Here is a 117,888-nt window from a genome sequence, read left to right as displayed (position 1 = left end):
ACTGTTCTTTGTGGTCATTTACTCAAAGCTATTCAAAATCAGAAGGGGGAAAAAAAGAGAAAGATTTTCATATGTTGGATTTGGGTATTGAATATGTATCGCAACCTGTTCGGGAAGCCACACAAGGTCAGTGGGACGAAAACTGATTGAAATACACGTATAAAGCATGGCAGTCATAGCCTGTTACGTGGAAAAATGAGGAAAATACGGCACATTTATGAGCATAGCTACTCACAAAGCCTATATTATCACGATAATCAGTTTAAATATCAAAAGCATGAAGCGAATATAAATTGTCTATCTATTCAAGAGCGAATATAGTTATTGTCCACATTAGTTTTTTTTTTAATGTTGACATGTCGGCGCGTGGAGTTCTGACTTTAAGCTTCACACGTGACTTATTTAATACATTAAATTCTTTTTAGCGGCAAAAATATTTATAAAAATGTCGATGAATATAAATTATTCAGGAACATACTATTTAGTCTCAGGATAAAAAAAGGTACACTTTGAGATGCTGCTTTCAATATTCAACAAAAGTTGGGACATTTAAGAGCATTTGGTTCTCGTTTAATGTAAATGATTCAATTCAAAGTCCAAATTTCAAATCTGACAGTGTGTGTAGACTGAGTTTCATATAGAAGTTGCAGAAAATGGGTGTTTGAAAATAAACGGGATGCTGATGTATAGGCTTTACAGACCAGGAACCCCCTCTCAGCTCTACAAAGGACCCTCAATATAGAAAACGCAGGATTTGTAGCACTTTAAAGTACAATATTTCTTCAAAATGTTTATGAAAACGTCATAAAAAATTCAAAGGGCCTCAAAGTACCTTCAGATGAATAAAGCTCAGTCTACTAAGTTCTAGTAAGTCTATAAAAGCACATATTCATCAAAGAATGATGCAGATTTAGGGGAAAAAAAAACATCCCAAAGCTGTTCAATCATGGGTAATCAAAAAGAAAATCATTTAAAAAGTTATTTTATTTGAAATTATTTAAATACAAATAATATATATTTTCCATTTACAATGACAAGTTTTCTTGTAAACAAAAGTGGCAGATACTGTTTACTAGGCAATTCACCCCTTTTTCTGGCCGGTGAGTTTCTCTGTGTGTATGTGGAGACATGATTTTTTCATAATCTGTGCGCTTCAGTCACAGTATGAATTCTGAGGCTACAATCTTTTTGGAGCTATAATAATACTAAAATGTCTATTTATCTGTAAAACCTTTATCATTTTATAAAATTGGTTGTGAATGTGTGAGTTGCATGCAGCCAGAATATGACACGTTCCCTATGTCAAGAAAGATCACACTGAGTTTATGCTAATAAACGCAAGGGGAGATAAGTAAAATAATTTTCTACTGATTTTTGCAATTTTCCAAATATAACTATAAAATACATACATTAGCTATTGGGAACAAACAAGAAAATCCAATTTCCTGTCATAAATTCACCATTAAAAAAAGAAAAGAAAATTAACAATAAATGGAGAGATTACCATTTCATATGCATTTCTACAAATAATTTCATATCGGTCAGCATAAACTCTCCCATTGACTGATAAATAAACGGACCAGACTAGTATTTTCACAACCACTAAATCAGCACTTCCAATACGCTGTCAGACCTTCCACTGGTGCAAAATAACATTTAAATGGAAAGAAAATAATCATATCCCAAAAAAAAGAAAAAGAGAAGTGAAATCTACCCTTTATTTTAAGCCCTGTCGCATCCCTCCACGCACAAAAACAAAACAAGAAAAACTTGCAGAAAATCACTGACCCTCAATTTTTCCCCATCACTCATATTAATGTTTTTGCATCACAAACCATTTGCAATATTTGTGGCCACTAAAAATTCTATACATTGAATAAGGCATTTATATTAGATGAGAGTGGAATGTAAAAATTATATATATAAAAAAAAAAAAAAAAAAAAAAAAAAAAAAAATCAATCTAAACTACCTATAATTGAGGCATACAGATCCATGGGAAACAATAATCCTGAAGTCATTTGATCATTTTTTGGTTTAAATTCCACCTAACGGTCTTTCGCTGCATTATGTCCAACAGATTGATGGGAAAAGGCCTGTACTTGTGTACATTCATGCTAGAAACATGGGCTCTTTGTAACAACTGCAGTCAGCAACAGTGAGGAATTTTCTGTTTCAGTTCAGTCAGTGGGATAAACATAAAAGGGCAAAAATTCACATTTCAATTTTCAAAAAAAAAACAAACAAAAAAAAACCTTAGGCCATGTGGCAAGAAATCAGTCTGACATCTACCTGCTTATTTGTGACACAGCGGAGAAATAGTTGTAGGTGAAGCAACATTAAAAGTTAAATCAGGACTAAACAGTAGACCTGGCTGTGGAATGTCTGCAGTCATTTTCGTGAGGCTGAGACAACCTGCGCTTGTGACGAGAAGCTGGAAGATAGGCGAGATTTATAAATGTACTGAATTTCCACACTTCATGACAATGGAGACATTTTGAGATGCAAAACCCCTTCCCCCATAATTCCGGCTCAAGCCCTGAGCGCACCACGTCCTTGTGCTCACTCCAGATTACACTCCACACAGCCTCGTACAAGTGGAAACACCTGGTAAATTTGATATCTAATAAACTACATAAAACTACAAAATAAGGTAGAAAACACCCTTGAAGCAGAAACGGTGACATTGAAAAATGACAGTCATGAGGTGTGTGATTTTTCAGCGGTAATCTGGTTTTTATTTTTTCTGACGCATTGGTTGGTCAGACATCTTTTTCGTCAAGTGGAGAGGAATCTGAAACACAGCTGGACCCCACAAATAACCACTGTGACAGCCCACCGATAACGACTGGATGAACGCAGGGAAAGATAACCAACAGTTTCTTAAGTCTTGTTTTGATTGGTGAAATAAACGGTTCAGACACATTTGTGATTCATGAGCATTTTAAACAGGAAGATGGGGCGTCAACGTCCTTGTCTCCTGTTTGCCTCCAGTGTGTGGCGGCCCAGAAGACGGCAATGGTCTGAGGCTATGTGGGTGTGTGGGAGCGTGTGTGTGTGTGTGTGTGTGTGTGTGTGAGTGGGCACATGGGTGTATGAACTGTGCTCAAGTTTGCATGAAATGACTGGTTTAGTCGTTGTCTTCTTCATCTTCCTCAGACTCCTCAATGCCATCACTGTCCTCTGGGTCATCCTCCTCTTCCTCGGTTTCTGGGATATCCCACTGAGGGTGGTTATCCAACATGGCCTTCGCCTCGTGAACCTCCAGCTAAAATGAAACAAAATTAGGACCACAAACATTCTTTATATATTGATAAACTGGAGTGGAAAATTCAGCTTTGCCATCATACAATTAAATTACATTTAAATAGAAAACATTAAATTATTTAATATTTATATTAATTATTACATTTAAATTAAATATTAATGCATTTATATTAAATTGTAATCATATTTTGCAATATTACTGTATTATTGATCAAATAAATGCAGTTTTAGTGTGTATAAGAGGCTTATTTTTAAAAAATAAATAAAATGTCAATTTTACAGATCCCACAGTAGGATGTGTATTTTTGCATAAAATATTTTAACATATTTAACAAAAATAATTTAACAAATACGACAGAGCATTACCAAAGAAGAGAGAATGGTGAAAAAAAAAAAAAAAAAAACTGACCTTGAGTGGCTTGACTTTATCTAATCCCATAAATGAATCCGATTTTAGAATCACAGAATATTGATAGTTTCCGGTTTTGGATGGAGCGGGGAATTTCAGTTCAACCTAAGGCAAACAGGAAGTTTACATAATCATTGGTCACTTTACACAACTCAGCAAAATATAATATGGAGGAGTAATTGGGAGATATGCGGAGATTTATGACACTTTTGTTTACATCCTTGCATTCTCATGCTCCTCACAGAGAGGAAGCACTCACTATGTCAGACAGAATTATGACAGGCATCTGGCTGTCCTATAACCAGACAGAGACTGCAGTATGGAGGTTGCCTGGCAACAGGCTATGGGGAAAACTGCTGTGCAGGAGACTCTGCAGCTAGCACCATTCAGCCAGTCACACACACACACACACACACACACACACACACACACAGAGTAAAACACTCACTCATTCTATTACTCTTCCATTTTACTATATTATAATGGCAGCACACCATTTTGCAATTAATTTTAGTGATTTGTTTTTGCCATTATGTATTCCAGTTATAAATGTTTTCCAATTGTAAGATTTGCAAAAAAAAAAAAAAAAAAAAAAAAACCCTAATTAATTGACCAAAAATCTTGCTTCGCTCCAAATGGAAGTGCACAGTCCCAGAATGACACAACCTACTGCCACGATTATCAACCAATTAGAACAATAAAGAGATTTTTGGGTTTCCACTTTCACTAATGACTTTCCATGACCAGTGAATTTTATGATTAATGGAAAAGTATTTTTTAAAAAACATTATGATTCAGACTGATTCGCTAATTAACCATTTTGAACCATTCACTTCACTCACAAACATCGTCACCTAAAATTAAAACTTTTAAAAACATTTTGGTTAATTAAAATAAATCTGAAATAAAATTAAAAAGATATAAATATTAGATAAGTTTAAACTAAGTTAGAGTAGAAGCACTAAAAATTAAAATTGCAAATAAAAAAAGGTATATATATATATATATATATATATATATATAAAAAAGGTGTATATTTTATATTATATATAGGTGTATATTTTATATTTATATTATATATATATATATTATATAAAAAACAAATTATAATAGTGTATAAATTATCCTAATAACCCTGTTCACAAATCAAATATCACTATGATTGATGATATACTATGATATCACTATGAGCACATTTTACTTCACACAACTATTACACAAGCGGAAAATCTAGCGGAGCACATTTTTTTCTACACATTTCCATGACTTCAAGAATTCACAACACTTCTAAGCCCAGAAAACCTGGATACACTAAAACTCCATGACTGTCCAAACACTGAGCAACACAATTTCACCCTTTCTTTTGCCTCTTTCAACTTTCCTCAACAAAAAAAAAAGGTGTGATAGAGCACAAACAAGTGGCTGTGGCCTCACCTCCTCTGTGTCTTTAAGTGTGCACACATGATTGGGCATAGACACCAGTGTCTGCTCCTTCCGATCTGCGATGTAGAGCCACCACCACTCCTGTTTCTCCTCAGGGAAGAACAGGCTGTAGACAGGGTGTGTGACCTTAGACTTGGTCTCCAATAGTGCCCTTTCACGACGCTGAATGCTCTGTTGTAGGGCCTCCCATTCCTATGGAAAAGACGTACTGGTTATGGAAAGCTGCACTGCAATAACTACCATCAGCAGTCACTCATACAAAGGGATAAGACACGCACCTCCTCATCATCTCCGCCAATCTCGTCCAACTCATTGTCACTCTGCTTGTCGCTCTCCTCATCTCTCTCGCTGGGCGAGTCCTTATTTCCCTCTGCTTCATCTGATTCACTGCCTTTATCAGAGAGATCGTCCTCTTCCTCTTTTGACGCAGCAACTTCCTGTGAACGAAAACATAAGCGTATGCAATGGGATGAAAGATTTGTTGTTTCTGTCAATAATATTACAGAAAACGTGCATCATAGTAAAACTGACTAAAATGAATCAATTGACATGTATATACGCTACCATTCAAAAGTTTGGGGCTGGCATGATTTTATTATGTTTTTGAAAGAAGTCTCTTATGCTCACCAAGGCTGCACTTATTTGATAAAAAATATAATAAAAACAGTCATATTGTGAAATATTAGAATTTTAAAAAAATCTGTTCTATTTTAACACATTTTAAAAGCTGTATTTTCAGCAGCTATTTTTCCAGTCTTCAGTGTCACATGATCCTTCAGAAATCATTCTAATATGCTGATTTGCTGCTCAAGAAACATTTCATATTATTAAAAGTGATGAAATCAGTTTTTCAGGATTCTTTGATGAATGGAAAGTTCAAAAGAACAGCATTTATATGAAATAGTCAAATTTTACTGTCACTTTTATGCATCAATCTCATGATTAATAAAAGTATTAATTTCTTTATAAAACTTACTGACTTCAATCTTTTGAATGGTAGTGTATGTTGACTAAATCTGAAAGTTATTTTCATCAAAAGCCAAAAACTGTAAAAATGTGCCACTGAATCTATACAGAGTTCTAGGTTCCTTACATTTCCTGCCACGTTGCCATTGGCCTGTTTGGCCTTGTCTCCCTTTGCTTGCTGTTGGGGGACTGGTTTCTTCTTAGTCAATTTCTTCTTTTTGGACTTGGCAGCTTTTTTAGCTCCTTTATTCTTATTGTGCCAACCTTTTGTTTTGTTTTTGGCATCAACTTGCTGCAAATTACAAAAGAATCATTTTTAAAAATTTCAGACATTTAGACAAGATGTAAATATGCATTTTTAAATCATTATAATATTGTGTTTGATTAATGTGTAGCTTAAAAGCATTACTACCTCCTCTGGATTAGCTTCCTCAGTAGTAGTAGGTAGAGGCGCATTGTCCTCTTTCTCGAACATCTCCTAAACACAAATACAAATTTAGTACAATGTTGCTGTGCATAAAGGATTCGAATAATTATGTTTTTGGTAACAGATATGATAGTCTTGCTGAAATGAATTCTCTAACCAAAAAAAAAAAAAAAAAAAAAAACAAGCTCAGCATTGACCTCTTGTGGATGCCTGCTGCAACTGCAAGGTTTCATTGTCAACTAGTATAATACATACCTATCACACAAGATACTATACTATACACATTCAAGTTAAACATCTGGATGACCTATGAGATATTCTCCTAAATGTTCTACTCACAGACATTCTCTTCCTTGTCAGGGTAACTGTAACTGTGACAATGGATCCTGCTGTGATGTTATTGCTATCTTCATCATCCAACACTGTGGATGATGAAACAGAGTTAAAGAATTTAAATCACATGTAATGTTTTTTATTGAACGCATGATTATACAACCGCTGCTTAAACCCACCTTGAAGTTTGGTTTCCATGTTGATATAGGGGAAGCTCCCGAGGACCGCCATGACCTCATCATACTTCTCCTCCCCAAGGAATCTCAGCATGTTTCTCCTGTCAGAGTCCTTCAGACTGACCAGATCCTCCAACGACCGCACCTTATACTGAAAATGAGAGAGGGGAACCATATTTAGATATTTTCAAACCATAGTTTTTGCATAGCAACATGGGGTTTGTGTTAAACTTATTAAGAATGCTGTAACACCTTTTGAGAAAGATGTACCTTTTTAGAGATACAGTATCGGAGGTGCTCCTCTTCAAAATGGGGCAGCTGCAGCAGAGGAGACTTTGCCTCCTGCAGTCCTTGAACCACCATCTGAGACAGCTTCATGCAGTTCTCTATGGACGTCAGCCTGGGAGCTCGAAGGCCTATAAAATTGAACACCAGCAAAAAAAAAAAAAATAAAATGTAATGTTGTATGATACTTTATATACACTAGTGCTCAAAAGTTTGGGGTTGGAAAAATTAAATGTTTTTTAAAAAAAAGTCTCTTATGCTCACCAAGGCTGCACTTTTTGGATTAAAATACAGTAAAAACTGCTATGTTATGGAAAAAGTATTACAAATTAGTATAACTATTTTCTGTTTTATTACATTTTAAAACGTAATTTATTCCTGTGATGGCAAAACTGAATTTTTCAGCAGCCATTTTAATGTTGAAAACAGTTGTGCTGCTTGATATTTTTGTTAAATCCATGATACCTTTCTTTAGGGCTCTTGGATAGAAAGTTTAAAACAACAACATTTATTTGAAATAGGTTTTTGTTTTATAATTTAGTCTTTACTGTCATTTTTAATCAATTTAATGCATTCTTGCTGAATAAAACTATTAGTGTCTTTCGAATCCAAAATCATACTGAAGCCAAACTTTTGAAACCATAACGTACATACGTATATATATATATTTTATGTTATGAAGTGACGAGAATACTACTTCATGTTGTAAACACACACATATTATATATATATATATATATATATATATATATATGAAACATATATAAAACACAAATTAAGATATTTTTGATTAAATCTGAGAGTTTTTTTTTTATCCCCATTAGAAAGCAACGTAATTACCACATTCAAGGTCTAGAAAAGTAGTAAAGACATCGTTAAAAGAGTCCACATGACTGCAGTGGTTCAATCTTAAAGGTGCCCTAGATTATGTTTTTAAAAGATGTAATATAAGTCTAAGGTGTCCCCTGAATGTGTCTGTGAAGTTTCAGATCAAAATACCCCATAGATTTTTTTTTATTAATTTTTTTAACTGCCTATTTTGGGGCATCATTATAAACGCGCCGATTTTATGCTGTGGCCCCTTTAAATCCCGTGGTCCACGCCCACAGAGCTCGCGCTTGCCTTGAACAGTGCCTTAAAGTTTACACAGCTAATATAACCCTCAAAATGGATCTTTACAAAGTGTTCGTCATGCATGCGGCATGCATGCGTCGGATTATGTGAGTATTGTATACTGTTATATTGTTTACTTCTGATTTTGAATGAGTTTGATAGTGCTCCGTGGCTAACGGGTAATGCTACACTGTTGGAGAGATTTATAAAGAATGAAGTTGTGTTTATGCATTATACAGACTGCAAGTGTTTAAAAATGAAAATAGCGACAGCTCTCTTGTCTCCGTGAATACAGTAATAACCGATGGTAACTTTAACCACATTTAACAGTACATTAGCAACATGCTAATGAAACATTTAGAAAGACAGTTTACAAATATCACTAAAAATATCATGTTATCATGGATCATGTCAGTTATTATCGCTCCATCTGCCATTTTTCGCTATTGTTCTTGCTTGCTTACCTAGTCTGATGATTTGGTTGTGCAGATCCAGACGATAATACTGGCTGCCCTTGTCTAATGCCTTTTATAATGTTGGAAACGTGGGCTGGCATATGCAAATATTGGGGGCGTACACCCCGACTGTTACGTAACAGTCGGTGTTATGTTGAGATTCGCCTGTTCTTCAGAGGTCTTTTAAACAAATGAGATTTATATAAAAAGGAGGAAACAATGGAGTTTGAGACTCACTGTATGTCATTTCCATGTACTGAACTCTTGTTATTTAACAATGCCAAGATAAATTCTATTTTTCATTCGAGGGCACCTTTAATGTTATGAAGCGACGAGAATACGTTTTGTGTGCAAAAACAAAACAAAAAATAATGAATTTATTCAACAATTTTGTCTCTCCAAAGTCATTCTCCTATGCTGTTTATGTTGTAAACACAGTTCAGCGCTTCCATGTTCTATGTTAGAACGAGAATACTTGGTATTGGCCGAAGCTGTTCACGTGAGCAGCACGACGCCTGCATGTGATGCTGACGCAGGAGCCAGCCAATAACGAGTTGGCGTTCTCACGTAGAACACGGAAGCGCTGATCTGTGTTTACAACATGAAGTAGTATTCTCGTCACTTCATAACATTAAGGTTGAACCACTGCAGCCATGCAGTCTTACAATGACTATTTTTCAGGACCTTGAATGTGGTAATTATGTTTCTATCTATGGGGGGAAAAAATTAAAAAAACTTGCAGATTTCATTAAAAATATCTTAATTTGTGTTCCAAAGATGAACAAAGGTCTTATGGATATGGAACAACATGAGGGTGAGTAATTAATGACAGAAATTTATTTTTTGGGTGAACTAACCCTTTAAGCCTTAGTTCAACGGTCAATATTTCAAAACATTGTTTTCAAGTTACCTCCTCTACTTGTTGCCATCATAGTGAGTTGACAGCCAACATTGATCATTTCCTGTAGTAAAGCGGGGCACTTCTTCACCACAAACCTTTGATCTGCAAAAGATACAAAACTGCCAATTAATTCACATTAATAACCCTAAATTATTTGCAAATTCAACATGAATATAGTTCAGGTAGCTCAACTAGCAGAGCATAGCATTAGCAACGACAAGGTCATGGGTTTGATTCCCAAGGAGCACACATACTTGCAATGTATAGCTTGAATGCTTTTGGATACAACCGTCTGCCAAATGCATAAATGTAATGAATTGTATTAGACAGGTAGTTGTTGTGGTATTATCTTACAGGAATAAATGTTGACACTTGAGAGGTGTGTGCGAATGCTTACCCTCCTCTATGTTCTCAGAAACATCCATCCTGGCAAGGTGTGTAAGTAATAAGACTCGAGCCTTCAGGCTGTAGGGATAGCAGAACGGAGGCTCCTTCTTCTTAACATTAATGTTCCCCAGCTCCCGAATCAACTGCAAAAAGGAATATGCACCCAGCATTATATTTAGGATAAGAAATTAATCTTAATCTAGCCACTTCTTTAAGCACTTTTAAATCCTTGGCACAAAATGCATATACATATACATTATATATATATATATATATATATATATATATATATATATATATATATATATATATATATATATATATATGTTTAAAAACATTTTACCTGGGGAACTTCTATGTTGTCTGTTGGTCTTATAATGGCCTCTTTGTTGCTACGAGGATCAAACTCAAATGCTGCAGTCAAAACCATCACCAATCCTGTCAAACAGAGGACAGACTCAGTCTGAGGACCCTAACAAATTCACAAAAGGAGTTTTCTGAATGGTGATCTTGCATCCTTCTAGGTGTGCACTTACGTTTCATGTTCATTGTAGGCGTTTTGTACATAAAGTGCATAAAAAGCTGAGTTGTGTTGATCAGGATCTGATCACCACTGTAGCGAATGGAACGGTACCACCATGTGCCCTAAACACAAATGCAGACATTATTATAGGGTTTATCAGTATATTAATCAATGGAAACCAATTAAATGGTTTTTATACTACAGTCTGCAAAATGCTTGTACAAGATCCAACAAGGTACACTACTGTTTAAAAGTTCAGGCCAGGGGTCAGTGATATATTTTATTCAGTAAAGGCATTTACAATATTTTCTACATTGATAATAATAAGAAATGTTTCTTGAGCACTAAATTAGATATTAGAATGAGTTTTAAAGGATCATGTGACACTGAAGACTGGAGTGATGGCTGCTGAAAATTCAGCTGTCATCACAGGAATAAATGAAATTTTAAAATATATTAAAAAAGAAAACACTTATTTTAACTCTCTGGTGCTCTTCAGCCATTTTTTGACCCCAATATTTTTACATTTCATACTTTTTTTTTACTTCATTGGAATGGTACGAAACTTGGTAAAGGTTTTGGCACTTGCTATGTGAACACACACACACACAAAAAAATCATAGACATGATTCGAAAAGTTTAAACAGTCCTGAAAAAAATAGTTACACTTGTGTTCCTCGCAGTCAAAAATGACCATGTTGAAAATGAATCGGAGACAATTTTAAAATTTATGACAGTTTAAAGGTGCCATAGAATTGAAAATTGAATGTATCTTGGCATAGTTGAATAACAAGAGTTCATTACATGGAAATGACATACAGTGAGTCTAAAACACCATTGTTTCCTCCTTCTTATGTAAATCTCATTTGTTTAAAAGACCTCCGAAGAACAGGCGAATCTCAACATAACACCGACTGTTACATAACAGTCGGGAACATTAATATGTACGACCCCAATATTTGCATATGCCAGCTCATGTTCAAGGCATTAGAAAAGGGCAGGCAGTATTAACGTCTGGATCTGTGCACAGCTGAATCATCAGACTAGGTAAGCAAGCAAGGACAATAGCGAAAAATGGCAGATGGAGCAATAATAACTGACATAATCCATGATTACATGATATTTTTAGTGATATTTGTAAATTGTCTTTCTAAATGTTTCATTAGCATGTTGCTAATGTACTGTTAAATGTGGTAAAAGTTACCATCGTTTCTTACTGTATTCACTGAGATTAGAGCCATGTCATTATTTTCATTATTAAACACTTGCAGTCTGTATAATTCATAAACACAACTTCATTCTTTATAAATCTCTCCAACAGTGTAGCATTAGCCATTAGCCACAGAGCACAGCCTCAAACTCATTCAGAATCAAATGTAAACATCCAAATAAATAATATACTTACATAATCGAGTATGCTACATGACGAACACTTTGTAAAGATCCATTTTGAGGGTTATATTAGCTGTGTGAACTTTGTTTATGCAATGTATTATAGAGTTGCGAGCTCCGGGGCGGGGAGCACGAGAATTTAAAGGGGTCGCAGCCTGAATCGGCACATTTATAATGATGCCCCAAAATAGGCACTTAAAAAAAAATCTATTTAAAAAAAAAAAAATCTATCTATGGAGTATTTTGAGCTGAAACTTCACAGACACATTCAGGGGACACCTTAGACTTATATTACATCTTGTGATAAAGCATTCTATGGCACCTTTAAGTTGGAAACTTCATTTTCAGGTCCATGCTCAAAAAGTGAATAAATGTATTATAACTACAACGTAAATATAATTTAATACCAAAAAATCCCCTAAAAATACAAAATATTAAATAAAAAACATTACTGAACTAAAATATAGCAAATTCATTTCATTTAAATAAAACAAATGTCAGTGTTTGACCGACATGCGAAGAGCACCAGAGGGTAAAATTGTAATAATATTTCACAATATCACTATTTCTACTGTATTTTTGATCAAATACATGCAGCCCTGGTGAGCATAAGAGACTTCTTTCAAACACATTCTAACTTTTGAACAGTAGTGTACATGTTTTCTATTAAATCTAAAGTCTAAGCTATTGATCACCACAAGAAGACTAGCTTACCACAACCACAGGAAGGATGACCATAAATGCCAACCCATAGACCAGCAGCACCTGCAAAAGGCACAAGAAACCGGGGGAAAACGTGGTCAAAACTTAATTGACAGCTGGAAAAAAAGAAAAAAAAAAATAGTAGGTGAACTTACCAGCATGGAATTTTTCTGGTCAACGATCCATGCAGGAAGAGCAATTCCAAAACTAGTCACTGATCAAGAGTGAAATTAAATAGAGATAAAAATTAGATGGGTTTTTTTTTCAGCACAGGTAAACCACTAAATGATCAATCACTAAGTTAACAAATGAAAGAAATTGTCACCTCTTGGGCCATCAGGGTTGCCATATGTCTCCCAGTTTTTCCGCGATTCCTCATTAGTCAAACTGTGAGAAAGTATGAGGGTGGAAAACAATTTCAAAAACCCTGATGATTACATACTGTGCCATATTGACAAGTAATAGAAAGGTGCAGCGTGGGTATTTCAAGAAGATTAATTCAGGCACAGTGGATGACATTTTTATGAATAGCTTTTATGAATTGTGTTGTGTTGCACCTATAACAACACACTGCAATACAAACACAGACTCACACAGAAAAATGAGCTGCAGCAGCCATAAATAACATGACATTAAATTTAAAAGGCAACTATGAATAAAACGGGTGGCGGCAGCAGTCTTACGCTGAGTAAGCTTTAGCAAGCTTCATGAACATGGCCTCATCTCCACCTTTATCAGGATGGTGTTTTAGAGACAGAACTCTGTACTGCTTCTTAATCTCAGCAACAGATGCCCCCTAAACAGAAACATAATGGATCTATTAATCTTGAGAAGAAGCAGTTTAGAGATTAAAATGACAAACAAGAAGATTAACAAGAGAGAAAGCAAGAATGTCGTCCTTACTGCGTCCAAGTTGAGGACCTCATAGGGGTTATACTCCTGGTACTCTCGATCTAATTTAGACACCTTATAGGCCAGGAAAAGAAATACTGCCCACCCAAACAACAGGGCTGCTTTTCTAAAATGAAAAAACAGAGAAGTGATTTTTAGTTTGTAACCACAATTTACAATTAAACAGACAGTAGCTGTATATGTAATGGTGACTAAATAGCCAAAAGAGCAGAAATAAACCATGAAAGACGGGATGTGTCTGAAAACTCCACGCATCTGATGCAAGCTTTGTGCTTTAAATAGTTGGTGCAGAGTTTTGACAAGTGACTGAGGTCCTTATTTTGCTGAAGAATTAATAATTTCTTCAATTTTGACCACTGTGTGAGGTGCCACAGCAATATACAAGATGACAGTGTAAATTTGAATTCGACCATCACAATCAAATGGATCTTGATTGCGGTCTGAAAATTCAGAAATCAAATCAAATAGTGTGATATCTGCTACAAGACCCCTGAACAAGCATTCATCAATAAACTAATACTTACAAAAAAGTTACACAGCTATGAAATAACCACTCTCCTCTTGGTGATTCTTAATAAAAAATAATGTTTTCAGAATGCCAAGCACTTAATATATAATCCCCCGGTTTCACAGACAAGGTTTAAACCTAGTAGTCCCAGACTAAAATGCATGTTTAAGATGTTTCATCTGAAAGCAACTTGTCGTGACATATCTTAAAATATGTCAGTGACATTGTTTTGTCTCATGATGCACACCAGTAATGTGTTTTTTCTAAGGCACGTTTATAAAAGCTACTTAAATGCCCTAATTAAACATAGGCCTAATCCTGGCTTAACCCAAGCCCTGTCTGTGAAACCAGGCCAATATGTTAATATATAATAGGTTTCTATATTCTTTAATATACTTAACATGCATAAAGGCAAATGTAATAATTCGTAAACAGATGCTGTTGTCCAAATGCAAATGTTCCCCAAAGCACAGTATATACAAGCAGCAACTGCAGTTATAAAAATCTATGCATGTTAAAAATTAAATGCTTACCAAACAACAAGCAAAATGAGCTAAACTCCCCTGAAACAAACCAATTACACACAAACATAATCACTTACTTTAGTGTTGGAACAACGCTCTGCTGTGATTTCATAAGCCGAAGGCGATACCACAGACATCTTCCATGAACTCTACGTAAACTCTTCAACCGCAATTGCTCTGTGAATTAATTTACATAGACAATAATGAGGGGAAAAAAACAACTATGCAATATAATTCTCACTCACCATGCAAACAAACATATAGCACATACCAAAACAGTACTCTGTCATTGTACACTGATAGTTTTGGATAATAATGCTATGGTACGTTGATATATTTCATGGTACTGAATGCTTACCATATTCATATATCACAGTATTTATAGTACAAGTGCAAGAAACAATGTATTAATATTCCCAAAAAGCATGGTTAGTACTATGGTACTTTTTAGTTAGTGGGGTATTGCAAACTTATGGCATTTGATATTTTTATCTGAATGTGACCCTTTGTGTCCCTCTTACATTGAGAGCCAGATTACAAAAGCTGCCTGAAAGTGTGGCAAAATGCTATTGTTATATAACAGAAATGAACAAGAAACAATGATTTTTGTGCAATAAACCCATCTTTAGTAATATCTAGGGTTTTATATCATTCACACAAAAGATAATTAAGCTGTAGTGTTTCCAGCCTGGTAGGAAATTACTGAGCATTAATGTGCTGCAAAAACTACAAAACTAATGAACCTTTTATTCAATTAAAAAAAGAATGTTACTTACACACGGCATACTTGTTTGCACAGCTGAACATTTGCACTGTTTATACAGCTGTTTATACTCTTAAATACAAATGCATATTTATTTACATTTTTGTATTTCGCTTTAAAGGGTTAGTTCACCCAAAAATGAAAATTCTGTCATTAATTACTCATCCTCATCTCGTTCCACACCCATAAGACCTTCGTTCACCTTCGGTCTCAACAACAGCTCAGTGAGGCCTCCATTGAGTTAATTTACACTTTCAAACACCCAGAAAGGTAATAAAACATATTTAAAACAGTTCATGTTTCAGTAAGGTTCAACCTTAATGTTATGAAGCGACGAGAATATTTTTGGTGTGCCAAAAAAACAAATTAACGACTTATTTAGTGAAGGGTGATTTCAAAACACCGCTTTATGAAGACCTTCTTTCATCTTCGAAACACAAATTAAGATATTTTAGTTGAAATCCGAGGGCTCAGTGAGGCCTCCATAGCCAGCAATGACATTTCCTCTCTCAAGATCCATAAAGGTACTAAAAACATATTTAAATCGGTTCATGTGAGTACAGTGGTTCAATATTAATATTATAAAGCGACGAGAATATTTTTGGTGCGCCAAAAAAAACAAAATAACGACTTATTTAGTGATGGCCGATTTCAAAACACTGCTTCAAGAAGATTCAGAGCACAGATGAATCAGTGTATCGAATTTGCTGTTTGGAGCGCCAAAGTCATGTGATTTCAGCCGTTGGCGGTTTGACACGCGATCTGAATCATGATTCGATACACTGATTCATTTATGCTCCGATGCTTCCTGAAGCATTGTTTTGAAATCGGCCATCACTAAATAAGTCATTATTTTGTTTTTTTGGGCGCACCAAAAATATTCTCATCGCTTTATATTAATATTGAACCACTGTACTCACATGAACTGATTTAAATATGTTTTTAGTACCTTTTTGACCGATCTTGAGAGAGGAAATATCATTGCTCCCTATGGAGGCCTCACGGAGCCATCGGATTTCAACTAAAATATCTTAATTTGTGTTCCGAAGATTAATGAAGGTCTTACGGGTGTGGAACGGCATGAGGGTGAGTAATAAATGACAGAATTTTCATTTTTGGGTGAACTAACCCTTTAACTCTCATTATATTTCTATATTTTCTTCTATGTAGCCTGCAGAAACTACATGCCATTGTCTGCAATTATTACAGCTGGATTTATTGTTGTGAATTACTTAATAGCATGTCAATCTGTTAATCATATAAACACCATGTAAACGTAAAAAAGATAAATATGCAGTTCATGAAAGAGTACAAATCACAAAAATACATTTCACAGCACATGCTGGAAAATTAGTGGGAGTGGCACTGCCATGCAGATGGAAAATAAAGAATAGAAAATGCATTACATTATATTATATGATCAGATTAGTTGATCTTAAAGCAACGTGTTAATCAACGTAAACAAACGAGGACATACGTAAACAAGCCTATTAAACAGATGACCACTACATTTAACGTGTGATTGTAGCAAAGCTCAAATAGATATTAAACCTGAAAAGCCTTATTTATAAGTATCTGCTGCATTATGATCCATTACTGACACTTCAAAAAAATACTGGAGATATACAACCTAGTCTAGTTGATTTGAGTACGGGTCAGCTGCTAATGCCACACATTAACAATCTAGCGAGCCCTTGGTGTCATTTCTGGATTTACCCTCGGCATTCGTTTTATTAAATACTGCAATGTCAACAAACATTCCTCGCAGAGGATGCAATCTGGTTATCAATGCTGATCAGCAAGCGACAGGTAACTGGTTAGCTGGTAGTGTATTAGCATATGGGGCCTTACCCGCATTCTGATCCCGGGGCCAGAGGTAATAGGTGGCTGGGATGACTATTAGTCCCACAAAGGACGTGAGAAAATAGAAAAAAGTGTTGCCACTGTCGTCGTACTGAAACTGCTGTCCAGCCATTTCGCAGCGGCACTAAACCCCGATTTTTACTGCCTCCTTGCCGCCGTATCAGTCGCTCCACTGTAGGACTAGACACATATGCGGGAGGAACATAGATCCACGCACTTCCTCACGATAGCGTTTTTCAAAATAAAAGTCCCCTGGTGTTCGTATTATTTTTATTAAGACTTTGCCCGCCTAAGTTGATCATGTTAAATTCGGTGGGTATTTTTAAAAACGCATTTTATGTTAGAGTACTTCGAAGCTGTTGGTAGCATAAATGATTAATATATTTTAACGCTCAACATAAACATAGACATTGTGACATGTTAATAACGCTTCGCCGCTTGCGGTCGTAGTTCTTCCGAAATACGAAAAAACTATGCGCCGTTTTTAGTAGTGTACGTGTTCTACGCATGCGCGTTATAGTAGTAGTATGTTGGTTTTACACAATTTGCATTTTTAGATTTTTTCCAGGTTTTAGCACGCTTTCGTTTTGTAATTTGAAAGCCAATAAAAACTTTAAATCAGGGTTTTTAATCTTTACAGGACCCCTCACACAGGCTCTCAGCCAAGAACCTCAGATTGTTTTGTTTTATTTAACATTTTATTATTATTAAAAACTTTAATCGAAATACATTATATAATGTTAGAATGATTTTCAGATAAAAAATCTTGAGACCCTTAAAAAAAAAATGGTTTTATTAGACAAACTTTTTTTTATTAAATATAACTATTTTGACATATCGCTCCACAACATAGTAGTGCATATAACAAAAAATTACTGTGATTTTTGACTTGTTTACCTTATAATTTAAAGTAGGACATTTCAACATAGCCTATTGCATCCATTATCATATGCAAAACTGAAAATCATTTTCTAATTGAACATAAATTTTCTTTTTTTAGTGGTTCTCCCAAGTAAGGCTGCAATGTCTTGTCTTTTAGATATTCCACCAAGGCTTCCAGAATGTCCATATGGTAGTTCATGGAAAGGTTTTTGGGATAGGTCATCTACCACGCAGTCCACTGGCACATTATACGTTTCTAGGAACGTGTTGTATAAAATACAGCAGGCCTTCACAGCTATGCTAGTTTGACAAATGGAATTCTTCTGCAGACACCGGAGCCTTTGAAAACGAGATCTCAGGGTATGGACGGAGCCTTGCACCACTGCAAGAGATGACTGCACTTTCTTGTTATAACTTACTTTTTTCTGTCCGACTGTTCCGTAATCAGGGAACGGGGTCAGGAAGTGCTCTGAAAGTGGGAAGGTGGAATCACCTATGATGTGCTTGCCATGTAGGAGAGCCACGGGGTCTTCCTGCAATGCCTTGCCAATCTCTGTAGCTAACAGTACTCTTGAGTTATGCCAGTTTCTAGGGTGCTCTGCAGTCACATAGGTAAAACGACCCTTGTGGTTGCAAAAAGCCATGAGTTTTATATAATACAACCCCTCCGCATCTCTGTATACCTCTGGTTCTGGCACATCGGTAGGCTTCTCAATAGGAATGAAACCCGTTCCTACTACACAGAGAGTATCTGGTAACCCTGCAGTAGAAAGGAACCCCAGCACAGACATTTCTGCTTCCTCCCCCTGAGGCCAGTGAATTTCATTAATCAAATTGCTGGTAATAAGGGTGCAGAATTCGTCCAGCTGATCACGAATGAGTGATTCTGTGATGTGGAAGCGGTTTGCCACACTGTGGTACGACTCTTGGGTAGAAAGAGCCCATAGAGCAGCAAGCACAGCATGCCACACTGTCCATCCCTCTTGCCTAATGGCAGTCCATTTACAGGGTGCCAGCAGCCGTACCAACTCCTACGCACACAAAAAGAAAAGAACAATTTGTTTACAAAATACAAATGAGATTAGCAAATGTAAGAACAGCTTTAACTTAAGTACCTCAGTTTGAGTTGGCGTCAGCTGGAAGTGACTCTTAAACTCGCTGATTGTCAAGCTTTGCAGCACGGTATTGAATACTTCTCTTTCTTTCTCTCTGACACGTGAAAAAGAATAATGTTAGAGCATTTATCTAACATTTCATTATAAAGATGTCTTGACGTCAACTTTCTTTCATTAAAATTCTGTGTGGCTCATCTTACCTTTGCAGATTATCACTTTGTTCAGTTTTCAGCTTCATTCTGTTGAGATATAAATAATATCAATGATAATTTTAATCAGTTTTTTAATTAGCTTTTTGGTTGCTGGTCATCATTAGCTGGTGATCCTCAACCAGCTATCAAGCTGCTTTTTAGAACAAGAGCGACAGGCTGGACAACAGAATGAATATAACAAACAGTTGCAAGCTGTAATAAGCGGCGCATTATTAAAGGCGCTATGCTGTGTGTTACTTTACTAAATGAAGCAACATCAGCAAATATATATAGAATACACTTTTTATTTACCTGGCTTTCCGACGTTTGCGAGTCGCATTTTTCTTGAAAAATAAGAAATCTTCAGCATCATAACTGTCTGCTAATAAAAAAGCAATACATGTTTCCAGCGCCATGCTTTCCGGACTCAGCTATTTCAATTTATTGTCATTTATTTATTATTTCAAACACTCGCTGGTGTCTGGAAGTGTGTTTTAAACTGAAAATTGCTTAAAATGTCTTAAATATTGAGGTTAGCTAGTAGCCTGATATGGAAACATGGGAAATGAGCATCGGTGCTGAACCGTCTCCTGGCTCAGATAAATTCCGCCTTTGTTCACACCTCAAGCCCCAGTTGGCCCGCTTTGGACCAAGCTATTCGACGGGCCCAAAACCCGTTGGCCCTGAAGAGAGGCACGACCAAGCCCCGGGAGTGAAAATGGAAACGCGACTGGACCAGGTACGCAATAGCACGCTCGCTTTTGGCCAGACACAACAGTGGAAACGCGGCTACTGATACAATGTCGCCCTCTTATGGCAAATCCATCAAATACGTAATTGATATACCTGATGGATTTAGAACTTTTCCTTCGGAATGCGATTCATTTTCTTCAGTGGATACTATTGCGACTAACCAATCAGCTAGGCTGAACATATCTTAAACCAGCCCAAGATAGTTAGCATTGTTTTCTGGTTTAAGGCATTCTGCTAGTTTAGAATAGATGCTGGTCTTCGAGAGTGACCAGCTAAAACCAATAAACTGACCAGTCTAAAAACCAGCAAACCAACTTAGTCTGGCCTAATGTGTGTGTTTTTTTTTTCAGCAGTGATGGAATGAAGAAAACATATCTTGTGTTAATCTATTAATTCAATAAAATCACATTCCATCGATAGATGGCACCAGAGTAATACAATATGATTTATGATTCATCTCCATGTTATGTAGAAAGAATCATTATGGTTTAAATATGGTTCAGCTGTTAATAAATTCCACATTATTTTCAAAAGACATCAAGTGTGCCTGTGTTGATATGTGAGACAGAGTAAAAACGAAAGGAAGTGATCATGCTCAAACCCTCCTCAATAACCTTTGCCATTTCCTCTTCAATCCCATTGACCTGAATGATGATGGCAGCACAAAATAACAAATAAGAGCTACAGTGATGAGACTGCTTACTTCAGACTTGAGAGATGCTCTTACCGTCCTGCATTAATCAGACGGAGTTAAATATGCAGGGAGTAATTGTGTAGGTCACAACCCTCATCTTAATTTACACATTATTACATGGAGGTTATGCACTATAAGGCCATAAATCTGTATAAAAATCAACCATGACAAGTTGCATGGAAATTAAGGAATTAATTTTGTTTCGTGCCCAAATATATTACATAGGCTAAATTTAATTTTTTCAATGAAGGTCATGGTTATTTAAAAACTTTTACTGTTAAGATTAATAGATATTCAGTAGGCTAGTAGTAATTGTAAAATAAATATCATGTTCATAATATTTAATATTTGTGTTCATGGTCCCAATGCATTTGTTGGCTAATCGTTTGAAACCAAAAGTAGAAATTTGACCCTAAACATAATTTATTAGGCCTACGTGATCGGCGTTCAGCGATCAGACATAGCGTCGCTACTATCAGACAGTTCGCCAGGGTGGAAATGTTTAATATTACTGTGATATTTTTGCAGGGCTCGTCTTGTTGCTGAATATTTTGTTAATTTTAATGCACTGTTTTCTTTCGTAGATTCTTAGAAGTTTTAAGATAATATATAAGTAATATTGCTTAGTAAGAATACGAAATTTAAGGAGCAAACAATCATTAGCAAAAAATTAGCATCTTGAGTTCAGTGCGTAACATCATGGATATGAATATATAGGCTTATAAGTGGAACAAATGATTTATTTTATTCTGTGCTATGTTGTACTGAGCTATTCAGATGCCTTACCCATTTTAGAAATAGCCTTGAATGCACCACAGTGGCCACCTATTGCCTCCCTGAAATTTTGTCTATTATATTCCTCAAGAGGCTTTATAGCCGTCTTATCCAGCTGATGGGTGATGCACTGTACTCAGAGATGAGTGGGCAAGGGTGCCCAACAGGGTCAGATGTTTCTGCCCTTATGCCATAGCCCCTTATTCAAAAGCTCTTATTCTGCCAGACCCCCTGGGTCTGTGTAAGCCTTGCCGACTGTGATCCCATTGTCTTATTAAAAGAAGCTACAGGGAACAGAAGTCATCCACCTTAGGTTTCTGACACACCAATCAGCATCTGCGATGTCTCCTCCAGCTGACCTCTTGTATGACCTTTGTAATGGGGTGAAGCATTTAAGAATGATCAGCGGCAAATGGAGGCTGGAATGGAGAGCTCTGCAGCCATCGGCGGTGCTAAATGACCACTGTGATGAAGTGATTCTATATAATCTATCATAATACCATAATCCCATGATCTTCAGACTTTGACCCTTATGAGGTCATAATGGCCCCTTTCATTCAGTAACACACGCTGGCTCTTAAGTGAAAGGTCTCTAATTAAACAGGTATATTTCTTCAACAAAGCACCATATTCAGCTTTAGCTACAGTGGGTACGGAAAGTATTCAGACCCCCTTAAATTTTTCACTCTTTGTTATATTGCAGACATTTGCTAAAATCATTTAAGTTCATTTTTTTCCCTCATTAATGTACACACAGCACAGTGCATGTCAGAGCAAATGAGAATCATGAGAGCTCTTCAGGCAGTTAGGTTTGCAAGTTCAACAAAAGGTTTGCAAGTTCAACAAAATAAGAATTCTATATGTGTGATGGAAGACAGAGCAGATTTATATAGATGAAGGAACCAGAGATACAAATCAGACAGAGACACAAATTTGATAAGTGAACCTAATTTGTGATAAATCCACAATATTTCACTTATATGCCAGATATAATTATTATATACTAATAGTTGTGTAGATATTACTATTATACAATAGTTTTATCAGCTAGTTGATGAAATCATGCATGTTTTTTCTTGTTCTAAAACATCAGATGATTATTTGTCCAACATAAAACTTGATCTACAGTAGGCCTTTATGTAATTAAATGTTGTTTTGCAGTATTTTATCTAATTTGTACTAATTTTAACAAACAAGAAACAAAAAAAAAAAAAAATGACTTACCACTGTCAATGTCATATTTCTTTCAAAACCATTTTAATAATTAAAACGCAGAGGGTGACTGACATGGAATCAAATTACGAAATGACATTACATTTTACGCACACAGCTTTGTTTTTGTGAATTGTGGGGACATTCCATAGGCGTAATGGTTTTTATACTGTACAAACTGGATTTTCTATCGCCCTACACCTAAACCTACCCATCACAGGAAACTGTGCACATTTTTACTTTCTCAAAAAAACTCATTCTGTATGATTTATAAGCCCTTTGAAAAATGGGGACATGGGGTAATGTCCTCATAAGTCACCCTCTCCTTGTAATACCTATGTCATACCCATGTCATTAAAAAAATTTGTGTCCTGATATGTCTCAAAAATGCACACACACACACACACACACACAAATGAATTAACAAAGAATTATTTTCTTAGTCAATTCCAATTAAAGCTCCTTGGAGTAGATTATGGTGCTTGGAAACAAGCCAGAGGGGTGATAAGGAACTCAATTCACATTACTATATACATTGCTGCGCTATGTAAATTATACATATGAACAATAAATATACAATAAACATTTAGAATGATGTCTTTTTATTATTCGAAATAAAATGACAGCTTTACAAAAGGTGAAAATATAAGACATTTTGTTAGTATACAAATTCTTCTTACGAGCGCAAACAAAGCAATCATCAACAGACAAGAATGATTTCATTTATAATGACAGTTCATCCGAAATCCTAATGGCAACTTTTAAACAAAACGCAGCAGCAACATTCAGTGTTTGTTAGATTTCAACCCCCCTGCTGAGTTTCAGGCTTAGGGTTATTTCTTAACAGGCTCATTGCTTAAGGTCCAAAGTCACTGCTCTGATTCTTATGGGGGCAAAACGTGATGAGGGATAATCTCATATTCTCCACCAGTTTCCCCTCTCTAGGGTCACACATCTCAAAAGGTATTTCAGCTTTTGCGTCAGTTCGTCGAACACGTGGCCATAAAATTCGCCCGGTTGCTACATTTGGCAGTCAGGTCAGGAATAATGACTTTCACCAATGCTTAACGGATAATGGCATTGCAGGGATGAAAGCTGTCATTCTTGTTAGACATTGCACTCATGAGCGCGTATGAAAAGGCTATTTTTCCCCACATCTTCCTGTACGATCATATGATTGGACAAATCAAGCAAAATGCGCTTAACGGGCAGTGTGATAGGCAATGGCTCGGCTCCATAAGACCAAAAAGCCAATGCAGCTTAAACGGATGTGTTGTTACGATTATTCGGCCAAGTAACTTTATCCTACATTTAGATTAGCTGCTAATGACTGGGGAAACAGGCGCTTTGTAATCCAAGGAAAGTCTACGTAACCATGAAAACAACGAGCCTGTCAATCCCACCAAGGAAGGCTTTAGGAGTTAAGCACAATTAACATATTTTAATAGAGGTATGAGGAAACTAGTGGATTGAAAACTATTTCTCAACTGCAAAAGTATGCAAGGGGTTTTCTTATAGCTTTCACTTTACATCATATAACGCTCTCAGCAATGGGCAACATGTGAGCTGAGGAAATAAATCAATATCATTATCAATTCAACTTTCTTATTCCATGCCTAACTCTTTAGATTAATTAGTCTCCTGTGTTCATCAAACATTTCAATGACAGTATCTAACCATGCAATGAGGTAAAGATTATGGCAACTTCATTGTAAAATAAAAAGCAAATCAAACAAGCACATGGACCAGCTAAAAGGCTTCATGTTGCCTCTTCCATCCTTTACTTTTCTCCTCTACTCACTGCATACACCTTTGACCCTGAATAAAGTATTTGTTACAAGACCATTCTCTAATGCACATGGAGTGCTTCTAGAAGTGGTACCATCGCCATGTAATATGTGTGTGTGTGCGCATTCGTTACTACCTAGGAAAATAGAGAGTATAAAATGTAACATGCTCTCTTAGTGCAGTAAAAATGCAGCATAATAAGCATCATGTAAAAGATAAAGCTCCCTCTTCTAGGGATCACATCTCTTTCATACCTTAAATACAATAGTTTAATACCAACATCCTTTGTAATTATTGAAATGCTCACTGATCCTCTCTGAAAAACAGCAGAAATTATCTTTTTTAACAAGAAAAAAAACCAAAAAAAAAAACAAGCGGCGTATTTAAATTAGTAGTGCAAATCACAAATAGTGCAAAACAAAACAAAAAACCTTCTTAAATAGAATAAGAGAATGATCAGAAGACATGAACCCCATCCATCCATGCTAAAAGTGTCTGTTGGTTTATCAGCAGAGGTGAACCAAAGATGTGTGCCCTCTCTTCCTTGCCTCATCTCCACTCAGCTGAATTTGTCTTGGATATTCATTAGGCTGCTGCTGGACTTGGCTCTTTTGGCTGTGGATCAAGATGAAGGAACAGATTAAACCAGACTGGCAGGAGATTGCTCAGAACATTAAGAACACAGTTTGTGTGCTACAAGATGCTACAAGTAGTGATCTATGTCTGAGGCAAATACTGTCTGAAAGTAATTGACTGTAAAACTGTCGAACACCTCTGTCCTTTTCCTTGAACGTTCTGCAGAGACAATTTGCACGGCTAGGCAAGTTACTCACGGTGTATGAGCTTGCGTTTCTTTTGTTCCGAGTGCAGGAAGCTGCTTAAGTAGAAGATGATGGGGAGGAAGAGCATGAAGCTGGACACTGCGATGACAGCCACCGTCTCTTCCCGAGGGACTGAGCAACCATAGTTTTTACTCCACAACCGCCGTGTCATGTTCATCTGAGAAATAGTAGTAGTAGTAGTATAATTTTATTTAATTCCGTGTCAGCATCTGAGGCTACTTTCATGGCAAAAACTCAATTACAAAAATACAAATAACACATAAATATAATAAAAATGTCATTACTGCATTTTGCAGTCTATTCAACCCAATCTCACGGCAATTCGTATGTATTTTACAAGGTGGCTAATTCGTACAACCTCACTCGTACGAATTCGTGTGCTTTTTGCTAAATTGTACATAATATACGAGTTGAATTCGTATGAATTCGTACGAATGAACTACCCCTAACCCCACCCCTAAACCTACCCGTCACTGGGGTTTAGATAAATTGTATGAATTCGTATGAATGAGGTCGTACGAATTAGACACCTCGCAAAATACGTACGAATTGGTCGTGAGATAGCGTTGGACTATTTTATCCAGAGCAAAATACAATGAATTTTATTATGCATTTTTATGGGAATCAAACCTATGACCTTGGTGTTGCTAGTGAAATGCTACTGTTTATTAAGGCTGGAATACACTACATGACTTTTAAACTTATTTTAAAACACTAGGTATTATACATTTGCCGACTTTGTAAATGATTACAGAGGAAAACTTGGCATCATACACTACCAAACTTTCAAGGTGTCCCAAACACAACAAAAACTCCCACAAGCTGCGCCCCAATTCAGAGGCTGCATCCTTCGAAAGCTGCATTCATAGGCCAAATGCATCACAGCGGCGTGATAAAGGCTGTCCCAATTCGAAGCCTCCTTCGAATGCAACCTACAAATGCATCCTATTTATTGGCTATTTAATCCTACCTAATACCTAAACTTAACAACTTACTAACTACACTGAACAAAATTATAAACTCAACACTTTTGTTTTTGCCCCCATTTTTCATGAGCTGAACTCAAAGATCTAAGACTTTTTCTATGTACACAAAAGGCCCATTTCTCTCAAATATTGTTCCCAAATCTGTCTAAATCTGTGTTAGTGAGCACTTCTCCTTTGCCGAGATAATCCATCCACCTCACAGGTGTGGCATATCAAGATGCTGATTAGACAGCATGATTATTGCACAGGTGTGCCTTAGGCTGGCCACAATAAAAGGCCACACTGTTTTATCACACAGCACAATGCCACAGATGTCGCAAGTTTTTTTCATTCATGACCATCACCTCATGTTGCAGCATGATAATGCACGGCCCCATGTTGCAAGGATCTGTACACAATTCCTGGAAGCTGAAAACATCCCAGTTCTTGCATGGCCAACATACTCACCGGACATGTCACCCATTGAGCATGTTTGGGATGCTCTGGATCGGCGTATACTACAGCTTGTTCCAGTTCCTGCCAATATCCAGCAACTTCGCACAGCCATTGAAGAGGAGTAGACCAACATTCCACAGGCCACAATCAACAACCTGATCAACTCTATGCGAAGGAGATGTGTTGCACTGTGTGAGGCAAATGATGGTCACACCAGATACTGACTGGTTTTCGGATTTCGATTTGATTAGTGTTGGAGCTAAACTCTGCAGGTCAGTGGGTCCCCAGGAGCAGGGTTGAAGTCCTCTGATTTATACTCTTTATTATGTACATAAATGGACCAAGGTGAAGAGATTTAGTCAGGTTGTAAACCCTGTTTTGTTTTCAGACAGTTTAATATAACTTTCAAAAAAGTACAGTACAAAAGTTACTTGCACTCATCAATGGCAGCTGTCACAGTAGCTAGGCAACAAGAGCAATCCTCCGTAGGCTAAACCATCCCAATTAACAACGCTCGGTTCGACCTTCACAGACTTCGAAGGATCCTGTGAATTGGCACACAGCTACAGAAACATTCACTTCATTGCTAGGAGAGGCTTGACAAATGAAAACAATATGTGTTCTAAAATCAGCTCAAAATATCAAACATGTTTGATATCTTCCAACTGGATGGAATCATCAACTCCGACTTCCCAATATGTGCAGACTCAACTAGCGTCGATTTGTCCAGATTGCTAACTGGGGCGAAAATGGGTAAAAAAAAAAGCAGTGTAGTGTATTCCAGACTTTAGTTGTACAGATGTTGGGCTATAGAGGGTGCTGTTTCACAATTCTCCCTAACTTCCACATTGTAAAACTTCATTTACTAATAACTTCTGGACTGTTTTTGTGTTTGTGTATATTAGTGCATACTTACTGCGTCTTCTATATCAATGCAGAGTGTTTGGTTTTTCTCCATTCTACCATAGAGCTCGTTCAACCTTTTGTATGAGGCTTTGCAGTCTTTGCACAGTTCTGAGTGGTTCCTCTGTTTAGAGAACAGGATACTCTCAAACTCAAGGATTTGTTTTAACTGAGCTTATGTAGATATAAGTGCATCATTTGATATTACCTGATATTGCTCAAAGCAGGTGAGTGACTGATTAAGAGTAGCCATGAAGTTCACAGTAACATTGGAGAGAGCCTTTAGATCTTCAGTCAGACATTCTAATAAGGGAAAAATATTTGAATTTTAAAAATCATAACTTTTAATAAATAAAATTAAATAAAAAAACATAATGTCAATCAAAAATTGACATTTTTTTCATATTGCAAGTGGTGATAAGTATGTCATTTAGTTAAAGGATTAGTCCACTTTTAAATACACTTTTCCTGATAAATTTACTCACCCCCATGTCATCCAAGATGTTCATGTCTTTCTTTCGTCAGTCGAAAAGAAATGAAGGTTTTTGAGGAAAACATTCCAGTATTATTCTCCTTACAGTGGATTCCAATGGCTACCAACAGATTGAAGGTCAAAATTACAGTTTCAGTGCAGTTTCAAGGGCTTTGAACAATACCAGACGAGTAATAAGGGTCTTATCTAGCGAATCGATCGGTCATTTTCGAAAAAATACAACCGTTTATGCTTTATAAACAAAATATCGCCTTGAACGTACTTTCCGCTTCCGCATTCTTCATAACGCTTACGCTGAATGTCCTACGCCTTCCCTATTCAAGTTACGGAAAAAAACGAAACCGGCGCCGCGTTCGTTCCGTAAGTAGAATAGGGAAGGCGTAGAACATTCAGCGTAAGCGTTATAAAGAATGCGGAAGCGGAAAGTACGTTCAAGGCTATATTTTGTTTATAAAGCATAAACGGTTGTATTTTTTTCGAAAATGACCGATCGATTCGCTAGATAAGACCCTTATTACTCATCTGGTATCGTTTAAAGCCCTTGAAGCTGCACTGAAACTGTAATTTTGACCTTCAATCTGTTGGTAGCCATTGAAATCCACTGTTAGAAGAAAAATCCTGGAATGTTTTCCTCAAAAACCTTCATTTCTTTTCGACTGACGAAAGAAAGACATGAACATCTTGGATGACATGGGGGTGAGTAAATTTATCAGGAAAAGTGTATTTAAAAGTTGACTAATCCTTTAAACAGTGAAAATGAAAGAAACATGCGTAAAGGGAAGGATCCGACCAAAAGCCTGTTTCAGTTGAACCTACAATGTTTCAGGTTATGTTACTTACGCTCGCATTCTGCTGATGTCCAGATCTCCTCTATTTTGATGAAGAGGGTATAGAGCAACATTAACCTATCAGAACGCATCAGGCTGTCATGGCAACTGACATTTCCAGGGCCCAGCTATGAGAAAAACACATAATCACAGAAGTTATTAAGCATTAACTTCTACATCTGCAGGCCATAACTGATTTTATAATAACAGTGTGTGTACAATGACAAAAATATCCACTAACCAGCATACGTGTTAATCAAAATATATGTACTGGCATCTTTAGCTATTTGTTCAGTTTAAAAGGTGCAATAAGAAGATGGTAATGATGTGTAACTATTCAAATGGACTTGAATTATTTTAAAATAACTTAAAATAAGCAGCTCGCTAAAAAAAAAAAAACATCCAGAATTAATGTGAGTCAGGCTTGTTGAAACACTTGAACACACACAATCACGAGACATGAGTGCATGTGACCAGCGGGTAGGAATCCTGTCAAACAACCTTCAAACCATTTATAGGCACATTTAGTGTTATAGAAGGACAATTAGAGGAAATAAAACTTGCAATGAGCACTTACATTGTCAGATGATATATTGCTATATGTTTCATTTAGACTGTTGAAGTAAGGGTAACAGTTCTGACAGATTTTGACAGGTCGTGCATAAGACACCAGACAGTTCGCGTAAGTCACGTAGCGTTGACCGTAGATATGAAGCAGTTCTCTACAATACTCGTTCACTTCCAAGTCCTCTGGAAACGTAGATGAAAGACTAAGAGAGGAGAAGAATCCCATCCGGCTTGCCTGTGATACAGGAATGACTGCTGATGGAAGCTTTATTGCACCATCGACACTCGTTTCCGATGGGTAAACCAAACAGTTCGCACCGGTAATTAATGCAATCATCCATCCTGCAAATAAGCACGATTCCACAAATGTACATTTCGTTAACAAACCCATATCTTTTTTGACTCCAAATACAGAACGCTGTTGCTTTGCCAGACTCCGCACAGCTTCCTGTTTTCTTCCCTTTCTACGTATTGGTCACATGACTAGGGTAATCTCGCGATGGACGGGATTTTAAGTGACAGGTGAAATTGAAAGAAGTAGAGTTTCAGCAATTTCCCGTTGTTTTGTGTCTGTACAGTTTATTATTTAAAATAAACTATTTGCTTTAATTTAGATTCCCATTTCACAGTTGAATCAAGTAGCCTGTTACAGAAAGAGCTGAATAAATTTAGTTCAGTGATACCTCTGCCCTTGTATTTAACATAACATACATGTGTGATGGCCATTTGTTTTATGAAATATGCATTTTTACTTTTTATTTACTGTATTTAGCTTATTTGGACACTATTGTTTATAACGTTGTGAATTCTCAGTAGTTAGGAAAATATATGGCGCAATTTGGGACTTTTCGTTGGTTTTTGATCATACACACATTATTTTAATTATTACCCACTAATACACTAAAAATACTGGGTTAAAAACAACCCAAGTTGGGTTGAAAATGGACAAACCCAGTGGTTGGGTTAAATGTTTGCCCGCAATGTGCTGGGTAATTTTATTTAAAGGGTTAGTTCACCCAAAAATAATGTCATTTATTACTCACCCTCACATAATAGTAATATTGAAGCACTGTACTCACGTGAACCGATTTAAATATGTTTTTAATAGGCAACCTTTATGGATCTTGAAAGAGGAAATGTCATTGCTCCCTATGTAGGCCTCACGGAGCCATCGGATTTCAACAAAAATATCTTAATTTGCGATCCGAAGATGAACGAAGGTCTTACGGGTGTGGAACGGCATGAGGGTGAGTAATAAATGACAGAATTTTCATTTTTGGGTGAACTAACCCTTTAACTCAACTATTGTTTAAAAATTACTGTATTGCTTGCTTAAAATGAACCCAAAATATGTTGGAAATTATAAAATTTATTAATATGTTTAATAAATGAAAATGTATTAGTACGTTTGATGAATAATAATTAAGCTAAACAATAAACATTTATTAAATTGCTTATAAATGTTCACCTTTTGATTATTATTGTTGCCTCTAGTAATTATGAGTCTAATTTTTAATTTCCAACCTATTTTGAATTCATTTTAAGATGGGTTAAATAAAACTGTCCAGCACGTTGCGGGCAACCATTTAACCCAACCGCTGGGTTTGTCTGTTTTCAACCCAACTTGGGTTGTTTTTAACCCAGCATTTTTTTTTTATTATTTTTTTTTTGTAGGAATCAATTTTAAAAGGTCCGCATGATAAAACAACATGATAACAAATCTGAATTAAGCATCCTAACTGTATTATTTTTTGTGTCATTATTTTATTCTCTGTGTGTTTGGAGACAGTGGGTTTATAAGAACACGCGCTGCATCCTCTCTCTTCTCGGTTTTTGACACCGCGTGCAATTTTGCGAATGTGTTAGCGCGCGCGGCCAAAAAAATAATTACGGAGTCAAGGTAAACGATCTGGGCTCCGATTCTGATTGTGTTAATTGTCGCAAACCCTCGAATCAAGCCACTGCAGTCAATGGTCTTTAATGTGAAATTAGTGCCTCTTGATAACTTGCAGTCCGCGGCAATTCTGCAGTCATGAGAGCCTGATGGAAATGGGGGACTCAGAATGCCTCGCATTAAGGGCTATTCTACTGCGTGCACTGATGTCTGAGGGTAAATTCGCAGGTTTTATGTCGTGGATTGTGACATTAGCTCTCCACTACTGCAGCATTGTTATTGTGATAGCCTTAAATTGGATGATCCAAGTCACCCAAGTCAGCTGATTTTAGCGGTTTGCAAGCACAAAATCATAGTGATACCAAGGACGTTTGCAGTGAAAATAACTAGGCTACATCTATTTTTTTAATCCTCACATGCCCTGAAAGAAATAATAAATAAGGATTATTGATCAGTAGGAAACTAATCAGGTTTTTATACAAGTAGGCCTACAATGTGCATTAAGGACTTCATTTGAATGCACAACGGAGACAGAGGCAATTGAGCGAGGACAAAAATCACTAATTAGGCTGCCTAAGTGAAGCATCTTCATCGACTGGAGAGCTCTTAAGCAAAGGGATGAGCCTGGATAACTTGGCTTAAATTTTGAAAATGATAAAAGTGTGTGGCTCAAGATTATCCTAATGAATTTTTAAAACGAAAAGCAGGTTTTTTAAGAAACTACAAGAGACATTGATTTCATGGGTCATCTGATCCTCACAATCATGTGTGAAGGAAATGGTGCCTGCACAGAGGGATGCGATCGTGATGACATTAACCCGAGATTCATTATTTTGTTATTCCAATTAAGGCGTTTAAAATCCTAGAACAAAAAAAATGGCATCCAAATAAAACTTTTAGATTAGCCTATACAGCTACACAGCTAGGCCTAAATGGGGATTTGATGGCAATGTTATTGGCAAATGATGATTTTTTTTTTATTATTTGTCTTGATAAAATATAGGCTAAATATAATTTTATGCAGGCTAAATAAAAATAAAAAAAATAGGTTTGGTCTCATTTTATGCAGTGTATCTGCATGGTAATCACGCTTTAATAACTTTACATTGGCTTAATTCATGAGACTGACTATACAGAGACCAGTTAAGGGTTAACTAAAGACTGTGCGCTCTAAACCTGGAGAGAGAGGAGCTGTAAAGTTATGCAGAAGTTATTCTCCATCCTTTGGGCCGTCCCTAATCCCCCAAAACCGCGTTCTTTTATGCGAGAACTGTGCCTCTTTTCTTGTTTTGCGTTGCCTATACAACATAAAGTCAGACTGCATTTAATGCTTATGGCGGGATGTGAGGGGGATTTTGCAAATGCGAGGCCCCCTTTCGCCGAAATATTGCTCTCTAAACGTCGTGTGAGTCTACGAACCCAAAGCGACCCCAGATTCTCCCCCCGGTGTCTGACTCGAATGACAAACCAGCCCGATTTCACTGCATCGCTGGGAAATGTTGGGGCTGATAATAGAGATTTCGCTTTCATTTTTTACGGTTGACTTGGTTATTGTTGCTTTTCTTTTGCCCTGATTCCTTCCAGGGATTAGGCCTGACTTCCCCACTAGCAGCGGCCAAAGTGGCCCGAACTGGGGATGACAACTGACGAGGATCAAGGCTTGGGCTATTCTGCCCTCTGAGAGGCAATGTGAGCTGAGAAGAGCTGGACAGGAGAAAAGCCCTTGGACAGGAGAAACGCGCTCTCAATGTTCAATGAACAGATGCTTCTAAATAGCTTAGCCTTAGAGAGTCATGCAGCCTAATTAATTACAACTAACTTTCTCGTTAAACGTGAATATCAGGACCTCACTAATTCGCATGCTATAAATGGTCCTATAAAAATAACACTATTAAGATTTGGACATTTAAAAGAAATGCACAGTTGTTTTATTTAAAGTACGGAGTGGGAAAATAATTTTGATATAGGCTCTGAAATGGATACGTGATAAAACTTTATAGTCTTTTAATATTGTTGCTGTTTGTAGTGATGTCATGACTCTCAACCCTCTCAAACATAAGTTTATCACAACAATATTTAACATAATTTCTGTATGACAACAGACTTTTTAATAGTTATAATTCACAGTTTTTTCCAAGTGGGTCATATGGGCTGGTCTTACATACAGAATATGTGTTTGCTGCAGAACTAAAAAATAACCTAAACCCCATATAGCATTTTTTTAAACTAAAAAAAGTAACAAAATTGGTATTAGATTTAGTCCTGCTGTAATAATAATAATAAACTCATATCAGCTTGGCAGTCAAGGTGGAACATGGTTCATCACTGGTCTTCCAGGTCAATCTCGACCCCAAACGCTGATAGTCCAAGCTGATCCATCATCTAGATCAGTTTGGACCAGCTAATGACCATAAATGACCAGAATTGTCGAGTTAAACAAAGTAAATGCTACTATTAAAAGGGTAACATAGCTCGCCGGCCACTTTATACAAGTTGCTAGTAAAGGTTGCCTTCAGAACTGCCTTAATTCTTCATAGCATAGATTCAACAAGGTGCTGGAAACATTCTTCAGAGATTTTGGTCTATATTGACATGACAGCATCACACAGTTGCTGCACTGCACATGAATGCACATCTCCCATTCCACCACATCCCAAATAAGGTGCTCTATTGGATTGAGATCTGGTGACTGTTGAGGCCACTTGAGTATCGTGAACTCATTGCCATGTTCAAGAAACCAGTTTGCGATGATTTGAGCTTTGTGACATGGTGCGTTATCCTGCATCAGAAGATTGGTACACTGTGGTCATAAAGGTATGGACATGGTCAGCAAAAGGTTGTAGCATTTAAACACCATTAATACAAGATACCAAATTCTGACCATATCATAGCACAAACCAAGACTAATCAGGCAATGTTTTTCCAATCTTCTATTGTCTAATTTTGGTGAACCCATGCAAAAGTAGCCTCAGTTTCCTGTTCTTAGATGACAGTAGCGGCAACCGGTGTGTCTTCTGCTGCTGTAGCCCATCTGCTTGTTGTGCATTCAGAGATGCTCTTCTGCAGACCTCGGTTGTAACGAGTGGTTATTTGAGTTACTGTTGCCTTTACATCACCTCAAACCAGTCTGACCATTCTCCTCTCATCTCTGGCATCAACAAGGCATTTTTGCTCACAGAACTGCCACTCACTGGATATTTTCTCCTTTTCGGACTATTTTCTATTAACCCCAGAGATGGTTGTGCGGGAAAATCCCAGTAGATCAGCAGTTTCTGAAATACTCAGACCAGCTTGTCTGGCCCAAACAACCATGCCATGTTCAAAGTCACTTAAATCACCTTTCTTGAACTTCACATTTTGAATATCAGCAGATCATCTTGACAAATGCATTGAGTTGCTGCCAGTTGTGATTGGCTGATTAGATATTTGTGGTAACAAGCAGTTGAGTTGAATGAAGTGTCCTGTGAGTGTATATGGGTTACTATATATATTCAGTCTAACATTAGATGACATGGTTTATGCCATGTTAGCTGAAAAAAGCACAATGATTAATGATCATAATACACCAGAGCTATTTGTAAAACACTTAACCTAAAAGTATTTGTTGTGTGTGTGTGTGTGTGTGTGTGTAAGTTTTGTATAGGTGATTTGTATTTGAAAGACTTATTTTTAAACAAGAGCATTCTTATTTGTTGGTGGATTTTCTAAAAAAAATTTCGGAGATTGTTGAAACATCCACTCGATAATAATTAATGTCTAAACTTTATCTAAATAATATATCTTCTCAAATAGCACATAGTATTTGTGATTTTGTTATGCACCCCATGAAAAGATTGTGGATTTTGCTGTTTTACTACCAAAAATTCCTGTTGCAGAACTGATTGGCAGCACTAATCAATGACGTTTTGATGTTGTCTCCCTCAACTAGACATGTCAGAAGAAGTTAATCTTTGTTGATGGTGTTGTGCGCTGTTGGCCCGCTTGGCTCACAGATCCAAGTCTCCAACAAACAGGCGGGATAATTACCAAACATGTAGCTGACGAGCTCGATACACAATGGCGCATTGACTTCCTCACTGTTGGTCGCCTCTGTGGAGCGCCATGGCGAGGCCATCGCTCCACGCAAGTCACCCCAGGAATCGTTCACCCGGAGCGGGAGGCAAGAACGTCTTGTTTCATAACAAGACACGATGCTGACTTCTTTCAGCTCCAGCGAACTGGATATAAAACTCTACTGACAACCTCCAGCACAGGCCGAGCGAAGAAGAAGATGGGGGCGGTTGAGTGAGCTTTCTGTGGGGAAAAATAGTTAGTTACAACAGTTTAGAGTGCTTACTAAGTGGACTTAAACAGCATTGACATTTTAACAGAATGTTTTAAAGGTTCACTCAGTTGTTTTTTGTTGCATCTAAGACTTATAATTTGCATTGTGTTGTTGTCTTGGACTTATATTGACACCTACAGGCCTGGATGCACCAAAAAGCAAAATATTTTTTTTTTCATAAATGAAAGTGTCCAATAATTTTGTATTGCTTTATTGTAATTGTACTATCTGCAATAATAAAAAAAAGTGTCCAATAATGGAGATTAATAAAGCGAGTTGTATTGAGCTGGTCATGTGATCTCAAAATGGCTGCCTCCATTAGGAGACCTGCTTCATGTATTATAAAGCCACTTTTATTAGGCTTCCGATATCTTATCTGCATGATTTAAAATGTAAATATAAGTATATACAGTGTCCTCCACAAATATTGGCACCCTTAGTAAATATGAGCAAAGGCGGCTGTGAAAATAAATCTGCATTGTTTATCCTTTTGATCTTTCATTCAAAAAATTCGCAAAATTCTAACCTTTCATTGAAGGAAAAGAACTGAAAATGGGTGGAAAAGCTCATTATGAAATAAATGTTTTTCTCTAGTTCATGTTGGCCACAATTATTGGCACCCAATTATTGCAATTTCTTTTCCCCAAGATAACAGCTCTGAGTCTTCTTCTATAATGCCTGATGAGTTTGGAGAACACCTGAGGAGAGATCAGAGACCATTCCTCCATACAGAATCTCTCCAGATCCTTCAGATTCCAGCTCCATGTTGGTGCTTCTTCTCTTCAGTTCACTCCACTCATTTTCTTTAGGTTTCAGGTCAGGGAACTGGGATGGTTTTTTTGTGTTGGTTTTGATGTTTGTTTTGGATCATTGTCCTGATGGAAGATCCAACCACTGCCCATTATTGGATTTCTAGCAGAAGTGGTCAGGTTTTGATTTTTTATCTGTTAGAATTTGATAGAATCCATGATGCCATGTATCTGAACAAGATGTCCAGGACCTCCAGCAGAAAAATAGGCTCACAGCATTAAAGATATATAAGTATATTTAACCGTGGGCATGGGGTACTTTTTATCCATGTGTGCACCAAACCCATCTGGTGGGTTTGCTGCCAAAAAGCTATTTTTTTTGTTTCATCTTACCACAACAAGCAGTTGAGTTGAATGAAGTGTCCTGTGAGTGTATATGGGTTACTATATATATTCATAATGAGATTTTTCCCCCATTTTCAATTATTTTCCTTCAATGAAAGGTTAGAATTTTGTGAATTTTTTTGAATGAAAGATCAAAAAGATAAACAATGCAGATTTTTTTTCACAGCCACCTTTGCTCATATTTACTAAGGGTGCCAATATTTGTGGAGGGCACTATATATATATATATATATATATATATATATATATATATATATATATATATATATATATATATATATATATATTAAAAAAAATATACTATTCATTTATTTGTCAAACTTTTTTAAAGAAGGAAAAATCATTTATAGTGCACCTTTAAGAGCTCTAGTCTATTTAAAAAATATAACCCTGCAATATTTATCTTTTTTTTAATTAATTACACATGACAGAAACAAAATGTTAATTTTTATCCAACATGATGCAAAAACATTTTTAAGGTTGGTTTCTGACAGTTTCGCCAGTGATATCGCTGAATGAAAGACCCCCCTACAACTCCTTGTTAGCTGCCAACTCTGAACTTTTTTTGCCCTGAAGAGCAGTTCAGTGCGAGTCGGTTCTCATTCACTAGCCGGCTTTTGTGGGCCGCCCTCGCTTTCATTCCTCCGTGCGTTACACCAATTAAAGGAGGACGTGCAGCAACTGTAATGGCCCGAAGAGTGATTGTTTTTGACAAGCAACAAAACACATAGATCCACCCCTCCGATTAGGACAACCAGGGGGAGGGTGTATTTTAGGGAGGTAGCGCTCAGCCCAGTCAGTGCCCTTAAAGCAGCATGAACTATGAGAGGAGGGATATGGCCTTCAAGGGAAGGGCTTTTTTTTTTTTCTCACAAAGACTGGTCATGTCAAAGAGGAGGACAGAGAGATACCCAGCCTCCCCCGACCAAGCTTTATACACAGTACTCTACTGCTTGTCTGCGTACAAGTGTCAGCATTAGCTTTACCACACCAGGGCTCAGTTTGAAAAGCCTGGAATTCCAGCATCAATGAAATTCCTAAAGAGCTGGATCTCAACACACAGACCAAATCCCACAAAGACTAAATCCAATATGAAGCTCTGCTTGGAGACTTATATCAGTCATAATCAAGCAGCTTGGCTTTATGTGGAGAAGACAATACTTCCTGGAGGAATTTGATGGGTAATGTCAGTCAGTGAGATTCTTGTTGTCAAGTGACCTTTTTCATTAAACCCACAAGTCCTCCCTCAAAGACATGACTTATTAAACCCAATAAATGCCAAAGACTGTTAGACAACTTATCTAAATCTACAACACACAGGCAAAACACCATCATATGATGCTAAAATAATGCAATAAACATAAACGAAATAATATAAACTGAAACAAAACACTCTAACATGACTTGTAACAAAAAAAGAGGAAACAAAACTCTTTAAATGAAATATAATCACATGTGATCTGCCAGGGAGGGACTTCTGGAGATCTGATAACTGTTTTTCACTGCAAATGCATAATTATTAAAATTAAATGTACTGTTTTACACTGGTTATATAACTTTTTGACAGTATTTTACTGTAAAATTACATATAATGTTAAACCATTAACAAATTTTCACTGTATATGGTAAGAATTTAACCAATTAACTTTTTTTTTTTTTTTTTTTCAATTTTATTTTAGAGTGTAGAACTAAAAGTTAAGGGAGTCACATTATGCATTTTTTTAACTGAAAATATTTTCTAAAAACATATTTTTATGAATAGAAACTCTCTCTGTTGATATTTAATATATACTTTTTTAATTTCATGATGTGATTGTCACTAATAACTGTGTAAACAGAGTGACCATACCTGTGCGGAAGCCTTTGTTAGAGGCATCTATGAAATTAATAGTTCACAAAAAAGACAAATGTGATGGACTGCTGAGCCAACAGTTGTTCTGGAGTATGACAATATACAAATATAATACCGATACTAATATTGATCTGAAATGAAAAGCGTTTACAGTTCACAAGCAGTCATTAATTGATCACGGTAATGCATTGAGGCAAATCCACCCGTGGTGGAACGCAGATGCTAGGTGAAAGCCGGCTCTGATCAGCAGGGGTGCGTATGCGTTTTGGTCCTTTAGAGAGAAGGCTTTGGCCCAGATGCAGCCATGTTAACTTTGAGTCCCCCACCCCCCACCCCCCACCCCCCACACTCCTTTCCACTCTTCCCAAGCCCCCAGGTTGCCTTTGCATGACATCATCGCTGAAGCATGCCCCCAAACCCCTGTGAATCTCCCCATCCTTATTCCCATTGAGCCTCTGCAAGCCATACGTTTCTTTCTCTCCCTCTCCTTTTTTCCCCTCCTTCTCTTTCTCTTCCTCCTCTGCTTCCACCAATCCCCTCCCTTTTTCCTTAACCAGGAGAAGGCATTGTTTGGGGCGAGGGCCTGATCAAAAAACGCGGCCCGCCCAAACTGCGGCCTTTCTGTAAATTCAATAAGCCCACCTTAAAGATTTGCCTAATTAATGGATGACATCTTTGGCTGGAGGAGAGGCGAGGTATTTTGCTCGGGCTCGCTCATTGTTGGCCTCCTAATTAACTTTCCCAGGTCAGCCCGGGTCTCAGCAACCTGGGAGTGAAGAGCTTCATTGTGAGAGGAGTTGTAAACTTACTTTTTTTGCCTCGGCACTTAAAAGGGAAAGCAACTATAGGGAACAGAAAATATCCTATTTAAGGCCTTTGTGAGTGAACTGCCTGCACATGGTCCAATAAAGGAAGTCTTTTTAAATAAGCGTTCATGGTCCTCCCCACAGTCCTCCTCTCCCCTCCCTCTCTCCTCTCCTCTTTTCCTTTTTGGAGCGACGCAGAAAGGTTATGAATGATAGTTTGGGGTCTAAGGAGTGAGGGGCAAGGGCCAGTCTTCTGTGTACCATTTGTGTTTGAACCTTTTGAGAAAGTCCGAGTTTGGGGGGAAAAACCTTTCTGCTCTGTCTGGCAACTGTATGATTACGTTTCTCACTAGGAAGACTAGAAATTACAAGTTTGAAATGTGAACGTATTTGGCCTATAGCCTTATTATCTCCTTCAATTAGGCCACCTACAATGGGAATAGTAATGTGGGGGAGGGGTGCGATAAATATCGGTGACGGATGTAATTTACATGAACGTAACACGCGAATATCTTTAATCGCCTCCGAGGAGCTTAATAAAAGCCTATTGTGAAACACGAACGGAACCACGACACAAATCACTCTTTAGGAAAACAATAAATCCATCAGTTACACCTAATAACCTTCCCCTCCACCCCGGCCCGCTCCGATATCGTCTCACCTCCCCTCCCTCTACACCCTCTGTCTGATCCCAAAAATGAAGTGTAATGAGTGGGGTGTGATCTTCCCACAGTCACTGAGGCCAGCTTCAGCATCATGACATCATTCATGTCCGGCCAACTCTTTGAGCTCCCTGTGACCTTTAACAAAATACAGTGGCCCAAAGATCCAAAATTCACCTGTGTTAAATAAATAAATGCTCATATACAGTACAATAATAAGCTATATGACTTCAGTTAAATGTATTTAATACATAATCATTATTTCCATAACTAAATGAAATTCACAAGACAAAGGGCTAAGAATAATCAATAACTTTTTCAAAATTTTAAATAAATTAATTAAATTTAAAAATTAATTACTTTTTGTATCTGATTTTTCATCTGATTATTATTTTTCTTTTCTATATTGATTAAGCAGATGAGCACTGCATTGCATGTATGTCAAAATAACACAAAAGTTGCATAGCCTTGACAAATGTATTATTAAAATGTATTAATGTATTAAGTTATCAAAGTTTTAGAATTTTTTTTTTTTTGCATTTATTCATTTTTTGATGTTAAATCAAATTAAAGCGTACAGTTCTGTGTAATTCAAGGTTTGTAGAAAAATAAAACATTTTACATTTACTAAAATTGAAGTTTAAGATTTAACATTAAATCTAATATTAAACTAATTCCTATATCAAAGGACATGACATCCAAAGTATGTAAGGTAGTACAACTAGATCTCTTTTATTGAATACAAAAGGTTTAAATTGTATTTTGCTACATATAAAAGTATTTTAAAGATTTTAAAGTGTCAAAAGGTCATTCAGTCCAAAGGCCAATACAGCCACTTCATTTGTGATTAAAATATCTTAGAATGTAATAAATTATAACATCATATATCAACATAGTGCAAAATGGTATTAAAATTGTGTAGAAGTCGTTGCTTTGTTATGAGAAAGATTGTCCGGAAAAATGAATTTCATTGATGTCATTCGGAGTAACCAATATAAAGGGACCATTTTGGATCAAGTCATGCGATCAGTATCATGTGACAGGATGTGACATCATTCAGACGCCTGCAAAGGACCACATGGTCATGAAGCAAAGTAACTAACTCTCTCTTAACTATTTGGAAAATTCATGTTTTCACTTGCTCATACACATGTCCCGAAACATCAGGTCATTCGGTACAATCGCTATAAAACATGGAAAATGTTGTAATATTTTAAAAACATGTACTAAATATAAAATGTGTGATTCTCCTTTTGCTAGACAGCTAGTAAGCTAACTAGCTAGCTAAGTAGATATCAGCATGTTAGCATTGTTTGAAAATATCGTCATTCTGTAAAACTGAAATTTTGGTTAAACTGAATGACTTTTTTGGTGACAAATTTTGTCCATCTTGTAAAAAATGGCAAAAGCAGTGTTAACTAATTATATAAATCACATAATCTCATTGTTAACATGTAATAAAACTTCAAATCTCCATTATGTTTTTTTACACTTTTAAAAACCTTATTCATCAATGACCCATATATATTACTTACACCATTTAAAATATATAATATTAATAGTAAAATTATTAACACAATTAAATGAATTCAGGAAAGAACACAAGTATAATAATCAAAAATGATTAAATTCCTTCAGTGGAAATATGGCAACAAAAAGCACAAAATATAAAACAGATCAACATGCAGCACCACACTGTACTCATCACATAAAAGCCATCAAATGATGTGAAGGGCTTTGGCACACACATTTTTTTTGGGTGAAATATGCCATTGATGAACCGTCACCTGAAGAGACAAATAAACAAATAAAAGAAAGTTGAAGTCACAGCAGAATAAAGTTTGTCATTTCGTGCCCATAAACTGTTCGCCAAAATGGTGTGAACGGCGAAAGCTTCTTTAGCCAGCTGTCATAATTTGTTAACGAGGCTTTTCAAAAAAAAGCAGAATGATAATGAGAGGACAGAAAAAAGAGACAGGCAGTGAGAGAGGGTAGAGGGGGTGCCCTTCATGAGTGACTGTGGAAGCGGAGAGTTGGTCCCCAGGGAGCCGGGTCGGGGGGGACAACATCAGACCGATTTCAGCGCAGCAACATGATGGCATCTCTGATGTTTTAATATTAATGAGAACCAGCTCCTCGGCTCGGAGCTGCCAGCACTCTCAACAGGTGCCTCGGCTCCTCTCCGCATACAGGCCGACAACCTCTCTCCTGTCCCGCTGACGATAACACCTCTAAGTCTCAGGAGGAGCTCTGGGCCTTAAAGAGAGGGAGGGCAGGCAGAAAGGGAAACGGAATGAGTTAAGTCATCCATTTAAAAACTTAGACGATGAGGGGAGAAAGGAGCTCTCTTTTAAAGTCACCTCTCGCGAAGCCGAACCACGAGGTCTCGATATTTCTCCTCTTCTCCCAAACCCCCTTGAGAAAGAAATTGACTTTTGTTTGGAGTTTGTGAAAAGTGGGAATCAGGAGAAGGACAATGGGGCTCCCCGTGGAGAGGACCCGAGTGAAGCCATCTCAAATCAGTCAGCCAAGGGACCAATTAATCCGGCCATTGTCAGGCCCAAGCCACTGCCAGCACATCAACACATTCAGAGCCCATTGTCCCGACCCTCCTGCAGTAGGATTTAGTCCGTCCAACAGCCAGTTTTGTCCGGGCCAGCTCAGGCGGAAGTTTCTCACTGACAATTTGCCCCAAATAGATTTGTCAGAAAGCGTCCATCGACCTGCCAGTTAGACAGGGCGAGGTTGTGTTCGGCCTTTATTACTACTATTATTATTATTATTATTTTGGAAACGTAGGCAGTCTAATGGGAAAATACTACATACAGCCGTGTGGAGTATGTATATGTGTTAACGGTCTAATCTCACATATGGTGCGGGGTGAAATGAATAGTGCAACTTGGGTCATAAAATATATACAATTAAATTAAATCTGATGCAAGGTCTAAAGAGGAAAGGGAAAAACATTAATTACAGTTACAGTACCTGAAAAAATAAAATAAAAAATGATTAAGATGATTATAGGAATGTCATACTTTGCTATGGGATAAAACATGTTTATATACTCCCTTGAAAGAGCAAATGGACTAGCCTTTCCTAATTTCTCAGTATAAACATTAATGTACAAGAAGTTGCAAAGACAGTTATGGAACATTCAACCTTAAACTTACTCATAACACCTCTTTAGGAAGCTTAAAAATGTATTAATTTACCAGGAAAAAATGTGATCTACATAAACCATTTTAATTAGTGAATGACTTCAATTTATAGTTGGATGAAATTTGTCTTGATGAAGCAAGAATTAGAAAGAAAACATTTGTTCTCATTGCTGGTGTTTGTATGCTTAATATCAATTTATTTCTGCTTAAAATGTTCTTTTCTTTTAAAAAAAATTATTCATAATTCATTGCAGAAAATCTAAAATATGCAAGTTCTCGTTCTCATTTTAAACATTCTTGTAGTAGTTTCTTTCTTTATATGTAAGTCAGGAACAGAAGTGCTCTAAAAGTGGTTTACATATTTCTTTAGTCCTCATCATGCTAGAAGCAATCTGTATATTTTTCTTCTGGTTTGCTGCCTCATGAAGATATACATGCGTTTATCTCAGAACAAAGTGCTATCACAGAAAAGTCTTTTGCAACAACTCCAACATGCTGTTACAGGAGTGGTTAAGCATAAGAGATGGTGTTGCTGTCCCTCTCCACTTTAAGGGCTAAGTAAGCAGTTGCATACTGATTCTGTCAAGCCAACAACTAGATACACAATCAGATGGTTCTTTGTCAGAGATTTTCATTGACTGTTATTGAGAGGAGAGTCACAAGCACAAAAAGTGAAAGCAAGCAGCCGGGGCAACCATGATGTTGGTTATGTTTGTGTAAAGACTATCTATGAATGACAGGATTAGGGCGAGTTAAGCAGATTACTACGAGCAGACCACCCCACCCCAAAGAGACACACACACACGTATAAACACATAGATAGGGAAAGTGGAAAAAAGAGAAAGAAAAAGAGAGAAGGCCAGATTTGTTCACTGCACTTTTTAAAATGAACATGCATGATGCTCTTCACATATCATATCTAGAAGTCATTAGACTCAGAATTATTTTGACCTCAATCACTTGTGGACCAGAGTTCATGCTCACAGAGATATGCAGTATGAGTCTACTGTGACACTGTTTGTCTCAGTCTGGCACACAAGGTCCTGAAAAAACGCACATTTGAATATGCAGTCATTCACCTGTCAAAAATCCTAATTTCTTTTCAGTGCACTGAGAACACCGTTTAAAGGAGGACATGACAATCACTAATTGCGATTAGATACGCCCCCGTTCGCCACGTTTAGACCGAGATTTAGGGCTCCCATATGGTCCAGAGCTACCGTGGGAATGTTCATAATTAAACCTAAAATATGGGTGTCTGCCGGCGGCGACCACAACACGGCACGCTGTTAAGGTCAATATGTCATCGCGCACGCTCTCAAAGGGGTACAGTTGTGATTCTCCCAGTCCAAGAGGGAAACTCGCACGAATGTGTCCCCTCCAAAACAGACAGCGCACTTGTTAACAGCGATTTGCTTTTTTGTTCCCTCTCATAAGCAGATTGACCGAGTCTCCGGAGAAATATAGTATTTTAGAGTTTTTGTTTTTTTGTTGTTGTTTGTATGTTTTTTTCATAAAGCTCTTAAAAAAATGGCCATATATATATAAAATCCGTCATATCAAACTGAAATAGGCTAATAATAATAGGCTTAATAACTTAAAATTTACACATGACAAACGAGCCAGCGACGTTGCATTCAAGTGGTTTGTTTACATCACGAGCAGTGCAAAAGACCAAATTAATGATGTTAAATTCTGGGCAAAAACTTGTAAGTTCAAAAATGTATTTGTTAGACTACACAATAGTATGTTATACCAAGAAAGTAAATGTTGCTTACCCCCCAAATATGTTTCTGAATATGTAGGCCTATATCTGTTAATAAGAAACGATGATGTGTACATTTAGACTTTTTTTTTTTTAAAGAAAAAAAAAAAAAAAAGGAAAAGTGCATTCGACAAGAATAGCGTACAGTGTTAAATATATTTACCACAGTATTTGCATATTTACCACAAAACAGCATCACATTTACCATATATTATAGTATCAAACATATATGCCACATGTTGATTTAGAATTAAAATACAACAAACATACACTTACAAAAAATAAATCCACAAATATTCACGCCTGCCAAGTTGAGAGAGCGACGTGAAACAGTGTGGTATTTGAGCTCGAGAGAGTAGCTACAGATCTTTGATTGCAGTCGTTCTACCAACGCAACAGGTGCACGCGCGCGCGACGGAAGGATCCGGGAAAGCACGACAGAAAGTAAGTTCGCTGCAAAAAAAAAAAAAAAGAAAAAAAGGTGATTATGTTTCTGAGGATTATTTAATTAGAATGCTTTAAACTATTTACTTCAGTCTGGGAGCACTAGGTGACTGAACTCTCAGAGGATGGAAATGTGTTCCTAATCAGTGGCAAACGTTTGATTCGGTCGTTTAAACAACCTTGCTGATCCTATAATCAATTCCTACAGAGCGCACCATTAGCCTCTAACAGTGTCTGACTCACTGGAATATCGCTTCATTCGTCCCCGTGACGTCATGCGAGAGCAGGAGTTGAAGCAGAAGGCAGGGAAAAGCTAAGTGGTCAAAGGAAGTTGGGCTCTCCTCCCACCCTCCCTCTCTCCCGCCCTCCTACTCTAATACATCTCATACATATTACCAAACCTTTAATCTGACGGTACACATCACAAAGTCACTCAACAAGACTCCGGGCTGAGACGCGTTTCCCAGCTCATGTTGTACTTTTTAAGCTGGTGGTGTTGAGCAGTACAGTGCCGGCTTATGCCCCAGTGTTTCACCAACTTTCCGTGGCGCTGAGAGACCAGAGACGCGCTTGGGCATATATTGTATGTGCGGCTGCATCCATCGCATCAATCAACAGTCAAGACGAAATCTGGATTCTATTCGCTGAAAGACAAGAGGAGCGACTTGAACACAATCAAAGAAAACTACAAGAGAAAGCAGGGGATCAGTTGTCCACCGCAAATCGGATGTTTAATTTATGCTTAGAATTCTTTAATCCAAGTCAAAAGTGCTAAGTCTCCCCTGGGCCTGAAAAGTGCAACTTTTCAACGCAGTTTTCTTGGAGCAGAGGTCTTCAATATGAGCAAGCCTGCTGGTTCAACAAGTGGTTGTCTGGATATTTTAAATGTCAAATCCAGTGAGTAGATTGTTTTTCTTTGTTGTTAGAAATAGCGAATCAAAAAAGCAATCTCTTCTGTTCACTAAATAGACTAAGTGAATGTAAAAAGGTTGCTTATGGTTATGGTTTGACTTCACTTAAAAATCAACTTAACTCCACAGAGCTGTCAAACGCAAATCGAAATGTTTACACGCTGTCAAACTGTTGCCTACCTCTAACACTGATAGCACGAATGCCTAACAAATTCGTGCGTTGCAGTCTATATAACAGTATGTTTTTTACATCTTAAATGTAAAAGTGTAAAAAAATAAATAAACGGATAAGCCCGAAAAAGCTTAAGCGTTTAGTGATGATGTTGAGTGACTTGACAGCCTTGTTTTCCCATTACGCACAGCAAATAAGTTGTGAAAAAGAGCTGCTAAAAACTCGAACTACTAATAATATTGTAACAGCCTGAACAATATAATTTAAAATATAATTTTGTCCTAAGGTATGCGTAAACTCAAAGCAGATCTGCTAAGTTTTCCTTATATTAGGCTGCTCCGAGTAGACTCTCTCTTTTGACTTTTCAATTAATTTTAAGGAAACAAGAATGCAAGTTCTGAAATTAGTTTTCTTGGCAATTTATTCCTTTGCAATTGCATTGTGGATTCTAAAAATTTTCTGACTTGAAACATTTTTTGAAAAATGAAATATCCAGTGTGATTTGAGAAAGTCTGTACTAATACGCTTGTGGTGATCACAAAAATTGACTTTTTATATTAGACTTAAGTGAAATGGTGTGAAAAGTTTTAATGTAATTGTTATGTGTCTTCTAAATAATTCAAGAAAATGTGAAATAATTCAAGAAAGTGAAAGGCAAAAAAATAAGTTAAGAATCACAATTGTTTCTAATGCTCACTAATTAGTGCTGATTTCAAAATAACAGAAGTGAACATATTAGATTGCTCACAATTTTTAAATCTACCTAGGTCTAAATTAGTAATTTATTTTAAGACAAGTGAACACATGAAATAGGCTAATTTCATTGAGGCCTAAACTTTTCGTTTATTATTTTGAATGCCTAATCGCAAAAAAAAAAAAAAAAACTTTTTGACGTCGCTTTACATGCATTTCACTCTTTAAATAATTTTCAGCTGATATTCGTCATTTACACGAATATTATATCAAATTAATTTATTTTGCTTTCCAGAGGTAAACTCGCAGCACTTGCACTGTTTGGGTGGTCGAAGGCCCATTAAGTGCAGAGTTTCTCACAACTGCATGTAATCCAGTGCAGCAGGTCCCAGGGTTGATGCTGATTACAGTAATGGAATATGCCATATGTCTTTAAACAATTACAGCGCACAATGCAACAGACGGGGACCCCCACAGGGGAAAGTTAAAGACGTGTTCCCTTCTCTAAAACAAATCCGCCTTCAATTCATGAGTTTCTTATTTGTACCATTGAGTGTTGTCAAATTATGCGATGATTGCATCTAATCTGGATGGGGGACAGTATAGGCCTTTATGACTTTCTCGAAATAAGAGCTGTCTGCTTTGATAAGTTTAAGTATCATACCCAATGAAGACAGAATTCGCAGGAGACACGGGAAACAAAATAATAATAATAGGCCAATACAGAAACTCTAAATGCAAATTAAAAAGCAGGCTTCATTAAGGCGTTTTATTTCTACTGGTGGAGCAAGTTTCAAAACGACTCCGTGACAAAAGCAACAAGTTGCCTCCATCACAAGAAAGGCTCTCTTTTTCATCCATGCAAAATGCAAAGTGCACCTAATGAAATATTAAATTAATCTACATTTATGTCAACACGAGAATTTCCCAGTGTTCTGACATTTTAAATAACACACCAGCAAATCTTCAGTCACTTTCCCGTCAAATCCTGTAACAAAACGCCATTATAATTTCTGAAAGGACGAGGAACATCTGGCATGCACAGAATAGAAATGTGTTTTTCCATTACGTTTTTTCTTCCCTTTTCTTGTTTTAAGAAGTCAGAGTGCATGAAGTCGTTTTCCTTCTCCGTCGTTACCGGTCTATATCCGAATTCCCATGCTACCCTTTTTGACGGGTCACTGGAAAATCAATGAGCAGGTGGACATATGTCAGTGTAATTACATAGCCGTTCCTCTAAACGACTCCCCCATATACATGCAAATATACCTCTATTGACAGACTTAAATACAGAAAAAAAAAGTTCTGCACACACAAGAAAAATCACAATTTTCATTTACTCCAAGTTCATTTGCATACACTTCATTTGAGTCTCTGAAACGCGCTGGTGCGTATTATTCTCCTCTCCCGTGTCACTCCTTAATCCGCGAGCCTATAGACGGCGCGAAGAAAGCAGTTGTCGAGCTTCATTATGAAGCGGGGTTGGCAGCTTGTCGAGACCAGGCCAGTCAGACGAGGCTCAATGGGGAAATCATTAAGTTAACACTCTCCCTAATGTCGCCATTGTGCGCGTCTACTGAACATTGTTTTATTGGACCTGCGATATGACGCTTCCCACCAATGCGTCCTCATCGTAGGGTTTACACATTCCTATGGACTGACTCATTAAAAGTGTGTCCTTTAACACAATATTTAGCACAATTGTTTGTTTAGGCCTAGTTATTAGGCCAGCAATTTGGGAAGTGTGCGAATTATGCAACGACTTTCAGTAAAATTCCTGTATAGGCCTAGAAAACGATCAGGCGCAATCTGTTGAGGTTCGTCTCGCGCACAATTTCTCATTTGGGCTCTTATCACAGAAAATCAAACTATTGTTTTAAACAAAACTATTGTTTTTTTATGTGACATTGTTTATGTAGGCTAAATATAACAAAGTGATAGATAATAAAAATATAGCCAACTTTTGTTTTCTAAGTGAACCACGTTATATTAAACCTTAACGAAAGCGCTCGAGAAGCATACTGTTGCTATGGTTACCTCCTCATCGCTATTTCTTGTCTATTTATCGCCAGGTAAAAATTAAAGATCGGCCAACCTCTCAAACTTGTAGCTAAACGTATAACTTATTACCAATCTTGAAGTTAAAGTGAATAACTATTAAATATTATTCAAATAAACTAGGCCTATTAGGCGCGCGCGCGCGCGCACACGCACACGCGCGCACACACACACACACACACACACACAATTATAGGCCTACCTAAATCTACAAAAACTTTAGAAAATCTAATTTTACAAAATACATGTCAATATTTTTAAATAGACATAAAATCTGCAACTGGGTTGCTGTTTTGTTGTTTTTTCCCCCCTCCCTTAAATAGCCTAAATGCAATATTTTCTATCTCTGTTAGGTCGGATTCTGGACATTCCATGTAAAGTGTGTGGAGACCGAAGTTCTGGAAAGCACTACGGTGTTTACGCGTGTGATGGCTGCTCGGGATTTTTCAAGAGGAGCATAAGGAGAAACAGAACGTATGTCTGCAAATCTGGCACACAGGTGAGCTATACTAATCAATTACAGCGAAGTGTTTGAACCATAACAGCGTCAGCTAATTTGATCTAAGCAAGCGCGTCTAAGGACTAGATTACACCTCCAGTGATTTTCATAATTGAAAGATTATCCCAGAAGTGAGCCCCCTCCCGCGCCTTTGAGGGCCCTTTGCCCCGTCTGGTGTAACAGGTGTAATCCAATCTAACGCACCGGCAGGACTGGGTGGATTTGGAGAGCGGTAGGCGGGAATGAGACTATTGGCCGTGCGGCGGGGGAGCGAGTCAATAGCCGTCATTACTCTGCCATTCCCACATACCTGTGGAGTGGGGATCACTGGAGCATATAGCAGAAGAGGCTGTTTGTGTGCCATTACTGCCTAACGAAACCTACTGTATTTCCTTATTTTCTTTCGTCCTGTTTTTTCCTCAGGGCGGCTGTCCAGTAGACAAGACGCACAGAAATCAGTGTCGCGCCTGTCGCTTGAAAAAGTGTCTAGAAGTGAATATGAATAAAGATGGTAAGTAGTACTTAGAACACATTTGTTTTTTTTAAATATATATTTTCAAGATTTAACATTAAAAAAGGGTTTGTGTTATGTATATCCATTCTTTTTGACTGATCTTTTACAAAAGTAAAAAAGTCTTTGCATGACTGCTACACTTGTTATGAGAAATGTTAGGCTAGTGGAAGTGACTTGTTTTTCCGGATCTATTAAAAAAAGACAAAAATGCAATTCATGCATAAAATGCATAATTAAAATGGATGAAATTCTAAAAAAAAGGGCTTATTTCTTAAAAAAAAAAAGAAAATAAAAAATTGAAACCCGTAAAGCAAATTTGTTTAAAAATATTAACTTTTTTGTCCGCCAACATGCTTATTACCAGTTTGCCACGTGACCAGAAAAAAACAACCAAAAGACAGATAACCACATAGCCTACCTCAAAGTCTTTGAGAAAAAAAAAATCGGAATAAAAAAAAATCTAAATTTTCCCCAAAGTGGAGTAACACTAATAAAATTATTTATATTCATGAAAAGTCAGCACGACGATTAAATACGTTTGTCTTCATTGTGCGAGTAAAGTAATTTTGTACCTTTTACTTGGAAAAAAAAGTTCATGTTTTGTTATCACAACATTTTTTCTTTTGTCAAATCATCTTAATGTGATTCAGATAACATAATATTTTGAGTTTCTGTTGATTAAACCAATCGACCTCATTGAATTAACTCCAACTTTTAATTTCAATGAACTCAAAATTTTAAGGCAACCAGGTAACTTACTATTTTAAGTTGAACCAACATTTTTTTACAGTGTAGCCTACATAGACGATTCATTAAATCAATTATAGGCTATTGTAGAAATAACTGATTATCAAAAATACATGAATCCAACACAAGAATACATATTACTTCCCACATATTTGTAAACTGCAGCTTTTTAAACTATTTCTACTTTTTATCCTATAAGAATGATTATTTATCATGATGTCACTGACCCTTTCATCAATACAGCCGTGCAGCACGAGAGAGGACCGAGGACGTCAACCATTCGAAAGCAGGTGGCACTGTATTTCCGAGGCCATAAAGAGGTGAACGGTTCGTCGACCCATTTTCCATCCACGTCTATCCCGGGGCCGCCGTTTTTCACTACAGTCACACAGCTGGAGCCTCACAATCTGGAGTTAAACACGGTCACAAGCACACCGGAACGGCAGGCCATTGTTGGACTCGCCCAACCCACACCGAAGGTAAACATGTGCCATCACATCAACGAATTATCAATTTAATCAAAACAGAGTTATAAATGAATGCATACAACCCCGCTTATTTTTTATTATCATGTAATAACTTCTCAGTATCCTCATGAAGTCAGTGGCACTCCAATGTACCTGTATGAAGTGGCGACAGAGTCAGTGTGCGAATCAGCCGCGCGCCTGCTCTTTATGAGCATTAAATGGGCCAAGAGTGTTCCGGCCTTCTCCACACTCCCTCTACCTGACCAGGTAAACAAGTGTTTTAATATGTTCATGTATCATTTTCATGTAACCAAACTAGATGCTATTTATTTATAATCATTATTGAACACTCTCACCTTCCCCCCCTCCAGTTGATCCTTTTAGAAGACGCCTGGAGGGAACTGTTCGTGCTGGGCATAGCGCAGTGGGCCATTCCCGTGGACTCCAGCACTCTCCTGGCTGTTTCAGGTAGGCCATACAACATGTAGCCTGTAAGATATTCGTCATGTCCGCAAATGCTAAGTTGTGCTTGGTTGTTTACAAGTTGACATCCTTTTACAATCGCCATTTTACGGTTGCTTACAAAGTTATATCCATACTTTGTTTATCCAAGAGTAATGTTTTACGTTTTCTCGCGAATTAGGAATGAACACCGAGAACACAGATTCCCAGAGGCTAAACAAAATCATCTCAGAGATCCAGGCGCTGCAGGAGGTCGTGACGCGTTTCAGACAACTCAGATTGGACGCGACGGAGTTCGCGTGCCTCAAGTGTATCGTCACCTTCAAAGCAGGTAAAAATAATACTCAAGAATCACATTTAAAGTGAACATATTAGTAGTATTATTATTAATAAATAATAATAACAGGTGATTTATACAGCCTTTAAAATTAGCTAAACAAACACGCTGCCTCTCTTTTCTTTCGTGTCCAGTTCCAACACACAGTGGTTCGGAACTGAGGAGCTTTCGTAATGCCAGTGCCATTGCAGCCCTTCAGGACGAAGCCCAGCTGACTCTAAACAGCTACATCCACACCAGGTACAGCTAATACTTACTGAAAAACTGGAGAAATCTATAAAAAGCTCATACAATAATTATTATGCAAGAACAATGGCGAATTTAGAACTTCTGATTTCCATTTTACATTAAACTCAATTCCTATTTCAAGTATTTAAACCGAATGGTTATGTTTCAGGTACCCCACTCAGCCGTGCCGCTTTGGGAAACTGCTGTTGCTCTTGCCTGCTCTTCGCTCAGTTGGTCCATCCACCATTGAAGAGGTGTTCTTCAAAAAGACCATCGGAAATGTGCCCATTACACGACTGCTTTCAGACATGTACAAATCCAGTGATATATGAGCTACCGAGAGACAGAGAAAAGAAACAAAATGTATCTTTGACCTTGGCATTCGCATGGACGCTGGGACGCTGTGGATGATACCAGATGCCCTAATGTGATTCTTCACGCACTTGTTTGGAGAATAAAGCTCTACCAATGTCAAGATGTTGTTACGCAGGGAAACTCTAAAACAAACAGACTGCATCTCTAAAAGTTGAGCTCACTGCTTAGAAAGAAAAATGAACGTTTAACCAGTAATTTTCTAATTGATTTACTTTTAATCTATTTAAGGTTGTTTATGGAAGTAACTTAACAAGCTTAATCTGTTCTTGTTCTATCAAGATTTAAATACAAAATTATCTTAGTTTGTAGTCATATTTGAATGGAGTGTCTGTGAGGTTATGTACAATCATTCATTTCAAAATGGGACATTTTATTGCGTCAACTTGACCAACTACCTTTATGACCAATGCTGTTTTGATTTCAGCACCACTATTATTCGTTTGTCCACAAGAACTTTGAAAGAAACCAAATACACAAAAAAAAGAAAAAGAAATCATGAGGTATGTTGCAGGGAAGTAGGTCGCTGTCCCTTTGACATAGTGCTGAAAACCAAAGGCCCATGAGTCAGAACTGAAGAGCAAGTTCATTCCTGTCCTACCTTCCAGCAGACGCTCCAACTTTAATCAAAAACACTTGAACCAGCTAATCGGGTTTACTTGAAATGTATGAATTAAAGTTAGCATTGAGGAAGCAGGACTGAGCATTACTGACCTAATGAATCTCATAATTACCTATTGAGGTGACTGGGAGGCCACAGCACCCACACCTTGTGACCTTAATGTAAGATTAGGGTTCACAGGTAGGGCATTTCAAAACCTCTGGATATTTTTCTGTCTGCATTGCGAGTTTTCATTTCCACTCTGCAAATGTAATTTTACTGAATGACTTTTTTTAATGAAAGCTGTTTCTGCTCGATATATGTGGCCCATGTTGACCATGTTGACATATTGACTAGCTACTAACCATGGAAAAAGAGACACGATCAGCACTTGGATTTTGTTTTTGTAGTCTGTAAATACATTTCTCGTTGTACAGTGATAATTTTTGTGAAAGTTGTTCTAAGATATTAGAATAAATATTGAATATTGATCTGCTTCTTCAACGATTGTCTAATTTATGGGGTTTTGGGTTTCTAAAGCCTTCTTTTGCAAGCAGAAAAAGGTCCATTGCACCCTAAACGGGGTAGTGAACGAGGACAGATAGAGGTTCATGTCTGCACGTAAGTGCATATTGAACCACTGCCGATACAATACCCTGGACCTTGAGTGAAGTTGCTGTGCCTCGCACGGCTCGGGGCTTCAAGCACTCTTTCACAAATCAAGGGCTTTGCCCAAATTGCATTTTTTACCTTCATTTTTTTTGATAGAGAGGATACAATAGAAAGAAACATGATTGCGGTGACAACTTTCAATCCAATTTATCCTAGTTCCTTTTTAATGGTCTGCTCTGACGTGGAGTGAACTCCAAGGTTGCATGAGCCAAGCGGCTGTGCCCTTCTCTTTACCTTAATACAGCATTGTTGACTCGTGACAACATTTGCATTCCATCAAAAGTAATTTAGGCACAATCCATGCTGGAAACAGAATAACAAACAATTAATACCCACAGGATGAGACAATGTTAGACTCACAAGCAAAAGGTTGAATGTAGGCCTGTAATTTGTACAGCAATTACAAACAATACAAAAACACACCTGTTTCCCAACAATGTACAATCAGCTTTATATCCTTTATCTGTTATATAGTTACATACACATATATAGTTTTAAAAAGTAGAAGTGCAGTGTTTAACCCTTGTGTTCAGGTCATTTTTGTCCTGTTTTTAGTAAACATGCTACAAGTACCCACACAAAACAAATGACCCTTATTTGAAGAACCAGTTTTGGTCATAATGCAGCATTACATTACAGTTTGTAAATTTTATCATTGTGCCTAACAACGGTCCTTCGCCGTTCTAAATTAACTGTAAACCACGGCTTATATATAGTTAAATAATATATAGTTAATAATTCACAAGCCAAGCCCTATCAGTCCTAAAAGGGAAAAAAGTTCCTTTTACTCTTTTCTTAGGGTCATTTGAGGAGGATTTGACCTTCACAACATGTTGCCTGTGTTCTTTAAGATAAAGATTTCTTGTCTGTATCTGAGCATCCAAGACCCTATGACCTGCCATTCCTTTCTCCAGTCTGAGTAACCATTCATGAATAAACTATCTTCTCCTTTTCCCAGCCACCTGCATCAGTCTTTCTTAGAAGATCAATGAAAATATCTTTGACTAAATCGATTCTGATTTAGAAGCATTTGTTTATCAGTAAGATGAATCGCCTTCAAGTAGTTATCTTGGAAACTACATGAAATTATAATTCACTTGAATAAAGCATCTAGCAAATAATAAATGTGCGGTAACTAAACAAATCTACGCATCTTTTAATACTGTTTTGTGTATAATGCTCAAAAAGTCTCAATGTGCTGTGTAAATGAACAATAAATGGCGTAATTAATTTCACAGTGTAAGGCCAAGATGAGAAAACATGGTCATTTTAACAATTCCTGCACACAGAATACTAATACTTTTATCACCTTGTCCTCCACATATCTGAGGATGCTCTTTATGAGAAGGAAAAAAAAAGTCGGTAACACTTTAGTTTAGGCTCCAATTCTCACTATTAACTAGTTGCTTATTAGCATGCATATTACTAGGATATTGGCTGTTTATTAGTACTTATAAAGCACATATTAATGCCTTATTCTGCATGACCGTATTCTACATCGCTTAATCTTACCCAATATCTAAACTTAACCTTACTAACTATTATTAAGCAGTAATTAGGAGTATATTGAGGCAAAAGTCATAATTAATAGTAAGAATTGGACCCTAATCTAAAGTGTGACCAAAAAAAACTATCCTATAGATGTTGCAAATAGGATTTTATATGATTTAAATGGATCTGAGATTATTCATTGAGTCTAACAGAACACTAATCAAAATATATATGCATCTCACTCACTTTATACAAACTCCGGACGTTCAAAAAGAAAAACCTTTTAAGGCAGAATTAATGAATCTACAACCACTCTAATACTAGGATCATCTCTTAAAAAATATTTTCTCTGAACCAAACCGTGAGGCTTTCGTTTTTCAAACCACATCATATGTGCGTGTGTTTGATCCGTTTTATTGGAAAATTCTCATAAACAAAACAATGGCACAGCAGTATACAAATCTGGAAACATGCAATGTAGGCAGAACTCTGTGTGTTTCTGTGTAACACCATTGCACAGTAAAAACAGGCTTGTCTGCAGCTAAGTGGGACACACAGCACACGATCAAGGAGGTTCCCAATTAAGCGCATCCTGCATGGTAAGCTTCTGTACGTGTTCTTCAGCATTAAAAGCAACATAAGAAGGCAGTAGCAATAACACAGGGATGGCAATGTGTGTAATATTGTGCTTGCATAATTGTGATGTAGTTATTTGGTTTGTTTTGTTTGATCTTGTACTACAAATATCAAAGTTAGTGGTGCTCTCAGACAAAACTACCATAAATAATTGTTAACCACAATTAATTATAAACAAGAATGTGTTGGATAGGACTTAAATTGGTAAACAATTTATAAATCAGAGAGACCGAAACTATAAGGACAGATCAAAACAGTACTGTTGGAAAAGTGACTAATTCTAGTACGTTTTCAATCATTTGTCGTCTTGTTGTTCTGCGCAGGTAAATGTTTTTGACGCCCTATGGTTCATGCTAAGATTCTTTTCCAGTTAAGAATGATTCAAAGCTTATTGCTTGTGGGCCATGTTTTTGTGTGTGTGTGTGTGTGTGTGTGTGTGTGTGTGTGTGTGTGTGTGTATAGAGTCCAGACCGGTTCAGGCTTGTCTAATTTTTGAAGGGGTGTAGTTTTTATCCACTGACTCGTCCTGTAGGAACATGTGCAGGCAGCGCTCATTTTGGGCCAATGGATGACCAGCCACTCTGGAAAATCAGACCACAAAACGCACATTAGCCATCATAAAAATATTATGCAAGGATGCACATTGTAAAGCAGAAAAAAAGAGAGAGAGAGAGGAGGCGGAAACAACTTTGACCCCAATCAAGATGCAAGTCTTAGATATTATTAGGAGGCTGTGACATTTCGCAGCATTCTTCTTTAGATCATAAATCATCCAACTTGAATTTCACAGCGATAATATCGAAATTTAATTACGCATATTTTTTAAAAAGTAGAATGAGCCATCATGCTAATTAAACTCATTATTTTACCATTCAGCTTCCAATGGAATAAAAAAGGACCCTCACACCTCTAAAATTACACGATGCTCACGATGTTACAAGTCAAGATGATGGAGAATCATTTTCAGGTTTGAGAGAGGCAATATAAAGACACGCTGTACAGATCCACTCACACATAGTCGAGAAGTATGATGGGCATGCTTCCCCCTTCCCCAGGTGCTATTAGTACTGAACAATGATATTTAATTCAGGAATTTTTGGTTAAAGAAAAAAACCCATCTTAATTACCTCCATATCCTTTCTTTCTTCAAACCTAATTTACAGCTGTTCGTCTCGTATTAAAATTCAAACAGGTAGAGCTGGCACATTTGCACATGAAACAAAGATAATGGCAAAGTCTGCAATCACAGCAAATAATTACAATCGAACTGTAACTTTTATTGTCTCAGTCGGCGGGGGAACGGCACCTCGGATCAAAAATAAGCAGGAGTGCACACAACATCTTGTAGGGAAAAGGTATGCACGCCTGTAATTTCACTCGCAATTATCATAAATTACACATCAAAAATAAAACAAATGTAAAAAGTAAAGCTGGTGCACTTGTGGCCTCTCATCAGTTTCGATCATTCTGTAGGTAATTATGAGAAGGAAAAAAAAGTGTGAGGGAAGACATCGGATGACACAAAGGCTGGCAAGTGTATGTTTTTCACTTTTACTGAAGTACCTTAACCTAAAAACTCAAAATTAACGGAAAGAGGGAAAACTATTGTGTTACGTTATCATGATAACTGCTTCACTCTTCTTTATAAAAACAGTTCAGATGTGCCGAGGCCAAAAGAAGAGGAAGTACGCGCGGTAGAGGACTTTGTAAATCTTGTCATATCAACATTAACTCAAATACACTTGAGAACGAAAAATTGCAAGGATAAATATCTTTATTTCTGATTAAATGACTTCATTCCCACAGTGCATCATGGGTACGTAAACACAGTGTCCTCCATTAATAATAGCACTAACCTTAAATACGTGCAAAATAGGCTGTGGAAAAATGTCTTCACTGTTTATTCACTGTTTATAACATTTAATTTAAATTAATTGCATTTTTCTTTCTTCATAATTATCTTTTTTTGTGTGCCACAACTTTTTTTTCCTGCATGGCTATATTTCTTTGAAGGCTCACACCATTTAAACATTCGATTTTTGTGAATATTTCGAATGAAAGAATATAGGTTACATTTTTATAAGTATTTGTAGTAGTGCCAGTGATTGTGTCACACTTGTTGCATTTAAAAATTTAACTTATTTCAAGTCACTTTTTTCTAGAATTTTACTCCATTTAAAGATTAGATTTTTGTGAACATTTTGAATAAAAGACTAATAGGATAAAAACATTTTTTGACATTTTGCTCATATTTCAGCTTTATAGGTTGTTAAAGGGATAGTTCACCCAAAAATGAAAATTCTGTCAGTAATTACTCACCCTCATGTTGATACAACCATGTAAGTCTTTCTTTCATCTTCGGATCACAAATTAATATTTTTGTGATTAAATATGAGCGGTGGAATACTCCTCCATTGGCTTTAAGGGGGCCCAAACTTGTCCGTCCAGAAAGTCAGTGAAGAAAATGTTTAAATAGTCCATGCCACTACAGTGGCTCAACCGTACGTTTCTCAAGCGACGATAATACTTTTCGTGCGAAAAAACAAACAAACAAAAGAACGACTTTATTCAACTATTCATTTTCTCTCTTGTAGGCCTCTGACGTTAGTTCACGAGAGCTCCATGACGCATGCGCGAGAACTAAACTGACGACGGTCTTCTTCTACTACTACTTGTTACTGGCTGCTCACTCCTTAGGAGTATTACCACCACCTAGTGTTCAAGATGAAGTGCTGGCATAGCCGGAAACGCTAAACTTTGTTTACAACCAGGTGAACATATCATAACATATGTATCATGACTTTAACAATTACCACATACTGCTTCCACTTACCTTGTTGGTCTGTATAAACAAGTTGGGCACAGCTGTTGATTTCAGTAATCTTTTTTGTTGAACTGATTTGAAGTCGTCTGGAGAAAAATGTTCACTGCACAACTTCATGTGCTTGATGAAATTAATCGGTAAATTAACATCCCAGCCAGCAGCCATAGATTCAGTCGCTCACGATCATTTGATGGGAAACGGTGAAAGGTAAGCCGTTCATTTTGTGGCAATGTTAAGGCACCTTTACGTTTACTCGTTAGTTTTTTACGATTCGGACATCCAGGAAATGCACACTTTCTAACCATTGTAAACAATTACTTAGAGCGAGACCAAAAGCACGATCAATGTCGAATTCAATAGCTTACATACAGTGCGCGCGTTCACCTGCTTGTAAACAAAGTTTAGCGCTTCCGGCTATGCCAGCACTTCATCTTGAACACTAGGTGGCGGTAATACTCCTAAGGAGTGAGCAGCCAGTAACAAGTAGTAGTAGAAGAAGACCGTCGTCAGTTTAGTTCTCGCGCATGCGTCATGGAGCTCTCGTGAACTAACGTCAGAGGCCTACAAGAGAGAAAATGAATAGTTGAATAAAGTCGTTCTTTTGTTTGTTTTTTTCGCACGAAAAGTATTATCGTCGCTTGAGAAACGTACGGTTGAGCCACTGTAGTGGCATGGACTATTTAAACATTTTCTTCACTGACTTTCTGGACAGACAAGTTTGGGCCCCCTTAAAGCCAATGGAGGAGTATTCCACCGCTCATATTTAATCACAAAAATATTAATTTGTGATCCGAAGATGAAAGAAAGACTTACATGGTTGTATCAACATGAGGGTGAGTAATTACTGACAGAATTTTCATTTTTGGGTGAACTATCCCTTTAATATTAGTGGAGATGTAATTTAGCATGTTGGCCATAAAGATGCAATACGGTAATTTTTCTGTACCTCGAACAGTATAGCATGGCGCAAAGTCATGAGTTTGATTGCAAAGGAATGCATGAACTGATAAAATGTATACCTGAAATGCAATGCAAGTCAATTTTGATAGAAGAAACTGTTAAAACTGTTAAATTTGAAGTTAATTTTGATGTATAACGATTAAGATGAATTGACTTTTCCTACTCGTATGGTTCGACTGAATGTGAAAGTAAACCCAAAGATTCATGTTTCTGGTAAAGTTGTCAGGTTGACCTTTAGACTCACTTGTTGAGGAATTGTTCTAGACCCTGCCGCCGTTCCTCGATAAAAGAGTCGTCAAATATACCATCATCCCCACGGAATGGGAGCTGCCTGATCAGAGCCTTTCCAGGAAGAGGAGGAACTACCACCTGTTTGAAATACAAGCACTTCATTCACATTACATACATCTCAAAATGCAATCATAGGTCTCTTCCAATCACTTCAAACGTCATTAACTGAACTACAGAATACTTTCCATTCCAATGACAGAAAAAAAAAAAAAAGAAAAAAAAAAAAAAAACACTTTACTTCTTAAATGTATCTAGTTGAACTGGACCCTTACAACAAGTTGGACATTATGCAGTAGAAGGGAAGGATGATAAAATGCCTCAGTCTGAATATTCGTGCGATGTTCCAACCAAATCAACACAACTATTTCACACATCCATCCTTCACCTTGCTTTCCCTCTCCAGCTCTCCTCTCAGCCACTCAAAGTCGCTGTATCTCCTCCGGACACGTGACTCCTTCAGCTTGAATATGGGGAGGTTTGTCTGTGGAGAACAAGAATGGACAAACAACATCAGAAACATCACATCCATCTCAAAAAAAGACCCATATCTTTTAGTAGTTTGAAAACCGTGATAAGACTCGCATTGTAGCTGAAAAGCATCAACTCATCAATGAAACCAAGTTCAGTATTAAAGTATTAAAGCATTAAATAAATAGGCAAAGTCCACAAAAAGGCCCACATAGACACTAATACATGGTCACTGGAGAGGCAGATGTTTATAAAATAAAAGAACAGCCTGATGACAGCATTCAAGGAGAAGCTGAAGAGGCAAAAGGCAGCACAAGTAACAAACACAGACGGGAATAAAAGTACAGATCAATACTCCTACACGGGCTGATTTGCTCGACACAGACTCAAAACAGATGAATACATGGTGGAGGAGACAGTAAGTTAAACGAATAAATGAATGTGTGCTTTAGGGTCCAAGTCTCATGTGGGCCCTAATTGGACAGGAAGAGTTGAAATGCTCATCGATCCTCGGTTACCCCAAGACCATTCCTCTTTCCATCGCTTACTCTCCCTCCATCCCTTCAGCTGCTCCAAGTCATGTTTTTAGCCTTGAGAGGGTCCCTTCAGAAAGCGTAGATCTCTCCATTCAATGAGAAACATTGATGAAATACCCACCACTTCAGCTTTCCCCATCTCTATTCTTTCAATCTTTATCCATCTCTGTTGGTTCCCCCCTCTATCAATCTGACCAATATTCATTTTTCTTCTAGTCTCATTAAACAATGTTTCACTGACGGTGTGCTCATACATTTTTTTGTTTATGTCATGGTGTTAGAAGTAAGTCAACAGTAAATTGTTAAGGAAGCTAAAGTGGCCATTAATAAAGAAGTTAGTAACATAAAATTAGTTGTATTCAGCTGGTCGTGACCCGAACCATGCAGAATAAAATCACTTTTTTAGACAAGTGATATATGACAGGAGTCTGATATGAGTTAATAATTTGTAACATATTACATACTACTATTACATATTATGTGCACCTAGAAAGCCATGTGTGAATACTGAATTGAGTTCTCTTTCGTTTCTTTCACGAAACTGATAAATTCACACAAAATTGTATCAAAATGCCCATCTTGACGCATTTATCCTTGTAAACAAAGTCAGTTATGGCTTACGAGAACGTAAATAAAACGTGTGTATCAGTATATTGGATCCGTGTATTTATGTTGGCCTGTTGAATGTTAAATGGATCCAATCCATGTTCAATGAAAATGATTTGATGATGCAGCAATAAACTAGCTAGCATAACTTAATGCATGTGTTTTTGAACTTTGCTACCAAAACAGTAATCTATGTCAACGACAAAAGTTATTACAGTATCGGACAATAATTGTTTGTTAAAATCGGTATCGGCCAAAAAAAAAGATCGGCGCATCCTTAATAAATTACATATTACATTTCACAATATTACTGTTTTTACTGTATTTTCGATCAATTATCATCACAGCTTAAAGGGATAGTTTACCGCAAAATAAAAATTCTATCATCATTTACTCACCCTCATAGTATACCAAATCTGTATGACTAAACAAAAACATATATTTTAAAAAGTTTAACCATACAATGAAAGTCAATGGGGTATAATGGACAAAAACAGTTGGAAACATTCTTTAAAATATTTTTTTGTGTTACGCAAAAAAATAAAAAAATAAATCATACTATTTTGCAATGACATGAGGGTGAGCAAATGGCAGAATTTTAATTTTTGGGTGAACTATCCTTTTAAGTGTATATACCTTCCAATCTTTTCATTTAGGTTTTAGTTTTATTTGCAGTAACCTCCTCACACCACTCATGGTATCATTTCTCAATTTGAATTTTTCATAACCCTTAGACGTTCCTTCAACCCACGCGGTCATATGAGATGGGGATTAACTCAACGGCTATGAGATCAGGCTAACTGCAGTGCTGAGGAAGCGTTTAGTAGCAACCTTGCTGAGGTACTTGCTAATACTGTGTGAATGGCTGGACCACTGGGTTTAGGTTCCACTAAGTAAGCAGGTCTAAAGAAGTTAATCCCCATGTCAATTGATCGTGGTAACAGGTAATTTAATACACACACTCATGACAATAATGTCATGGTTTCAGGACTATTATGTGCTGTGCGGTCACATTGGAGGAAGAGTTAGTTAGTTATTGAACAGGATTAGTTCTTAGGCCAAGGATGAAAGCCCATTTATCTTGAAAACTTCTTAAAACACACACACACACACACACACACACACACACACACACACACACACACACGATAAGGAATGAAAGGTGTCAATAGGTCAGGTTTTGTTTCTTATTTCACTCTTCAGCTTCAGTCTTGTGTTAACAAGAAAAAAAACCCAAACTTCTAGTCATCTATTCCCCTTACTCTACTCACCTTAAAAAAAAAAAAAAAAGACACATTTCTAGTTTCAACAGTATTTGTATGCAAAGTAACTCACATTTTGTTTTTGACCAAAATTTAACAATTTAGTCATGGAGCCACATTGACATCCCCACATCTCTGGAACTAAACCATATTGGGCCTTAAAAACTAAGACTCCAAAAGAAAGATTTAGTAAGAACCAACATCTAAATGGATTTTAAGATATATTTAATACCTCTTGAGTTACAGACATGCAAACTTTATGCAAAAATCAATACTGGTAAAATTATGCGGTTCTCTGTACATATTTCGGTACCAGAGCAAAAATTGTTGAATTAAGAACTTAGAAAATTGTCCCATTTTGTCTCGTCTGTTGGTTATCACTGTCAATCTTCGCAGTTTCAATTGCGCATTTTGTTAATCAAGAAACTTTGCCATGTACTTAGCAGCATGAAAAACTAAACATTCAGATTGTGAATGGGTAATAAACAGAAAACAAGAGAAGAGCCCTCCCTTTATAATCACTACGGCTGTCAATCTCTAACATGCAAGCTCACTGAATTCTGCACTCTTGTGAAAACTCCCGTTATAATAAAACTGTCTCAACTGTACAATAAATCTCTTATTTACATTGGGTTTACACTTTGTTGGTTATAATAAAAGTGAGTGGGTGGCTTGCATTGAACAAAACAAAACCGTGTGCATTTTTAGCAGTTAAGCAGATTCTGATTAAAGGTCTTTGCACACTGAAGGTCATTGCAAATTCACATGCGAAATTTTCGCACGTTAAAAAATAAATTCGACCTCACGTTATGTCAATCACGTTTGCACACTGCCTCCGAAACTTTCCTCCGTCAAAAAAATATTCGGATCAGGCTCGATTTTCTGCGTTTTTCGAATCTGTGGCACGCATTTTGAGAGACGTTTTGACAATTCAGAGCCACCGTACGCAAACGCAAAAATCCAGAATGCCATCTGACAAGTTGATCCACGTCGTCTACAGCACAAAACAGCAGCACTGAATGACAAACAACGTGCGGAATACAAAGATACAGAATATAAAGACAGATTGTGCCAGTAGTAAAGCATCAAACAGAGCCACTGACATCCTGAAGTTATCTTTGAAACGCTCGGATAATCCCACAGCTCCTTGATGAGGTGAACTCTCCTTTCTCTCTATGCAATCTCGGGATTGAATGGACCCAATATTTCCTCTTTCTTTTTCTATTTTTAAGAACAGAGGAGACAACTAATCGTGCTCACTGCTTGAAGACTTCATTTTGTATTGTTTTGCGATTTTTTTTCGCAACGCATTCATTAATACGCATCGGACTCAGTGTGCAAGGTCTCTGTGCGTGACGATTTTTTAGGATTGCGAATACGAAAAAACGCATGCAAAAATTTCGGACTCAAGTGTGCAAAGGCCTTTAGTCCGAAATTCACGTCCGAAACTTTCGCACGTTAAAAAAAATAATACGACCTCACGTTGTGTCAATCAGGTTTACACACTGCATCCGAAACTTTCGTCCGTCATAACATTATTCGGATCAGGTTCGATTTTCGCATCCGTGGCACGCATTTTGAGAGACGTTTTGGCAATTCAGAGCCACCGTACAAGCAAACGCCAAAATCCTGAATGCCATCTGACAAGTTGATCCACCGTCGTCTACAGCACAAAACAGCAGCACTGCATGACAAACAAAATGTGCAATACAAAGAGACAGAATATAAAGTCAGATTGTGCCAGTATCACTAGCAAAGCATCAAACTGACATCCTGAAGTAAACTTTCAAACACTTGGGATAATCACGCAGCTCCTTGATGAGGTGGAACTCTCCTTCCTCTCTATGCAATCTCGGGATTGGATGGACCCAATATTTCCTCTTTCTTTTTCTCTTTTTTAGAAGAGAGGACAACTAAATCATGCTCACTGCTTGAAGACTCCATTTTGTGCTGTTTTGCGAATTTTTTCGCAACGGATTCATTAATACGCATATCGGACTCAAGGTCTCTGTGCGTGACGAATTAGGATCACGAATATGAAAAAACGCATACGAAAATTTCGGACTCAGTGTGCAAAGGCCTTAAAGGATTAGTCCACTTTTAAATACACTTTTCCTGATAAATTTACTCACCCCATGTCATCCAAGATGTTCATGTCTTCCTTTCGTCATTCGAAAAGAATTTTTGAGGAAAACATTCCAGGATTTTTCTCCTTACAGTGCATTTCAATGGCTACCAACAGATTGAAGGTCAAAATTACAGTTTCAGTGCAGCTTCAAGGGCTTTGAACGATCCCAGATGAGAAATAAGGGTCTTCTCTAGCGAATCGATCTGTCATTTTCGAAAAAAATACAACCGTTTATGCTTTATAAACAAAATATCGCCTTGAACGTACTTTCCGCTTCCGCATTCTTCATAACGCTTACGCTGAATGTTCTACGCCTTCCCTATTCGTCTTACGGAACGAAAGCGGCGCCAGTTTCGTTTTTTTCCCTAACTTGAATAGGGAAGACGTAGGACATTCAGCGTAAGCGTTATGAAGAATGCGGAAGCGGAAAGTACGTTCAAGGCGATATTTTGTTTATAAAGCATAAACGGTTGTATTTTTTTCAAAAATGACCGATCGATTCGCTAGATAAGACCCTTATTACTCATCTGGTATCGTTTAAAGCCCTTGAAGCTGCACTGAAACTGTAATTTTGACCTTCAACCTGTTGGTAGCCATTGAAATCCACTGTAAGGAGAATAATCCTGGAATGTTTTCCTCAAAAACCTTCATTTCTTTTCGACTGACGAAAGAAAGACATGAACATCTTGGATGACATGGGGGTGAGTAAATTTATCAGGAAAAGTGTATTTAAAAGTGGACTAATCCTTTAACTTACAGACTAGCACCACTGATAGGCCATTGCGTTCACATGCTCAACAGATACGATTGTGATGGGCTACAATGCTCAACGCTTGTAAAAACACGCTGTAAACAGAAACTTTTAATGCTCAGAAAGCGCTCAAACAAACATGAGCATCTATGAGCGGGTACTGAATATACCGGTCTATACTACTGGTACTGCAAAAATGCTGGCACTGTCAACTTTCTTGCTTTTTTTTTTGTACTGATACATTTTACAACTCTACAACAATGCTAAAATATTTAACTAATAGATCTACCAATCTCTGTGTAGAAATAAAATAATAATGCTGCCATCTTTCTAAACTCATTTTCCTCTTCCTGTAATTTGGCTCCAAACCTCAGGTAAATACTGGAGTACCAGCTGCTGAAAATTCAGCTTTGCCATCACAGGAATACATTCTATACAATAAAATACAAAACATTTATTTTAAATTGCTTAAAATTCCAAGTCTGACCAAACACGAAAGTAATATTACACAACAAGCTGCATGATTAACACATCAATTGTGTCCCTAGTGCAAACACCACAGGAACAGTTGCATGCTATAGTTTACTACTTAAGGTTAGAGGTTTGTTCAAATCCCTCACCAAGTATGAGCAATAGTAATAGTGACGCTTGCAAGCACCACTAATTACACTTCAACAAAAATGGTGTGACGAGAGCAGTGTTGTATTTGTGTGTGCGTGTGCAAAGAGAAAGGAGGGGTACGTCACACTGTATACAGCTGCAGATGTAAACTCCAAAGAGTTTGACTGTCCTCCCCTCACTGCTAATGATCTCAATCAAACCTGAGACAAGCAAACAAAACAGCCCAACAAAGGGCCTGATTACCGTGGCAACCAAAGTTAACCACACAGACGGAAGCCCTTACACATCAAACACTCAATGAGCAGATGAAAACAGCCCAATTCATTAAGACAGCAGCCTTGCACTGCGGCTAAGACGGGGCTTTTCAAGAGGTCCATCAATACCTGTGAGCGTACTGGAAAGAGGGGAACGGTATGACATGATTAAACTGGCAGGTAATGAGACTCAGTGTTAGACAAGACGATCAAATGCTTAGAGACTCTCTGATGGTCAGCTATGTTCTCTTGGGTGATTTTTATGTTAATTCTGTAAGCTCCACGAGATATTTAATGATGTCGGCTTTTTAATTATCTCTAGTTGGCCACTAACAGGACTTGAAACCAAAGCCTTCCCATTATAAAGCTGTGGCAAAACCAAGAGCGCTGTGGTAATGCATCATGCAATAAAAGCTTTTTGACAGCTGCGAATGACAAATCAACATTTTGTTGATCGCTTGGTTTCTATTTGTTTAGACTCATACCTCATTGGTCCAAAATCCTGCTCAACATAACTGTATTAAACATTAAATATGTTCTGATTGGCTACAATTATGTCGCGTAATGCAGCATCTAGACATTCAGTGTGACAAGGCAAAAAGCTTGTCGCTGGAAACTTAACATATCTTGTTAGGTCACAGCAAGCACTATGATATAATGATAGATTTTAAATATGCCGCTGTTCAAAAGTTTGGGATTTTTTTTTATTGTTTTAAAAGTAATTAAATTGATCAAAAGTGACAGTAAAGACATATATAAATGTCACAAAAGATTTGTATTTCAAATAAATGCTGTAAATATACTTTCTATTCAAAGATTTCTGAAAAAATTGACCATGGTTTCCACAAAAATAGCCGTTTTAACAGTGACAAGAAATGTTTCTTGAGCACCAAATCAGCCTATTAGAATGATTTTTGAAAGATCATGTGACACTGAAGACTGGAGTAACGTTGAAAATTCAGTTTTGCCATCAAAGGAATAAATTACACTTATATGAATATAGAAATTAAAATAGAAAAAATTAAGATATCCTACGACCACAAATTTTTTAATGAATGAATGAATGTGTGTATATATATATATATATATATATATATATATATATATATATATATATATATATATATATATATATATATATATATATATATATATATATATATATATATATATATATGTTTTTTAATTAGTATGTGCACAAACATTTCTTTCGTTGGTCAGAATTGTGTTCATTTACCAGAGCTACGTTGACTCACAGATTCTGTCCTCAAGATTCAACAGGTACGCTCAAGGATATCAAAAAATCATCTTCTCTAAATGCTCCAAACAAACTAGGTTAAAAAACAACCTAAAAATGTCAAAATGAAAACAAGAACCTGTAAAGAACGGGACAGACTGCCCGAGTAAGAAAAAGTCGGAGAGAGAGTGAGCGAGACAGAGGGAGATACAGACTAGGTGCATTTTATGCACAACACCCAAAAATAGCCAATTGTGTGAAAGGTGCACTAAAAGCGCTCTTTCTTTTAGTCACTCTTCTGCACTGTTAAAAGCTTCCACATGGCTTATGCCGATATGAGGAGATGGCAGAATCCCGGTCTCTCTCCTCTTTTTTAGATGCATGTGTGTGCTGGGGACAATGGTGTAGCCTCATTAGGAGGAGAGAGAGGGCAGTGGAAAAAACAGCCTAGAGAGGTCACCTCACCCAGCGTAAGGGCTCTGTGCTGGCTATGCATTAGCTTTTAGCGAGTCGGATCAAGTCAAGTTTAAGAGCGAGCATTTCATCTCTCCGCCCTGCTCTCTCTTTTTCAAAATAAAAGTAGCAAAAATGGAAGCACAATGCCATCTCATCGCATCATAGCTCCAAAGAGAAGAGGACAGAGGGACAATGAGAGCACTCGCGCCCCACCACCATCATCCCCCTCCATGTTCTACACACAAGTTGCTCTCTCTCACACACACATACGCAAACACACTCACCCACCACCCCAACACCCTCACTCTGGCAAAAAGCTGCCCCCTGTCTTTGTTCCCATAGCATCAACTCCCACTTTTGATACTGTCATCTCAAGTAGGATATGGTAGCCTTGATACAATATGCTGCCCATTACCATTAAAATAGTTGTCGGGGAGGATGCTGTAGACTTTGGATTACACTTGACTGGGGCTGACAACCAGGCAAGCAAGCCATTTTTAGTAATGGCAGAAAGGGAGAGCGAGAGAGAGGGCTTTTTGGAAATTGGAAAAAAGAATTGAAGGGGGATGAGGAGGAGGTGAAGAAGGGAGAAAGGGAGTGAAAGATGGATAGGGAAAGAGTGTTGTATACAAAAACGCAGAAGGGGGGCTGAGGATTCTCCTGTCTGTAAACAACGTTGAATCCCAAAGTCCTCCCTCTGATGGTTTTCATGCAGTCAGCGTCACTCAACTTTAGCACTGTAAACACAATATAGATCTGATAAGAACCTACATGAACTGAAGCCAACAAACAGAACTTATATACAGCAAGTCATTATCCTGCTTATGTTCTGCTGTCATGTGAATCTGAGCTCTAACTGTGTGTGACAAACCCAATAAAACTGACCTATTCCAAGAATGCGTCACAGTTACAAAGTTGCATAATGCATAAAGTGAAAGATTAGAGGCTGTCAATATTCAGTTGCTTAAGGTACCAAAGTTACTTTCTTCATATTATGAGATAACGCAGCAAAAGCAAAAACAAAAGAAAGTCCCGCACACTATCAATGCTTACAAAAGTATCAAAAAATCTTTATTGGTCACAATGTTTTGGTCTCATGACCTTCATTTCTAGACAAACTATACAAAGCACAAAAATATATAAAATCAACTCAATAATTGCACTTCTCATGAGCAAAAAGAAATACTTGACACACTGGGAAATTAGGCAGAGAACAGAACTTAAAGATATAGTTCACCCAAAAATGAAAATTCTGTCATTTACTCACCCTAATGTTGTTCCAATCCCGTTTGACTTTCTTTCTTTAGCAAAACACAAAAGGACAGATTCTGAAGTATTGTACTGCCCTCACTTTCCCATACAATTACAATGAATGGGGACTGAGGCTTTCAGGCTTCAAAGAGAATGCAAAAGCACCATCAAAGAATCATAAAAGTGGTCCATGCAACTCATGTGCTACATTTTCATGTCTTCTGAAGTCATATGATACACTGTAATAGAAATCCGATTTCTATTTTGTTATATACACTAGAAGAAAATGCAAAAATAAGGGTAAGTAAAGTCAACTCAAGTAATTTAGTAATGAGTAACTATTTTAAATTGTGACAATGTATGTCAAGTTTGATGGTGAAGGTAGGCTATTTAATGTTTTTGATGAGGTTTTATTATTTCTTTAAGTCTCCATTAGTGTGATCAGTGTGCATTTGGTAAGGTTTATTCAATTAAACATCAATTACTGCTAAGAAGTTTTGAGTTTAGTGGACTTCAGGGACATACAACTGTGAGAACCAGTTTCTTTAAAGTTAGAAAAGTAGTTTATTCAAGTTGAGAAAATTAAAAAATGCTTTGTGTTTTAAGTTAACCCAGTGATAGCTCTGTGTGAGCAACAGACAAAAGTTAATTTCTGCAACTGGATCACTGAGTCAGTGCGGTCACAAACAAATCATTCAGTTTTGGTATTGTGGACTAAATTGATTCATCTGATTAAAAATATGCCACCAAATCGGCAAGATATGCCCACAAATCTATGTTCAAGATTTTCATTGAGTAATGACTTCAATATTGGTCTGTTCCTCACACAAAGCTATCATATGACTCCATAAAACTTGGAATATGAATAACTTTTATGATGCTTTTTTTTTGTCATCGTGGAACTTCAGTCCTGATTCATTATGTTGATTACAAATATTCACCTTTTGCATTCGATGGAAGAAAGAAAAGTTGTAATCAAAGAGAAAATAAAAGTTTAAAATGGCATGAAGGGAATACATTTTACCTTTATGTTACAGATGAACAAAAGACAACGGAAATTTAAGAATCCTTCACTAACTGAACTGAGGAAGAGATATGGGGTGGGGGGGGGCACATTTTGTGCCATCCAGTGGGGGGGTGGGTTTGGCAGGGGGTTAAGACTAGGTCTGCACCCCCATAGTCATTCACACGTTCCACTCTAAAAGAAGGGATTAAGAAGCTTCTCGTTTCTTCTCCAAGACACACACACAAATATGGCTTGGCTTCTTTCTCTCACTTACCATGCCAGGATCATCTATGGGATGCGGGATATGACGATGGAAAGGATAATGGTTGGCCACCAAGCAAAAGAGAGAAAGCATGCATGGATGGTGCGAAAGAGCCTAAAAGAAAGATAGTGCCCTTGGCACACAAAAGCATGTAATCAACACAGGCAGTGTTACTATGACAAATACAAACAGAATCTCTTTATCTCGTCTCATTGTTGCGATTGGACTACTTCAGAAGCAAATCAAAAGTTGACAGCTCCGCTCTTTCTCTCGGTCTTGAGGGCTAGAGCGACAGAGCGATAGCGTGAGAGGGATGTGTGGGGTGTTCCCTTATGCAAAGCAGGGTCACCGCCGACTCAGAGACACACAATAATACTGATTACACGCATATGCTAATTATTATACGCTAATCAAGTACAGTAGCTTTAGATTTGGGCTAATGGCAGGCGGTGGCTCACTCTGTAGGTAGGAGAAAGCTAAAAATACTATAGGAAAGCTGGGAAGACAGTGGCCTATTAGCAGACACAACAGCACCTGTCACAACTTATCAGTTGTGGAAAATGACTGCTTAGGACAGCAAGGGGATGTGACAATGTCTTGTCTTCGCCTCCGCCTCCGCCTCCTTCATATTTAAAAGTATAGCAAGGAGAATTTAGGCTATTTTGGGAAGAAAAAAAGTGATTTAGATGGGAAGAGTTTCAACAACAATACCTGAGCCTGATGAACATTTCGTCAAAACTTCTGAAGGTAAGAGGACTTCGGGAAGTATTTTTACAAATGTATCAAGAATAGAATTCTAGACCAACACACAAATGAGACATTTTTCTCCACCACTTTCATGCAATGTCACAATGTTAAGCTGCAGGGACAGCTTGTGCCTTGCTCAAGTGCACAACAGTCAGTGCAACCTTTTGTTTACCAACTCAAATCTTTAACTACTAAGATGACTTCTAGACACCAGCCCTAACTAGGCCACACACCTACACCAAGGTCAAATGTTACAAAAGGGACGTTCACACAATGACAACAATTTCCAGCAACAAAGCTGTTGCAGTAACAAAAAATTACAGTAACAGAAGAACCCGGACAGTCAACATGGCATTAAATCTGACACTGAAAAAAATTTGGAAAAATTTGTTTGCATCTCCAGGTGTAAAATGTGTTTTTTATTAAGTTAACTCTGGCCGCATGTATGTAGTCTTTGTATTTAATGGAGAAAATAAATTACGAAAGTGTAAAATTAACAAAGGTCAAAGTTAAATCAACTGTTCCTATTTTTAGAAAATTTCACCATACTGTATTATAGATTTGTCAAAAGTACTGACTTCGGTACCAAGTTGGTACTGAAAGTTTAAAAATGTGATGCTTTGAGCGCTGTTGAGTGGATTTGTAAACACCTCTGTAGGGCTGCAACAACTATTCGATAAAATCGATAATAATAATGAAAATCATCGACAACTATTGTCATTATCGATTAGTTGGGTCTGCCAACCGTGCACAGAAAACTCCTGCCAGTCGCGTCAAATTACGGCACTGAATAACGCATTTCTATGGACAAAAATGCATTAAAATAGTGAAGGAAGCAGAATGAGCTGCTGCAGGAAAGGTACGTGATCCAAGCTGCCCAAAACATGAGAATTCTTCATTTTAAGCTTCAAGCTAATGCATTAGTGTAATGGTTTGCCCTGTCAGGAGCTTTGCTAGATGCATGTGAGTCCTCAGCGCAAAACGTTAATTCTATGGCAATATCCTTGTCTGTAAATGTTACAAATTCACGCGAACATTTATTTTGCATAAATGTTTGTCCTGACAGTCTGCGTTAAACTTCAAACTTTACCGACCTTCACGTGCACCTGCGTCAGATAGACGGAATGCGGCAGAGGGATATTCAGCGCAAAAATATTCATTTTGCTGAAATATCTGTTGTTCAAAGTTAAATTTGAAGTCAACATGTCATTCAAATATTTAATGAGAGTAGTAACTGTAAAGGGATAACAACATGTAATTGAATCTAAATAGAAGACGTTTCTTATGGCCTATTTACGGGACAAAGAAATGAGGGTAAGAGGTGATTGTGTCCAGAGTGAATGTGTGTGTTCCTGCAGAACATTTATCTTGTCTGTTGGTTAACACTGAGTTTGTGTTTGTTTTTCTTTATTATCTTTATTACCATCTTAATTTTTAATGTAGAGATTTACACTATATTCACTATACAGTCCTTAAATTTATTAGACCTCTGCCACGGTGCCACAGCTGTAAGGTGTACGGTGTAAGGTTTGTGCCACAACTGTCCTAAACTATCAGTATTGGTGCTTACTAAAATAATTTCATGTTTCTGTAATGGTTAATCCACCAGTATTTGTAAGCTCTTTAGTCACAGCAGTATTTCTAATGCTACAATATAATTGTTGTTATCCATGAATTTTCGATTTTACTGTTTTACAAGTAAAACACTTTTTTTTTTTAGATGCCCAATTACAGTCAATAGCAACAGAGACTGTTAATGTTTTTTTTTTGGATATTATGTGTGAATAATAACTATTTAGTTGTTTCAGTTTGTTATTTGCCTAATTTCACATACAGGTTCTTCAGCACAAGTCTCTTAGCCACAATCATACCCAGGGTTAGAGACTGCTGTATTGTCCCAGGGAGGCAGAAGGTGCGCTATGAAAAACCAAAGATAGCAAGTTCTGCATCCGGTGGAAGAGGCCTATTGTAAGACTCCAGAACATTATTCTAACGTTAATCTAACGTTCCCAGAACATTATTCTAACTTTAATCTAAAGTTAATTTAACATTCCCAGAATGTTAGTTTTTGGTACTAAGAACGTTATTCTAACGTTAATCTAATGTTCCCAGAATGTTATTCTAACGTTAATCTAACGTTCCCAGAATATTCGTTTTTGGTTCCCAGAACATTATTCTAACGTTAATCTAACGTTCCAAGAACATTATTCTAACATTCCCTGAACGTTCGTTTTTGGTTTATATAACATTATTCTAACGTTCCTAGAACATTAGTTTTTGGTTTGTATAACGTTATTCTAACATTAATCTAACATTCCCAGAACGTTATTCTAACGTTAATCTAACGTTCCAAGAACATTATTCTAACATTCCCTGAACGTTCGTTTTTGGTTTATATAACATTATTCTAACGTTCCTAGAACATTAGTTTTTGGTTTGTATAACGTTATTCTAACGTTAATCCAATGTTCTTATAATGTTATTATAACATTTCCAGAACGTTAGTTTTTGTTTCCCAGAAGGTTATTTTTAGGGCCCGAGCACCGATGGCATGAGGACCCTATAGTAATTGCTCAGTCATTCTTCTTCTTCTTCGAAATGAATCGCATTTTTGAATGTAAATTTCAGACCTCTTTGCTCTCATAAAAACCTAAAATGTTAATTAAGCGAAATATTAAATTTGCATTCATAGTATTGCAATTATGACATATCTTCAATTAAATATGTTAATATTCATATGCAAGTCATAGAATAACTTTACCTTTCAGATGAATCTCTTTTACTGGGATTCTGCTTTTTCAACTAAATTGTGTAACATTTTAAACAGAATAGCTGATTTAGTATTTTACATTAATGACACTTAATAATATATATATATATATATATATATATATATATATATATATATATATATATATATATATATTATTAAGAAATATATCAAAAGTCATTTATACATTCTGTAAAAGTTTATCTGGTGGCTTGGGGGTAGGGGGCCAACTTACCACTCTTTTAATATTTTACATTTTGTGCTATAACAACTAAATTAGCAAATGTTTCTATTTATTTCCTTTAATAACACATTGGCTGATGTAAAGCAACAGTAAAGTAAACCCACAGTGTTCCAGGGGGTTGTGGTTGGGGGGTGGGGGGTTTGGGGGGGTAGGGGGGTAGGGTTGCCCTAACAAAACTACACCTTTTTACCATAATGTTGGAGATTAGTCAAAAAAAAAATAGGTTTGTATGCTATTTGGGGTGTCAGTCATTTATCTGTCGTAAGGTCCATTCCATGACAAACAGCACACACGCTAAGAAATGCAAAACAGATGACATGCCTCTCTCTCACGGTTCTAAACTTCCTCTAACATTCCAAATAATTTGGCCAACAAATCATGATTGTAAGCTTTTTGTCAGCACAAATATCGGCAAGCTTAGGAATGACGTGTCTAAGAGTGGGAAATTCTGCAATAAACTGAATCTACTCAGCGAATTCAGATGAATTTTATCATCAAGAAATCAGTTCTGTTTAAGTTGGGTGCATGCACAGACATGAACAAGGGAAAAACAAATAAACAAAGAATGCATTTTAACAAGCACACTGAAAGGTTTCACTTGGTAAAGAAGATGTGCGCAGTACTTTAACGTTAACCAGGTTCATCATTGTCATTATAAGCACCATTATCTTGGCCTTGCACAAAGGGGCGTGGTCACACTTGAGATCTAACTGCTTGAAACTCTCAAAACTCTGCTTATTCTCATGATATTTGTAGACATCCTTACTAAACTAAGTACTCCACTGTACAACACAAGCTAGTTGATCATTACAGAGTCAGGCTTGCAAAGGTATTGAGGTCAGTGTCAAAAAGAATATTTAAAGGGACAGTTCACCAAAAAAACCCTGAAAAATCTGACATCATTTACTACTCCTTTTTTTGATGATGTTGTTCCAAAACTGTATGATTTTAATTCTTCTTAATGAACACAAAAGAAAAGAGATGTTAGGCAAAATGTTAAGTCAGTCACCTGTCACTTCCAATGGATCTGATTACTATACAATGAAAGTGAACTGAATGACAGTCTCAGGTACATTTCCTTTTGTGTTCCACAGTAGAAAGAAAGTTATATGGGTTTGCTAAACATGAGGGTGTGTAAATGAAGACAGTTTTCATTTCTGAGTGAACTATTCCGAGCACCTAACCAGAGATATGCACACTGATTTATTTGTTTGCTAAATCAAAATCAAAATAAAGACGAAAACAGTTACGTTGTCATAGAAATATATTAGCAAGCCATCAAGCTCTACAAAGTTATAGCTGGACGCACAGAAGTCGTGGTATTATTATCTGACATGAAGTACACTGTGATCTCCTTTTAAACGTATTAAGAGTGTATTTAAGCATCAGTAAGATCAGTGTGTGATGGTCTTATCAGGCCAGCATTGGCTGCTCACCTTCAGTCTGATCTCATATGTCGTAAACCTGTTCCGACCGACGCCAACCGTCTCGGGGTTGGCAACATCAATCTCTAGAAAATTACTCGGTGGCCCATACGCATCGTTCAGGTTTTGTGGTTTAGTATACAGCCTTCTCGTATCTGCTATGGCCTCAGCCATCGCTTCCCGTTACAGGTTTGAGCAAACAAGCAGCTATCGATTGCACTTCCGATCAGCTGAGGAACAGCTGACATGTGACATACCAACACGGTCACGTGTCAATATCCCTGAGCTTTGATTGGACAAAAGCTGTCATAGCGTTACTGTACATATGTGAAGTTGAAAATGTTTCAAATGACTATTTATAACCTTCTGTAGAGTAATGCCGAGCGTTTATTCAGTCATTCTGAGTTGTGATTTGATAAGTGTTATTAAAGCATGTGCAGTGCACTTTTTAATGTTAAATTATGGTATAGGTTCTAAATTAATATTTATAACCTTCTGCAGGGTAATATCTTGCATTTATTCATGCATAAGTTATGATTTTGATGGCGTCTAAGTAATTTATATTTATAAAGATATATTTCTTATGTAATGTAACGTGCTTGTTGCATTACAGATTTCTGATGTGACTTAAATAAACCCGACAGAAGAAGTATTGTTCACCTTAACGGGATATCAAGGTGTCAGTGCAGGGAGCTCAATAAAGTTATTACGTTTTGAACCAACATGGCGGCATACGCGTCGCGGTGGACAACGCGATGTGTTTTAAGATTAATATTAAAAAAGACAAGTTTGTCGAAAGGATTTTGGTGTGAGGTGTTGAAGACTGATAGAGGTGAGCACAAACATTCTCCTGTCATATGGTCAGTGCTGATAACACGTGAAAACACCGGCAAGTCATTACGTCATAATTTTTTAGGTAACGACCGGTCAAGTTATGTATGTATATAGTAAACTGTTATTTGTTATATGGCGTTATATACTTGTATAATAATGACAATAATATCAACAACAACAACAATAATAGTAATAATAAAAAATATATTATTATTATTTAAAAGTAATAGCCACGTTGAACAATTATTAATTTGCGATAAATATTGTTCTGCAGTTTGGTTATTACTTTTATAATAATAATAATAATATGGTTATTACTTTAAATATTATTACCACGCTGTTGAATTGATTGCTAACTTTTTATTGTACAGTATACATATTTTGTACGTAAGAACACATTTCTTGAAATTTTCCCAAATTTTAACTCTTTAAAGTTTAAATGTCCCATATCGTACAAACTTGTAAATTATGCAACGAATAACGCCTTTCTATGGCAGTATGACTTTTTTGATTAAGCATTTTGTGTTTGTTTTATTATAATTCATATTTGATATATATTATAAAATGGCATTTTTTTATATATTTTAAAACACTCCCAGAACCCTCCAAAAGTTTGGAAACACCCTAGAAAAGTGGGGTTTTGGACAATATTGGCATGAATCCTTGTTAATTTGTGATAATTTTGCACTGATAAGGGACAACACAAACTATGAAAACAACATATTTTACATAAACAGTTTATACATAGAAAAAAAACAAATTTTCGATTCCTCAAAATATCCACCATTAGCAGCTATCTGACCTAAACTGGGTTCTAATTGGTTGGTCATTGTATTCTAAACTTTATTGGCAATCAATTGTTGAAGCTTTTAAAGGTGCTAAAGAGGATCTTTTTGTCGACTGAGAAACCAAAGACTGTTAGTGAGTTTTTGAAATGAGCGCATGCGTAAGAACAACCCCCCTCCTTCACAGCTCATTTCTAGGGAACGCCTCCCAAAACTCATGCACGAGTATTGGAACACGAGTGTTTACCACCGGCATTCGCTGTGTCGTGTTAGTGGATTCATTATGTCAGACTCACCGCAGGTAACTCATAATCTGCAGTTGTTACTCCTGTCTCCTGACAAAAACATTGCATGCGGTGCCTGTAGAGTGTGGAAAGTTACTGGAGCGCGCAGCCACGCTCGTCTCGCACAAGGAACGTCACGGCAGTGATTGACAAGTCAGAGGGCCAATAGTTTACGCGATGATCGCGTCAACGATTGGCTGATGTTTTTAAGGCCCTACCTCATGCACAGATGATGTATATTAATATTATTCATTTCAGTGGACCTAATAAATAGTCTTTTATCAGTTAGTAAAGACAGTTTCAAGTAATGTATAAAACAAAATGCAAAAATGTATAAAACAAAACATCCTCTTTAGCACCTTTAAGGTGTGCTGACCCAAAAATCTTTTACAAACCTGGGCCAAGTTTAAACCAGTAACCAGGCAGCTGGCAAAGGGGCATGTCTGACTTTGACATGTATATATTGCCATTAATCAAAATGAAAATTATTATTTCTGGCCTTCAATGATAATGTCAAGTTACTTTAATGTATTTGCGCCAAAAAATCATAAGGATTTATGCTGATATTGTCCAAAACCTCACTTTGCCAGGGGTGTTTCCAAACTTTTGGAGGGCAGTGTATGTATTTTATTTGCCTGATATAGATAGTTCAAATCAAGTCAAGTCCCCTTTATTTATATAGTGCAGATTGTTTCAAAGCAGCTTTACACTGATAATGGGAAATGGCTGTATAGCAGCTCTAGAAGAAAATAGTTTCATTGTCCAGCTTAAGTAAGTTCAGTATTGATTCACTTCCACTGTAGAAATCTTTAGTTATTAATTTAGTTCATTTATCTATACAGCAGCTCTGGAGAAAACAGTGATGTCAGCTCAGTTCAGTCCGCATACAATGGTGTCAATGCAGGCATATCAGTAATATCGTTGAATATTAGGTGTCCCCAACTAAGCAAGCCAGAGGCGACAGTGACAAGGAACCCAAACTCCAACAGGTGACAAAATGGAGAAAAAGATCCAGAAACCAGGCTCAGTCTGGGGGCTAGTACTCCTCTGGCCAACAAACGAACAGTGCATGATTATGATTCAGGCAGCATTACAGGTCAGAAGTCAGACTGGATTGGAACATTCAAAATATTTGATCCAGTTCAATCTGGTTGAAGATCAGATTCATCACACCGCTATGGAGACGGGTTTGTTGATGATCTGTGCCACTGGCTGTTGTGTCGATGAGGCCTTCGCAGGGGATGGTCTCATTGACACAATCTAGCTGACACTTCAGTGATGTGTTCACCAAAAAATAAAAATTCGGACATAATTTACGCATACTCAAATTGCTCCAAACCTGTACTGTATGTTATTAATTTTTTCGTGGAAAGAGCAATACAACATTCATCTTATTTAACTTGATGTGAATTATTAATGAATTATTAAGTGTTATAAGCGCTGTAAAAATTCCTTACTAGATACAAGTCAAATACATGTTGAACAACTCTCATATTTTTCTTTCTCAAGGGTGTTCAACATTATCTGCCAGACAAACCTCTACATCAGCACCTTGGGCTGCCCGTGTCGGACTCGTCAGCCACTATGACAGCCTTGTCCGCTCCGGTTCGCTGCGAGAGGACACTCAGCAGAGAGCTGCACTTCTTCAACTAGAACAGTTAAACAGAGTGATGACAGACTATACCAACATCCCTATCCCTCGACCTAAAGACTGTTCACAGAGTCAACCCACCTCAGAGCTGGAGAATAAAGTAACATCGAGGGAAAGTAGAATAAAACGTTGCAGTCCTGAAGAAAATATGTCAAATGAAAAAGAAGACAGAGATGTAAATGACACACAGGAGGTATGGTTTGTGTGTGCCAAACTGAGCAGTGCATTCTGTCAATGTTTACAGTGAAGAAAAAGCAGTCCAACCTTCAGTCAGACCCCAACACTTGCACCGTGCCATTGCCTAATTTGCTGTTGGCCTGTTATTTGTAGGTCAAAGCAGCTTCAGCCTGTTTGTGTTTGTGGGGGTGGAGAGTGGGAGGAAAGACCAGACCAAGCATTTGCTGGATCACAGCACAGCCCCCTACTGAGTCAGGACACCCCACCTATCCCTCTTTTCAGTAATGAGGGGTCGCCATTGTCTGGGAAAAAGATTCCCAGCTCCGCTTTTAATGTGGGGAAATAAACACAAACATGTACAGAGATGTGCTCTAGCCTTGGTTATTTAGGGCAAATAAGGGCAAATGCACATGCAAGGGATGAATAAATTCATTCTTAATAAGTTAATCACTTATTATACTGAGCAAAGTTATTATTTCCCCCAAAAATTGGAAATCTAATCCCAAGTCATTGTTTATCTAAAGCATTACCAGAGCAAACAACAGTTCATTTGTTGAGGTAAAGAGAGTGGAAAACAGAGCCTTTCTACCTAAGAGTGTTGGCATGTGAACTTTTTCCCCTTGGCTGCGTTCTGTGGAAGTGTAGAGCATGACTCCACCTTGTGGACCCGTCCCTGACAAGGCCTGTGTCCTCTCTCGCTCAGTGTCTTCACTGTGTTTGTCCACTCTACCGTGACTGGACCGCTGCCACCAGCCACAATAACGAGCTACAGAGTTCTGGAAGTCAGTGAGAAGTCACACGCTGTCATCCAAGAACGCTTCGCCTCACTGCTCAAACAGCATTCGCCCCCCGTAAAAATCAGTGAGGATGAGGTGAATTCGGGGATGAGGATGTCGGCTCGCTGTCTTTCCTGAATAATCAGTTGTCTGCTGCCACAGACAGTTCTGGGCTGGCTCATCAAACGCTTTGTACTCTGAAAGTTGAATGCAGTGCAGATATTGTTTGGAAACTTTGAGTCAAGCGGACTCTTAATCATTTAAATTGCCACGGGTTATTTGAAAATTTCTTTTTTTGTTACAGTGTGTGACAAAAGCAGACCTCGAGATGTTTTTATGATATGCATTTGTTTTATGATGTAAGCTATGTTGGCTTAAATGTGCTGAATTAAGCAAACAAGCTTTTTACAGCATTGAAGAAGATTATTATTATTTTACAGGAGTCCCCAAAGCCACATCCCCCCCACGGTTACTATATTCATGGTGATGTTGGTAAGTTTGAGTTCATTTTTAGCCAAGACAACAAAATGATTTGTCATTTTAAACATGCATATATTGAGTTTGGATGGACTCCTTTACATTGGATAGGCCAATCATGATTATTCTGTTTTCTGTTTTATAATCAACAGGAACTGGAAAAACCATGCTGATGAACCTTTTTTACTCATCTGTGGAAAACAGAAGAAAAATGAGGGTTCATTTCAATGGATTCATGTTAGATGTACATAGAAGTAAGTTCTAACTAATTTTCAAATGTGTGGGTACGTGAAAGGTTCTCAAACATGGGACTGTTGTCATATGCGCTACCATTCAAAAGTTTGGGGTCGGTAAGATTTTTTTTGTGCTCAACCAGGCTGCATTTACTTGATACAGTAAAAGTAATATTGTGAAATTCTATTACATTTTAAAATAACTGTTCTATTTTTATAAATGCTAAAATTTACTCCTTTGATGGCAAAGCTGAATTTTCAGCATCATTACTCCAGTCTTCAGTGTCACATGATCCTTCAGAAATCATTCTAATATGCTGATTTGGTGCTCAAGGAACATTTCTTATTATTATCAAAGTTAAAAACAGTTGTTTTGATTAATATTATTTTCAATATTCCTTGTTGAATAGTAAGTTCAAAAGAACATTTATTTGAAATGGAAATCTTGTAACAATATAAATATCTTAAATTTTTTTTTATCAATTTAAAGGTCCCGTTTTTCGTGGTTTTTTGAAGCTTTGATTGTGTTTATAGTGTGCAATATAACATGTGTTCATGTTTCGCGTGTAAAAAAACACAGTATTTTTCACATAATTTACTTATCTGTATACCGCTGTTTCCACTGTCATAAAAACGGGCTGATGACTTCCTTGTTCTATGAAGTCCCTCCTTCAGAAATACGTAACGAGTTCTGATTGTGCCAGCGGTTCCTGTGTTGTGATTCGACAGCTCTTAGCGCTCCTTGCCCGGAAAGGTCACGCCTCTTACCATAACGTGGAGATGCACGCGCTCAGTGTTATTGTAAACATGTCTTTAATTTTACCCTATCAATTTGAGCCGGAATCAGACCCGTTGATTGGACTGCGGGATGAAAATAACAGCGTTTCGACGACATGGCGACAAACACACTCTACAAACGCAACTCTTGTGTATTCCTGTGGGCGGAGGTTAGTCAAAAAACTGTTTTAGTGACGTCATTAAAGAAGGAAGTAGAGGGATGTAGTCCAAACTGGCCGTTCGATGTAGGCGATGTTAAATAAAATATCTCGCTTGGCATTGAACTTTGAGCTTTAAAATTTTACAGATTTTATTTATACTCTAACAACAACATTACACACTAACTAAAGTTTGAAACATGGGATCACAAAGAACGGGACCTTTAATGTATCTTTGCTAAATAAGTGTTAAAGGGTTAGTTCACCCAAAAATGAAAACTCTGTCATTAATTACTCACTCTCATATTGTTCCAAACCTGTAAGACCTTTGTTCATCTTTGGATCAAATTAAGATATTTTTGATGAAATCCAAGAGGGTTTTTTTTTAATCTCACATGTAATTACCACATTCAAGGACCAGAAAAGTTGTAAAGACATCGTTAAAATAGTCAACATGACTGCAGTGGTTCAACCTTAATTTTACGAAGTGACGAGAATACATTTTGTGTGCAAAAACAAAACACAATTTTTCCAACCATTTCTTCTCTACCCTGTCATTCTCCTACGCGTTTTACGTTGAAGACACATTGCAGAGCTTCCGTGTTTATGTCCGAACGCCGACTCATTATTGACCGGCTCCTGCGTCAGTATCACACGCATGCGTCATGGTGCTCACGTGTCCGTCACCGTTCTGAGGTAGAATTTAAAAAATACTGACCCCAAAATTTTAAACAGTAGTATATTTACCTCTTTCCTTATTAAGCAATAACTAGTACTATTATTTGTATAAGTAGCTAACTAATATACACTTGTTTTCATGCATGAATAGCAATTAAGGAAAATAACAGCATAAAGTAGAATAGTTTGTTGCTTTTCCTCTGAGATCAAAATCTGTTTTCATTCAAGTTTTGAGAGGATTTACCATTATTCGTATTGATTTTAATTTGTGCATTCCATTCAGGGATCCACAAACTGAAACTGAGCCTGCCAAAGCGACGGATAGGTAAAATGACAATGTATGACCCCATCTTTCCGGTTGCCATGGAGATCGCAGAGGAAACCTGTCTCATATGCTTTGATGAGTTTCAGGTGAGGGCAAGAGTAGGGAAATTGAGAGGTTGAAGAGTTTGTAAAATTGTTTAAAGATTTCTAAGCTGCAATTTAATGCACATTCACTGTGTGTTGTGTATGTTTGTGCATGGGTGAGGGGAATAATGTGAGCCAAATCCCAAATATACAGCTGTAAGGAAGAATCAGCATGCTGATGGTATGTTCATGATGATGAAGTTCATCTGACCAGCACTTCATAGATAGAAGCCTTGTTCATTTAAAAATAAACAAAAAAATAAATCTTGTTCATTTTGGAGCCATCTAGTGGAGTCAGACACTTTCACACAAACCTGAAAACACATGTTGGGTCCACAGATAATTGAGATGAGAAAAAAAAGCTAGAAATGAACAGAAAACAGTATTTTTTTTGTTGCAAATTAAATGTCAGAGGTATATTTTTGCAGATTTAAACCCATCAGCCTATTTCTGATTCTGTAATAATTATTTTTGTCCCATTGCTCATTCTCTCACTGCCTAAGGATGAATGGCTGCTCTTTTTATTAATGCCTTTTAAATTGAAATGCTGATCACTTTCATTTATTTATTTAGTTTTGGATCTCATTATTGCCTAGAAGCTCACCATCAATCTGCTTGCCAGTCGTCGCTAGCGGCAATATGGAAAGCACACACATTTTGTTTATGATGCATAGATGAGGAGCTGACAGCCCCTTACCAATCAGGAGCCACCGCCACTTAAGCATGCAAATGAAGCATCGAGTTTCAGTCAGCCCCTCTTGCTTCCTTGAGTGAGGGGTAATGGAGAGCGACTATGGCGGGTCGCATGCATCCATGCCTCTTAAATGCTAATGAAATTTCTCCATTCTCTTCATTAGTCCGGCATCATTATCAGTAATTTGTAGCCTTCCCCTTTTGTCCCTCTCCACTCCCTTAATGAATGCAAGGTATTGAGAGAAGGCCCAAGAGAGATATAGAAAGAGGAAGAGCAAGCAGAAACCGCTTGAGGTATTGTCTCAGACCCCTGTCAGTCGCCGGGGTGAAATTACTCATCGACGGAGTTGTGTAAGTAAAGGTTTAAGATCAAAAGAGTGCAATTTGGCACCCGTGTGCGCCACACAAAAGTGACTCTTTGCTGGCATAATTGGATGCTCATTTGAATATCCGCACTGTTGTTTTCGCTGTCGTCCACAACAACGCCACACAGAGGGCTTTCTTGCACTCAACCTGGCAATCAATACCCTGAGACTAAAAGTGTGTGTGTGTGTGTGTGTGTGTGTGTATACACGCGCGCACATGAGTGTCACGGTGCCTGCGCGACAAACAAAAAACAAATACAGGACGGATGAAAAGGTCATAATTAAATGACTCCTTTGAAATGAAGAGAAGAGGACGGTTAAAGGAAATGTGATCCAATTTATGCCGTAGCACCTCGTCTTTGTAACAGACCACCCTTCCGACAACACACGCGCACGCCCTCCACCTTGCCGCACGTAAGGCCGCTATAGAAGATGCTAATTGAGTTTGATGAGGCCGAAGGTTTAATATGCAAAAAAGGGAAACACTTCAATATAAGAAAAACAACATATGCTGGGGGTATGGCAGTCATAAGTGTGTCCTTCTAAGAATAGTAGAGCTCAGTAAAAGAGGAGATCTTCTACATGACAAAAACATCCCCGGCCTCAAATTTAGCTCCTCGCTGCCAGATATGCAAATGCTAATAAAGTATTAATGCAAAGCGAGGAGAAATTTTGCTTTTGACTAAATGCATTTCAGCCCTGAAAAAGTAGCAGAAACATGGGAGAAGATGAGAGCGGATATTGGTCGATCTCATTGTGTGTTATTGACTAAAGGGCTCCTTTTGTCAGGGGAGGGTCAGCAGCCCCTGTGTTGCTGTAGATGTGTGTGAGGCAACAGCTCGCTGCTGTGAAAAAGGCAACGTTTAAATGATAATAATGAATGATGATGATGAAAATGATAATAATGAAAGAACCACTCATCCTCTCGCTTCTGAGATTCAGGGACAGCCATGCCAGGCCCTCAAGAGCACAAAGGGACCGCATGTGTGTGTGTGTGTGTGTGTGTGCGTGTGCGTGTATGTATTTGTTTCTGTGTGGCCATCTGGCTGTCATTGTGCCACTGATTTTACCTCGAAACGCTGTTTATTTATTTATTTATGTATTCAATTATTTACCTTTTTCAGCGCTTTGGCCACTTGTCCTTGTCTCCAGCAGAAAGCCGCGGCTCTGTGTGGCCATTTTACAGTCAGGTGGAGTGGCTTTGTGTCTGTCCTGCATCTGTGTGTGAGTGTTGGGGAGGGTGATGTCAAAGGACCTTGGCCGAGGCTTCGGTTTTAAAATGTAACGACACCTGGTTTTTGCTCATTCATTCGCATGTACACGCAAAAGTACACATGTATGCGCACAATTGTGGTAATTAGCTCAAGGCAGCGGAAGGGCAGAGGGGAGAGAGTTGCGCCTCGCTCATCTTCAGCTGATACACCTGCACTTGCTCCTATAGTGTCTGACGGTTCTGCCTAGAGGACAGAATGGAAACAACAGCACATATAGGCTGGTTTAAAGTCAACATAAAATGAAAACCGACCCTATTTTCTGTATTAATACGTATTCATTTAATACACAGTTTGGCTGTTTTACTTCATACAATGAATTCTGGCCATAAAATGCAGGTGAATTTGACTGATTCCTGTGAACTGAACTGATGGTATGCTGTATTTTACATTAGCAGGGAAAAGGAAATTGCTTAATCAGATTATGTGCTGTCAAAATACATTTTTCCTCAAAGTTCAATGATTAATAATCTTTTTTTTTTCAGGTGGTGGATATAGCGGATGCTATGATTCTGAAACAGTTATTTGAGGGCTTGTTTAAGTGTGGAGTCGTAGTTGTGGCAACCTCAAACCGACCACCTGAAGGTAAGATATCTGGATAATGTCGAAAAAGTTTATGTAACTAATAGGGGTGTGACGAGATGGGTATCTCACGAGACGAGACTCGAGATTGAGTTCACGAGACGAGACAAGATTTTTACACACTATTTTTAAGAAATCCTCAATGGCAAAATACATGACTAGAAAAAAAATATTCTGCAGGTGTATTTGAAATGTTTTAACTAATTGTAATGAATATCATTTTAGTTCTACTTTCTGAGTATGAATTATCATATGCAGTAAAAGACAACAATACTCAAGCACTGTAAAAGGTTTTGCCACTTACTCAACTGACTGACTTCTCTTCTGTATGATTTCAGTCTCTTCAGACCTTACTGTAGGCTACATGATTTATGAGCTTCTACAACTTTTGACCTCCTAACTGAACTCCTTTCCACAAACTGATCATAGAAATAAAAACAGTATGAATAAAAATGGTAACACTTTACAATAAGGTCTCATTTATTAACATTAATGTATTAACCACCATCAACTAACAATGAGCAATATATGTGCTACAGTATTTATTAATCTTTGTTTATGTTAGTTAATAAAAATAGTCATTCATTGTTAGTTCATGACAATTCACAGTGCATTAACTAATGTTAACAAATGAAACCTTATTGTTTGTGCTTAATAAGATTAAGAGAAAACTGTTATTCATTTTTATGGTAACACTTTACAATAATCACACTCAATATTCAAAGTGCAAATAAGACCAAATATTTCTTTGATACAGAGCTAATAGATGGTTACAACTACACTGCCCAGCCTAAAATAGCTTTCATATTGAGAGATATTTATATTCATCAGGGAGCCGCTTTCAAAATGCGGGGTATTGAAGTCGCGTTAGAATGCGCGCTCGCGTTTACTTTCACTTTCGTGATCGCGCATACTCTGTAAATATGGAACGGCGGCGACTGTTATCCAACTGAATTAAATATTTTTTATTTAAATACAAAGCAAAACGACAGTGTGGAGGCGTAATGTAAACGTAGCGGTGGCATATTCTTTCCTAATCATCCTAACGCTCTGTCATGGCAACATCACGAGACTACTTTTCGCCTCGACGAGAAATCTCGTCAAGTCAAGTCAAATTTATTTATATAGCGCTTTTTACAATTGGTAATTGTTTCAAAGCAGCTTTACATATTAGAAGCACAGAAAAAAGAGAAGTGGTTAAAAATAAGCTGTACAAGCAAGCGTGGTAATATGTAACATATACAAGATGGTGCTACATTAAGCCAATGTCAGGTGACTCCCAGGGGTGGAAAAAAACCCCTAGGAGAAAAACCCAGCGTGCTAACACTGGGAAAAAAGTCCTAGGAGGGAAAAAACCCCTTGGAAGATATATATAATATATGTAAATGGATATGGAGATCAAAATCTGAATTATACATTTTTAATATAGAGATTAAAAATAGATTATATATAAATATATGTCTATCACATTTTAGTCTCGCGAGATCTCGTGACACGAGATCTCGTCACACCCCTAGTAACTAACATAAAGTGGGGTTCAAATGTCCGGTTCCATGTTGAACATCTGCAATTACAATCAAATGTAATTTAACCTGAGAAATAAAAAAAAATGTATTTATTGAAAATGTGCCTGTCACTACTTCATAATTTTCAACTTTTCACTTTTTAAAATGAAATTTACATTTAAATAAATTATTTAAAACACTAAAACACTACTAAAAATCCTATATATTGTGCCTTTAAATTGGTGAGTATAAGGCCCTGTTTACACTAGTGCATTTTTGTTTTAAAACAGCATTTTTAAACTGAAAACTATCCTCGTCTGAGCTGGCGTCCCCATGTTATTGTTTATACGGTCGTCAAGGATATGCAGAGCGAACATGGGCAGCCATGCCATCGTTTTCAAAAGTCTCAGTTTATACTGAAACGCAGCCCTGGTGTTTTCAAACTAAAATGGGGTCTGCAGCGTTTTCAAAAGTCTCAGTTTTCGAGATTCGAAAATGTAGTGTAAACGACAGGTGTATACGGTGGCCCAGTAGTGCACAACACAACGAAATTAAAAAAGCAAACATAAGTTCACAACACAACGTAATAAAGCCACAACATAACGGAAACAAACCACATCACAATGGAATAAAGCCACAACACAATGAAATCAAGCCACAACACAACGGAATAAAGCCACAACACAACGGAATAAAGCCAAAACACAACGGAATAAAGCCACAACACAACGGAATAAAGCCACAACACAACGAAATCAAGCCACAACACAACGGAATAAAGCCACAACACAATGGAATAAAGCCACAACACAAAGGAATAAAGCCACAACACAACGAAATCAAGCCACAACACAACGGAATAAAGCCACAACACAACGGAATAAAGCCACAACACAACGGAATAAAGTCACAACACAACGGAATAAAGCCACAACACAACGAAATCAAGCCACAACACAACGGAATAGAGCCACAACACAACGAAATCAAGCCACAACACAACGGAATAAAGCCACAACACAACGGAATAAAGTCACAACACAACGAAATAAAGCCACAACACAACGGAATAAAGCCACAACACAACGGAATAAAGTCACAACACAACGAAATAAAGCCACAACACAACGGAATAAAGCCACAACACAACGGAATAAAGCCACAACACAACGGAATAAAGTCACAACACAACGGAATAAAGCCACAACACAACGGAATAAAGTCACAACACAACGAAATAAAGCCACAACACAACGGAATAAAGCCACAACACAACGGAATAAAGCCACAACACAACGGAATAAAGTCACAACACAACGAAATAAAGCCACAACACAACGGAATAAAGCCACAACACAACGGAATAAAGCCACAACACAATGAAATCAAGTCACAACACAACGAAATAAAGCCACAACACAACAGAATAAAGTCACAACACAACGGAAATGCTCCCGACCACTTGGGGACTCTCAGAGCTCGGTAATATTAGTATTCCTTGCCAATGTTCTATAAAGTCGACAGTCTTACAAAGATATCAATACCATGATTAGTTTTAAGTATGTAAACGTTGTATATCGACATGAAATATTAATTCAAAATCACCTGAGTGCACAATAGCTTCATATTTATACCTGTGAATGATTTGACGCTCTACCACGGCGAATGATGAAGGGAACGTCTAACAATTCCACCAAGTGGTTAAAATGTATAATTTGTATTCATTAAAATTACTTTTAACATTTAAAAACGGACATGTTCAAATTACAAAGCTTGTCAGTCTTACCAACAGGAAGTAACAAGCTTTGGAATTTGAACATGTCTGTTTTTAAATGTTAAACAAAGTCATTGTAATGAATACAAATTATACGTTTTAACCACTTGATGGAATTGTTAGATGTTCCCTTCATCATTCGCCGTGGTAGCGCGTTAAATCATTCACAGGTATAAATATGAAGCTATTGTGCACTCAAGTGATTTTGAATTAATATTTCATGTCGATATACAGTGGTTATATACTGTTGAAACTAATCGTGGTATTCATATCACTGCCGACTACTAGGAATACTAACAATACCGATCTCTGAGAGCCCCCTAGTGGTCGGGAGCATTTCCGTTGTGTTTTGGCTTTATTCCGTTGTGTTGTGGCTTTTTTTTGTTGTGTTGTGGCTTTATTTCATTGTGTTATGGCTTTATTGCGTTGTGTTGTGGCTTTATTGCGTTGTGTTGTAGCTTGATTTCGTTGTGTTGTGGCTTTATTTCGCTGTGTTGTGGCTTTATTTCGCTGTGTTGTGGCTTTATTCCGTTGTGTTGTGGCTTGATTTCTTTGTGTTGTGGCTTTATTCTGTTGTGTTGTGGCTTTATTCCGTTGTGTTGTGGCTTGATTTCGTTGTGTTTTGGCTTGATTTCGTTGTGTTGTGGCTTTATTCCGTTGTGTTGTGGCTTTATTCCGTTGTGTTGTGGCTTGATTTCGTTGTGTTGTGGCTTTATTCCGTTGTGTTGTGGCTTGATTTCGTTGTGTTGTGGCTTGATTTCGTTGTGTTGTGGCTTTATTCCGTTGTGTTGTAGCTTGATTTCGTTGTGTTGTGGCTTTATTCCGTTGTGTTGTGGCTTGATTTCGTTGTGTTGTGGCTTTATTCCGTTGTGTTGTGGCTTGATTTCGTTGTGTTGTGGCTTGATTTCGTTGTGTTGTGGCTTTATTCCGTTGTGTTGTGGCTTTATTCCGTTGTGTTGTGTGACTTTATTCCGTTGTGTTGTGGCTTGATTTCGTTGTGTTTTGGCTTGATTTCGTTGTGTTGTGGCTTTATTCCGTTGTGTTGTGGCTTTATTTCGTTGTGTTGTGGCTTGATTTCGTTGTGTTGTGGCTTTATTCCGTTGTGTTGTGGCTTTATTCCGTTGTGTTGTGTGACTTTATTCCGTTGTGTTGTGGCTTGATTTCGTTGTGTTTTGGCTTGATTTCGTTGTGTTGTGGCTTTATTCCGTTGTGTTGTGGCTTGATTTCGTTGTGTTGTGGCTTGATTTCGTTGTGTTGTGGCTTTATTCCGTTGTGTTGTGGCTTTATTCCGTTGTGTTGTGGCTTTATTGCGTTGTGTTGTGGCTTTATTGCATTGTGTTGTGGCTTTATTCCATTGTGTTGTGTGGCTTTATTCCGTTGTGTTGTGTGACTTTATTCCGTTGTGTTGTGGCTTTATTGCGTTGTGTTGTGGCTTTATTCCGTTGTGTTGTGAACTTATGTTTGCTTTTTTAATTTCGTTGTGTTGTGCACTACTGGGCCACCGTAGGTGTAGCCATAGCAAAACATGCATTTTAAAATGAAAACACACTAGTGTAAACGGGGCCTAAGAGACTTTAAAAGAACATTAAAAATACTGACCCTAAACTTTTGAACTGTTGTGTAGTATAAATTTATTTAGATTAACATTTTTTGTAATTCAACATAATTTCTGCAAACGCATTTAAATCTAAGAGAAATCAAAGTAGTTTATTCCTTTCATTTCCTCCTCCAATTTCCAGGGTTAAGTGTGTGTTTTCTGATACTGACCTGTCACCTACACAGCGCACATGACTCTTGTACTTTTTCACCTTGTATTGTTCTCTACCAACTTCTCAACAATAGACCGCCGTACCTTTCTCACTCTCCTCAGTCTTTGTGTGGCCTGAAAGTAAAACATGTTCCTAAACTACACATCCGTCTCGTGTTCTAATCCAGTTCTGCACCGTCTCGTGTGTCAGTCTCATGTTTCTTCCTTTTTACTCTTTTCTAAAGTTCACCTCCCCTTTTAGTCACTCCTTGGTTAATCTATGTATTTTGATGCCATGATGTTTGAGGTCTATTGATAATCTGCGTAAAGTCTCTTCACTCCTTTTTTGCTTTTTTATTGCTCTCTTCCTCCCTCGCATACACTCAAACACCTGTCACTGGCTGCTTCCCTGTGGTGGATTACGTTAAACTAATCTGAGGAGTGTTATTTAGGGCTCAAACACAGTGATGATGACTGCATCCATCTGAACTTTTAACCCTTCGGTCTTCAGTAAACCATTTATTTTCTGTGTGCATTTTGGTGTAGCTTGAGGAATAATTCACCCAAAAATGAATTTATTCACCCTTTCTTTCTTCTGACTTTCTTTCTTCTGTGGAACACAAGGGCAGTTATCTAGAAGAAAGTCCAAGCTGTTGTTTTCCATACAATGAAAGTGAATGGTGACCAAAGCTGTTCCGGGGGAAAAAGCAGCTTGAACATTCTTCTAAATATCTCCTTTTGTGTTTCATAGAGAGAAAAAAAAAGTCATGCAGGTTTAGAATGATATGTGGGCGACATGTTTGGGTGAACTATCCCTTTAAATCATACATCAACCTCACCGGCATCAAAGATTTCTCGCCTATATGCCGTTCATCATAAAACGAGGCAACTTTATTTGATACCCGCTTGAACGTGAGCAGTTACTCTTTTATCTCTCTCCGCCGTTCCCACTCTTTTCTTCCTCTGCCTCATTGTTGATTCAATAGATGCCGTTTTTTTGCAATTGCTGTGATGTTACATTAAACTGGAGAGCGAGAGTGATAAGACAGTCCTTCTGCCTTTCTCTTCTCCGTCTCTGTCTTGGAGCGCTGCTAATGTCTCGTTGTATGAAGTGGCCTTGTGTGCAGAGTACAAAACGGTAAGCGGCAGTTACATAAAGAGACCCTCTCCTAACATTAACCAGCCACTGAGAACAAAGCTTACGCTAAAACTTAATAGCCATCTTATTCCATTTTAATTAGGTGACTAATGGATAGACTGGTACACATGAAAGATGGGAGGGAGAGAGATGGCACCAAGAGAGATTGCTCGTTTATTGATATAAAATGCTAGGCTGAAGAGCCGCTAAAGAGGCTTTGCGTGTTTGAACTTGATGTTCGCCATCACCCAGAACCGTTTCTTCAGGTAAAGTGAGGGAAATGGATAGACAAATGTGAAAGAGGGTGCACTTCAGTTCCTAAATCTTTAAATGACCTTAGTTACGCACTGGGATATGGGTAAATAAACTGCCAAAAGAATGGAGAATTTGTTCCGAAGCATCAGGACGTGTTAAAAACAAACACGTCCAGATGCTCCTGTAAACTATTTGCCACAAGTACTGTGCAAAAGTTTTAGGCCACCATTAGATGTTGTTTTAGCAATGATATAATGACAATATATAATGATTTCTCAGTCTCATAACCAGAAAATACAGTAAATTTGTATGCAGTATTAAAAAAACAGAAAAAAAATCTATTATAGGCTAAATACTAACCTTTTTTTTTTTACATTTTGGGTATTTTCTGTTTGTATCGTAATAAAGAGACTGAAAAATAAATATGGATGGGCATTAAAACAGCACTAAAACAACAAAGCTGGTGGTGGCCTAAGACTTTTGCACAGTATAACCTGGGAAAAGTTTGATTAGAAACATTAATATTATGTTTAAACAATATTTAAAGTGTCTGGAAATAATAGTGACTTCAGATTCGCCTTTAAAGCAGTGTTTCTCAACCTTTTTGAGTCCAAGGCCCTCCGATATTTGAAGACCCCATGACTTTTCCAGTTGTTCATGACTTTCTGAAAAAGGATTAATGATAAAAACATTTTTGTCTCACAATTTCTACCTGATAGAATAATTTAGAGCTTGGCGTAAATAGAAAAAATGTATATACATAAAATGCATACAAATGCATTTTGGAATTTTTTTTGTATCATGTGGCACGCATTTTCCAGGTTTAAAAATAGCTCTTTTAAAATAAGGCTACCTCATATATGCAGGTTTTTCTAGACAAGTGTTTCACAACCCTGTTTCTGGAGTCACACCAACAGTGCACACTTTGGATGTCTCCCTGATCTGACCTCTCTGTTTCTGGACTTGGAGTCTTGAGATGATAAGTTGATTCAGGTGTGTTTGATTAGGAAGAGTTAGAAAATGTGTTGGTGTGCTTCTAGAAACAGGGGTGGGAAAATAAAATAAGAAATATATTGAGTTTTAGTTGTATTTATAGTTTATTTTAATGCTTGTTTTGTCTTACTTTACATTATTTGAAGTCATCTTTACTTTGCCTTGGAAGTTTGCTGAGGCCCCATCTTTTTATTAAAAAATAAGTTGCAAAATTGACTCTTTCAGATGCCCAGAAAGCTACTAAAGACACATTTAAAACAGTTCATGTGAGTACAGTGGTTCAACCTTAATGTTATGAAGTGACGAGAATACTTTTTTTGCGCCAATAAAACCCCCCAAAATAAGGACTTTTCAACAATATCTAGTGATGGACGATTTCAAAACACTGCTTCATGAAGCTTCGAAGCTTTACGAATCTTTTGTTTTGAATCAGTGGTATCGCGTATCAAATTGACAAAGTCATGTGAACTATTGAAATTTCGAAACCCTTATGATGTAACAAAGCTTTGTTTACTGAAAACACGTGACTTTGGCACTCTGAACCACTGATTCGAAATAAAAAAATATTTGTAAAGCTTCAAAGCAGTGTATTGAAATCGCCCATCACTAGATATTGTTGAAAAGTCGTTGATTTGTTCTCGTCACATTATAATATTAAGGTTGAACCACTGTACTCGCATGAACTGTTTTAAATATGTTTTACATTTCTGTGCATCTAAAAAATGTTGATTATCTTGCTGGCAATAGAGGCCTCACTGAGCCATCCGATTTTATCAAAAATATATTTGTGTTCCGAAGATGAACGAAGGTTGTACGGGTGTAGAACGACGTGAGAGTGAGTAATACGTTACACAATTTTCATTTTTGCGTGAACTAATCCTTTAACGCATGACCACTTACACATTGTGCTACAAAGTGAATAGGCTATTTACATCGAAATCTGAAGGTACAGGAGCCAAATATTTTCCTTTTCATTTTAAAGGTCAGAGAGGGGGAAAATGGCCATTAACGTGAGGGGAAAAGTATGTATGATGCCTTTAAAATATTTCTCGGTATTTAAAGATGATTCCAGTTTGCTTTCCTCTTGAAAAAAAAATGAATGAATCACCTGAATGATTGTCACAAATGGCCTCCAGATCCCTACAGTAGCTCTTATTTGTTCTTTCATAGTAGGATCCATATGGAAAGCTTTCACTTCTTGGGTGAGAACTGGCCGAACGTCTCTCACTGGACTGTTTATAGCTCAACATGCCTCTGTTATGACAGTTCTGTTTCCTTTATATTTTCTTGCCCACGGCAGCTTTAAACAAACTGCACAGACAGAAGCATATACTCGTCATGGTCTCTTTACATCTGTGTGTGTGTGTGTGTGTGTGTGGCTTATAATGCCCGTGTGGCTAATTGAAGTCTCTATTCACCGTGATGCAGGTTCATTGTCTGTGCAGAAAGAGAGAGACTTCTTCTCTTGAGCTCATTGTTTGGGAATGTAATGAATTTCATGTACTGCCTTTCTCCTGCGCTGCCCACAGAAATCAATTTCTGCCTCTCCTCGTCCCTTTTGTTCCTCCTCCCCTCCCATCCCTCACTTCATCAATAGACACTTTATTTGCCAATCATAGATGGAAAATGACATTATGAGGAGGCTAAAGAGTGAATCTAACCAGAATCTCTCCCTCTCACGCTCTCTCTCTCTCAGAACTGTACAAAAATGGGCTTCAGAGGGCTGCTTTTGTGCCTTTCATTGGTGTACTCAAGGTAAAGACAAAGTCATTCTCTCAGTTAATTTATTTATCCTTTCATTCTATCTCCGTCTATCTCTCTTCATGTTTCCTCCTCTGCTCTGTCTGGTTTTTGATGTATTTTATTCACAGGTAAAAATACACAACCTCATATGTGTTTGCAAAAACACACAAAACAGAAAAAAGACAGCTTTGATCATACCTGGAGATGAGAGCAACAGACTGAGAGCGAGTGTGACAGACATGGAGGCCGTTTAATTGACTGGCGTGGGTTGGCTGGAATGAGACGCCATTGCGGGAAGCTGCTTGCATTTCAAAGTGCGCCCGGCCACGGACGCCAGCAGTGCTCTGATCTGCTTTGCAAGTTAATTGTATTATTTTAAGCAGGTATTGGCATTATCCTGTGTGCTGTCTGGGTAATTACCATCATCCTGCGACAGCTTTCCATCATAAATAATCAGACGATCATTTTCAGGCATTTTACAGCTGGCCACATTCTTGCACATTTGATTGATATCGACACACTGAGCTGAATACGTTTTAACGTGTTTGTGGCTGTGGCACTATGAATATGTCTTTTTTCTTTTTTTTCTTTTTTTTTTTTTTGTTCTCTGGTTAGATATTGAGCATGTTGTTAAGTCGTCACGATTGTAAGGGAAGTGCAAATGGCAAAACAAACCAGTCATCCTTTACGTCATGCTCCTTTTCTCTCTGTGATCTTGAAGAGTGACAGAATAAGAGGATGCTTTGATGACTGGCAGTACAATGTCTTTCTAATCCACATTATATTGTAGTATTCCTGATAGTTAAAGGGCCCTGTCAGCAGAATGTGCTGAAAATAAAAGCCGCTAGACTCTTCATTCAGGTTGTGATTTTTCTCAGTTTGACCCCTGGGTCTTTTATGGTCAGTGGCCCAGCACAGTCACTCTGGTTCAGGCAGTCTCTGTCAAATCCCTGGGGTCCTCAAAGTCACCCTCTATTCTGGCCAGTGTTAATCTTGCCTGGTAAGAGCGCGCCCTGCCTTGCACCTCTAACGCTCGAGCTTCTTTGTTAGGCCATCTGGTTTTGGGGCAACCTAGGATCCCCAGTTCAGGGTAACTAGGGTGGCCCAAGTGCCGCCTCTCATGTCTGGTCAACCCTAATAATGTGTGACAGATTCACTGAAATGCTCTCACTGGCTCTTGTTCTCCTTCTATATCTTTATCTCTCTTCAGGGTGGTAATGCTTATTTGCTGACTAAATATTATTGAATTCTTGTCAGTTTAACACATTAATTCAATATGATTAATCATAATTTATAATTATAAAATTAAAAAAAAAAACAATATAATGTAATTAAGAAAAAACAATTATAATATAAAATATATTTCTCTATTAAAAGTATTATAGTATAACAGTTGGGGTCAGTATTTATTTTATTTTTTTCAAAGAAATCAATACTTCAGCAAGGATTCTTTAAATTGATCAGAAGTGACAGTACAAACATTTACATTGTTACAAAATATTTTTATTTCAAATAAAAAATGTTCTTTTGAACTTTTCAAGGAATCTTGAAAAAAATATAATGGTTTCAGGGTTGCCAGGTTTTCACAACAAAACCCGCCCGATTGCTACTCAAAACTAGCCCAATCATGTTTCAGCAGGGGTCCCCCATAAAAATTGAGTTCTGGGGGGTAAAATACGCGTTTTTGGTGGGGTTCCCCTGCTAAAATTTGCTTTCCAGGGGCTAAATATCATGTTATTTGGGGTCGCTTCAACCCGCGGACATGAAAAACAACCTGCGGCAACAGTGTTAAAAAGTAAAGTTAAAAGTAGCCCAATTCCACGGGAAAACCACAGACTTGGCAACACTGAATGGTTTCCTCACAAATATTAAGAAGCACTGTTTTCAACATTGATAATAATAAGAAATATTTCTTAAGCACCAAATCAGCATATTAGAATGATTTCTGAAGGATCATGTGACACTGAAGACTGAAGTAATGGCTGCTAAATTTGAACTTTGCCATTACTGGAATGAATTACGTTTTAATATATTAAAATAAAATATTAAAATTATTTTAAATTGTAATAATATTTTGAATGGTACTAGCATATATTTATTATTTATGAAACAATATATTGGCTTTTTACAATTGTTAACAAGCGTTTACCAATACTTAAAGTACTTTTTACTTGTTTAAACTCTTAACACGGCAACACACCTACATCACACAATTAGCCAAATAGTTCATTTTCTGCCCCAAAACCATATTTTGTTATATAAATACAAACACTACATTTCAAAATTCTAAAAACCTTTTTCTACATATACTAACTCCATCAAAACACAGCAAACCTGATTCAAAATCGAGTCATTCTGTCAAAACACTAGCACTAGTTTACTATCCAACATCATCATATAGTCAATCATAGTGCAATGACTGTCAAAATACTAACAGTTGATAGCATTATGAAAACTGCATTACTTGTCATGGTTCAGTTGTACCTGCAGACAATATGAAATCCATTGTTTTTATACTGCAGTAAAAGTAGAATACTTACCAGTGTTGAATGTGTGCATTCTTGGCAACATACTATCTAAAAGTGAATGAGTCATTACTTTATAGAATGTACAGCAGAAAAAAAAGAAGTAATAGAATTTCTCAGGGCAGCCACTGGTCAAATGGGTCCCCTATGCAGAACTTTAGTTGTCCCCTTTGTTGAAATTGCTTTCTGGGTGTGGTGTTTTGACAGTACCCCCATAGATTGTGGGATGGTGTCCCCTTGGTAGTTAGTGCCCTACGCAGACCACATATTCTGCATATTTGGACCAGTGGTACTGGAATCGTTGTAGTAAAGGCTTTACATGAAGCTTTTACTGAAATGAAAGCATGAAATTGCTGCCATTGATCAACAACAAATCCAACATGGCCTTTGGTTATTTTGGAAGCTTTTTTCTGCCACAGAATAAAAAAGTACAAAAGGTAACTGTGACACTTTATCTCACAATTCTGTTTATTTTTCTTGCAATTGTAGGTTTACATCTCACAATTCTGACTTTTTTCCTCTGAATTGTGAGATATAAACTAGGAATTGAGAGGGAAAAAGTCAGAATTGAAAAGTCACAATTACCTTTTAGATGCACAATCCACTCATTCTTCCTTTTCTCCCCTCTTCCTTGTCTTGATCCAACTACTTCAACTATTCCTCTCCCTATTTTACTGTATGTCCATGTAATGAATAGAACTTCAACACCTGACTATGCCTCCAACTGAGATTCGAATCTGCTATTTCTCTATATTTCAATGATCTGCTACTTAAAAATGCTTATCAATTGTTTCAGCATTTGTTTTATTTATTTATTTTATTTTCCAATACATTTGAACAGCTGCTGTTGTTGCAGAGGTAGAGGTTTTAAGTTATATTTAAAGATTGGTACATTAGGTCTTCATTTCTGTCATGCTGTCATTTGTAAATATGATCAGAAAGATCCATGATTTTTGGTATTGGTAAGCTTGTATGAAAAGAAAGTTTAAGCATTTTAGAAACGTGTTAATTGACTGCACTTTGTGTGAAAACGACATGAATTATGTTAATGGTACGGATGTTGTGGTAATTGAGTTTTGAAAATGTGACTACAGATTGGACAAAATTATGTTAGCAATTGAAAAAATTGTAAGACACCTTTCTATTCAGTGCTTTTGTTTGCCACATTAATTGTAGTTACTTTGAATGAATATTAATATATATGATTAATTCATTTATTTTGATTTGACAGCCCTAATTATTATTCATATAAAGTAAGGTCGGAACCCCTTATTGATTTTCCATCAGTCACATTAAAATAGAGGTGTAATGATCTTAATTTCGCTTCATTTGTGCTAACTGCTGTTCCCTATCTTCCTTTGGTCGGAGCAAATGGTATTGTCCAGGTCTTATGTGTGTGTTTTCATGGTGAAGGTCTCTGGTGGGTAAGGATGAGTGTATGATTGAATGACTTGAAGATGGAGCAAAAATGAAAAGAGGCAATTTATGTTGGATGGCTGCTAGTATTCCACTAACCTTTTGTTAACCTCCTATTTCTAATATTTCTTATCATTCCCTTCCTTCAAAGCCCATTTATCATCAAAATGTCTAAACCCTTACAGAAACCTTAAAGTAGTTTTGAAGAATAGTTAACTAGACAGACTGACTTGATCTGATTAATTAGATGCCATTAATAAGAACAGACCTATGAGAGACATCTAATCTCATAAACCATTAGAGAGAGGGACAGAGAAGTGGTCGCCAGGAATGCCGATGTCTCTTCTGTGTCTAAAGGCCTGTTTACACCAAGGCCAATATGACTAAGAAACATTGGTAACGCTTTACAATAAGGTCTCATTTAGTTCACCTGAAAATGAAAATGAAAATTCTGTCATTTACTCACCCTCAAGTAATTCCAAACCCTCAAGTAGTTCCAAACCACACTCTAAAAAAATTGCTGTAAAAAAAAATGAAACAAATTTACACAGTAAAACACTGTTTTTCACAGTTTTGAAATAGTAATATACTGTAAAAACAATGCATTCTGGGTAATATTTGTCATTTTCGAGAAAGTGGCAAAAACAATGCATTCTGTGTAATATTTGTCATTTTCGAGAAAATTACCCAGAATGCATTGTTTTATGGTATATTACTGTTTTAATGGAAAACGGTATTCTACTGTGTAGCCGTGTTACAGCTATTTCTTAGAGTGCATAGTAGGAAAAATGAATACTATGGTAGTCAATGGGGGGGCGAGATCTGTTTGTTTACTGACATTCTTCCAAATATCTTCCCTGGTGCTCAGCAGAACAAAGAAATTTCTACAGAGTAAATGATGACAGAATTTTCATTTTTGGGTGAACTATCCCTTTAACTACATTTGTAAACAATGAACAATACTTCTACAGCATTTATTAGTTCATGTCAATTTCAAATTTCAAATTTCCTAAAACATTTTAAGGTCAAATGTTGTATCTGTTAACATTAGTTAATGCACTGTGAGTGTGAACTAACATTTTTATTAACTAACATTAACAAAGGTTAAAAAATGCTGTGAAAATATATTGCTCATTGTTAGTTTGTTAGTTAATGCATGAACTATGATAACAAATGAATCCATACTGTAAAATGTACCCAAAATATTAACATTTTTATCTACCAAAACTTCTGGCTTTGGTGTGAATAAGCCTTAAGATCAACATTCGAGGTGACTTGACATTCGTTAACAGTCACTCAAAAGATGTTGTTTTGCCAAGTCACCACTAAAGTTGTTCAGTCATGTTTTTAGCAGGCGCAGATTAGCAAAGACTGAGGAGCGAGTGATTGTGATGGAGAGGATGAGAGCTGTGGCCTGTGGCCTCCGTCGAGGTCTGGGGGGTCCACGCTTTCAAAGCGAGGCAGATGTTCCAAGGGTGATGTTTCTTTAAGAGTCCTGGACAGGGCAAGGAGAGGTTGTGAGAACATTTTGAGTATGTTTTGAGAGTGTTCTGAGTAACTAACAAAGCCTGTTACATGTAAAGGGAATAGATAATTAGGCGTAATTAGTGCGTTCACGTCGTTAACCACCCCCATAGCTCTCTCTCCCTCTCTCTTTCTCTCCCTCACACACACTCACTAGTCACCTAATCTCTCAATACATTCACTCAAGACACGCACACACACAGAGACAAAATCACACACCGCAGTGGTAAAAACACTTTGATGTAAGAGGAGTCGTCCTGGACTCAAAAGCATAAAGGCAGTGTTTTAAGCTGTCTCTCGTTCTCTTTTTACCCCGCCCCTGCTTCCACCCCCCCTTTTCTTTTCTCCTACCCACAGAGGCTGTAAGACACACAAAGATGAATGGACTACAACCTTTCCCCCCTGTCCCCCTCTGCCACCTCTCTTTTTCAGTTCTCCCACCGCGTGCTCCTTAAGCCAGGCTCTGTCAATCCGCCCCTCTTCCTCCCAAAAAGAAGGGAAAAAAGCATCAAATGTTTTTGGCTGTCAGTAATGAGGTAGTGGACCTCATCAGGGTCCAATCGCCAGCTATCCTTGGCTTTTGTTGGAGCTCAATGGCAACCCTTGCTTTGAAAAACTCAAAGGCAACTTTTTTGAGGAGTGGAGAAGAGATAGAAAGAGAGAGCGAGAGAGCAAGACAGACAGAAAGAGAGACAGACTTCATTCTCATTCTAAATGGTTGTGCAGGGAAGCTGTGGGCATCCAGCACATGCAACCATAAGAACTCAGCATGACTTTAAAAGAAACTTTGATTAAAACTTTTACTATAAAATTGATCATTGAACAATAAATTGATTATTATTATTATTATTATTATTATTATTATTATCATATATTTGTCAGGTAATAAGTACAGGCATGGTGTTACAAAAATTAAAATAAATTATTATTATTATTATTATTATTATTATTATTATTATTTGGAAGAAGAAGAAGAATTTATGTTCATTTTTGTTTATTTTTTGTAATATCTGTCAGATAAAATGGACATGCACGTTATTACAATAAATAAATAAATAAATAAATAAAAATATTAATAAGAAAAATATTTATTTTATTTTTTATTTATTATATTTATTAAAAAAAAATATTGTTATATCTTCCAGGTTATGTGGACATAAATAAAATAAATATCTGTCCGGTAATATGGACAGTCATGTTATTACAAAAAAATAAATAAAAATAAAATATTAATGAGAAAATATTTATTTTATTTATTTATTTTTAATATCTGTCAGGTAATATGGACATTCATGTTATTACAAAAATATATATATATATATATATATATATATACATTAATGAGAAAATATTTATTTTATTTATTTATTTTTAATATCTGTCAGGTAATATGGACATTCATGGTATTAGAAAAATATTATGATGATTATGATGAAGAAACAGACTAATTTATTTTTAAAGATTTTAATTAATATCTGTCAGGTAATGTGGACACAAAATAATAATTCTTCTTTAAAATAAGATTTATTTATTTATTTACATTTATTTATTTATATATAGTTTGTGTTATGAGAAATAAAAACAAAAATCAGGTGAGCAGCCCACTCTTTTTTAGTCAATTAGAAACACCTGTCAATCTACCTGTCAATCATTTTACATCTTGGAGGGGATGTTCTATTGAGCAACAGGGGTAGTCCAATTCAGTGACCAAGTCGGTTAAAAAAGTTTTCAAAATGGCTGAAATTATCCACTAAACAACAGCCATAAATAATTCATCTTACAGCCGCCAGCTAGTGCTAAATCTCAAATTATGTATTTTCCATTGCCATTTTAATTCCGCAGAAACACATTTTAGTTATTTTATTAAAAGGTCAGTCAGTTAGGAGATCCTGCACATTTTGAGGGTCTGACGGGTCTCGTTGAAAGCCGAGGATGCGCATCAGTTGTGTGGCAAAGAGCATTCAGGGTTGAGAAGGGCAGGCGATGAAGATCTTTGAGGAGTTATGAGTCTTTAATGAACCCATCAAAGACCATAATCATGCAATGATCCACAAGAGGACGTGTCTTCAGCTGATTATAAAGAACCATGCGCTGGAATCATTACTGATTGTATTTCTCTCCCCCTCTCCCTCCTCTCGATTACTCTCCTGCGTGATGGCCCATCAACTGTTAAGATATACTCGTGGAAATGGAAAGTTTTTACAAAAAAATAAAAGAAAGAAGATAGACAGACTAGGGTATACCCATTTTGACGGCTGCTGGGGAAGCGTGGTTGTCGTGGCCGTGGCGGTTGTTTACACGGCGGCCTGGTGACAAGGTCGAGCAGGGTTGATGAAGTGACACTTTTCCTTTTGTGTTCTTCTGCTCACGGTTTGTCAGCCTGTCATTACGGCTGATTCAGCCAATTGGCTCGGACGCGGAACTCTGCGCTCGAGAGAGAAAAGTTGACAGCGCTGGAGAATGGGGGGAAGAGGCGAGAGATACAGGAAGAAGAGGAATAGATCGCTCTTCTCTCGCTCTGTGTGGTGATTGCTAATTATCTTTAGTTCAAGGAGGAGGGTTGCGGAAAATTCACTGATTTCATAATTCGCTGGAGCTGTCATTGAGGACTGATTCAGGCAAAGGCCTCTCGCCTAAATACCACATATTATCCACATCCTGTTAAAAATAATCACCCTTCCTTTTCATCAGTCATTTTTGTCATCGTTCCTCCAGCATTTTGTTCCGTTTTAATGTGTTTTTTTCCCTCGTCATAGAGGTTTGATGCACTAGTTCCACACAGTCACTCTGTAAAAGTGAGTGACATGTTTAACAGTGCTGATGTAGTTGGTACGCATTCATTCAAATTATCGTTACTTCTGAATTTCATTATATCAGCATTAGGATAATTTCATAAAACATGGCAAGTGCAAAGGTGCCATTATAAAATCTCTATACATGCATTGTGAGGACTGATAAAGTTAATCTTTTACACGGATGAGTTTAATAAGAATGTATTTATTCTCTGTTAATACCTGGATGCTAAAACAGTTTACAGTAGTTCATTAGAAAAGGTCAAACTTAATGTAAGGCCTCAAAATATGGCATATATCTGTGTAATATGGACCACATGCTGTGAATATTATTTTCTTATAGCAATTAAAATGAATGCATTAGTAACCTACGTGTCGCATTGTCACCCCCTAGGGGGAAAATGTGTATTGCAAGCCAACATACAAACAATACTGGTGTCATTTAATTTAAAACTTACTCTTGAGACAATGTCGGTTTCTCTCTTCTCTTCTTATTTGTAACCATTCTCTTTTATCACATTTTTCCCTTTGCTGTACAGGAGCACTGTCATTCTATCTGCCTTGACACTGGAATAGATTACCGGAAAAGGGAAATGGAATCATCGGAAAGACTATACTACGTGTAAGACATGTAACACTCTCACTTTTAGAGCACTGCACAAGAGATGAGTCAAAAAGTGATGTAACAACATCAAACCGGTAATTATTAAAAAGCTGTAAGATAGTTTGGGCCAATTGTAACACACTACACTAACTCTTATGATTATTATTATTTGTTTGTTTTGGATGCCCTGTACTTAGACCTTTATGGCTTATACTGTACATGTTATTCCTGACAACTTTGACAAAGTTTGGGGTCAGTAAGATTGTTTTTAAAAAGAAATGAAGACTTTTATTCAGCAAGGATGCATTAAATTGGTCAAAAGTGACAGTAAATACATATAATGCTACAAAGTATTTCTATTTAAAATAAATGCTGTAAATGCTTTGTACAGGGGGGGTAACATTGATATTGCAGCACAATAGATATTGCAGCACAAATGTTTTCAACATTGATCAAAATAAGAAATGTTTCTAAAGCACCAAATCAGAATATTAGAATGATTTTTGAAGGATCATGTGGCACTGAAGTTAAAGGATTAGTTCACTTTCAAATAAAATTTTCCTTATAATTTACTCACCCCCATGTTATCCAAGATGTTCATGTCTTTCTTTCTTCAGTCGAAAAGAAATTAAGGTTTTTGATGAAAACATTCCAGGATTATTCTCCTTATAGTGGACTTCAATGGCCTCCAGACGGTTGAAGGTCAAAATTACAGTTTCAGTGCAGCTTCAAAGGGCTTTAAACGATACCAGACGAGGAATAAGGGTCTTATCTAGCAAAATGATTGGTCATTTTTGAAAAAAATACAACTGTATATGCTTTATAAACACAAATGATCGCCTTGCACATGCTTCCGCTTTCCGTATTCTTCAAAAAGCTTACGCTGTATGTCCTACACCTTCCCTATTCTACTTAAGGAAAAAAAAACTACGTTCGTTCCGTAAGTAGAATAGGGAAGGCGTAGGACATACAGCATAAGCTTTTTGAAGAAAGAAAGACATGAACATCTTGGATGACATGAGGGTGAGTAAATTATCAGGAAATTTTATTTGAAAGTACTACTAATCCTTTAAGTAGTAAAGCAGTTATAATTTTACTGTTACCAAACATAAATGTTTCTTATATGAAAAATGGCGGGTGGATTTATAATAATTTGTGAGTTATGAAGTAAACGTAAATATGCTACAATTGCTCCTGGTCTCGACTACCTGCGTCTGAGGAGAAGAGAAAACAGAATTACATCTTATGAGTGCACATTAAAATAAATATACACGCGCCGCCTTTTTCTGACTTATTATAAACCCTTTATCTCAACAGCTGCTCTTTCAGAGGATGTTTAATATGCATGTGTTTGTTGACACCTGATTGCTGCTCCCTCTTATTCACACTCTCTCAATGTTTGCGTTTTGAATCCAACATCCTGTTCCAGGAGGCACTGTGAAAATTCAAACGCAGGCCTTCAGCACACACTGTTTGATGTGAGCACTTCAAACCGGTTAATTTCATATTCAATTATCTCTCTCTTTCACTCGCTTTCCATAGATCAAGTGAGCCTGATGCAGAGAATGCTGTCAATACTCTGTTTGAGGAACTGGCGTACAGACAAAATGATGGTAAGCAAGTTAATTTGCCTTTGCATAGATGGGGTTTTAAGGTTAAGTGTAGATGTTTCCTTGGCTTAGTGTGTGAGGTTTGATCTTATAGTTTTTACGTGTTTTTACGTGTAGACTTTAATGTTTCACTGCTAAACTGTCTAGTAACTATATGTCTACCTCTAACCATTGATAGTAACCAGACCAAGGGTGTTGAAAGTGCAGGGAAGAGAAGTAACCTTGAGCCGGACCTGTGGAACCATTGCGGACTGCACCTTTCAAGAGCTGTGTGAGCGAGTGAGTCTGTAGAAAAGGACATAAAGTGCTGATTTGAGATCTGGTTTGTGTGGTATATTTTACAAAAGTTTTGGATGTGGATAGGAAGGTGGGGGTTAAATTGGGAAGGAACAGTATTCTGGCTGTTCTATCTATCTATATATCTATATATATATATATATATATATATATATATATATATATATATATATATATATATATATATATATATATATATATATATATATATACAATTAGAAGCTTGTTTGTCATTCCATATCCATTTAGTCAGTTTATTCTCTCTCTTATAATTTAGCCTTACTTCCCTCTCCTCCAATATGGCCCATTCAAAAAAGCCCATTTTCAACTCTACGCAGGTTTGATACATTTTTACAGGATTCTTTGATGAATGAGGTTTTTTTTTGTTGTAGCTTTACAAATGTTTTTACTGTTGGTCTTGATCAATTGAATAGATCCTTTCTGAATAAAATAAATTTGGTTACACTTTATTTTAAGGTGATGTAGTTACATTGTACTTATTTTAGTAAGTACTGAGTAACATTTATTAACTATGTGTACATAGAGTTACAGTTAGGGGTTGGTTTAGAATTAGTTGTAATTATGTTGTTACTATAGTAAGTACATGTCGTAACGTGTAACTACGTCACCTTAAACGAAAAATGAAAATTCTGTCATTAATTACTCACCCTCATGTCGTTCCACACCCGTAAGACCTTCGTTCATCTTCACAAGTTAAGATATTTTTGACGAAATCCAATGGCTCAGTGAGGCCTCCTTTGCCAGCAAGATAAACACTTTCAGATGCACAGAAAGCTACTAAAGACATATTTAAAACAGTTCATGTGACTACAGTGGTTCAACCTTAATGTTATGAAGCGACAATACTTTTTGTGTGCCAAAAAAACAAAATAACGACTTTATTCAACAATATCTAGTGATGGGCGATTTCAAAACACTACTTCATGAAGCTTCGAAACTTTACAAATCTTTTGTTTCGAATCAGTGGTTTGAAGCATGTATCAAACTGCCAAAGTCATGTGATTTCAGTAAACAAGGCTTCGTTACGTCATAAGTGTTTCGAAACGTTTCGAAATTTCAATGGTTCACGTGACTTTAGCAGTTTGATACACGCTCCGAACCACTGATTTGAAACAAAAGATGTTACCAAAAGTTCAGACCCCAAGCTTTTGAACAGTAGTGGAGTAACACAAACACATTAACACAGATGATTACTTTTGTGATGGGAAGAATGTCAAATTTTTCTTTTTACCTTCTTACCTAACTTTCTTTTCTTTTATGTATCACATCACTAGTTTTTCATGTTCATCTACTACCATTAGATCCATCATACCACTCTCCTGATACTATCACTGCGTCTGAAATCGCTGAGTAGGTACTACGTTTGAATTTGAATTTACTTTGCAAAAAATGTACTTTACTGTCAAAAAAATGCTCTGTATAGTATGAATATGGGTAGTATGGGTAGTCCATTCATAAATCCCCTCCTGTGGCCTCATGAGATATTAACACTCTTGAGGTCTGAAGGTATCGCCGGCGATACCACCGCGTTTTTTTTCTTACCAGTGTGAAAGAGACTCAAAATACTCCGTCAATGTTGCACATACAATTAAGAGTTATACACAATTTTAATCTGTGGAATATCTTCTTTCATTTGTGTACACTCAGAGTAAAAACAAAATGTTGTGCTTTTTGTAAAATAAAGAAAACTAACATGATGCGTGATCTCTCGTCTCCCTCTGAACGAAGTCCAATCTGATAGTTCTTAGAAAATGAACTGTAACTTAGTGAATACTAATGACAAAAAAATTACACTTATGTCTAAAAAAACGTTAAGATGTCAGGTTTTAAATCATTTAAGTCAAATCGAAAACAAACCTTCTGTGTTTATGTAATCTGTATGAAAAGAGAGCCATGTCAGAATTCCGTGATTCAGCTCATTATCCGCTGATGCGGCCACGCCCACGGATGGAGCGCTATTCAGACGCAAATTCAGTCAATACATGCATATATCATCTCAATCGTGTATTTATTGTCTTCAAAAGTGTTTTGAATAGCCAAATTTAGCGATCTCTTGCCTCTGTTAGTTCCTTGATTGTCACATGATTTGCCTCTTCTTTTACTGAGGCATTTGTGGACAAAAGGGGCAGAGCGCCCTCCGGCTCAAGTATGAATTAAAAACACAGCATCCAGCGCTCATAATGATGACAATAAATATAGAATAATAAATATTACTCCTCTGTATAGAAAATTGATATAAACATCCATCAATATTTCTCCAAATGTGTATGCTTTTAAGCATATTAAGAAATTATGGTCAATATAAGATTTTAAGAGTCAAAATTGAAAGCTTGAGTCTTAGATCTTTTTAATGATGTATAGTTTGTCAACTGCACATCAACATTTAGGCTCTATAATATAACAAACATAGTAGCCTATATGAAATGCCCTAGAGGTAGGAATGTTTAGACGCTTTGCATCACAGAAATACATTATATTTTAAAGTATATTAAAATAGAAAACCATTATTTGGTTAGAGACTTGAGACTTCTTTTAAAAACATTATAATGGCAATGTGTTCAATCTTTTGACTGGTACTGTAATTTAACATAGGCCTATACAAAATTTTCTTCATATCATGTGCAATAATACGTGCATGCATGAGATCACAAAAATCATGTTTTTTTTGTCCTGAGTGGACTTTAATCCTGTTATCAGCATGATCACAGAGGGTTTTTTCACAGCCTACCTGACTGAAAGGCCTCATTAATATGCAAGTCATTTCAGGTCATTATTATTCAATTCTTTTGTCTTCTCAGGTGAGAATCACCCATTATACATGAGGATTCACGCCACCATGCATACTGTGTTTCTTGACCAAAAGTGTCTTAGAAAATTTAAATCTCTCTATTGTTTTATATGAAGGAGTAGGAAGGATAATTTTTACTTCATTCTGAAGCAAAAACTCTAGTCTACAACCTCCAATACCCAGAATCCTTGTGAACACAGTTTTAATATATATTTTTTGGCCTTATTTCAGTGACTTAAGTTTTTTGTTTTTTCAATAACCACGCATAAACGTTATTCCTTCAAAAATACAAACATGTATATACATGTTCCTCACATATTATTGTAGCCTAGTTTGTGCTGAATACAGTGTAATGACACTTTTGTCATTAATATGTTTATGAACAACTGAAAAAAGCACAAATGTCAGGGCATGTCAAAACTTCTCCAGGGTCCCAAAAATCCTCAGACCCCTGAGGGTTAAAGTGTCCATCGTATGCGCACTTCAGAATCTCGGTGGAAGTAGTAGGCCATCCGAAGACTTTTTACCTGCTGTTTTTCGAATACTATGTATTCGGACATACTATTATTTTGGTATACTGTTTTTCGCATACTATATAGTAAGGGAAGTATTCAACTTTGGATGCAGTGTATGTAATCACCCATGCCTTCATCCATCCATAACTCAATTTATCATTGCAGCCCTGTCTATGGCTAGTCTAAGCCAGCTTGTGTGTGTGTGTGTGTACGCGCTTGTTTATGTATGTAACCTTGGACTTGGTTTACCAGTTTGAAGCTCCCTTTTTGTTTGTGAAGGAAAGAAAGGATGAGTATGCTGCTCTCTAATGGAGCCGAGGCACTGTCTCTGCGTCCTTCAGTGCTTTTGAGAGCGCTGTTCACTTCAGTGTTCTGAGAGTGTGAGCGAGTGTGTGTGTGTTTGTGTGTGTGCATGTACATGTGTGGATTTGTCTGAAGAGTCCTCAACTTCTACATAGTCAGGCTAATGCAGTAGGGACTATGTCAGCATGTGTTAATGTGCCTTTCCACTTAGTTACCACAGAGATACATGTTACCGAAAGAAGACAGAATATAGGGTGAAATAGAAGATTAGAGACAAAAATTCAAAAGGGAATAAGCACATGAGATAAGAGAGATGGATGGGTAAAAAGGTATATGCCAAGGTTTCTGAGACAACATCAGTGAAGTTTCCCTCTCATTCACTGACAATGTGGAGAGACCCCTGATGCTGAAACAGATGAATTTGCGTTTTTGAATGTATATTATATTATACTGACTAAAAATAATACAATATACACCAGCGTTCCAAAGTTTGGGGTCGTTAAGATTTGCATTTATTTGATCAAAAAACAGTAAAACCAGTAATAATGTGAAAATCTATTAAAATAATTTTCTATTTTAATATATTTTAAAATGTAATTATTCCTGTGATGACAAAGCTGAATTATTAATTATAAAAGTACTGTTCTGAACTGAAGCCATATTATAGCTATATGTAATCAACAGATTAAAATTTAAAGGGTTAGTTCACCCAAAAATGAAAATTCTGTCATTAATTACTCAACCTCATGTCGTTCCACACCCATAAGACCTTCGTTCATCTTCAGTACACAAATTAATATATTTTTGATAAAATCCGATCGCTCAGTGAGGCCTGCATTGCCAGCAAGATAATTAACACTTTCAGATGCCCAGAAAGCTAAAGACATATTTAAAACAGTTCATGTGACTACAGTGGTTCAACATTAATGTTATGAAGCGACAAGAATACTTTTTGTGCACCAAAAAAAACAAATAACGACTTTATTCAACAATATCTAGTGATGGGCGATTTCAAAACACTGCTTCATGAAGCTTTGAAGCTTTTGTTTTGAATCAGTGGTTCGGAGCGTGTATCAAACTGCCAGAGTCACTGATTTTAGTAAATGAGGCTTCGTTACATCATAAGTGTTTCGAAATTTCAGTGGTTCACCACTGGGGGGCGTGACTTTGGCAGTTTGATACACGCTCTGAACCACCGATTCGAAACAGCTTTGAAGCTTCATGAAACAGTGTTTTAAAATCGCCCTTCACTATAGATATTGTTGAATAAAGTTATTTTGTTTTTTTGGCACACAAAAAGTATTCTCGTCGCTTCATAACATTAAGGTCTTTAGTAGCTTTCTGGGCATCTGAAAGTGTTAATTATCTTGCCTCGCTGAGCCATTGGATTTTATCAAAAATATCTTAATTTGTGTTCTGAAGATGAACAAAGGTCTTACGGGTGTGGAACGACACGAAGGTGAGTAACTAACGACACAATTTTCATTTTTGGGTGAACTAACCCTTTAAATGAGTAGATAAACAGATTTTTTTTTTTTTTTTTTTTGATCAACTTTCCATTTATAGCTTACTAACTATCATAAAGAAAATGAAGTTTTATCATTGTTACCTAATCTCTCCGTGTGTATGTGTGTGTCTGTTTATTTGTTGTTTAAAGCCATTGGGTGCTGGTGATTATTTAGAAATCGCACGGAATTTTGACACGGTCATCATACGGAATGTTCCTCACCTTCAGCTTGGAATGAAGGACCAAGCTAGACGCCTCACCACACTCATTGACAACTTTTACGACCAAAAGGTAAAGTGCCACAAGACACGCCACAATGCATACTAACCCTGATATTCATGTGCAGTCCTCAAATACATTTGTTTCATACCTTTGTCTATTTCCTAATCATAATCTCCTGTGTGTACTCTGTTAGCACTAACATATGTACAAATGCACACTTTCTCTATGTCTAAAATTGTCAGGTTAGAGTGGTGATGCTGGCTGATGCACCGTTAGACCGTCTCCTTGATCAGGGACCGATGACTGGAGATGAAGCGAGAGATCGCCTAATGCTGGATGAACTCGGACTGACTGATGTAATGACAACACCCTCAAAACAGTGCCACCTATAGGCATTACATTAGAACTTTACATTATAATTCTGAGCTTAAATCATAAACACATACTCTCAGCGGTCAGCATTCATTAATGTCCATGTGTTTTAGTATCATTTATATTTCAGTATTTATTTTTATTTTGCATTAGCTTTTTGTTTATATTTTCAGGTTTCATTTTTTATTTTAGTTTATGTTCTAATTTAATTCTAAGTTATCTAATATTTATATTTTATTTTATTCCAGCTTCATTTTAATTACCAAGAGCTATTTTTAATAGTTTTAGTTTTAGTTAGCAATAGTAACACTAGTCCATGAAGAGGAGTTATCATGATTAACGAGGTCATATCATACATTTCTATTATTTTAATTATTCCCTTAAAGGACTTGTTCACTTTCAAATGTAAATTAGCCCAAGCTTTACTCAAGCTTTACTCACCGTCAAGTGGGTTCCTCTTTATAGAGCGAGATTATATATAGCGAGATTATAAACACAACAAGGCTGTGAAAGTGGAATAGTGAGTAGATGAGTTTACCTATTCGCTCGGCTGATGACGTTTAATGTACCCGACAATCTCTGTAGTCCCATTCAGCCACTTGGTAGCAACCGGATTTTATAAGACAAGTAAAAGTTTTTTAAAAATCACAAGAGGGTATTATTGATATATTTAAAATCGTAGAATGAACGGAAAATATCTAGATATCTGCACCACTCTATAACCTTTTCATGTCAGGGCAGTGAAGTTTCTAATCACTCAGCAGGAAACAGTGACGTTCCATCCATTCCAATGTGCATGGTAATGAATTGATATGACCCCTTAAGTAGAGAAAATCTTTATTTATTAAGCCTTGGTTCTTTGCTAATTTCTGTAGAATGGCATTTGTAATTGCTCATCAGAACTGTCTTTATTTATTTTGTTCAGGAGGCCAGTGAGCGGTTGACTCTGTTCACAGCGGATGAAGAGGTCTTTGCCTTCAAGAGGACAGTGTCTCGCCTCACAGAGATGCAGACAGAACAGTACTGGATTAGTGGGGATCGGAGTCGAACATGAACTGGAACACCCTTGCAGTTACCAACTACCCCTTCGAAGAGTCCACATTAAAACATTTGGGATGGTACATTTCCATCACCATGAACAGACTGTAAGCCTGTTTTACAGGCAATTGGAGTCATCCATATGCTCACAGCACCATTAATATGCAAAACTAAATCTCATTGACAGCAGTAGAATGCACATGCTGCTAAATGAGAAGATGTCTAGCACCCTCTAGTGGATCATGTATTCTGCAGTATTTAGAAAATTATGTATTTTGGAATACAAAGTCTATGAGGGAGAAAAGAATGTAATGCCTACACATATATATATATATATATATATATATATATATATATATATATATATATATACAGTACACAGTTATGCCCATTTCTGCCACATAAGAAATAAATACTCAAAATTTACATTAGTAATAATTATGACAAAATTGAAATTGAGATAGCCATTTATAAAAAAAAAAAAAAAAGTCATTTTGTTGTTGTTGTCATAATTATGACTTGGTATCTCACAATTCTGACTTTTAAAGAATTATGAGATAAAGTTGAAATTATGAGAAGTTATGACATCAGTCAGTTTTTGTCACAATTATGACTTGGTATTTTTACCAAAGCATGATATTTTTCTAATGTGGCAGAAGTGAGCTTCCATACATAAATTATTAAAATGGTTACAGTAAAACTTCAAACATTGTTTGTACTTGATCTAATTATTTATGTTAAATGCTAAACTGACAAAATGAATCTCCAGAGATGACAACAACAACACTGGTACTTGGGACCAGCCATGGTGAGCATAAACTCCAAAAACAGTCACCAAGCCAGTTTCTTTAAAGGGTTAGTTCACCCAAAAATGAAAATTATGTCATTATAATTACTCACCCTCATGTCGTTCCACACCCGTAAGACCTTCAAAACACAATTTAAGATATTTTCGATAAAATCCGATGGCTCAGTGAGGCCTCCATTGCCAGCAAAATAATTAACCCAGAAAGCTACTAAGACATATTTAAAACAGTTGATGTGGCTACAGTGGTTCAACATTGATGTTATAAAGCGACGAGAATACTTTTTGTGTGCCAAAAAAAGAAAATAACGACTTCATTCAACAATGTCTAGTGATGGACGATTTCAAAACACTGCTTCATGAAGCTTCGAAGCTTTAAGAATCTTTTGTTTCGAATCATTGGTTCGAAGCGTGTATCAAACTGCCAAAGTCACGTGATTTCAGTAAACGAGGCTTCGTCACATCAAGTGTTTCGAAATTTCAATGCTTCACCAATGGGGGGCGCGACTTTTTGGCAGTTTAATACACGCTCCGAATCACTGATTCGAAACAAACGATTCATAAAGCTTCGAAGTTTCATGAAGCAGCGTTTTGAAATCGCCCTTCACTAGGTATTGTTGAATAAAGTCGTTACTTTGGGTTTTTTGGCACACAAAAAGTATTCTCGTCGCTTTATAATATTAAGGTTGAACCACTGTAGTCACATGAACTGTTTTAAATACGTCTTGGTAGCTTTCTGGCTATCTGAAAGTGTAAATTATCTTGCTGACAGAGAAGGCCTCACTGAGCCATCGGATTTTATCAAAAACATCTTAATTTGTGTTCCGAATATGAACGAAGGTCTTACGAGTGTGAAACGACATGAGGGTGAGTAATAAATGACAGAATTTTCATTTTTGGGTGAAATAACCTTTTAAAATCTTACATTTTACTGTCATTTCAATTGCTGGTCTAAAGGTGGCAGTAGAAGATAGTTCTGTTGCCTGTATACACCCCACGTGCTCTGTGTTATTGTTTTAAATGACACTAGTAAAGCATACTGCAGCTCCCTATCTGAGAGAACTATTATCGTGACCCTCTCCAACAAATAAATCTATACAATGCATCTATATCCATATGCTCAGGAATACCGAACAAACATTTATAAGGGCTTAAGTAAAATAAGCACAAATTGATTTATAAATGAAAGTCCCTCAAGAGACCTTGGACAAACACCTATTTCATATCTGCAATCACCATCCTCAAGACACGTGTACTCTACAGTGACATCATTGGAAACATGGTGTATTAGATGCTGAAGAAAGATGTTTTTACAAAAGCTGGTGTCAACGCAGATATTGTAATGGTCACCTGCAGACTTTTCCATTTGTGCAGGGTAAGGAACAAAGGAGAAGGAGATGGAGACAGAGAGGGGGAGGGTTGATTTTAAAAAGATAAGGAGTGAATGACGGGAGTCTTTGAGCAAACATTTTTATTGACTGAATATGCAACAGCATTTAGTGCCACTTGTTGTCCGTGCAACAGTATCACAGAATTGCACCAATCTATCCAATATAAATCGTGCATGCTTTTTATTTTACAGGTATTTCTGAAAGGACTCTGAACCTGCATAAATGTTATTATTAATCTCAAATAGCATCTCGATTAATTTGATTATGCGCGATGCGGACGGGCGAGAAAAGAGCGCGCATCAGCGTCGAAACCACTCCGCCCGAGAAAATGCGCATCTCTGAAGGAACAAAGACGTGCTCGTGTTTTGGTAAGACGTCACTGTACTAGAGTAGCGCCACGAAGGACAGCAAACGGGTATAACATTTCTTGATTATAAATTACGTCATGTGTTTGAATAAAACGAGTCTGGCAGCAGGGGGCGTGTCATGACGGGCGACTTCACGCTGGGATTAAAGGGCCAGAGGAAGGCAAGTACAAGACATGCCTAAACAGTTTTAATGGCCCAAGATTTAGTAGCTAAAACCTTTTTTTTTTTTTTTTTTTTTTTTTTTAATTAGTAGCAAATCTTCTGGTGATTGAATATTTAAAGGAACAGTTCGACTAAAAAAATGTTACTATTACCAAACCACCATTATTTTATTTCTTCCATGAAATATTTTAGTTTTTAGGTTTTACATGCAATGAAAATGGACCGTCAAAATGCCAAGCTCCAAGAAAGACAAAAAAGTATCATAATAGTGGTCTGCAACTCATTCACTCTAGTCCAAGTCTGGCTCTTACCTATTTCACTGATTGCAAAATGTTTTAAAACACATTTGTGAATGTTATTTGAATAACAACTTCAATTTCAGTCTGTTCCTCACACAAAACTATCCTATGCCTTCAAAAAACTTGTTTACCAGTCATATGGACTTTAATAGAACCTTATGGTTCTATTACATTTTTTCTATTGACATATTCTATATTGTGATCTACATCTGAGTGTAACAGATTTTTGAGGGGGGAAAAAACGCACTAAATGATTGTTTTTGCCGGAATATCCAGTTATGACAATATGAGGTCAATAAAAAAAATTAAAAGTGAAAAATGTACATAGATGAATCATTCACAATAAAAAATATGACATGCATTTACAAAGCAAAAGCAAGAAAGGATGAATTTTCATTTCATGCTGACTTTTATTGTATGGAAAAACCACAATAAGGACATTCTGCCTATTGTTTCATAGAAGAAAAAAATAATACTGTGTTGGAACGGTGGAAAATGACAACATTTTGGGTAAACTATTCCTTTAAGACATTCTTTAATGTATACTATACGTTTGTCTCAATGGAAGTGTATTGCATTGTTGGTTGTCCCCTGTCTTGTTTTGTCCATTAAGCAATAATAATAATAATAAAAACTATTCTTTTAAGAAAATACTTTCTCAGGCATCTCATTCTAACCAAATTTGCCACTAGCTCCCGTAATCCTGTATTAAAATGTTGGCTACCTGTGTTACCTGAAAATGCTGTCTCTATAGCACATTTCTGATAATATGCCCAGATAATGTTGTTTGCATGTCTGAACTACAAATTCTAGCAACTGAATCTATATTTGGAAATCCGATAAACTGATATGAGCTCTCAATGCCTGGAGTGACTTGTTTGAACATGTCCTCTTGTCTGTTGGCAGCTGTGCGTGGGGAGCAGTGGCCCTTTAAGAGGCGATCGCATGCGCGGAATCTAGGGGGCAGGTCCCTGTCAGCGGTAGAGGCTGCGTTTCTTTTTTCACCCTCCTCTAGTCACTCAGTCCTAAGTTGAGCTCGCTTGAGTGCTGACAGACGATTAGAGCAGATAGTCCTCCTGTGCCTTTAGATAGATAGGTGCAGAAAGAGAAGGGACTTTCTAGATGGGAATTTTCCGCACTGTACCGTCCGTGACGTCGAGGCTTTGGCGCGCGCTCTAACAAGGCACTGTCAATAAGTG

The 117,888-nt window shown here is 37.1% G+C and overlaps 7 protein-coding genes across 9 annotated transcripts in view; 3 read left to right on the top strand and 4 right to left on the bottom strand.

The window, feature by feature from the left end:
* Window positions 1-2,710: 2,710 nt before the first annotated feature.
* On the bottom strand, window positions 2,711-17,580 carry sec63 (SEC63 homolog, protein translocation regulator). The gene is made up of 20 exons (XM_048207007.1): window positions 17,336-17,580; window positions 14,799-14,898; window positions 13,681-13,795; window positions 13,461-13,573; window positions 13,103-13,164; window positions 12,933-12,991; window positions 12,790-12,840; window positions 10,697-10,805; window positions 10,504-10,598; window positions 10,171-10,303; window positions 9,783-9,875; window positions 7,290-7,435; window positions 7,023-7,170; window positions 6,850-6,932; window positions 6,496-6,561; window positions 6,211-6,375; window positions 5,396-5,554; window positions 5,109-5,309; window positions 3,675-3,779; window positions 2,711-3,266 (listed from the first exon to the last, which is right to left on the bottom strand). The coding sequence occupies exons 1-20, from the start codon at window positions 17,457-17,459 to the stop codon at window positions 3,129-3,131; spliced, it is 2,265 nt and encodes a 754-aa protein (XP_048062964.1). The 5' UTR covers window positions 17,460-17,580; the 3' UTR covers window positions 2,711-3,128.
* A 542-nt stretch (window positions 17,581-18,122) lies between these two features.
* On the bottom strand, window positions 18,123-20,492 carry si:ch73-257c13.2 (putative nuclease HARBI1). Of its 2 annotated transcripts, XM_048207015.1 has the most exons (5): window positions 20,158-20,492; window positions 19,848-19,914; window positions 19,545-19,583; window positions 19,345-19,438; window positions 18,123-19,260 (listed from the first exon to the last, which is right to left on the bottom strand). In XM_048207015.1, the coding sequence occupies exons 3-5, from the start codon at window positions 19,580-19,582 to the stop codon at window positions 18,319-18,321; spliced, it is 1,074 nt and encodes a 357-aa protein (XP_048062972.1). In that variant the 5' UTR covers window position 19,583; window positions 19,848-19,914; window positions 20,158-20,492; the 3' UTR covers window positions 18,123-18,318. The 2 variants fall into 2 exon arrangements, with proteins under 2 accessions (XP_048062972.1, XP_048062971.1); XM_048207014.1 differs by having other exon boundaries at window positions 19,848-20,492.
* Window positions 20,493-23,553: 3,061 nt separating this feature from the next.
* On the bottom strand, window positions 23,554-30,300 carry ostm1 (osteoclastogenesis associated transmembrane protein 1). Its single transcript, XM_048207006.1, has 6 exons — window positions 29,820-30,300; window positions 29,256-29,370; window positions 28,131-28,225; window positions 27,936-28,046; window positions 25,590-25,755; window positions 23,554-25,371 (listed from the first exon to the last, which is right to left on the bottom strand). The coding sequence occupies exons 1-6, from the start codon at window positions 30,198-30,200 to the stop codon at window positions 25,316-25,318; spliced, it is 924 nt and encodes a 307-aa protein (XP_048062963.1). The 5' UTR covers window positions 30,201-30,300; the 3' UTR covers window positions 23,554-25,315.
* A 16,334-nt stretch (window positions 30,301-46,634) lies between these two features.
* Window positions 46,635-53,427, top strand: nr2e1 (nuclear receptor subfamily 2, group E, member 1). The gene is made up of 9 exons (XM_048207004.1): window positions 46,635-46,765; window positions 50,056-50,201; window positions 50,625-50,712; window positions 51,706-51,941; window positions 52,050-52,196; window positions 52,301-52,397; window positions 52,573-52,722; window positions 52,863-52,968; window positions 53,126-53,427. Exons 1-9 carry the CDS (start codon window positions 46,708-46,710, stop codon window positions 53,286-53,288), a joined length of 1,191 nt encoding a protein of 396 aa, XP_048062961.1. The 5' UTR covers window positions 46,635-46,707; the 3' UTR covers window positions 53,289-53,427.
* A 3,063-nt stretch (window positions 53,428-56,490) lies between these two features.
* Window positions 56,491-77,139, bottom strand: snx3 (sorting nexin 3). Its single transcript, XM_048207005.1, has 4 exons — window positions 76,839-77,139; window positions 61,189-61,284; window positions 60,757-60,881; window positions 56,491-57,309 (listed from the first exon to the last, which is right to left on the bottom strand). Exons 1-4 carry the CDS (start codon window positions 76,998-77,000, stop codon window positions 57,204-57,206), a joined length of 489 nt encoding a protein of 162 aa, XP_048062962.1. The 5' UTR covers window positions 77,001-77,139; the 3' UTR covers window positions 56,491-57,203.
* Window positions 77,140-77,514: 375 nt separating this feature from the next.
* Window positions 77,515-114,371, top strand: afg1lb (AFG1 like ATPase b). Its single transcript, XM_048207003.1, has 13 exons — window positions 77,515-77,658; window positions 80,239-80,573; window positions 81,774-81,825; window positions 81,963-82,064; window positions 83,940-84,067; window positions 86,879-86,978; window positions 96,084-96,142; window positions 104,927-105,009; window positions 106,534-106,604; window positions 106,780-106,880; window positions 112,183-112,323; window positions 112,497-112,610; window positions 113,552-114,371. Exons 1-13 carry the CDS (start codon window positions 77,550-77,552, stop codon window positions 113,678-113,680), a joined length of 1,524 nt encoding a protein of 507 aa, XP_048062960.1. The 5' UTR covers window positions 77,515-77,549; the 3' UTR covers window positions 113,681-114,371.
* Window positions 114,372-117,646: 3,275 nt separating this feature from the next.
* foxo3b (forkhead box O3b) overlaps window positions 117,647-117,888 on the top strand; it is a 34,474-nt gene continuing 34,232 nt past the window's right edge. For both annotated transcript variants that reach the window (XM_048206994.1, XM_048206996.1), the window contains exon 1: window positions 117,647-117,888. This exon is cut by the window's right edge. The gene's annotated coding sequence lies outside the window, so the exon portion shown is untranslated.

The sequence above is a fragment of the Megalobrama amblycephala genome, linkage group LG11 (genome assembly GCF_018812025.1).
Source record: "Megalobrama amblycephala isolate DHTTF-2021 linkage group LG11, ASM1881202v1, whole genome shotgun sequence".
NCBI lineage: Eukaryota > Metazoa > Chordata > Actinopteri > Cypriniformes > Xenocyprididae > Megalobrama > Megalobrama amblycephala.
Note: the sequence above shows the minus strand (reverse complement) of the source record. Positions and strands in the feature narration are given on the sequence as shown.

Excerpts from the sequence above, each read along its gene's own strand:
- nr2e1 (XM_048207004.1), top strand. The coding sequence starts at position 46,708 with ATGAGCAAGCCTGCTGGTTCAACAAGTGGTTGTCTGGATATTTTAAAT. Across the intron at positions 50,713-51,705 it reads AGTGAATATGAATAAAGATG|CCGTGCAGCACGAGAGAGGA; the intron begins GTAAGTAGTACT and ends TCATCAATACAG. Across the intron at positions 52,197-52,300 it reads CACTCCCTCTACCTGACCAG|TTGATCCTTTTAGAAGACGC; the intron begins GTAAACAAGTGT and ends CCCCCCCTCCAG.
- ostm1 (XM_048207006.1), bottom strand. The coding sequence starts at position 30,200 with ATGGGTTTGTTAACGAAATGTACATTTGTGGAATCGTGCTTATTTGCA. Across the intron at positions 28,226-29,255 it reads GACATCAGCAGAATGCGAGC|AATGTCTGACTGAAGATCTA; the intron begins GTAAGTAACATA and ends TTCCCTTATTAG. Across the intron at positions 25,372-25,589 it reads GAAACGCAAGCTCATACACC|CCAAAAGAGCCAAGTCCAGC; the intron begins GTGAGTAACTTG and ends CTTGATCCACAG.
- afg1lb (XM_048207003.1), top strand. The coding sequence starts at position 77,550 with ATGGCGGCATACGCGTCGCGGTGGACAACGCGATGTGTTTTAAGATTA. Across the intron at positions 106,881-112,182 it reads TTCAAGAGCTGTGTGAGCGA|CCATTGGGTGCTGGTGATTA; the intron begins GTGAGTCTGTAG and ends TGTTGTTTAAAG. Across the intron at positions 112,324-112,496 it reads ACAACTTTTACGACCAAAAG|GTTAGAGTGGTGATGCTGGC; the intron begins GTAAAGTGCCAC and ends TAAAATTGTCAG.
- sec63 (XM_048207007.1), bottom strand. The coding sequence starts at position 17,459 with ATGGCTGGACAGCAGTTTCAGTACGACGACAGTGGCAACACTTTTTTC. Across the intron at positions 7,436-9,782 it reads GATGGCAACAAGTAGAGGAG|GCCTTCGAGCTCCCAGGCTG; the intron begins GTAACTTGAAAA and ends TCAATTTTATAG. Across the intron at positions 5,310-5,395 it reads TTGGCGGAGATGATGAGGAG|GAATGGGAGGCCCTACAACA; the intron begins GTGCGTGTCTTA and ends TCTTTTCCATAG.
- snx3 (XM_048207005.1), bottom strand. The coding sequence starts at position 77,000 with ATGGCTGAGGCCATAGCAGATACGAGAAGGCTGTATACTAAACCACAA. Across the intron at positions 60,882-61,188 it reads AGCTGGAGAGGGAAAGCAAG|GTGGTAGTTCCTCCTCTTCC; the intron begins GTGAAGGATGGA and ends TATTTCAAACAG. Across the intron at positions 57,310-60,756 it reads CTAGAACAATTCCTCAACAA|AGTGGCTGGTCATCCATTGG; the intron begins GTGAGTCTAAAG and ends CTGATTTTCCAG.
- si:ch73-257c13.2 (XM_048207014.1), bottom strand. The coding sequence starts at position 19,951 with ATGGCGCTGGAAACATGTATTGCTTTTTTATTAGCAGACAGTTATGAT. Across the intron at positions 19,584-19,847 it reads CGCAAACGTCGGAAAGCCAG|AATGAAGCTGAAAACTGAAC; the intron begins GTAAATAAAAAG and ends ATATCTCAACAG. Across the intron at positions 19,439-19,544 it reads CAAAGTGATAATCTGCAAAG|AGAGAAAGAAAGAGAAGTAT; the intron begins GTAAGATGAGCC and ends TTCACGTGTCAG.